The 141,490-nt window shown below is 40.3% G+C and overlaps 10 protein-coding genes across 14 annotated transcripts in view; 5 read left to right on the forward strand and 5 right to left on the reverse strand.

The window, feature by feature from the left end:
• Positions 1-8,538: 8,538 nt before the first annotated feature.
• On the forward strand, positions 8,539-10,435 carry aplnra (apelin receptor a). Its single transcript, XM_074670581.1, has one exon. The coding sequence runs from the start codon at positions 8,692-8,694 to the stop codon at positions 9,775-9,777; it is 1,086 nt and encodes a 361-aa protein (XP_074526682.1). The 5' UTR covers positions 8,539-8,691; the 3' UTR covers positions 9,778-10,435.
• A 12,600-nt stretch (positions 10,436-23,035) lies between these two features.
• Positions 23,036-34,412, forward strand: hpdb (4-hydroxyphenylpyruvate dioxygenase b). Its single transcript, XM_074670769.1, has 15 exons — positions 23,036-23,104; positions 29,643-29,851; positions 30,004-30,030; positions 30,233-30,295; positions 30,569-30,673; positions 30,938-30,980; positions 31,537-31,619; positions 31,723-31,812; positions 31,897-32,000; positions 32,091-32,168; positions 32,649-32,811; positions 32,901-32,972; positions 33,061-33,183; positions 33,925-34,041; positions 34,173-34,412. Exons 2-15 carry the CDS (start codon positions 29,849-29,851, stop codon positions 34,281-34,283), a joined length of 1,182 nt encoding a protein of 393 aa, XP_074526870.1. The 5' UTR covers positions 23,036-23,104; positions 29,643-29,848; the 3' UTR covers positions 34,284-34,412.
• Positions 34,413-34,976: 564 nt separating this feature from the next.
• Positions 34,977-46,238, reverse strand: LOC141790085 (histone-lysine N-methyltransferase SETD1B-A-like). Its single transcript, XM_074669720.1, has 18 exons — positions 46,200-46,238; positions 45,826-45,978; positions 45,606-45,710; positions 44,352-44,622; positions 44,151-44,263; positions 41,768-42,760; positions 40,938-41,615; positions 40,719-40,829; positions 40,558-40,627; positions 40,239-40,438; positions 39,280-39,403; positions 38,804-39,196; positions 37,766-38,692; positions 36,814-36,980; positions 36,387-36,512; positions 35,991-36,110; positions 35,712-35,849; positions 34,977-35,605 (listed from the first exon to the last, which is right to left on the reverse strand). The coding sequence occupies exons 2-18, from the start codon at positions 45,961-45,963 to the stop codon at positions 35,432-35,434; spliced, it is 4,848 nt and encodes a 1,615-aa protein (XP_074525821.1). The 5' UTR covers positions 45,964-45,978; positions 46,200-46,238; the 3' UTR covers positions 34,977-35,431.
• A 3,410-nt stretch (positions 46,239-49,648) lies between these two features.
• On the reverse strand, positions 49,649-56,513 carry LOC141789854 (calcium release-activated calcium channel protein 1-like). Its single transcript, XM_074669339.1, has 2 exons — positions 56,193-56,513; positions 49,649-52,853 (listed from the first exon to the last, which is right to left on the reverse strand). The coding sequence occupies exons 1-2, from the start codon at positions 56,304-56,306 to the stop codon at positions 52,308-52,310; spliced, it is 660 nt and encodes a 219-aa protein (XP_074525440.1). The 5' UTR covers positions 56,307-56,513; the 3' UTR covers positions 49,649-52,307.
• Positions 56,514-59,165: 2,652 nt separating this feature from the next.
• kdm2ba (lysine (K)-specific demethylase 2Ba) lies at positions 59,166-69,224 on the forward strand. 3 transcript variants are annotated; one of them, XM_074670661.1, is made up of 10 exons: positions 59,166-59,329; positions 62,977-63,207; positions 63,335-63,478; positions 64,237-64,323; positions 64,695-64,973; positions 65,069-65,886; positions 66,064-66,227; positions 66,320-66,481; positions 66,572-66,790; positions 67,937-69,224. In XM_074670661.1, exons 1-10 carry the CDS (start codon positions 59,276-59,278, stop codon positions 68,116-68,118), a joined length of 2,340 nt encoding a protein of 779 aa, XP_074526762.1. In that variant the 5' UTR covers positions 59,166-59,275; the 3' UTR covers positions 68,119-69,224. The 3 variants fall into 3 exon arrangements, with proteins under 3 accessions (XP_074526762.1, XP_074526764.1, XP_074526763.1); XM_074670663.1 differs by having other exon boundaries at positions 64,704-64,973; XM_074670662.1 differs by having other exon boundaries at positions 62,980-63,207.
• Positions 69,225-71,410: 2,186 nt separating this feature from the next.
• Positions 71,411-78,379, reverse strand: rnf34a (ring finger protein 34a). 2 transcript variants are annotated; one of them, XM_074671143.1, is made up of 8 exons: positions 78,227-78,379; positions 77,112-77,330; positions 75,876-76,262; positions 75,167-75,226; positions 74,394-74,595; positions 74,196-74,225; positions 73,942-73,989; positions 71,411-73,313 (listed from the first exon to the last, which is right to left on the reverse strand). In XM_074671143.1, exons 1-8 carry the CDS (start codon positions 78,230-78,232, stop codon positions 73,126-73,128), a joined length of 1,140 nt encoding a protein of 379 aa, XP_074527244.1. In that variant the 5' UTR covers positions 78,233-78,379; the 3' UTR covers positions 71,411-73,125. The 2 variants fall into 2 exon arrangements, with proteins under 2 accessions (XP_074527244.1, XP_074527245.1); XM_074671144.1 differs by lacking the exon at positions 73,942-73,989.
• A 760-nt stretch (positions 78,380-79,139) lies between these two features.
• On the forward strand, positions 79,140-86,059 carry cunh5orf34 (chromosome unknown C5orf34 homolog). 2 transcript variants are annotated; one of them, XM_074670758.1, is made up of 11 exons: positions 79,140-79,432; positions 83,277-83,366; positions 83,472-83,834; positions 83,905-84,149; positions 84,241-84,339; positions 84,467-84,584; positions 84,688-84,779; positions 84,860-84,935; positions 85,026-85,120; positions 85,222-85,268; positions 85,364-86,059. In XM_074670758.1, the coding sequence occupies exons 1-11, from the start codon at positions 79,151-79,153 to the stop codon at positions 85,543-85,545; spliced, it is 1,689 nt and encodes a 562-aa protein (XP_074526859.1). In that variant the 5' UTR covers positions 79,140-79,150; the 3' UTR covers positions 85,546-86,059. The 2 variants fall into 2 exon arrangements, with proteins under 2 accessions (XP_074526859.1, XP_074526860.1); XM_074670759.1 differs by having other exon boundaries at positions 83,472-83,702.
• A 6,256-nt stretch (positions 86,060-92,315) lies between these two features.
• Positions 92,316-118,663, forward strand: LOC141790229 (rapamycin-insensitive companion of mTOR-like). The gene is made up of 37 exons (XM_074669957.1): positions 92,316-92,419; positions 92,545-92,592; positions 94,175-94,272; positions 97,464-97,528; positions 97,818-97,949; positions 98,158-98,221; positions 98,761-98,887; positions 99,033-99,202; positions 101,316-101,383; positions 101,813-101,880; positions 101,986-102,068; positions 102,549-102,636; positions 102,789-102,879; positions 102,963-103,029; positions 103,156-103,236; positions 103,365-103,465; positions 103,733-103,898; positions 105,472-105,573; positions 105,658-105,704; positions 105,796-105,931; positions 106,026-106,225; positions 106,346-106,472; positions 106,607-106,771; positions 106,978-107,054; positions 107,844-107,922; positions 108,023-108,132; positions 108,223-108,310; positions 108,398-108,490; positions 108,595-108,701; positions 108,880-109,109; positions 109,201-110,293; positions 112,853-113,112; positions 113,200-113,406; positions 113,499-113,651; positions 116,491-116,614; positions 116,714-116,852; positions 116,944-118,663. Exons 1-37 carry the CDS (start codon positions 92,371-92,373, stop codon positions 117,022-117,024), a joined length of 5,184 nt encoding a protein of 1,727 aa, XP_074526058.1. The 5' UTR covers positions 92,316-92,370; the 3' UTR covers positions 117,025-118,663.
• Positions 118,664-120,040: 1,377 nt separating this feature from the next.
• Positions 120,041-134,105, reverse strand: npc1l1 (NPC1-like 1). The gene is made up of 21 exons (XM_074669721.1): positions 134,064-134,105; positions 131,269-131,433; positions 130,256-131,167; positions 129,850-130,143; positions 129,533-129,756; positions 129,340-129,440; positions 129,078-129,250; positions 128,837-128,965; positions 128,115-128,297; positions 127,918-128,032; positions 127,555-127,820; positions 127,344-127,433; positions 127,063-127,253; positions 124,669-124,796; positions 123,306-123,435; positions 123,173-123,228; positions 122,776-122,926; positions 122,436-122,667; positions 121,768-121,881; positions 121,279-121,441; positions 120,041-121,192 (listed from the first exon to the last, which is right to left on the reverse strand). Exons 1-21 carry the CDS (start codon positions 134,103-134,105, stop codon positions 120,951-120,953), a joined length of 4,101 nt encoding a protein of 1,366 aa, XP_074525822.1. The 3' UTR covers positions 120,041-120,950.
• A 6,219-nt stretch (positions 134,106-140,324) lies between these two features.
• Positions 140,325-141,490, reverse strand: part of nono (non-POU domain containing, octamer-binding) — a 1,747-nt gene continuing 581 nt past the window's right edge. The window contains exon 1 of the mRNA XM_074669316.1: positions 140,325-141,490. This exon is cut by the window's right edge and continues 581 nt beyond it. Within this exon, the coding sequence (XP_074525417.1) occupies positions 140,556-141,490 (935 nt within the window). The 3' untranslated portion in view covers positions 140,325-140,555.

The following is a 141,490-nucleotide window of genomic DNA, read 5'->3' on the forward strand; positions in this document are numbered from 1 at the left end:
ATAAACCTTGTGCAGACTTAAAGAGTGTTTTGGGGGTAAAATTAAACAATTAAAGCTTGCTGATTATCCCAGGTTTGAGTTCATGCTTTCACTCACTGAGCATTTTCTCCCTCCTGGTTTTTCTCAGTGCACGTTAGGTCTACGACAGCTCTTTCATTCCTGTCCTGAAGGAAATGAGAATCAAACCCTAAGACGTCTTGAGACTGTGACTGAAAAGTCTGCAAAGCACCTGGTGCTCACACAGAGCTGCTGTTGACTGGCAGTCCAAAAGAAAACAGAAAAGCAGTTTTCTGAAACACAGGACTGACTGATTAAAAAAAAAGACCCAGACTTTCACCACACCAGAATAATCTTGAGCGTTTTTCTCAAACGTGCTCCTCAGGATATTTAGCACATGTCAGAACATCCTGTGCCTGACGTTTTCCAAAGCTCTTATTTAAACATGTCCCTGTTGGGCAAGGTGGTGGGGAGTCATATGGTGGGTGACAAAGCTGACCAATCAGCAGCAGCCCCAACAACTCTCCCGAGGAGGAACAGGCTGCAAAATGCCAAGTCTTAACACATGCTGAAGTCTAAGGCCCCATTCACATGACAACTTTTCGCCCCAAAAATCACAATGAAAAAAAATCTGTATTCACACAGAAACAATGAGGGCCTGAAAACGCTGTAGTAAGCATGCCAGGCCTGTAGTTGGGGCTATAACTGTCTTATCCAGGGAATGCTTTTGAAGTAGAGTTGAAATAGTCATCAGGTATATTCGCAAATGTTGATTGCCGCAGATTGAGCAGCACAAGCACAACATGGTAGTCTGTGACAATATACATAAAGCGGGGTGTGACATCAATGTTTCCACTAAAAATGCCGGCTTAGTGTTTACACGACAACAGTGGCTACAGCATTTCAGAAAAAAATCCACTCTGGAGGCCGTGTTTAAAAGTTTCGATTTTTGGTCGCTCAAAATGCTATTTTCATGTAAACTAGAGGCCAAAACGCGACAATACCTTCGCATTTCATCTTAAAACAGTTTTCGTGTAAACAGCTTCTTAAACAAATGTAAAGGTTTAGAAAATGCAGATGGACATATAGAAAAATAAAATACTCAGAATAATCAAGCACAAGTTGTAAATACAGAAATAAACAGAGAAAACATGATTTCATGCCTCTAAAAACCTTTCCACTTTTCACTACATATTCAACACTCCACAGTCTGTCTTTTTTAAACTTAACCAACGGCTACAAAGAAGACTCTGTAACTCAGACTGACTTTTAACACATCTCACCAAAAGGGGTTTAATGACTCAGAGTTTATTTTCAAAAATATCTCTTACAGATATCTAGATATCTTAACTTTTCAAGTGGTCTACTTACAGTCTGATAAAGTCTGTGTCATTTTAAAGGAAGGATATTCGGCTCTTCCAATATAGACGACAGAGCTGTCTTCAAACACTTAGTCACTTTAAATATGTACAAAGTAACATTGAAAATAGTTTCCTGCAGTCGTAATAATCCAACAAGGTGCTTTTATTAAATTCACATTATTAAATGAATAAATGAGATGATGTTGAAATGTTTCAAAGTGTGATTCTCTTACAAAACAAATCAAAAGACTAAAATCTGTTAAAATTTTTCAAATAAGGAACTGTGGTAAAAACAAAAATTTGCTGAGTTGTATCTCGATTACCCATCTTTAAATATTTTTTTTCCAGGTCTAGGTTTCTGTTTTAGGACCTGAAGCGAAGAAGCGGTCAATCCTCGGCAGCAGAGTATGCAGAATGTGATACACAGGGACTAATTTCCTCCTAATTGAGCCGCAGGGTTTTTGTTTTGTCAGGAGATTTCAGGCCAAATGGAGTCAGATTCCCGCAGATCTCCTGGGATGTCTGTCTGAGGGGCCGGGCTGGACTCTCACAGAGCCAGGAGATCCCAGCACCCCTCTGACTCCCTAATCCCTGTCATTAACTCCCCTACACAGAGAGAAGCAGCCTCTGCCCTCTCATCAACACTGTCCTTTGTCCGCTCATTTCTTCCTCTCTTTCATTAGACTCATCTCCCGCTTATTTATTCCCCCTCTGGTTATTGTTTCACACTTTTTTTTCAGACCCTTTCCTTCCTGATGTTTCCCTGGGAGTGCAGGTGAAACATAAAAATCTGCACGCCAAGTGTTTCACCTCTACGCGTTATTTTTGAAAACAACACATCAGGGTACTATTTATTGTCACGCCATATTTTTTCTTACAGCTAACAATCTGACCTATTTCTTTTCTTTCTGTTTTTTTTTTTTTTATAAAATCAACAGTGTCAAGGAAATATTTGTCTCCTCAGCGAATCAGACCATCCCTCAGATAAAAATCAGGACACAAGCAGCTATAATAAAACAAAAGTCTGACAGGAGGATCTTGGTTAGAGAGGACAAACCATCCTATTATAGAACATCCTGTGGTGCTCGCTGTTTTGTCCATTCACTGACACACACACACACACACACACACACACACACACACACACACACACACACACTCACAGTGTAGCTAGGAGAGGGAGGATGAGTGTGGGGGTGGTCCAGGGTCCTGAGATGGGAGAGGGGAAACACCTTGTGACCCGGTTGTTCCTGACCGAGCTACTGGAGTAGCAGAGAGGACGAGGATGGACGAAAGAGGAGCCCTGCTGGACAGCTGCCTGTGTGTGGGTCAGCAAGTGCTGTTAGCATGTTAGCCTGGAGTTAGCATTATCATTATCTCCTGATGTCTGATGCAGAGTTATGACATCCTGATTCAGTGTAAAACAAATAAAACTTAGACTAACAGTAACAATCCTCACCATTTAGTGAGTTTCAGTGTGTGTGTGTGTGTGTTATCTCCTGGCAGACGTGCAGAAAGGAAGGTAGATAAGTCATAAATAAACAGTGAGGGATTTGTTTCTCGTGACAACAACAGCAGTGGACCGTGCGGTAGCTTGGCTCTGGCTCGGTCATGTTTGGGTTTCCACACAGACGACAAACACGACCGTCTCCATGCGAAGAGAGCAGTCAGGACAAAATCTTTGCTCAGTTTATTAACTCTGAGAAAACTTAGCACAAAAGCAAATACATGTCAATTTCACTGGATTAGACTGAGTGTTGAAATAAGCCAATATGCATGGACTTCTGGAACTAACACTACCCACAATGCAACTAGACTGGCGTGCTATTGTTGTAATGACTGATGTAACCTACAGGTGAACAGACCAAGAGGTAAACCTGGTCTGCAGAAAGATGTTGAAGTGTCTTGATCAGAAAACTAGGAGGGTTTAAACTTTTGTTAAAGAGGCGGTTAGGAGTTTCTAAGTGATCTTGAAAACGTCTCCCTTCTAGATATATGCCTGATTGTAATCCACATTTCAAAATGAGATTATCAGCACCAATACAGGTTCTAAATGCTACTTCTTAGGGTGTATTCACACCTGAATCGTTTGGGACAGTTGTTCCAAAACAGGGGGCAGCCCCCCCAAAAGTCCGGTGTGTTTGGGCATATGTGAACACAGCAATCACGCTCGGATGCGGGACAAAACAAGTGGGTCGAGATCGCCAAAAATAGGTGGTCTCGGCTCGCATCCATACGCGCCCTGTAGCGGTTCCTGTGCAGTGAGAACACAAACGGCCCAGCAAAATAGACAAAATGCTTACCTGAGGGGCTGTCTGTATAGTTGTGAGGGTAGAATGTGTTGTTGTGCACCCATCAGAGCCCGTTTTTGTCTGCGGTGACGTTAGCCGGCACCTTTTTGTCTCAAGACATGAAACAGGATATTATTTTCCAGACGCAGTCAGGACTCCAGGAAAAACTGCACATGTTGTTTATAAAGCACACACTGGTACATAAGCCAGATTAACGCTGTAATGTAAACTAGCCACACACATTGTTGATGCTCCATGGCAGGTGAGAACATGAATGAATGAACGAAGATAGGGACACTCATCGTCTTCTGAGTATGATTTCTGACCAATAAGAGAAAAAGTCGATCGCACGTGACATTTGTTTAGACCTTTAGACCTTGAGACTTTTGCCTTGTGAACACAAATGAACCAAGTGACGACCCCTACACTTGTATCGGTTTTGACCCTGAATCGGAACAAAGCAAACAAGCCACAGGTGTGAATACACCCTTAGCTTCCCAATTGGGTAGAGTGGGACTGGATTGATTTACGGCTCGTGGAGAGCAGTTCTTTTATAGATGTGCAGGTTTAAATCTTCAACTAAGTGATGCAAATTTTTCCACTCCTCTGTTTTCCAACTTGTGGGAAAATATGCAAAAGTCCTCAACAAATGTTTGAGAAAGTGTCTTAAAATGGATATAAAGACAAAACACTGGTCGTGATTGTTTTACTTTGTGGCTATGTTGATAGATCTAGATATCCTGATTTAGATGGATTCCTGTCACATTTACAGTGACACACAGAGCAAATCATTCTGCACTTTTTGCACTGTTAAACATTTTTAGACAAATATGAATATAAACATAACATTGTCACTTTTACCAGGATGTGATGACAAAAATGTTTTAACAATAGAAAACAAAGTCTTAACAACCAATAAATTACAGAGGCTGAACTTTTTCCACTAAACAGAACTTCTAAAGTAGAATTTTTCTTCCAATCTCTCAGCAAACCAAAACTGCATCCGTTGATTGAACCAGATCTGGGTTACAGGATCATTTAAACAACAGGTGCCTTGCTCATCAAGAGAAAAGTGCTGAGAGCGACAAAAACCAAACAATAGAGCAGCCTTATCAGCTCAGACATTTCTTATGATCGGGTGGAGTCTATTCGCTCAGGGCTCAGGTCAAGCAAAGGCAGATGTAGGGAACAGATAGCTGTTTGAATTATGGCTGACCTCAAGCTCAGGAGTTAAATGAGGCTCACGCTGAAAAAACACAATGAGCTCTGGAAGTTATTTTCAGAACTTTTATTTTGCACTATGAGACTGTTTAATGCTTGTGCTTATTGTCAATATTTTTCAGTTTTTATTGCAGAGGAATTGAAAGCAGAGCTGCCAGTGAGCCTCAGATAACCCTCATGCTGACGAGATGCTGTGCCAATTCACAAACCCCTCAGCAGGAGCAGCGCCCTCGCACATCTGAGGGTGTGGTGCTGACTCCACAGCACAGGAGTGCGACGTCGTCTGACACAGCAGAGTCGGCACTTAGCGGGCCGACGTGAAAGATCCACGGCTATGAATCACAGGTAGATATAACATTTGACCAGGTGGCAAGACGAATCAGGCTCCAGTGTTATTTTGTGATCTCTTGTTCTCATAAAGGGAATTAATCAGAGACAGTGTGCACTTATAGATCTGTCTTTACTGTCAAATAACTTCCTCGTGTGACCCCATCCCCCCTGTGGCCTGGGTCCTGTGGTGTCTCAGCAGGCCTGATTTGTGAGGCCGGTGTCTGCTGTATTGGCCACAAATCAAAGATGGAGGAGGAGGAATCTGTGTGCTGCCATCAATTCTTACACTTCAAACAAAGCTGGGGTCACAGATTACACCTTCAGTCACTTATCTGCTGCGAGGAGCAGACCAAAGCTGACACAAGTCTGTTACAGACGCACCCAAACGACCACGGTGAACTCTGCAAAGATGAAAATCACACATCCTCCCCTCAGCTGTCTCAAAATCCTAATGATGTTTTTCAGTTGAATGAATTTAGCCGATGGTCAAAGTGAGCCAGGGGCAGTAATATCACAGCAGAAGGGTCATTACAGCAGCAGATCAAACACAGCCACAGCTGCTGCAGTGACACATGTGTGGTCCAGGCCTGAGACAGCAACCCCTCTGACAAAACGCACAGAGCTGAGGTAACATGTGGTGAAACAGACTGATGTCAGAAAATTAAAGCATGTTATTAATAAGACTAACCATAGAGATCATTTTGTGGGGAAAAGAGAGAAACGTAACCCCTCGCTCCCTGCTGATAATCATCCACCCACCCCCGTAAAACCTCCTCAGGATCAGCAGCAGGGCTTTATCTTGGCACCTATAAAGTCTCTGATTAACAAGTGAGGAGCCCCTCTGAAGATATCCAAGACGAAGGTCTAATCTGGCCATCTGTTTCTTATCTACGTGCCTTTATTTTTTAAATTTACTAATTTATTTGTATAAGGGATACCAGGTCTGTGAGCAGCAGGCAGCCAATCCTCTCCCTGGGGATTGAGGTAGAAGTGGGACCTACCTGGTGTGTCGTGTGTGTGCGTGTGTGTGCTTTGATTTTAGAAGATCAAGCAGAATAAACTGTGCATATTTCTCTAACTGAAACAAATTCCTCCCTCCTTTTTTTTATAACCTATGAATACATAATCCTGTAAACTGAGCTTTGTGTTCCTGACTGGACAGGCGCAGCAGCAGCAGTTGTGTCTCCTCGAGGGGGAAACTTTGCACTAAAGTAATGTTTAACTCCTCTCAGACTGAAATACCTTGAGAGTCCTTTCTTTCACCTAATACATTTCTCAAGGTATAAACAGTTTAATGATTTACATTGGATCCATAAAGTGAATCCCATTGGAAACTGGAGAGAGAACTATAAAATGAACATACATATATATTGTTTATATTGTTGCAGACTTAGTTTAAAGTTGCATGTCAGGACAAATAAAGTGTGGAAAAAGAAGTATGCATTTTCATATTTACAATGATAACCATGGATTTTTAGTTATTCACAAGACCTAAAAACCAAATTTTCAAAACTCATATACATGTTTTAATAGCTGATTTATGTTTTGAAGTTAAGTATATGTCAGGTGATAGGAAAGAGTAAATAAATGTCATGTGATAGATTAAAACGTTAATGTGAGTCAGAACACAGCATCAAACAGCTAAAACCTGACATTTAAAGATATTTAGCATAATAAAATGTATACGGTTTTTTTTTTGAAAGATATTTTATTATTCTTTTTTTTATTTTTTACAAAACTAAGAAAGATCAACAAAAACTATCAAAAAGAGTACATAAACAAAACCCAAATATATCCCACATTTTTAAATAAAATCTCATACAAAAAATAAATAAATACAGTACAGAGAAAATAAAGAGGAAAGAAAAAAAATCAAACATAATAAAATATCTTGCAAAAAAAATAATTAATAATAATAAAAAAAAAATGTATAAATTGTGCTTTCATTGGTTGAAACTTGTACCAAATTAGCTCCTCCATGATCAATCAGCAGGTAAATGGACATGTATTACCAACATGCATCACCATCAGGTTTAATGAATAGGATCTAGAAATAGACGCCGTTAGCACAGTGATGTGTCGATGCGAGGTTTCCTTTGGTTTTGTAGCAAACCGCTGTGTTTGCTTCGTCTTTTCTGATGGAAATCAATCCGCAGACTTGAGAATTGGATTCACACATGCGCGAGCGGCATGCTGACTTTTAATCTAATCTTCAAACAGTTTGAGACACCGTCGATCTAATTACAGAGTGAGGCAGGTCGATAAAGACAGGTCGGGGTAATATTTCAGAGCTGTTATTAAAGCTGCTTCGTTTAATAAGTGGGCACGAAAAGGGAAACTGAACCATAGTGGGCAGTTTACGGGTTTAACGGCCGATTTTATGTAATTGTTATTTAAACGAGAAGCTGAAATGTGTTCGGACGTGTTCCGCGCATGAGCAGAAATCCACCTTTCTCAAACGTGACGGTTAAATTGACAGATTAAAAAAAAAAATGTAATAATAAAAGATTTTATTTAATTTTTTTTTTTTAAAAGGTGCAATTTTAGAAGCCTGGTGAGTTTTAAAGGAAGGACAATTAATTTTCAAATATAATGGCACCAAATAACTTTGTTTTCAATTTGTAATCGTGGAAGTAGTAGTAGTATGAGCAAACGCAATTTTTGTTTGTTCTGTTTTCCTTTTTTTTCCGTTGAAGTAGTGAAAAAGGTTGGAAAAAGTGCTCCATGTTGTTTCATTGCATTATAACTTTTAGGTATCATTACTGAATTTTTTACCCATAATTCTTAGCTTTAAGTAATGAATAGTAGAAATGGTTTCTATAAGCCTGCAGTTTCATATATGATTTACCAGTGGAAGGTTAAATTGCTGATTTATTATTGATGATCTTTGGATAATCTATTTACACAACATATTTATAAAGAGTTATTGATTTAAAAAAGTTTTAAATACAGAAAAAATGAAGTAAAAGATGGAAGGTAAAGCCTGTTTACTAAAAAAAAGTGTCAGAAGTCATTGATATTACACCCAGATCCCATACTTGTATTTTACTAAAGCTAGATTCACCAGAAATGTCAAAAAGTTGTTTATAAAAGTTTAAAAGCTCTTGAGAACTTTTGAAAACACAAAGGGTTTGACCCCTCACTACTCCTTCCCTCCATGCAGAGGGATAGACTCCCCTGTAGAGATGAGACAGGAGGAGGAGAGGGAGGGGGCTGAGAGATGTTTTACTGTGAGTAGGAGGAGGGAGGGGGGTCGTCCTGGGAGGGAACCAGGGGGTGTGGAGGGTCGAGTTTAAAAAGGCAGACAGCGCCAACAGTCAGTCACTCTCACACACTCGGCCCACTCCTCACATTCCCAGCAGCAGCAGCAGCAGTGGTGAACTCAGCACTACCTGCCATCCTCTGAGTGTTTTTGTGGTCCACGTCAGGAGCTTTGGATCTATACAGGACTCTAATTGAAGGATTTTTTCAAAGATCTTTTCCTCTGCAGCATGGAGACCACCACTGGGGAATATGCAGATAATTATGAATACTACTTTGACAATGAGACTGCCTGTGACTTTTCAGAGTGGGAGCCCTCCTACTCCCTCATCCCCATCCTCTACATGCTCATCTTCATCCTGGGCCTGTCAGGTAATGGCGTGGTCATCTTCACCGTCTGGAGGTCTAAATCCAAACGTCGAGCTGCAGATGTCTACATAGGAAACCTGGCCCTTGCTGACCTGACCTTTGTGGTGACCTTACCTCTCTGGGCGGTGTACACGGCGCTGGGCTACCACTGGCCCTTTGGTGTGGCTCTGTGTAAGATCAGCAGCTACGTTGTTCTGGTCAATATGTACGCCAGTGTCTTCTGCCTCACCTGCCTGAGCTTTGATCGTTACCTGGCCATCGTGCACTCTCTGTCCAGCAGCAGGCTGCGCTCTCGGGGCACTATGCTCGCCTCCTTGGGTGCTATCTGGTTCCTGTCTGGCCTGCTGGCGGTGCCTACTCTGCTCTTCCGAACCACCGTCAACGACCAGAACAGCAACCGCACTACCTGTGCAATGGACTTCAGCCTGGTCACCATGAACCAGAGGCACGAGTACCTGTGGATTGCAGGGCTCAGCCTTTCCTCCTCCGCCTTGGGTTTCCTCCTTCCTTTCTTGGCTATGACCATCTTCTACTGCTTCATCGGCTGCACCGTCACTCGCCACTTCAACAACCTGCGCAAGGAGGACCAGAAGAAGAAGCGTCTGCTGAAAATCATCACCACCTTGGTTGTTGTGTTTGCAATCTGCTGGACTCCCTTCCATGTGCTGAAGAGCATGGATGCCCTCTCCTACCTGAACCTGGCTCCAGACTCCTGCGGCTTCCTGCGCTTCCTGCTGCTGGCTCACCCCTACGCTACTTGCCTGGCCTACGTTAACAGCTGCCTCAACCCGTTCCTGTACGCCTTCTTTGACCTGCGCTTTCGTTCCCAGTGCCTGTGCCTGCTCAACCTGAAGAAAGCCATGCATGGCCAAATGAGCTCCATGTCGTCCACGCTCAGCGCCCAGACTCAGAAGTCAGAGATTCAGTCTCTGGCCACAAAGGTGTAGAGAAGGTGTGGAAAGATGGAGCAGTACTGCAGGTCGGTCTTAGCTCCAACCACTGGAACACTTGTAAAAAAAGACTTTGGGTGTCCGTTTCACAGCTGATTTGAAGAGATGATGAACTTTGAATTGCCACTGCTCACAGTCATGAATCCATAAAGATGAGGACACTTTGTAAAGTTTTCTGGACTTGAAGCTTGAGCCAGCTGGCTGAGCTCTTGAGCTACTTCATTCCTCAAATTCTCAGAGAAAAAAGGGTTTATTTTTGTTTCGTCCTGCTCTGCAAAAGCTCTCATTTCTACCACAAAAGCACACACTGATGTCAAGAACTGTGCCTCAATCTACATGCAAATCTGTTTACACTGGAAGAAACATAAAGCTGTACAGTATTTTCATACCATAGCATTTTTTTCCTTTGTCAGATTTATTGCTGTTTTGTTTTAAAAGCACTTGTTGAATAAAAAATGTGTGAGCAGGGGGGAATCGGCCAGAGCAGATGCAGTGTTCCTCCTAAAGGTTGTTGTTTGTGAAGTTAGGAGTCTGCAGAGGGGAGGAGGAGGGGGAGGCGTAAGGGGAGAAAAGGTGTTGCAGCTTAATTATATAGTTTGTGGAGAGGAGACGGGGGGCAGACAGGCAGATGGCAGTTGACAAATGTTGTTGTAGAGCAGGACTGGGGAGGGTGGGGTCGGGTTGGGTGGAGGGGTTTCACGGTGTATTCATGGCACTAAAGGGGGGGTAGAGAAACTGTAAATAAATGTTCTGATCTGATGCATATATGTTTTATTTTTTGACATCACTGTAACTAACTACTGTATTAAAGATGTGATCTATGAACCAGATCTGTTAGAGTCTTTGAGAGTGGGTGTGAAAGTTTGAAAATGTGTTTTTAAGGCGTCTGAACGGTGGGGTCTTTTGAACTCCAGCCTGTGGTTTCACATCAGTTTCATTACACCAGCCTGTTATCTCAGCGCTAAGCATCTCCTGAGGGTCAAAGCTTTGTCATGAATGCTTTGCATCTGGTTTACACCTCCAAACTAATAGATCTCTAATCTCTATTGATTCACAGCCAGTATCCAGACTGTAACCGGATTATGCAAAGTGACCGTCATCCTGAAAGTGTGTATTCAATACCCAGCTTTGATTTCCATCTGATGTGGTACTTTAACTGTTCTTAAAAGCAGTTATCTGCCTGAAAACAAGACTGCTATTCGGAAATATTTCAGCTGTAGATGTTTGCAGCAGATTGCTATCTGCCTGTAAGTCTGGTTCTACCTTTAAAGAGCAGGTTTTTCTTGCAAATGTCCCAAATTTCTTGCTTATTGCAGAGGTTAATGCAGGGTTTCTTTATAGGGTAGTACAAACAGTGAAGTTTACCTTTAAAATGATCAGTAAAAATGAAAAAGATTGATCTACAACTGCAAAAAAAAGTGCATACGATGTTTTTCTTTAGCTAAATAAGTCAAATTTAAAGTACTTTCATTTTACCTCAAACAATGTTATTTAGCATCACAAAAGGACTGTCAGCATCTATTGAGGACTATCTGTCGGTGGGAGGTAAAACCCACCAAAGCCCACATGTTCCCTGAATAATAGGGTCATTACCAACGAGTGACTCTTCTGAGGGATCCTTTGATTTGACAGTAATGAGCTCTGTTGGACATAATCACTGTTCAGAGATGGCGGCAGTGGCGGCGGCAGGGGGGGGAAGTGGGGGGCTCAAATCCTGGCAGAAGTCGGGCTGCCGAACAAGTCAATATTTGTCCCCACTGACAAGAGATTGCAGTTAGAGCGGTGGTTGGGGCTGCAGGGCGGGGCGCAGAGGAGGAGGGGTGTGCAGATGCTCCAACAAACTGAGCGGAGGAGTTTGCCCGGAAAAAGAGAAACAAGAGAATCTGTGGATGAGGTGAGGAGGGGGAAATCACACATGCTCAAGTTCTCTTTGCATCATATTGTAAAGTAACAACATGTGTGGAACGGTAAGAATGTGGAGCCACATGGTTCATCTTGTCTAACTGTGGGAGGGATCATGTGGTACTTATTGTCCATCCTGGCAGCTGGAGCTGGAAATAGATCACAGGGCGGTTCGCAGTGATGTATGTGAAGGCCTCACCTTGTTCATCACACACAGACAGACGACGCATGCTTTAACCGACGCTTTGTCTCCATAGGGCTGAGCTGGAAGGATTTATAAGACTATTTTATGGTCATTTAGTGCAAAAGTTAATTCATACAAAAGTTAGCACAGGCCATGCAATCTGACTGGACAAGAAGCTTTCCATCAATGCTCGATACACAGCACAACAACACTGAGACTCTGTCTGTTGCTGTAACTCAGCCTGGTTTTCTAAAAACACTTCAGGACAGGAGTTAAAGCAGATTTCTGTCCATCTGTGGATCACACAAGCCACTAAAGTAACCACCACCAATCTCTTCATTTTCTCTTTGGAAACATACAGATGAATGTAGAAACAAGTACCTGCATTAAACAAGGTCGTAGTCTCTGTGACGTCTCCATCTGGTTTCTGAAGCCCAACAGTGGCGGGCGGGCGCCATCTTCAAAATGCTGACTACACCAAACTTATGTTCAGAGATTGTCAAAACACACAATTTAATTTCTTGACACAAAGTGTAGATTATCCTGGTCCGTTTTATTACAACGCATATGAATAGTTAGAAAAAACAATTACCTAAGTGCAGTGTGTATAATAAAGAACTGAGCAACACACAAAATGTTTTCTTATACCAGGCTGTAAACATCTTTAATTTAGCTTTAAAGTCTCACACTGTTTCATGTCTGTTTAAAGATATTTCTTAGTTTTAAGAGCTGGCCTCCAGTGGACATTTGAGGAACTGCAGATTTTTTACTCTGTCACACTGGCTTCATTTTTAAAACCAGAGTGTACTGCTTCTTCAAAAACATTAGAGGTAGGGTCTGCAGGAATTTTTGTCATTTGTTTGTAAACACAACACTCAAACTGGGCTCCTCCTCCTTGGCTCAGTGCCAGCAGCAGCGCACACCCACAGCCTCCGACCGAGACTATGTGAGCACATTCACTAGCCCAGCAACCGCCTGTAGCATCGCGTTTCTACATGGGAGAGACTCAAGAGTCGTGCACCTGACCTGGCATGTTAGCACAAGCTAATCATGGGTGTTTGACTCATACCTGGTTAGCAGAAAGCTAACTCACATTGCTCTTTGTCACCTCTAGAGCTGCTCTCCAAGTGCCCGAAAGTGAGTGAAGGTTGAGACAATCATCACCCTTGTTCAGGAAAGAGCTTTATCTGTTTGCTGTTTTGTTTCACTTTTTTTTTTTTCTCCCCCAGTTCCACGTCCACTATCGTAGCTGCTTAAGTTAGCTTCTTCCACTCGCTGTCATCAACACACTAAATCACTTGGGCACTGTGACTGGCTGATGTAATCACACTTTCTCTGCACCCAGAAACGTCCCGTAACAACCAAAACATCAACATACAGGCAGAGGAGAGGGTTGAGGCGGACACAGACACTGACACACATGTATAGAGGCCTGTAGGAGATTATTGAGCAGGATTATTCCTGTAAAAGTTAATGTTCTGTTTTTTGGGAAAATCCTGCAGACTCTACCTTTATGGTGTAACAGGATAATTCAATGTTTCAGAGCTGTCTCTGTTGGTGGAGCCAAATGATGCTCAAATTAACAAAATGAAATCATCTTTATTACTTATAATGTGTACTTAGTGGTTATGAAACAGCCCTTTAAATTCCTGTTTCAGTTAAAACATATTAAATATCAGTATGCTTTGATTATCTCCTGAACTTTTTGCCTTTCACCTATCAATGAAACACAGTCAATATTCAGTGCATCACTCCCTTTCATGTTAAATCACTGAAATAAAAACCCATTTTTCTATATTTTCTTACTGACATAAAGTATGTGGTCGCTGGTTTTGCTTATTTCTGTAGTTGGGCCTTATGTTGGGCCTCTGTAATTAATACAACCCAGTATGATCTAGTTATGAGGTGAAAACTTTTGATTTGTGGTTACAAACAAGGACTGGACTGAATCTGTAATAAACAGACTTCAAGCTTTATTAAACAATAAAAGGACATTTAAAAAACATGAAGCCTAGCTATGAACGGTTGACTTTTAGGTTAAACAACCGAGAGGAGATGTTTTTGAATGTATGGGGTCCTTTTTTGAACTACCCACAAGATATGTGATAGGAGAACTATTACAGATTGGTCCTAATCCTAATAGGAATTGTGAAATATTTTGATAAAGAGTGGCTGTAAAATGAGATAAAGGTGGGGGGGGATGTGGAGGATTTGGGAGTCATGTACTCTGGACATGTGATGTATATATATATATATATATATATATATATATATATATATATATATATATATATATATATGTAATCATTGTTATCATTTTAAATAACTAGATTTTATTTGATTTCATGTATTTATTGTTTTATTATTATTATTATTATTATTATTATTATTATTATTATTATTATTATTATTATTATTATTATATTTTATCTTATTTTTTTATTTATTTTTTTGTTATAATTATAGTTTATTCTGTTTCATTTAACTATTCTTTTGTAAATTGTTGTTGTTGTTGTAAGGGACTAGTTCTTGGGTCCATTACATGCACTTGCCTGTGTTTTTCCTTTTTTACTGCTACAATGTTTAAAAAGCAATAAAAAGTAAATTACAAAAAAAAAAAGCATGAAGCCTGTAGATATGTGTGTTACCATAAGACAGTGGGTTCAGGGTGGGGTCGATCATGCACGGTGCACCGCTCAGACTTGTTGTTGTTATTGAGATGAACCGGCCTGACAGCCTGTCTCATACTGTTAGCCTGAGAGTCCACTTCAGGCTAACTCACCCAGAATACCAGCTGAGCAAGGCATGGGGGAAGATGGGGGACACCACCAACACAAAAACAACAGTTGTGTGTCCAAACGATCATAAATGTTGTCAGTGCTCGTGTGTGGTCCTGTGTATGTGACCTGTTTGGGTGTACCGGGTGTTTGGGTGTGGGCCTTATGGTCTCCTCTGCAGTATTCTCAGAGGGAGCTGAACCATGTCGACCCACTCGCCTGTGTCATTACATGTCTATTTCTTACAAGGAGAGAACCAGAGCATGAACTTTCATACTAATGTCCTGTTTATGATTATTATGACCACGCAAAGTAACACACGCAACAACCAGTGTCAACAGGGGAATGTCCCAGAATCCTTTCTGTGCGGGCTTTTACAGGGCGTGGTGATCAGGCTTGTTAGAGCCCGAAATGTAACAATGACGTGAATTTTAAAAGAATGTAATAAAACCCAAAATGTAATAACTGGTTGATAGGGTAACAAAAGGGTAGACCCTGAAATTTATCAATGCTGAGCCCAAAATGTAACAGTTTTTGACATTTTTTATACTATATTTCAGATCAGTGTTAGATTTCAGGTTGTTGTTACAAGTTGGGCTCAAGTGTTGTTTTTGCTATTAGGACATAATGATGATTGTGGAGGGATCAGATGAATCTTAATTTAGTATTTAACACAAATGGCTACAGAGACACAAACATTAAATAATAATTTAAAAAAAATCTCTAAAAGTTATTTTCAAACTTGAGTAGAGTGGATTGTTTTGATTTTAAAACATTTTTTTTTTCCTTAATTTGAAGTTGGAAGAATAAAGTTGAATCAATACCAATATGTGCGTGTAGCTGAGCCTGTTGTTTCTTCTGACAGTTGGTTTGTAAAATTTGTCGTTCTACCTCTAAGTTTTACTTTTTTTTTATGTGAGCCTCTGCTTGAGGAAAGGATGTTAAAACTTCTGCTATCATCAGACTTGTTCTCTAATCTCTCTGTGAGCATCATCACTCAGCATCTCCAGTCCACACTGAGAGTGAAACACATGAAAGCAGCACACAGGTGTGTGTGTCTCTCTCTGTGTCTCCTCAGTGTGAGCTGACACACCCAAATGGCTCTCAGCTCTCGTCTGAACCAAAACACAACGGCTTACTGCCCCTCAGATGTCCCTGCTGTTCATCCCACCCAGGCTGCAACAAATGCACCCCCTTCCCTGTGTGTGTGCGTGTGTGTGTGTGTGTGTGTGTGTGTGTGTGTGTGTGTGTGTGTGTGTGTGTGTGTGTGTGTGTGTGTGTGTGTGTGTGTGTGTGGCAACAGGTGGATGAATGCCACAGAGAAAGTAGCATTGACAGCCTGTGAAATGTGTCAGATCTCTGTTTGCGTGTGCATATGGACACACACACACACACACTCACACGCTCAATGATCAGCTTGTAATCAGTCATTAGACAAGCAGCTCAGAAAACATCACAAATGAAGCAGTTAGTGAAAGTCTCTGCATATAGTCCATCCGTTAGTTGCTTTAACACAGTGTGTGTGTGTGTGTGTGTGTGTGTGTGTGTGTGTGTGTGTGTGTGTGTGTGTGTGTGTGTGTGTGTGTGTGTGTGTGTGTGTGTGTGTGTGTGTGCGTGTTGGGGGTGGGGGTGGGAGGTTGATAGATCAAAAGGACCTTTAGGTGTCCCTCTCTCCCCCTGCCTGCTTTTCATACCTGTGAACCTGGAGCTCAGAGGGATAACTGGAGACCAGAGGAACCAGGAAAGAACGGTGAGGGTGATGAGGTGTGTGCTGCATTTGTTCTCTGTGTGAGTGTGTGTGTGATTGTAAGTGTGGGTGGGCAGGAGTGTGTGTGTGTGTGTGGCATGTTTACTGTTTACATTTGCATTTATCATGAGTGTTTTTCTTAAATTGAGATTATTATTTTTGTGTGTGTTGACAGTTGTTAAATGCTGTCACCCTCATTTATCAGTTTGTTTTTTTTTTTTCTCAAATCACACACTTTCATGTATAACAAGGCATTTTAAGAGTATAGTGCTTAATGAATATGCTTTGGCATTTTGGAAACTATGACGTACCAGATATTAAATCATATAATATAATATAATATAATATAATATAATATAATATAATATAATATAATATAATATAATATAATATAATATAATATAATATAATATAATATAATATAATATAATAATATAAAAAGGTTAAATTATTAGCCTTCAGGTTTTCCCTGAAAAAAAACATTGACTTCTCCATCTTGGGTCACATGCTGACACATCTTTTGCCTCAGACTGTTCCAGGATAATAAGATTAAACATTTCCTACGGTCTCAGAAACTGTTCCTGTGATATTGATAAAGTACCAGCAGTCTTGTCATTTGTTCGTCTTATGCTGTTTTATTTTGTAGTAATGTCTCTGCTCTCATTTAAGAAATTTTCACTTCCTGCTCTGATGTGTTTGACATCTTTGTAGTTATCATCCCTCCTGCCCTCAGAGTTCCACAAGTTAGTTTTATTCATATATTAAAGTCCCCCCTCCCAGCCTGGGGTTGGTTGTCTTACATATATGTTGTACAGTAGGCTGGCTCAAAGATGTGTTTTCTATTCATGCTCTTTGCTTCTGTTCCTTCTGTTAAGATGAATTAAGTCATGTATTTGTCAACTTTTCAACACAGTTAAACTTTCAAACTTAGGTATGCCTTCTTACCTTTTTACAAGATTTTTCCCATCAAAGTAACACTGTGATAAACAACCCCAAACTGTGTGACAACCATCCTCATGATGGGATTGGCTGTCACAATGTGCAAGAGTGTCCTTGAGAGTTCATTATCTCTTTCTTATAATTAGTTGGAAAATGAGAGGGAGACAAATTTCAAGCCGACACCTTATGCTTCACTTGTAGTTATTACTATTGAAATATTTTAATTTTTCACTCCAGAGTAGGTAGTGTGATGACTAACCCTGTACTTCCCTTCTCTGTAGTCTATATATGAGTTACAGGACAGTTAATGCAAAACTTTTTGTTTGTTTTTAAATATGCCTGTGAGGCCACTTGTAGAGATGCCAGACACTGTAACAAACCCTCTGATCCTCTTTAGAAAACCCAACATATGCAAACAGGCAGGATTTTGAATAAAAACAGACGTCAAGCTCAAGCTCAGTGTTGACAGCTTTGTGACGAGTAACTGTCCAGAGGATTAAGGCTCAAACTGTACAGTTAATAACATAAAGAGTCTGAGTCTGTAGTCTGAGTGTTAGCCCAGGATCAGTCTAGACAAAAGACCCTCTGATCCACATAAACAAGTCCAGTTGACTTGATGAACAAACTGTGAAATAAGCAGTTTATTTAGTTGAATTGATCTCTTACTTACCTGCACGCTAGTTTTCACACACTATAACAAAAGGCTACATATTGCAAGGTGTTTTTTTTTCCCAAAAATACTTGAAAGTTGACATGTTTGTTACTTTCTGACATTTTACAAAGAAAACTTAACAAATACTGATGAATCACTGAAAAGTGTAGGTCCAATGACAAAAATTTTACACAAAAAGAAAGAGGAATAAAAGTAAAACTCTACTCTTGCTTTTTGGTTTTCCTACCACAGAGCCTGTCTCCTGATCTTTCTTGTTATTAAATAAAACAAGGATTAAATCAATCTGGACGCTGATTGTGATCAATAAAATGTTCAACAGGCCCTTGATTCAGAGCCAAGTCCCCCTGAATCTTATCAACAACGTCTCACAAGTAATGAGGTGAAACATGTCTAATCATGTCACAGAAAAATGGCCATCCAAGCCCCCAATACACACTATCACAGCACCCTGCTCCTCCTTCGTCTCCCTCTGTGTGATGGCTGTAAATCACAGAGGAATCACTCCTGAAATCAGCTTGTTTCTAATCCGTCTATAACCTGGAAGTGGCCTCTTGCTGTAATCGTTCAGAGCTGAGAGAACAACAGCTGAGAAAAGTGCAGCGTTTACATGAGATCAGTGTTTCCATGGTACTGATGTTATCTTTTGGCATGTTACAGAAGGTGATTAGGAAATCAGGTCTTTTCAAACGGACCTCTCCTCCCTGTCATTGTTATTCGCTGTTGTTCAGGGTCACGTCCACTCCACCCGTCACTGCACTAACTACATCTGACTGTAAGGACTTAAGTCAGCTTAGAGGAGACAAAGCATGAGCCTAATTTCAAACATATGCAGCATGTTAGAAAACTGTTTCTCTTTGTAGGTGTTCACATGAATTCTGACTTTAGGTCAAAGCTAGGGGTGCTGAAGAAGAGAAAGGACACTTCTACTGTAAGCATTGGTGGTGTTGAAGTGGTGAGCCCAATGCAACGTTTTTCATGGGGGGTCCAAAATCCCCTCAAGGCAAGCCCCCCCTCATGGTAAAACTGCCTTAGTCTCAGAATTTTTCAGCAGCAAAGACACATCGTCTCTTAAGTTTAACTCATCTTTAGTTTGAGAAGGACATTCCCACACATAAATAAAACATTACTTTACAGTTATGTTCAAGAAGGCTCCCCAAAGCCTCACTGCTGTTAAAATACATCTGCCAGGGTTCTTTTTCAAAATGGTTTCTGCAGAAACTCAAGATACTGATATTAATTTGCATCAATTAATTATTGGTTCTATGAGTTTAAAATGTTCCTTACTGCACTATTAGGGGAGACCAGGGACAGTTGTAACACCTGTCATTGCTTCAATCAGAAAAAAAATGTTTAAGCATTACCTGAATCACTCTGGATGTTTACAGTTTAATCCTTAGTCCACATGTGAAGAATTAAAACTCTGAGGCAGAAACAGCTTAAATTTTGCAGGAAAACATAAAGTTGGGGTAGAAAAGTAATTTTCTTTTGGCTGAAAATAGTTTTGGGATTACACAGCGTGATTTTTAGTTGAACTCACCAAACAAACAATGTGTTGATTAATTTTCTGTTTAGTTTTCTTTCTTTCAGACTGTTTGTGGTAATGTTTTAGATGTCAGCTGTAAGCTAAGCAGGCTCCATGTTAATAAACTCAGGCAAAGTCGTAAAAAAAACTTTTTGGGGGGTAAGTTGTTACATTTAGAAAATGGGTAAAGTGTACGACACGTCATCTGTGGATCCATGAAGCTTGTACCCCAGAAGAGCAATACCATACTGTTACCACCATGGATTGTATATAGAGTGGACAGCGTGGCTCCGCCATTTATCATTGTACAGTTTTGAAGCCAAATTTCCCCCGTCACAGGCGCAGCCATTGCAGCAGTTCGCAGCCAGAGTCTGTGCAGTAGAGACGATGAGGGATTCTGGAAGAATCTGAGTGGAGCTAGGTGACAAAAAACATATGTTGTTTTTCTTTTGAGAGTCTAATCACTTCTTGACCCTACCTCCCTACATATTTTACAATCCACACAAAAAATACACAAGAACAGCAGCTGTCAATCATCGTTAAACAAATTGCTAATATAAACCAAACTTTTCCGAAAAAAAGAGAACCACAAAACAGGCAAATAATATCTTGAAATCACCACAACAATCGGATGTGAGAAACATTTCTACGAGGAATATTTATTTATTTTTTTAAGTTTGACCACAGCCCATCTGGAATGGCTGGAAAGCCATTTTTTTAACCTTTCCTGCAGCTAGCCACCAGGGGGAGCAGTTTATGAGGAGACCTCACTTCAAGCCGAGCAAGTGGACATCCATCTTTTTTTTTTTTTACAGTCTATGGTTGCCATCTGCACTGTCTGTCTGACACTTGCACCAACAAACAAACAAGGCACATACCCCCAAGAAAAGTTTTTGGTAAAATGTGTATTCTTTCAATGCAGGAAATACTTTTTTTTTCAAGTAAAAATTAAGATGTTACTCTTATAACTTCTTGAAAATTAGCAATGAAGCTTCTAAAAAGAAAAATGTTTGAATGATTTAATGGGATTCATCTTTTGAAAAGGGCCAAAATACAACTTCAGCTGCCTGTAGTTAAATGATAATCCTAAAGAGGGTAGAACACATAAAAAAAACCTCTTTTGACAAGTTTTTAAGGAAACTATTAAATATGCTAAGGAGATAAAAGTCTTTGAAACTAATTTAAATATGATACATGTGGTGTTAAAGGGCAATGTTCTTTACTCTGCAGAGCCACAGCAGTTTTGTATAAAAGTTTTTAAAAAGAAAATCCAAAAAAAACAAAAAACAATATCTAGAGTCTTGATCACAGTCATCATTTCATCATGTTACTTTTCACTCCAAGGTATGTTACAGCTGACCCAGACTATGGGGTCTGATATAATATTTCACATCTTGTGTTTAAGATTAAGCCATGCATTTTCTGTTTGTGATGCACAGGCAGTGTCAATGCCAAGTCAGGTGCACTGCCCTTAAGTCTGTCCCGCATAGAAATATGATGCTATAGACCAGGGGTGGGCAAACTTTTTGATTCGTGGGCCACAATGGGTTCTAACATTTGACAAAGGGGCCGGACCAGAGGCAGATGGATGGAGTGCTTTGGTAACTATCAGGGTATCATTCGTTCATTCCATATCCATTTTAGAATCCAAAATCGGAAAACGGATAACGACTTGTTATTCAATTTTTCGTTTTCAAAACAAATAATCAGAAAACATGTAACGGTCTATTTTTCACTGTTTTGATTTTGTTTTGAAATTAAAATTAGAATATGAGAGAATGGAATTATCATGGGATTTTTGATCAGTGTATGGTTTATTCTTTCGTTAATCTGTTTCAAAACAAAATCTAAAAAACGAAAAAACTGACTTGTTTTTTTGTTTTAAAACCAAAATGGAAAAATGGAATTACAGAAAAACAGAAAAAGGCATTTTTTTTGTCCTGGTTTTCAAAATGAAAAAAAACAAAAAATTATAAAAGATTGTGTCAAAATTGTTTGTGTGATATTTTGATATTAAATGTGAACTCTCTATATAGAAAACATCAGAATTGCAGGGAAAATAAAACATTAACAAGGTTTATTCATTTAATTTGTTCAAGTTCGGCGGGCCGGATTAAAACGTTTAATGGGCCGCATGTGGCCCCCGAGCCTTAGTTTGCCCATGCCTGGTCTAGGTCATTTATCAGCAGACACTTGGAGCTGGTTTGTACAGCAGTTTGAACACACTGGATTGAAAGAGCTCAATGTTAGGGACAGAAATGTTGTAAATATTTCAACTGTCTCCGGCCTCCCCTATAACCACTATAATGTATTGTGTGTTTAGGGAATCAAATTGAATCAAGTTTGGCTAAATAAAACAATATTCTAAGAGGGTTTTCATACACCAGAGGCTCAAAAGTGGCTGAAAACATTGGTGCCCATAATCCTCTCCAGTAGTAATTTTGTGTGATGCAGGGATAAATATTTGCAGCACAGACTGTCCACACTGAATATCAATGGCCTTGCTGCTGCTGCTGCTGTTGGAGGTCGATATCGTTAAGCAAGAGATGCTGCTTCCGTGGTCAGCGTGGTTTGGCCAGTCCTGAATGTGCTGGGCTCTCGTCCCCTCCGGATATGGTTGGTTGCTCAGGGCTCATCATCCCAGAGACACAAAGCTCCTCTTCACACCCTTCTCTATCCCTTCCATTGTGAAAGGCCCGCCTCGAGGCACACGGCTCCTGAGCCTGCTTTAGAGGCTAAATGCCTCCCCTGTCACTGACTGGTCCTAGTGCCAGATCAGCTGCTGGAAGCACTCAGGTGCTCAGGTCGACACGAGGAGAAGACAGAGTCTGCATCACCTGAGCCCTTACAAAAACAAACATCATACAACAGTTTTGCTGAAGTAAGGGAACAAATATCAAGACAGTCCAGAAAGAAATCTATATAAATTGGGGGAGTTCTGCTTTTCAGGTTTACTCAGGTATACTCCATGCTAAGTTAACACTGGACACTATCTACAACAAGTGACAAGATGAAAAACATATTCAAAGTAAACTACGCAACACCCAGTCAGTCACTGATCTCTTCATAATAGTAACATACCCAAGTTTTGCACATGGAAAAAAAGCTTAAAAATGAAAAGATTATCATACTTTTATAAAATTATGTACTTTTTTGCATCTTCAACACTCATACAGCAGTGTTACGATTGCTCCTGTGTGCAGAGGTGACACAGATGGTTTTGTTTCGTTAGATGCCAGTCTTATGACCAACCAATGATTTGCTGCCATCCAGTGGTCAAATTGTGGTGCAGCTACTACTAGATACTTTTACTGTAGGCCCAGATGTGACTTTTCATCACATTAGCTCTATGCACAGAAGATGGAACTGAATTTATTTTTACTTTCACCATATTTTTTAGTTAATCATTATTCAAAGTATGTAGGCCTACTGGATTTGTTTGGAGATACTCAGGTCTATGGTTGAGTTTTTTTTTTTTTTTTTTTTTTTTTTTTTAACTTTGTGTTTAAACCATAGACTGGGTTTAAACCTAGTTCGGTAAAAGCCACAACGGACCTACAGCCACAACGGAAGTTAAGAGGTAAGTTATCCCAACATGTGAAATCAAGTCAAAGACGGTTGTCTTGTTTAATTTCAGCTATGATAAACGTAGCTTAGTAGTGGTCTCACGGTGATACCCTCCGTGGTACTTATATTTCTATATTAACCTGTAAGGTGTCAGTTTATATGTTGCTTTATGGACCAGTCATGTCAGAAAGTTAGCATAATTATTAGGAGGATCTGTTGTCCCTCGCCACTTTGTTGCCCGGAGTTTCCGCACACTGTTGTCAATTACTTTTAGAGAGGCATGTGTTTGTTGTGGAATTAAAAGGAGATCGGATCAAACATCAGATCAACGGTTTGGAGATTAGCCTTTAGCTTGGGCTGTATCACTTTAGCTTTCTTTGGCTCATCTGTCCTTTTTCTGTCTGACAGTTAGGCCCCTGTGTCCACCATCACTACACAATTAGTTATAGAAAACGTTTTTAGCAGAGAAAAACATATTTCTATGTTTTAACTCTTCTCTCAACTAAAGTCAGCCAACGTGTTGTCATAGAGACCTAGACGTGCCGTAAATCAATCCGACACGACCAGGACCAGATTGTCGCAATTTAAAATAACCTGTTACCAGCAATATTGGCGCTGATAATCTCATTTTTAGGTGTGGATTACGATCAGGCATCTTGAAGGGAGACTTCAAGATCACTTTCAAACTCTTTACAGGCTCTTTAAAAAAGCAATGATCATTTACTTACTTTCACAACTTCTCTCTGTCTGCTGGGATAACTGACCTCCGCTGTACTTCTGTTACGTTGTAGCATTCGAGTTGTTCCGTTTGCATGCGTGTTCTTATTTCTGTAAATCCTCTGACGCCTGCCGGCCACCGTAGAGACCAGTCGGTTTACATAATTGGGTCACAATGTTGCGTTCTTTTGTACTGTGATATAAATTAAGCACTTGGCGCTCCTTTTTAATAATGGCTGATAACCACAGTTGTACAACAAGCCCTTTATTTGATAATTTGTCACTGCAGGGAAAAAAGATGTTCATAATAGCATTTAATAGATGTTATTTTTCAAAGAAAGACGACAATGGGGCAGTAAAACAGTGTGCAAAGCCATAATATATTTTATTGTTTATTCCCAATATTAAAAAAGGAGTCTCGTGAAAGATTTAAGACTGGAGGTGTCTCTGCTCACACTGTTTTTCTCTACCATCATATTCACAATCTGTAAACTTTCTTGTCTACACAAAGAAAGAAATAAGGTTTGATATAATGTCAGTAAACCAGGAAATCCTTTCACAGACAGTAGAAGCAGGCAGCCAACAACAGGACACAAGCAATAAGAGAATCATGGTCCTGCTTTGTGAGGAGGCCAGTTGTGTAAATAATCATAGCATTTTCTCTTTTACGTGAGTCACTTTGTAGGTTTAGTTTTTGCCTGGAGCGGCTTCTTGCGCTGATGTAGTGGGGGGCATGCTGGCGGTAGCGGCCTGCAGCTCTGACACAGCCTGCGGCCTGCATGGGAGAGCACTGGATCCCTCAGTAAAATTCGAGAGCTTTCACCCTTCGAGGAACTCAGTGTCTCTGATTTGGCTCGTGGACAGACTATGACGGGGGCGCATGTTTTGGGGATGATGGTGGTCATGGTCCGGGTCAGGACTCTTCCTCTTCTGGAGGCCAGAGATGCAGCTGCTGAAGGTTTCTGCTTCTTTTCAGACCCTCTGCTCTCTGGTTGCTCTCTGAGATTTGTCTGATGTGGGTTGTGAGGTTGTTGGTTCTGCAGTTTACTTTCCAAGTCCTTCAAGGCCTGGTCGGTGTAAACCTGCATCTCTTTACGCACCTGAGTAATCTGCCCCTCAAACTCCTCCCGTAAAGCTTTTTCCATGGCTTCCAGCTTCTCTTCAAAAACTGCACACAGCTCCGACTCCTTCAGCTCCATCTGATTTTGGCTCTTATCAGTCAGAGTCTCTTGTGTCTTGTCCGCACTGCTGACATCTACAACTTCAGTTTCATTTATCTGAGCAGTCTCCATCTCTCTGACTCTCTGCACCAGCTCCAGTATGCTGCTCTTCTGGGCCTTCGCACCCACCTGAGATCTGATGCGGTCACGTACCTGTTGTAAAACAGACTGCATCCTTGCCTGCTTCTCCTTGTCGGTGCTTTCTTCTAAACACTCTTCCTCCAGACTGATGGGGGAAGAGGAGGAGATGTGCTCTTCTACTGCAGAGTTGCCATCCTGGTGTTGCTCCTGTTCACCATTCACCAAAATCTGTGGATTAGTCTGAGAGAGAAATTTACTCATTCTGACCTCTTGTTAGGGCCGTCTGCTACCTTCGACTGAGCTACTATGATGATGTGAGGAGTGTTGTTGTTGGTGTCGATCCCCAGAGAGGCCAAACGTCAGGGGAAATCTATGCAGTATGATGTACAAACACATAATGGTTATGTAACAGAAATGCAAATTAATCAGCTGGAACATCAAGTCTGTCAACAACAGATAATTTTCCTTCCAAAAAATAGAAGTCAGGATAACCACACAAGCTGGAAGCAACTTAAGCCTCACTCTACCTTACAGGACCTAAAAGTACCAAAACCTTTATGTGTCACACTGTAACAGCATCTAACAGCCTAAATTATGTGACTCAGTTGATAATTCTTGTACAATTCAGCACGTTTTGTATCTTGGTCTGTGTGAGAGCGTGGATTTGCATCCCATGACAACACTAAACCTCTTGGTGACTATGTGAAAAACAAAGCTCCTCGGGGATGGTCGCACTGATGGCGCAGAGGGGCGGGCCTAAATGTTCCTGAGGGAGCTGTCAAGCTGAGACACACAACTCACATATCTGTTTACTCTGATTGAGAGCTCCGTCAAAAAAAAACAAAACAAAACAGAACAGGGTTTCTTTAGAATACCTGAGTAAGAACAGGAGTACAAGTACAGCAGGGGAGACCAGGGACAGCTGTAACACTTGCATTTGCTCCAAACAGGAACACAGTTTAGTTAGCCTACATGTGAAGAAGTAGTGCCCTGGAGCAGACACAGCTACATTTGTGAGGGAAAACATAATTTTAAGATAAGAGAGTCATTTTTGTGTTACAACTTTTTTTGATCACCCAGACTGCTTTGTGGTTGGACTCATCAAATGTACATCATTATGATTATTTGTCTGTTTAGTTTTCTTTCATTCAGATTGTGGTAATGTTTTTGCTGTTAGCTGTAGGCTAAGCTAGCTCATCATAAAGCGCTCAGGAACAGCTGTAACAAACTTGCTTGGGGTAAGCTCTAACATTTAAAAAAAAATCGGTTGAGTGCCTGACATGTCATTTGTGGGCCCATGACACTTGTACTCAAGGAGTGCCACACCCCTCCAGTGCACACTGTCACCTTTTGTACAGTTTTATTATTAAATTTTCATATTACTGTAGTGTATCCCTGTAAAGTCTGATCCATCAAAAATAGCCAGAAATTATTATTTTATTTTATTTTACTTTATTTTATTTATTTATTTATTTATTTATTTATTTATTTATTTTTTAGTTATCTATTTATTCATAATTTTTTTTTTTTTTTGGGGGGGGGGGGGTTATTAACCCCTTTCACATAATCTGTTTAAAAAAATTGCTGTATTGTTTTGTTTGTAATGTTACTTGTGCCACATTTGATAAATTGGCAACCTTAATGTGCCTAAATGTATTATTTCAATAAAAAAAAACTTCATCTGCCTTTAGTCAAATGATAATCCTTGAGGGGGTAGAACACATTTAAATTTTTGACTGGTTTTAAAGGAAACTATTTATCATGTTGATTAAAAAAGTCTTTTTCACTCATCTATTAGACATGATATATTCTAGGTTATAGGGCCAAAGTCAAGTTACCCTGCAGTACTTCAGCTGTGTTTTTAGTTTTGAAAAAAAGAAAAAAAGAAAAAGCTTTTAACATCTTAAGTCTTGGTCATTATCTTTATTTCATCATGTTACATTTCACCCTTAAGTATGTTACAACTGACCCAGATTATGGGGTCAGTTGTAACATTTCACCCCTGTTTTAGAGATGAAGCCACGCATTTTCTGTTTGTGTTGCACAGGCAGTTTCTAGGCCATTTATCAGCAGACACTTAAAGCCAGTTTGTACAGCAGTTTATATGCACTGAGTTTAAAAGAGCTCAAAGTTAGAGACGCAATCATCAGAAGTGTTACAACTGTCCCCAGTCTCCCCTTCACAGTATTGTTTGCCATGGAAGGAATGATATAGTGAGGAAATATTTGTAAGAAGTTCCTAAAAATCACAAAGACTCCATATGTTGTCAGAACTTTTCCTCAGCATCAGTGCCCCCTGCGGGTTAACTTGTGCATTTCATCACTCAGCTGATTTCGGCCTACGTCGTCCTGGGGGCCTTGTTGATGAGACCAGCCGCAGATGGGAAGAAACCATTTCAGGGTTGTGCGGTTTTTGGACTTCAGCCCCCAGCCAGAAGGGAGTCTTTCAAATACTTAATGCCCAGGGTGAAAGGGGTCATCCAAAATCCTTCCTGTTCACCCCAGGGTCATGGAGGAGTACAGGCCCAGGACAGGTGGCAGGCTGCAGCCAATCAGCTTCTCTGCAGAGCAAATGATACGCTGCAGCTTGTACCAAATGGTGATTGGGGAGGTGAGGATAGACTCATCCGGCCCCGTTTACACGACAACGCTTTATCTGAAAACGCTAAAACGCTGTGAAAGCACAGTGAAAAAAATCTGTATTTACACGGAAACGTTGATGGACTGAAAACGCTGTAGTAGGCACGTCAGGCCTGTAGGTGGTGCTATAACTGTCTTGTCCAGAAGCCGCTTTTGGGAGATCTCCACCGAAGTAGAGTTGAGCCGATCATCTGGTGTATTGGGGCATACTGCACATTTTGTTGACAGACAGTCAGCAGACACGGCAGATTGAGCCGCACAAGCACAACACGGTAGTTCGCGGCGATCGTAACAACGGTACTGTTGTCTTGTTGTATGCGCGCGCGCGCGAGACAGAGTGTGACGTCAGCGTTTCCACTGAAAACGCACGGTAAACAGGGCAACGGTGTTGGGAGCGTTTCAGAAAAATCCCACCCTGGTGGCCGTTTTCAGAAGTTTGCGTTTTAGGTCGGCTGAAACGCCGTTTTAGTGTAAATGTGAGGCTGAAACTCAACAAAACTTTTGCGTTTCACCCTAAAACCGTTGTCGTGTAAACAGCACCTGAGTCTGGCCCGGCTGCTTCACACGGTTCTGTAATCTAGTTCTGTTAATGCCTCTTTTAAGTATGAAAGAACACCCTCACTGTTGAAGGGGTGAAGAGGCCTGAGCCTCTGCTGTGTTGGGGAAGGTGGAGCCTCTTCACTTATGCTTGATGGAGCCATGGAGGATGGTGTCAGGACTGTCCCATTGTATTTCAAAGTGAAAATAAAATTCATTCAGGTTGTTCACCAGGCACAGGTAATTAGCAGAGCGGGGCTCTTGGTTTGGAGATGTGAATCTGCATAAGCGCTTTTCAGACTCCAGACAGAGGCAGTAATTGCCGGGGAACTGATGTTAAAGTTTCAGAGGACAGTCATGGAGCTCCTTTCTTTGTAATGCTAAAAACCTGGGCTTTGCCTCTTTTGAGCTGTCTCTGTCCTCAGTCTGGTCGTCTCTGGCAATGCTCTATTTTATTAACAATCAATTAACATTAGCAAAAGTTTTGACCTATCAGACTCAGATACTTGACATCTGGTTGATTAATCTGAGAGCTAGATAAAATATTATATATATATATATATATATATATATATATATATATATATATATATATATATATATATATATATATATATATATATATATATATATATATATATATCACAAGAATGTATATATATAAATGTAATAAGAATAGTATGTTATATAGTATTAATGTTTCAAAATGTGCCATATTTTTTTTTATTTTTCTTGTTTCATAGCATTCTTTGCATGCAACATTTATAGAAATAGACTGTAGTGGGTCAACTTTGAACTGCTCTGCTGTCCCTCAGTTCTCACACACTTTTTCATGTCTAAGTGAGTGTGCCAACAGTTGCACTGAAATCCACTTATTTCAACCCAAATTTGAAGAAAAAAAAAACAATAGAGTATCAACACATTTTGTAACTAAATGCATTTTTACTAAGCTTTGATAAGCGTGTACTACTTTTGACTTATTTTCATCATGAGTGGTCAAAATTATTGGAATAAGATCTGTGGATGATGGGATGGGGGCGTTTTAAGACACACCATGGCTCACTCAGCTCAAATCCAGCGAGCCAATGAGAGTGCAGCATATGTGAGCCTCCTCTCACCACTAAACACTAACATCTGGACCTCTACAAATGTGCAGCTGTAATACAAAACCCTTGTGCACCAACAGTTTTTCTGTATTCCTATAGAAAAATGGATTTATTAAAGCATATTTTGATGAAAGAAAGCTTTATAACTTTTTAAAGGGCCTTCAACATTTATTGTTAAATGAGTAAAAAAAAAATAGAGAACTGATGGTGAGCTCTTTTCTGACGTGTGGTGTGTTGTCTTGTTTTTTCAGAGTAATCATTGCATAACAGAAGAAAATGAAAATAGCATCAATACTTCCCTGCTTCACCCGCCTCCTCCTCATCATCCTTGTCCTCCACCTCCTTCGTCTCCCCTCCTCATCAGTTGTGGGTGTGGATTCAGTGAAACCTCAGCTTTTAAATTCAGGGCATCATTGTACTTTTCATTGTGACAGTCAGATCAGGTCAACAGAGCAAAATGGTGAGTTACTCTTCACTTTTAGAATGATTTTGACTCTTTTCTGTTGTTAAATTGAGAGATCTTGAGTTTTCATTTTTTTAACCTCAGGGAATGTTTGTGTGAACATTTTGTAGGCATGAGACTGACTTTATGATGTGTATTTTTCTTTTTAGACAACATATACAGATAAAGGTGAAAAGGTAGGTAACCTATTAAATTGTTTATTAAACAGATTATTTTATACGGCTCCACATTGATACTCATCTTTAATCAGGCTGAAATACAATCCTTTTGTCTGCATGTTTTAAAATAAGAAATGTTTCTCCTTGGCTTTGCACAAAAGTCTAAACTTACACCAACAAAGTTTTTAAAGACACTTATGTCATTTTCTTCTGTCTGCAGCACGAGCAGGGCAGGTTCCTCTGCTTCGATCACTTAACGTTCTGGGTCGGAAATGCGAAACAGGTAGGTTAACTTTCCACTTCTTCATCCACATGAATCTTTTCATCCAGACGCTCTCAGATGGAGAGGCAGACCATGCAACCAGAGAAGCCATTGGTTCTCCTGAGGGGTGGAGGGGGCACAGTGTGTAATACCACATATGAATGTGTTTTACATGGCTAAATCTGAGTCATTCCCCACTGGTCACCAGGAGATGGCGCCACTAGAGTACCTGAGTTATAGTTCTCACCAATGTATGACAAAAGAGGTGAGTTAAATGTGAGTTTTCTTTCTTAGGCTGCTTCATATTACTGCAACAAGCTGGGATTTGAGCCTCTGGCTTACCAGGGTCTGGAGACCGGCAGTCGAGATGTGGTGTCCCATGCAGTCAAACAAGGAAAGGTGAAGAGCTTACAATGTTTTAAAACACAACACACAGCAAACTGTGAGGAAATTCACACCTCAATCAGAAGCTGTTATTTCTATAACAAAGGCAAAACAGAAACTCAAGATACATCTGTTAAGACTGAGTGGGTGCTTGATTGTTAATAAATTTAAACAGTTTAATCTAATGACACTATGTGTAACATGTGTTATGTATTTCTATAGCTTAAAAAGTAGCTTTAATGTAACTGTAGTAATGTGACTTGTATTTTTATTTCACAGATCATTTATGTCTTCTGCTCGGCTCTCAACCCTGGAAACAAAGGTACTAAATGCCAATCAGCTGATCAAAGATGAATTTATCAGAAGAAAAAAAAGTTTTATACGACTTCAAAATTCAAAAAAAAAAAAAAAAAAAGAAAAAAGAAACTGAAATAGGATTGATTTAATATGTTTTCAAGTAGGTATATGTTTTGACAGCCAACTTAAAATGTCCCAGAAACAAAGAATGATGCTTTTTCAAGAAGAGGTGAAAGATAGGTGTCAGGGAACAAAATTCTTGCACATTTGAGAAGCTGGCCGCTGTTTTTTTTTTTTTTAGATATACAAATTAACCATACACTCAAAACAGATTAATTTTGTTGTTTTAATGAACAGTCCTCTCACTTTTAATTTTTCTTCATTTATATCTTATTCAAACAGTTATTGTCTCATATCTACTGCTTTTATTGTGCTTCAGAGGAGGGTACATTTAACTTTAGATACTTGTAGTTGAATTACACACATGTGGATTTAAAACTCATGGTCAGACATTAAAAAACTGTATAACACACTGATATTAAACAAGATTTTTTATCTGAAGAATATTTCTCTCCTCTCAGAGATGGGTGATCATTTAGTTAAGCACGGGGATGGAGTGAAGGACATCGCTTTCACAGTGCAGGACTGTGACTTCCTTGTGCAGGTAATGTTTTATTTTGAGTGAACATTTAATGGCCAATCATGAACACTGCTGAAGTCATTGTTATTTAAAAAAAATGTGTGCATCATATCCTGTCCTCTTACAGAAAGCAAAAGCACGCGGTGCCGTGATTGTAAAAGAGCCTTACACACTGGAAGACAAGTTTGGCAAAGTCCGGCTCGCTGTGCTTCAAACAGTAAGATGCATCACTCAGGATTTAACCTGGGGGTTTTGAGAGAAAAATTTTGCACATCATTAAAAATCTAATTTTTTGCTATAGTATGGTGACACGACACACACGTTTGTGGAGAGGACAGGATACAGTGGCTTATTCCTGCCAGGCTTCCAGCCTCCTCTGTTCAAGGACCCTGCGTTAGCCAAACTGTGAGTGTGACATGATGAAACAAAAGAACCAGAAGAGTTACTACAACACACACGCTGATGTATGATCATATGTGTCTGTGTCTCATGAAGGCCGAGTGGAAAGCTGGACTTCATCGATCACGTTGTGGGAAATCAGCCTGACGATGAGATGGTTCCAGTGGTTGAATGGTAAATCAAATGAGCAGACCTGATCCTTTCTCCTCTTTATTGTGATGTGACTTTAAGATGGGGGCCAGGAGGGGTCAAAGGGCGTCATACTCTTACATAACTCTGTTTTACTGGCATGCGTCAGGGATCAGAATGACTTTGCGTTTTTTTAAGTGGGTCTCCAGCAGCTCTCCACATCTGGATCTTGTTTTTGGCCCATCATATAGGCATGTAAGGCGGAGGGGAAGGCAGCTCTCTAAATGAGCAAGCTGATTGGTTATCCTTGAGAGGGGGTGTAACACAGGCGGAAGAGCTTTATGTGAGGAAGCTAAAAGAACTGGCTCATGACTCCAAACATCAATCATTTAAGTTGACGAGGCCACAGTTGAAGGCCCCAGAGAAAAACATTAAAACTGAGAATTTGAACCAATCACTCTCGAGGTTTGAGGTCTCAGGGATGTTGAACTAACACCTCTTGGTACCTTGTTCATGTTTTTAAAGGTATCAAAGAAACCTCCTCTTCCATCGCTTCTGGTCAGTGGATGATAAGCAGCTGCAGACAGAGTTCAGTGCTCTGCGCTCCATCGTTGTAGCAAACTACGAGGAGACGGTGAAGATGCCCATTAACGAGCCTGCGATGGGAAAGAGGAAGTCTCAGATCCAGGCATGTTTCTCTCAATCCAAGGTTTAACATTTAATTTCCACAGTAACACTAAAGTTTAAAGCATCATCTCCTTACATCTTTACCAACAGGAGTACGTGGAGTACTATGGAGGTCCAGGTGTGCAACATATCGCCATGAACACATCAGACATCATCACTGCAGTAAGTGTGCATGGACACTCCTCAGTTTGGTCTCTGGATGTGTGGTACAAGCAGCCGTCATGATGCTTTGATGATCCCTGATTTGCAGATTCGTAACCTGAAGGAGCGTGGGATGGAGTTCATGAGTGTGCCGGATACTTACTACGACCAGCTGAGGAAGAACCTGAAAAACTCAAAGGTCCACGTGACGGAGGATCTGGATGTGCTGCAGGTATGACTATGATGACAGATGAGTTAGCACTGAGGATTGATGTATAAATATATACACATTCAACCACATGGCCTGCATACATGGCATAATCCAAAGCATTATTTGATTAAAGGTTTTAAAGCACTACTTTTTTAATGTAATTATGAGTAAATGAGGGGTTAGTGCTGGAAAATATGGCATTAATAGGTGTTATTGCGTTCTATTACTTCTTTTTATTGTTACAGAAAAACATTACATTTCCATCTCAAAACAAACTGCTCATGTTTCTGATTTATTTTCTTCAAAATTTTATTCTACTTTTATTATTATTATTATTTTTCTTTTATGTTCACATTTTTTGCTCTGTTATGTTTTGTCTATTTTGCATTTTAGGCGTATGTTGGTTGGGGTTGTGTATGGGAGTAGGGTGAGCAAGATGTCTGTATTTGTTGTATGTTTTGCTGTTGTATGTCTATATGTGAATGTGTTGTAATGTAACTTGTGTTTTCTGTTTATGTTTGTTTGTTTCTTGAAAATGAGATGCTGCATCTCAAGGGGCTATCCCTTAATAAATTCAAATTCAAATTCAAATTATATAATTCTTCATAAAGAAAAATTTGCAGCTTACATACATGCTACTTAGCTAAATAAGGAATTTTCTATATTGAATTAAACCCTGATAGAGCCTTCTGGTACAGGCCCTTGTGATTTCATGCCCTGCATGTTAACTCAATGTCTTTGTACTTTCTTTCTCATGTCCAGGAGCTGAAGATCTTGGTGGACTATGACGATAACGGTTATTTACTTCAGATCTTCACCAAACCGGTTCAGGATCGACCCACTGTGTTCTTGGAAGTTATTCAGAGACACAACCACCAGGTGAGGGCGACAATACTTAAAAAAAACAACTCTGCATCCTTCTATCACTCATTACAAGTGTAACTTTGTCATAAACGGTAAATACCTTTACTGCTGCACTCCAGTGGGTTCACTTCATGGTTTCTCTGCAGGGTTTTGGTGCAGGAAACTTCAAGTCTCTTTTTCAAGCCATCGAAGCGGACCAGCATGCAAGAGGAAATCTGACTGTGCTGACACCAAATGGGATTTCAAAGGACATGTGATCACAGTGTGATAATAATATTTTAGTCTTGATCAACAAAAGCTGTACACCGCAAAAAAAGTGAAATCCAATCATGTGTTTATGTCTTATTCTTGGTTAAAATAATTTATAGGACTTAATATGAGACGCATCCACCTGACAGGTCCAGAAAAAATGTCTTATTTCTAAAAAATTTAAGACAGAAATTATGGCTGAATTGTTTTTAAAGTCATTTTTTAACTCTTAAGAAACAATCCAGGTGTCCTTTTGTCTTTTAATACCTTGAAAAGGAAAAATTTTTCTGACTTATCAGGTGAATGTGACTGATAGTAAGTCTAACTAAAGGACTTTTACTGAAAACAAAACCTAAACACTTGCTTGGATTCAGTTTTTGCAGTGTAATATTCTCATAAACAGATTTTGACCTTATAAAAATCACTTAACAGGTTCCATCAGCACTCTAGAAATCAAAATATGCATCATAAATAAATGCAAGCATCAGTTTTTTCAAAGCTGATTTTCTTTAATATTTTGTGACTTGCATGTTTTTTACAATTTAACATTTAAACTGATCTGTAATGAAGATTTTTTCATTATAACCACTTCAGAAGCTCATTTAACATCATTTTTTCAGAGTTTATAACAGTTATCCAGAAGATTAACATCTGTAAAGCCTAAATGTGAATAAAATGTTGAATTAAAAAACCGACATTGGTGGTACAAGCTTGATTCAAGCTAACACATTAAAGCTCTCAGAGAAACGAAAGGCTATAACTTTACACGGTGTGTCATTCAATCAATGACAGACATTTGATTGTAACTGAGCGCCTTTAATGTTCTATTCAGAGGTCCTCTTTTTTCTGTGTGAAGAGGGTTGATATTTGACACAGTGGCTGCCATTTTTGAACTGTAGTCTTCAAATAATCATGCAATGTGATTTTCTTTCACCTGATTATCAGGGTGATGTTTACAGTGTTTGTAAAAGGCACATTATCTCCATCTGTCTTTCTCACTTTGATAAATTCCAACACTTCATTGTCAAACACTTCATCATCGTTGGTCTGCCTATCTAAATTCATATTACACTAGTTTTTTTACACCTCTTCAGTGTCTGATTGTTTGTGCAGTTCCTCAGTCAACTTTGGCTCCTGACTTATTCAGGGTGCCTCATTAGTTCAAGGAGCCGCGGCAGCTGTCGGCTCCACACAAACAAGGAATCTTTGTGTCCTCGATGGGGAACTTGTAGTCGTACGTGATCTCTTCGTTGACGCTGATAGGCTGACGAGAGTAGATCACAATCTTCTTCTGAGAGTCCACAGTGATGATCTTTGCGTAACAGTTAGGCTGCAGCAAAGACAATGCACAAATGTAAGGAGAAGGTGAGGCTTTAGGGCTCTTATTATCAAAAAACAGAATTGATTGAATGCTTTTACCACCAGCTTTAACTCACATTGCAGCTGTGATTGATAAATCTGGCCAGGTTCCCACATTTCGTAGCATCAATGATGGTGTCCTGATCAACCCTGAACAAATAACTACTTCCAATGCCCTCCTCCTCGTACCTTTGCTCCCTCATGTCAGCGATGACCTGAGAGAAGAAACAAAGACTTTTGTTTATCACTGTCAGCTCAACGCTACTGGAGAGTACCCAAGACAACCACAGGATCCCGGAGTGCCAGAGTGCAGTTAGTCTAAAAAGTTCAAAGTCACAAGTTTGTGTTGGTCTCACCTGTCGGATGATTTGGCCCACATACTCTATCACCATTTCATCAGCTGCTATCGGCTCCATCGCAAACAGGCCCCACTCATGGATGTGACTCCGGCTGAAACGAATCCTCTTCTTTCGAAACTGATCAACAGAATATGAAGAGTTTAGGAGACATTGGCTGTTTGCTAACACAGTATCAAACAGCTTACAGTTTCATTTTTTTAAATGTGGTTGTACACCGTAGTTGTCAATTCAAAGAGTGTTACCCAGAGTGATCCTGGTTAACTCAGACCCTTTCTTAAGAGGCATAGATTACACGGTACAGCCAAACCTGGCCCCTGGGGTCCATTCTCAAGCTGGTTTTTCAACAAAAGGACTGAAACAGCTTTGATTCCTTCAGCAGTAAATCTGACTCACCTTCAGCTGGTTGAATTTGACCAGGTCACTGTCACAGCTGAAAGACGACAGCAGGCGGCGCTGTTCAGACCTGAAGTCAGATCCAGCTCTCAGGGAGGTTTGCTGCTGGGTTGGGATACACAATCCCTGCTCAGAATCAGAATCAGAAATACTTTATCAGTTGGAAAAAATATGTAATAGGGTCATAAAGTAAAATAAGCGATAGACACATACAATGAAATAAGTGCTAAAGTATCAGTAAGTACCAAAACAAGTGATAAGTACTAAACCAGATAAAAAGTGTTTGAATTAAGAGGTAAGAGAAGGCAGGTTGAACTGTTTTAAACAGATATGATATTCTGGATACTGCTAAAGAACATCTTAGATTAAGAAAATATTTTATGAATAACTCCAACACTTTATCATCAAACCCACACTTCTTGAATACCTGAGAACTTGTAGGAGGAAGCTCAGTGTTGGACTTTGTGTTGATGAGATATTTTAGTTTATCTTTTCTGCTTATTCTGTAGAAACCTTCGCTGCGAGCAGAGCCCGTCCTGTGATGTGGCAGCCAGGATCTGTGCTCATGACTCGTCTCTGGGAGGACTTTAGTTAGTGAGCTGTGGTTAAGGATGTCACACATAGAGTTTAATGTAGAGAGCATTGTTAACTAGTTAACTAGGTTAACTCACGTGGCTCCACCTTTTACCATGCTACAGTTTTGAAGCCAAAATACCACTGTCATAGGCACCACCGTTGGGGAGCCAGGATCTGTGTAGTAGATATTATGAGGGACTCTGAGAGAATCTGAGTGGAGCCAGGTAAATAAAACATATTTTTTTTCTTATGAGTCTCTAATCTCTTCTTGGCTCTACGTCACGACAAAGTTTACTAATCCTGAAAAAAAATACACAAGAAAAAAATACTTCAGCGTTAAATGTGAAGTAAAGTCTCCTTTTTAACCTCTTATAACTAATAAAAACGAAACTTTTCAGAAATAAGAGGACTTGAACACAATGCAGCCCAATAATATCTTCATATCACCACGGCATAAGGATGTGTATTACAAGGTAATAGAAGGTTTATTAATTTTTTTAAGTTTGGCCACAGCTCATCTGGAATGACTTGGGAGGCAGGGTTTTTGACCTAAGCTGCAGCCAGCCACCAGGGGGAGCAGTTTTTGCAGCTACCTCACTCTGAACCAAGCAACATGACGTCTATTTTTTTACAGTCTGTGGATTCATCATGCATGTGTTCCAAATCTAGACATTTACTGAATTTACATTATTATATTCTAAAAAGTGTGTGTGTGCGTCTTTAGAGCATGTGTGAATAGTAGGTAGTAAAAGAATCCAAAAAATATCTATTTGGACCCGACCCTGAAACTACCAAAAGGATATGAGGGTGAGGGATCCACCGGGTGTCACTGAGCCACCCAAAACCGTCATCCCGCTCCTGCAGCCTTTCGTATGTGCGCTGCAGCAGCCATGCATCTTCCTGATCCAGGCCCTCCCTCCAAACCTGATGAAGTATCCTCCTCTCCTCGCAGTCTGAACGCCACCTGTGAGGACGACTGTTGGAGGAACGAGGACCTGAGATTCTTCCCAGTGATCTGTGGATTCTCCATCTCCTCCACTGTTTCCTTCTTACTAAATATTTCTCTCTCCTGTTCTCCTCATGTAGAAGTCCGGGCATGTTCTCCAGTCCCTGCAGGGGCTTCATCCTCACACCTGAACTGATCCACGTGTCCCCTCTATCAGCAGAGTCAGATGAGGTCTCAGAGGGGCTGCTGGGAGAGGAGTCTCTGAGGGAATCCCAGAACAGAGGCTGCAAGTTTGACATTTGAGTTTTCCTCCTGTGGACTATGGCTCTTCTGAAGAGGACAATGTCTCTCCCTGGAGTCTTTGGGGCTGTGATGTATGGATTAGACAAAGATGGCACAGAAGGTGGGCTGCTAACCCTCACAGAGCTGTTTAGAGTCCATCCCCTGGGTCTATCATCTCTACCAGGAGTTCTGGGCCTTTCCTGATATGATGGGTATGAGAGAAGGGGATCGTGAACGAGCTCAGTGCGTCTCACAGAGAGGGAGAGGACTTCTTCAGCTGAGTCCTCACTCCCCAGCTCAGTCACTATCCCCCTGCCAGGTGTTGGAGGTCGTTCTGGCTCCTCCATGGCTGGAGATGCTGGTTTGCTCCTCACCAGGAGGTCTGGGTCGCTGTCCATTAGGAAGCCTGTAGGAGTGGGAGGCCTCAGGGTTTCTGTGGTGTCCAGCAGCTCCTCAGTCCAGTCATGGCTCTCCATCTCTACATCGAGGTGAAGCTCAGCAGCTGAAAACACAAACAACAAGTGAGAGTTATAAAGTTTATACTATTATTTGAACATTATTTATGTTATTAATATTCTAATCTACTACGTGAACAACATGCTGAGCAGAAAACCTGGGAATCCAACAGGTGACAGGGGCTGCAGATGGTCCCCACGTTCTCTGGTCTGAAGCTCCATCAATGGGTCTAAATCACCAAAGTCCTCCTGACAGGACGTGTGCTGGTTCTCCTCTGTCTCTTCCATGTGAGAGAAAGTTGTCCACTCCTGCAGGTCCAGATCCAGCTGAGCACCAGGTGTCAACGGGGCCGAGGGACTGATGGGAGACTCAAGCTCCATTGACTCATCGTCTGACGATATGACAATACAATCGTCTTCCTCACTGTCATTCTCCATGTGTACATCATCAGGACTGAGTTCAGAGTACGACGAGTCCTCAAATGAGTCCGATGAGTCCAGGTCTGAAGAGGTATCAGTCTCCTCTGACGAGCTGCTCTCTGAACACATTTCTACAATAAAAAAAGACAACACATTTACTCTGCGTGCTGTTTCTTGTCCGTGTTCAGTCCGTTATCCTGACACAAACCATTACCTTCAGACTGATCTTCATCACTTGTTTGGCAAATGACAGCATCCTCATCCTCTCTGTGTCTGTGTGACACGTCTTCCTCGAGTTGTTTTCTGTCATCACCAGCACCGTGATCCTCTCTGCCAGACTAAGAGATGCAACAGTTTTAGTATCAGTATCATTTTTGTTTTGGAAAAGTCATAACTTTAACATAGAGACAGTAAAATGTGTTAATGTACTGATTATACCTGATGATATCTGGATTTTGGAAAAGTTGCATTGAAAAATTAACTATTTTCCTGATGAAAATATCATTCTGTGGTCTTTTAATATTGATTATTATTCACTTTTAATCTTTAGCATAAAAAATGTCAACAAAGGTTGTTCTTACAGTCATTAAAAATGTTTAAATACTATAATGATAATAATATATAATAAATAAACAAAAATAATAAACTTGATTTATAAAGCAGGTTTCGAAAACAATGTTACAAAGTGCTTTACATAATAAAAACAAACAATAAAAAGAAATAAAAGAGAGGTAAAAAAAAAAATGTGAGGAGAGAAAAAAATTCAACAACCTATAAAAGGCTTAAAGCCAACATCCAGAAAAAAACAAAACAAAAAAAAGATTTAAAAAATTAGGACAAAAAAAGATAAAGGATTCAAGATCCTTCCCACAATACTGTTTAATAAAATAAAATAAAATAAAATAAATTAGTCTCCTCACTAATGATCATGTCTGTTATTGTTAGTCACGTGAGAGCATCAGGATCAATTCTTGTTTCAGAACGAGCTGAAACTCTCAGCAAGGGTTTCAATCAGTCACAACCAGCGACAATCTGCTTATCATAAGATTTAGAAAGTAATCTCCTCAACTTCAAACTATCAACTTATATATAAAAAAAATAAATAAATGAAAACAAAATGTTGACACCTCACTGAAATCCTAACCCAGAGCTTCTTCCAGTAATTTCATTTACCGAGATCTGAGGTTCATCATCATCACTTGGTTCAACATCCTCGACACTGTTCGATGTTCTTTCTTCATCTTGAGATGTGTTCTCTTCTTCTTTACCCTCATCCTCATCCTCATCCTCACTATCAAGCTCATGTGGTCTTGCGTGTCTGCGCTTCGGTCTCTCTGATGCAGGTGTACATGTGTCGTCCTTCTGTCTCACACCTCAAACCACACAGACAGACAGGCAGACAGAGAAAGACAGAGAGAGAGTCAAAGACTGGCTCCAGCAGACACTTAGTGGAATTACTATAAGTAGAGGCTCATTGTGTTACAGCACTGACCGGCACATTCACCAGAAGCAACATCTGTCTTTTCAGATAATGCAGGTTCATCTGTTGTTTTCCTTTTCACCTGCAAACATTAAAGTTCATTACATCACTTCCTGCATGGCTCAGGGATCAAATCCTGTTGTGTGTTATATCACAGCAAGCAGAGCAGTTACCTTGAAGGATGGCAGTGGAGGTTTTTTACCCTGACCCCTCATGTGACCAAGGGGAATTACCAGTTTGGTCTTCTCTTCAACGCCTGCTGCTCCACTTTTCAAAGAAGAAATCTGCAAAAATAGAGAAACTTTTGACTTGAGGTATTCACATTACGGAAACAAAAATAAATCCACTTCATTTTGATTTCATTGGCCACCTCAAGAAAATAAAGAACTTACTTTTCTTTTCTCTTCCTGACAGACCCACCAGTCCTCAAATGCCTTATAAGCCACACCTTCAATCATTCTGCGTGTGATGTCTTTCTTAATGATTGATTTCAGTTCATCCACGATGACCTCTAAAACCTTCTCTAGTGTTATCTTGTGAGGATTTTCCCTCATGACAGGGAAGCCAGGAGGTGGCACAAAGGGGTTAAACCTGGGTAGAGGTGGAGCGGGCCAAGGAGGTCGAGGGAAAGGTACAGGTGTGCTGGCAGGTCTGGGAGGAGTCCCCTTTTCCAGACCACCTGTGGACTGAATGAGCAGGGGGAAAGTGGGCACAGGAGGGAGAACAGAAGGAGGTGGGATCAAAGGAAGAGGAGGTCCAAGAAAAGTTGGTGGAGGTGGAATTGAAGGAGGAGGAGGAATAGGAGGAGGAGGGATGGGGATGTGGGTGCGATGGCCAAGAGGGGGGACCCATCCTGGAGGCGGGATTGGGATAGTTCCATTTGGGAGACGCAGGGGGACAGGTGGAGGGAAGGGAGGAACGGGGAAAGGGAAAGAGGGCACAGGTGGATGGGAGGATGCAGGTCTGACGGCAGGTGAAGAGAGGAGAGAAGTGCTGCTACTAAAAGAAGAGGGTGGAGGATGTGAGGGGGTCCCAGGCGGTCTGTTGTCCTTATGTCCTGCATGTTGCTCCTGAATTAGACAAAAGATTAAAACTTTACAACTTGTGTACAACACACCACCGCACTCACACACCTTATAAACTTTCGTAACATAATCATGAAGTAATAAACTTTCATTGTCCTCATAATGATGGAGAAAATCAAAGACAACACAGACATTACCGTTTGTGTGAAATCAAAAGGACCAGGAGACCGGAAGTTTCTTTCAAGAAACAAAACAGCTTCAGCAGTTTCATCATCTTCATTCCTCGCAGGCCAATCCGGACCGACATCCCCAGGGTCGTTGCAGGAGCCGTGGCAACTGGTTTTGAGGTCTCCATGTGGAGTCAGAGTACATTCAAGTGAGCTGTCTGATACAGGGCAGGCACTCGCCGAGCAGGGAGATGCTGGGCTGTCCCCAGAGACCAAATCAGCCTCCAGAGTCTTTCTGTCCAAGAATGAGGGCTCAGAGCTCTGGCGGTTTAAGAGCAAACTCTCAATTCGGGAGTCCAAACTCTCTACTTGGGGTTGAGGACTGCTGGAGGAAAAGTCGTCAGCAGACGAAGTTAAGTCTGTAATGCATGCACGGTTATTATTTACTGTCTGCTGGTTGGCTGTGAGGTCGATGCTCAGGATGCTGAAGGAGTTCACATGTAAAGATTTAGATGAAGCACTGAGCACATCTTTGGACTCCTCACATGGCGAAACAATGTCACAGGAAGGCTCTGTATCATCCTGAGAGGATGTTTTTTCACTTTGCCTCCACAGTCTAAGCTGCTGCCTGTTGGAGTGTTTCTGTGCGGAGACGGTTGTCTGTGTCTGCTGCTGTTGCCAATGCTTCAAAATGAAACTGACATCTGAGACTTCGCCGGATCCCCTGGGATACCGTGCAGGTTTATGATGGCAGAGCTCTCGTCTTTGAGGTTTGTGAACACTGTAAATGGAGGGCTCCCCCTGGAGGATTGGAGTTGCCTGAAGACTGGAGTAGCAGGAGTCCTGAGAGAGAGGAGTGGCGGAGAAGCAAGGAGTTCGGGGGGTTCCCTGAGAATATGGCGTGAGACCAAAGCTACAAGGTGTTTCCTGCCAAATACTTGAGTAGGACGTGTCCAGAGAGAGGGGAGTGGAGATGCTGGTCGGGCTGGAAAGACTCCCTAGTCTCTGTGTGGCTGCACTGCCCTGTAAGAGAAGAAAAATACTGAGAAGAGCTGACAAATCTGAGCATATGATGTGTCCTTAAACAGATTTTACAGTTTTCTGACCGATCCTGACTGAATAAACAAATTTGATGCCACAATATCCCCATCCTGCAGGTTTGGTGTCATGCTCAGTGTCTAAAATCAATCTAAAACTCACTCAGGTTGATATAGACCATAGCAGAACAGCTTCTTTTGTTGAAACTATCCAGGAAATGTTAATGTAAGTTTGTTTTCTTTTGTGCTCACATTTACTCACACAGCACCGCAGACAGGAAAAGCAAAAAGAGCTGTCATTAAAGGCTTTAAACCGGGTTTTTAGCATCACATAATAAATTACTTCTAATGAGATATAGACATCTGAGCATGAATCAGCGTGACAGAAACTAGCTGTAATAACAGAAAACCTGTGAATAAAAAAAAATGTTAGACATGTATTTTAATATTTTAGTGTGACCCAGGCCCCATCTGTAAACATGGAGGTGGTGGCCTAATGACCTACACTGAAGCTAGAGCTGTAAATGTTTGGACTTCAGGTTTTTGGGGACATTCATTTTGCCCATCAATGACAGCAATACACATAAATTTAGAAATGATAACAGCCAAGCAAGAATGTGCCAATAAAATCAAGTTTAAAACTGATTTACTGATTACCATTTACTGATTTACATCACTTTGTATGGCTGATTTGTTGGTCAGGGACACCAAACTTTTTGTGGCTTCAGTGATATTTTTACTTCTTTTTCTCCTGTGTTTGTCTGGAGATCCTACATGTAACCATGGCTGCATTGTTTACATGTGAACTCAGCTGTTAGCAGCCTGTAGCATGTCAATGCTAACTGGTGCAAGGCCTGATGTCTTCCTACAAGGTGAGGAGAAGGAGACGAGGACGACATGCTGGTTCTCAGGTGTGAGCTAAGAAGTGACGACATGGACCTGTCCTTCCATCCATTGTTATTGGAAACATAAGATCTATCTCCAGTAAGATAGACGAGCTAGCCAGAGGGCAAAGTAGCATCATGCTATGCACAGACATGGCTAACGGAGCTAACATCAGACACCAACGCCACATTGGAAGAGCTTCACCTGCTGTGAGCAGACAGGATCCAGGAGACAGAGATGGAGCATGACTGAAGAAGCTCAGTCCTGGACCCTGTGGAGGTGGAGGCTGGCTGAACTGGACAGTGATGGACAAGCTGTCATCATCTATTTCATTATGGACCTTTTTGCACTTTCTATACACTTTCTTACTTTTGTTTTCTTGATTGCTGCTGTGACTTCAATTTCGTACTTGTTACATTGACAATTAAGTTATATTCTATTCTATTTTTAACTTTAATGTTTAAATCCTTTGACCAGCTTTAAAACCTTACCACAAAGCTGTCGATTAAGCTCTGAAGAGCTTCCTCACTGCTGCCCACAGGTAACGTCCATGGAGTATAGAGACCGTGTAAGAGCAGCTGGAGGTAACGGTCCCGGTTTTCTCCTGAGAAAGAATATAGACATGATACAACCATTACTCTAACTTATACTTAATACCCACAAATATAAGGTGTTACTGAATTCAGATGTACCTTTGGGATCAATCTCCACATGGATAATATTTCCCATCACGGATGACTGATGCAGGTGCTGCACAGCTTTGTTAGCAGCCCTCACCGTGTCAAAGACGACCTTTGCGATCCCTAAGTGCTTCTTGTTCTTCGGATTGTAAAATACTTCGACCTCTTCAACGTTTCCATGTTTGTTGCACATATTGGTCAAAAAGGCCTCCTTTACATTATCATTCAACTTGGAAAATGTGACTTCTTTAGGAGGAACAGGGCCAATATACCATTCATCAACCTGAAAAGACAAAAATAACAAATGTGTACATCATTCTCTTGTGGCTGTTATGGTGAGTATGATGAAGAGTCAAATTCAGTGGTGTAACATGAGTCAGCAGAATTACCTGAAACAGTTTTGAGATACTTTGGCTTTGATTTAATATTTTTATTTTAGACATCCTAATGCTGGGAAATATAAATTACTTGCTGTTTTGAGTGTTTCATTTATGTAACAGCTGTAGATACTAGTTTATGAACAACCAGTCATTTGCAAAAATGTGAACGTGTTAAATTTGATGCTTTTCATGGATCAAAATATTTGATGCTACAAAATGAAAGATAAAATAGTTTACTGATAAATTTATTAGACCATCTTTGAAAAAAAAAAATCTTAATCTAGTGGCAAACCATTTCGGGGTAAAAAATAAATAAATGGAGAAATTTTTATTTTCTTCCTGTATGTTTATTTTTTCTTTTTTCTTCTTTTTTATTTTTTTTTTATTTTTATTTTTATTTTTTTTTTTGGAATTACACTTTAATGAACAACCTTAAAGTTTAACTCGTATAGGTTAAACAACATTGTGCAACCATGTGTTTGGGCTCTGGAATATTTCTGACTTTGCATTTTTCTTCTTTCATTATATTTATTTACAAATATATTCTGTATATCAAACAAATTATACTTATGGCTAACTTGTAAAATATTAGAAAAATAGAGACAGATTCATAAATATGATGACTCATCATCTAGCCCTCCTGAAAACACTTGCCACTTTTTTCTTTTTTTTTTTTTTTTTTTTTTTTTTAAATAGGAAATTTTACACATGAGTCAGAAATGAAGCTGTATTCACAGAAACATCAATATTTAACCTACTTTTGGTCTCTGAGTGCATTTTTTTGATTTCATATCCACAACTTTCATTGTGGATGATTATTGTGAAGTAACAGTGCTTTAATATAAGTGAAAATCTGTAAACTTTCTCCGTCTCTGGTAAAGATTACCTTAAATTTGGGAACACGGAGCTCAGTCTTGTTACATTTACTCCACAGGCGGCAGATACGAGGATCTCTGACTGTATCCACAGGAAACAGGCCTAAATCCTCCACCTGTTCAGGTAAACAGCATTAGCGTAATGGAAAGTACGTTCACTGGGGTGATACTGATTTAACAGGTAAATTAACACGGAGTGGAGATAATGAAGTGGTATAAACAGGTGCTTACAGGTATGTTAAAACATTGCCCATCATAACGGTATACTTTGTACAGTCCTTTAGTCAAAGCAGGATCGATGATCAACTTGCAGCTTGTCCAGTGCTGAGGCGGTGTCTCTCTCTCAGAAGTTTGTGTGTTGCTTTCCATTACATTAGTCAAAACCTGGAGAAACAACCACATAAACTCAAACGCTGTCATCGCCACGGCAAACACGGCTAACAAACATCAGTCCGCCTCTGAAGCTTAACACGCCCCACAGGTGATGAAGAGCATCACCTGTTGCCGTCTCACTATCTACCAAACAGGGAAACAAAACACACACACACACACATACAAAGATGTAAACAGTCAAAGACAAACCAGTTTAATATCATTTTGCCTACCTGTACTGAAGTTTTATCCTCTGCTGGAGCGACATTATGTAGAGGATGTTTTTTGTTTGCGGTCTCTTCGCAGCTGCTTCGCCCAGGTTGGAGAATAAATCCATCCGCCTGAGTAAAGAGGCAAAATATAGATCCACATGTGAGGCGGAAGGACACAACCTGTAGGCAGAAGAGAGTTCATCAGGTAACATATTGTGAAATTTTTAAACACCTGGAGGAGACTCCTTTAAAACATGGTGATAGTTTTATGTAGCTCATGAAAAGATAAGTGTAGCCCCTCATTTGTAAAATAAACTTTATTCCAGACCCAGTAGTTTCATTTTACAATAAAAAAAGAGATAAAAACAAGCTTTGATTGGCAAATTCCCAGCAATTAATAATTTAAAAAAAATTGTTCCAATGCTTCCAGATGCAGGAATAATATCTTCTGTCACTAAGCGTGGAATTAAGTTTTTATTATCTGACTCAGATACTTGACACATTAACTTGGACATAAAATGTATGTGTGCAGCATGCAATGATGAAATGTGGGTAACTGCATCATTCTCGAGATGTTCAAGATCTTACACTGGGCTGTAACTCAGGTGATGAGTGAAACAAGGCAAAGAAAAAATGCAGTACTAGGGAAATTTTATGGTTGATTATAACGAATATATAGAAAGCCCAAACATATCCTGACACAAAAGGACAAGAAAACACTGACTAATGGAGTACTTTCTGGTTAACTATTCACATGTTGGATGGGGTAGTGTATTTGTATTTTTAATACAGATTTGAGTGTATTTATTATTTTCACAATGAATCATGTTAGAAGAAAAAATAAACTAGCAATGACAATTTATAATTAAAACATATTCTATTCATAATTTTAAAAAACAAAACATGAACATAGGATTGCAACATGTGCAGTGCAATGGCATAGTAAGACAAATTATACTCATCGAACTAGTGTAGTGATCTTTCATTGTTAGAGGAGGTTGTGTTTCTGATTACAGGAAGGAAGCATTTTTAAACTGTGTTGTAAGGTGTGAGTGTTCAAGAAAGCATTTCTCAATTTGTCCTTGATTTACACAGCATTCAGGAAGTATTCAGACCTCCTTCACTTTTTTTCACTTTTGTAATGTTGCAGCCTGATGCTACAATCATTTTAGCTATTTTTAAAAAATAATCTACCGTCACCACCCAATAATGACAATGTCGAAAACAGATTTCAGAAATAGTATAAATGTATCAAAAAGGTAAAAACTGAAATATCACATTGGCATTAGTATTCAGTCTCAATACTCAGTTAAAGCACATTTGTCAGCAGTCACAGCCTCAAGTCTTTTTGGGTATGAAGCAAGCTGGAGGACAGGGGGATTTCTGCCATTCTTCTCTGCAGGTTGAGTGGGGACCATCTGTGAATGGCCATGTTCAGGGTTCAGTTCTGGGCTCTGGCTGGCCCCCTCCAGGACACTCACAGTCTTGGCTGGGGGACACCACCATGCCTCACTGTAGGGATAGTATTGAGAGGGCACTGAGCTGTGCCTGGTTTCCCCTTAACATAAAGTCTGTATTTCAGACAAACAGTTCAATCTTTCTTTCATTAGAAAAGAGGATTTTTTCTCACAGTCTTTTTTTTTCTTCTTTTTTTTCAAACTCCAAGCTGGCTTTCATGTGTTTTGCATCAAGAAGAGGGTTTCAGCTGGCTACTCTGCCAAAAAAACAACAACAACAACAAAAAAAACAAATCAACGAAGGGCTTCTGCGATGGCTTTCCTTTCAGAACTTTGTCTAGACATCCTGTGTGAGGACACAGGATGTCTGGAGCTCAGTCAGAGCAACCATCAGGTTCTTGGTCATCTCTCCTACCAAGGCCCTTCTCCTCTAATTGCTCAGTTTTTGACCTACAAGTCTTGGTAGAGACCTGTTGTGTCAAAATTCTTCCATGTGAGTATCATACAGGCCACTGTGCTCTTGGGAACATTCATTGCAGCAGAATTTTGTGTAGCCTTCCCCAGATCTGTGCCTTTCAGCAATCCTGTTTCTGAACTCTGCGGGCAGTTCCTCTGGCCTCATGGCTCGGCTTCTGCTCTGATGCATGCATTGTAAGGGTTATTTTGAGAGGCGTGTACCTTGAGTGGAGTTTCCGTGTTGCTGCAAAAGTTACATTTCAACAACTGGAGTTTCAGACTGCAATGTAACACAAAAGAAAAAATGAAGGGTGTCTGAATACTTTCTGAATGCATTGTATATTAATTTGTGGACAAGGGCTGTGGGTCCCCTACTGCAGCCTCAGTGTTTATCTCTGGATTACCTCTTCAGTAAATACACTGCCAGGACCTGAAAACACTCGGAGCATCCCTCCCTATCCATCTTAGATAAGCTAAACATGTCCCAGAAAGGATCAGGAGGAGCACACAGAGGAAACAGCAGTCTGTAAGATGAATTCAAGTCTCTTAATGTTACGTGTTAGTTGTGTAACGCACAATTTCCTGCTTGAATAAAATAAAAATTTAATGCAAAATAAAAGAGAAAGAGAATTAAATGTTTCTATGAGATTTCTGTGTCAGACAAAAAGGTTTCAAACTTAACATATAGAAGACAATAACAGTGGGCACACCTTTGTGACTCTGCAGGTGAGCTCTACTTTTGACTTTCACTTAAGAAAGCTTCTTGTTGAACAGGACGACCAGGTCTATGGAGATGGTGTGGTGTCATCGTCCTCTAAACATCTTTAGTTAATCCAAACAGTGACATGTGTTGGTTGTCTTAATACCTTTGTGCACACTGATAATCCAAGGGATGCTCCTCTGAGTTTGGTAATATCACACATTTTTCTGTGATTATGAATCATGTTCAACACCGTCATGGGAAGCAGAAATGAACATAAAGTGATGGCTAACATTGAGACTGCTTCCCTGGTTACTGAGCCTGTGTAACATGGACGTGAAGATGCTGTCATGACAGATTTGATGACATTTTGCTCATCACTTTAAATATTCAAAGAACTTATAAATAGAGATCTTAAAGGTGGAGTTACTTTGGGGCCGTATGTAATTTGATGCCAACCGTCAGGCTTTAAGGAGGCTCCTACTGTGTTTACTGTATGGTGTAAGAATAGGCTTGTACTGGCAGTGCTCCACCAAAAACAGAAAAATAAAACGCAGCCAGCAGTTATAAACGGCACTAAAAGTGCAAGAAATGCCAAGCTGGGAGTATTTTTTGAGTTTGCTGGAATATACTGTATGTGCATACAAAGAGTAACTGATAGGAGACAATGCTCACACATTTCCTGTGTGGTTTTCCTTTAGACTTCATGTTTTTGACATATGGTTATACTTTGTTTACTGTTTTTACTAAGGGGAGCATAAAAACACCCAAATAATTAAACACTACAGTCAAACAATTTTTTTTTTTTATTCTCAAACCACAAAAAATAGGAAAAACAGCATTGTGCTCTGCCAACAACACATACAAGCAATACTTACAAAATGCTTTGAGTCGACAAAAGGACCAAATGAATAAATAAACCACAGAAAATGAACCACAGACACATTGCTTACTATGGGGATGTGTTAAAAGAAGTTTTTCTGTGAGCAGATAACATTAATAAAGCAAATTATTCAGCTCGTAGGTGACTTTGTATGAGAAAAAGCTTCAGGTAACATCAAAAACAGCACCTTGTGTAACTATGAGAACATTTCTGTAAAAAGTCTGTAACAGTCATGGCTCGTTGTTCTCTGTGACGTGTACCAGAGACACAACCGTCTGTCCAGGATCAGTGTGAGTTCAGTGGGCGCTGGTGTTCAACAGAAGCTGTAACATAACAATGACTCAGCACACTAATAATATTGCAATAAAAGACAGAGCATCACCTTCATAAAAGTACAGTTAGAAATGAATACCTGAATCACAGAAATGATACTATCTTTTGTGTTGTGGAAGATTTCACTTACACTGCTTAGGTTAAGCTACTGTAGGATGTTATGCTGTTACGACACAATGACATGAGGGAAAAACTGGCATTTTACTTCCCTCAATATGTGGTTGGTACCAATGTTAGCCAGGATCAAAAAGCTTAGCGGGTCAATGACAAACACATGCAGAACAACTCAGCAATGTGCCACAGGACGAGGACATCAAATTCCACTCTATAACAACTTCACACTTAAAAAATGTTTAACCGAAACAACATGTCAACATGCAATACAATATATGCAATAAGATATAAAACACATTTCCATGTGTGCATGCTTTGTTACAGCATGCTATCAGTGCTTCTTCAAAGCCAGTAACTGTTTATGCATTGCAGAGTAGTTGAATTGCAGGAGCACAGAGAAAAAGCAAAGTCCTTCTTTTCATTTATTTATTTATTTATTTTTTTTTTTTTTACTTCAGGCTGATTTTAGGAGAGGATGACTCTTCTGATGAAAGAAAACTGAGTCTTGAACCCAGAATCCTACAGCTAAGCTTTGATAACTGATTTACCCATCCTGTTCATAAATGTGCATTAAAAGATGCCCTCTAATTGCATTTAAATATTACTACATCTTTGAAACTTTTTATAAATGTGGTCTCTACTTAAAATATAAAAAAAAGTATAATTGCAATTGTAAAGAGGAAAGGGGGAAATGAAAGTAAACTTTGGAAATAAGCAAAGCCAATTAATGTACATCACATTTACGACATCAAAGATAACAAAAAATCACAAGAAAAATCAGTGCAATAAGTTTGAATCAATTTGTTTCTAAGCTTTAGATTTAAAACATGCATACAGTAAATCCTATGATTTCACGCTCAGATGGATCTTAGCTTGAATGTGAATATCTAGCTTTTTGACAAACGACTGGGTAGGCTCCACTTAAGCATTAATGTAAAGGCAGAGTCTTTCCTAGAAAATAAAATTTCAATTTTTACAGTAATTATCCTGCTCAATTGTCACTTCTGGGCCTCCGTACATGTGTGTGAGTGTTGGTGTCTGCCTCGAACCTCCTCCTCAGCCTGTATGCTGATGTGTTGGTTGGGTTAGGCCGTTTCTGGGCAGAAAGTAGATGTGTTTACATCCACCAATGACAGGACGCCCAGTTGCAAGTGATGATTAGCGAGTGGAAGAAGCTATCTCAAAAAAACAAAAACACAATCAAGGTAAGATTAAACCTTTTTCCTGACTGAGTGTGAAGACTGGCTCGACTTTAACTTGCTTTCGGTCACTTGGAGAGCAGTACTGGCTGAAGAGTGATGCAAATTGGCTTTCTACAAACCAAGTATGTGACAAATACCCATTATTAGCTTATGCTAACATACCAAGTCAGGTGCAGAGCTCTTGCGTCTCTCCCACGTAGAAAAGCGATGCCACAGGTGGTTACTGGGCTAGTGAGTGTGTTCACATAGTTATGGTTGGAGGCTGTAGGTGTGCGCTGCCGCTGGCACTGATCCAATGAGGTGGAGCCCAGTTTGAATTTGCGTTTACAAAAAAGTAATGAAAATTACTGCAGACCCTACCTTTAAAGCCAAACAACAAGAGAAAGGAAATCCCCCTCGGGATAGAATCAAGGTCACAGCTGATGTTACAACTGTGATGAGTTATGAACTGTACCTACATTACCAGAATACAACATGGGTTTGATGGCTTCATGAGCCAACATCCTAAAACTGAGCTCAACCTAGACTTAAACTATAGTTTAGTTAAGAATCTGTTCCTTCATTATTGGGCCTTTTCAGATGTGGACACCCACCTGTAATAAACTCATTTTGATTATTATTATTTTTTTTTAATCTTAGGTGAGTCTTCTTCTGCAAAACAATCTAGCCCAGGTATTCTAATTTTAAAAGCTCCCGAAACACATGTGCACCAGAGTAGAAGAAAACTGAATAGAGCCGTAGCATAAATTTTCCTCCAAGTCAACAGTTTTCCTGTTTTATAATAAAGCTCTTACTTAACGTTTCTGAACATGCAGGATCCAGACCTTGTTTGAAAACAGTAACACTTGACAAATAAAGCTTGCAGATCCAAAAGAAGCATCAAAGCCAAGTCCATAAACATAAAAAAAATAAAGCATATATGAGGGATTTCACAATAAGAGCCCTGCTGAATGTCCGCTGCAGTAATATTATCTCCAGCTCCAATCAGGGGAAATGGACGGCAGCCTTCAGGTCCTCGTTTTCGGCCCGGTGGTCCAGCTGATTCTGCAGCCGGATTACCTGCTCCAGCTCCCGGATCTGCCGGTCCGTTTTGTGGCTGACGAGCGTGCGGTAAAAGTGCACGGCAAACACTATGAAAACGATCCCAAACGGCACCATGATGCAGGTGGAGGCAATGGCGGCGGCCTCGCCGGAACTTATGGTGACATTTTTTTCTTCTATGCGTTTCAGGGGTAAAAACTTCACCCAGCACAGGAGCATCACCTCAGTCAGGAAGAGGAGGGTGCCGATGACTGTGGAGAAGGCCCATGCCAGCTCTATGTGGCGGTGCATGCGCTCGTGGGGAGATTCATTGACAGAGTTGAGGTTGTGGACGTTGCTGACGGCCTCCAGGTTAGGGAGAATGCAGGTGCTGATCATGAGGGCGAAGAGGTGGACGGCAACCAGAACTGTGGTGCAGGCACTGAAGGCTATCAGCAGCCCGGGAGGGTATGTGTAATCCCGCTCCAGCTGCACCTCCACCATGGCAACCTAGGAAATTAGAGAAGGAAAAAGTCAGCATCTGCAACCATCAGACTTCTTCATATATTTTGAAGCAACAGCTTTAGTACTTGCTCTTTAGGAGGCTCTTTGTCTTTGTTTGGGTCAAAATGATTCAATATACCACCACTGTTACTGAATGTGAGGCTAACTGACATTGTAAAGTGTACCTTACTCTTTTTTTTTTAAAACAATAAAGCTGTGAGAAGTTTTCACAGTTTTCTCCACATCAATGTCCTTCTGGTGGCAGCAAATACCAGTTCCCCATCTCTGCTCATCCTCCTGGACCTTACAGCTGCTTTTGACACAGCTGACCACAACATCCTCCTTCACCTTCCTAAAATAAACCATTGGACTGTCTGAAATTGCACATAGCTGGTTCACCTCATATGTCACTAACTGGACCGACCAGGTTGCCCTGGGCAAAACACGGTCACATCCATAACATCGCCTACGGTGTCCCTCAGGGCTCGGTGTTGGGCCCCACCCTCTTCACCATCTTTCTGCTCCCCCCTGGGTAAGCTTATCAGCAGGCATGGGATATCCTGCCATCACTATGCTGATGACACCCAGCTTTACATAAGGGCATGTCCCACTTCCTCTGCTCCTCTGCCTACATCCACACTAACCACCTACCTGGAGGAAATAGAGGCGTAGATGAAGCTCAACTTCCTCTAGCTGAACAGTTCCAAAACAAAAGCCATCCTAGTAGGCTCACCACATCAGCTCCACTCTTCCACTATCATTAGTACCACCCTCTCCAGCAAAGACATCCCCCTCTCCACATCTGTCACCAACTTGGGTATAAGAATCAACCAGCAACTAACCTTTGACATCCACATCATACAACTCTGTGAGACATCACTCTACCACCTCCTCCAGACTGGACGACTGTAATGCACCGCTCATTGGGATCTCCAGCAAGACCATACAGAGACTGCAGTGCTACCAGGACCAGTTAAGGGTCCACCAATACAAACAAATCACCCCCTTTCTGAAAACGCTTCACTGGCCCCCCACTCAGAATTGAGTACAAGGTCTCCTTCCTAACCCATCGATGCACTCACTGTCACGCCCCCTGGTACCACCAGGAACTCCCTTCCCTCCAGACCTCTTCATGCTCCCTGCATTTTGCATACAAAAACACACTCAAAACCTCCAGAACCAGGCTCAACATCATGGGTGACCGAGCCTTCTGCTGCAGCTCCAAGGCGGGCCCCATTGGCTGTAGATGCTTTTGCACTAAAGACCAATTTTTTTTCGAAAAGCTGTCAGCTAACTGTCGGTAAGTTCCCCTTTTTACTTTATTATTAGTAATATTAGTAGAAGTAGTAGTAGTAGTATTAGTAGTAGTAGTAGCAGAAGTGGTAGTAGAAGTACGTAGTATCAACACTGCTAATGAAACAGACCAGACTTAACACTTACGTCTCTTTATTACCTGCAAAAGTAGAGAATCAACAAGAAGAGCGACCTCTTCCATCGCAATTGTTTTGAACAGCTAGTTTTGCAACTTGCCGTCTCCACAAGTTTTCCAGTTGAAGTACCAGGATGTGTGAACTACCAAAACATGTTGGCATTTACATGCAGATTGTTCTTTTTAAGTTACTTGCAAAAACACTGAAGGAAAATGATCTAGAGCTATTGTCTTTAACTGTCACAATGAATGGTTGAAAATATCGCTGGTATGTATGTATTGATCTAATTTGAAAAGCCGTGACTTTCAAAATTTGTAGTACATCCTGCCAGTCATCAAAGAAAAATGGACAGACCTTCTGTATGATTAACTGCAAAGTCATCAGTATTGCATACATTTATTTTGTGTGTGAGTGCGTTCTCACTCAGCATGGTTACACATGTCCTGTTAAATGAAGGCCTTGGTTTAATGACCATGCTTTTACACCTGAATGATTCAATCATGTTTTTCTTATTTAACTTCACTTTATATTGCTATGGTGGTGTTAAACTGTGTTATTAAACATCACTATATACACATCCTGCCCAGCATGAAGTAGTCTTAAATTCTGACAGGAAGTTCAGTGACATTCACTATCTTTATTTGTCTGTGTACTGCACATCTGCATAGAGCGGAGCTATTTTTGTCCTCAGACTGGCTATTTTTGCATCACAGGGCTTAAAGTTTGGTTTCTGTTTGATGCTTGGTAATTAAATGTGTGTTTTTTTATTTTTATTTTTTAATTAAAATTGGTTTTCCTGATGTCAGTTTTAAAATGTTGGGATATTTGGCTCAACACAAAGGCATATGACAATCAAATTTTGATTCAGAGGAGTTTCTCTTTTACTACAGTCTATTAGATTCTAATGAAGTCAGCATTCAGTGTCAACACTTAGGACAAGATCGTTTGGACATTAAAGAGAGAAAGTACAATGCTTTTTAACATTTTAAACACAGATATAAAGTAACACTGCTAAATGCTCATGCTAAATGTGTGTACATTTCCACCAGGAGACTGCTCAAAGCAATATGTTCTTCAAACAGCGTGAGATCTTCACAAGACTTTCTGAGGAGATCTCATAAGGATCTCCAAACCACATTAGAGGGGAGGACCTCAAACACCAAGGTCTGCTCCTGAAGGCTGGCCAACCAAAGGGACGTGGGTTTGTGGAGCGGGGATTCTTAAAGAGACAGCAACCAAGATAAAGTGTTTCAAAGGCTTAAGGATTTTCTGAAACACCACACATTTTAACCATCTTGGTTCTTACACATTGTTTTAACAGGGTAATCATTGAGGTGGCATTTAAAACAGCAATGGTCAAAATAAAAATGCACTGTGGTCAAAAGTTTTCAGACCATGATTTGTAAAAGGAGCACTGCAACTATCTATATTAAAGGTTTGATGAAAGTTAAAATTGGGGAAATTAAGTTCTGTTGCAACAGTGCTGCTGTTGTGTGGTGTATTGGTTGAAAAGAAAAGTAAACTCGGGATTTCAAAAAGGTATGAAGTCAGTCTCTGTTTGAGTCACCTGTTAATCTGTTATAAACACACCGCTGTGAAGTCAGATTGTTCTTGAGCGGAATCACTCACGCAGGATTTTTTTCTCTCTGTGTATTCTTGTTTGTTGGTGTGACCTTTGACGCACCCGGTTCATCGCACCGCCCTTGCGGAAACCAAGCTGTTGTTGGTGTTAAAATACATTCATATGATCGTATGCAGGCTTTAAAGGTGTTAGGATCGCAGCGGCTCCAGTTTTAAGAAAGGTGCGTCACGTATCTGCGGTTCGTGCCCACGGCCTATACTGATCTGTGTTTGCATTCATGCGGTAAAACAATGAGATCACCGTAAGAGGAAACAGAGCTAAACTTTCACTTACCATCGCGAATCCAGACAATAGAGCAGAAGTCCGACTGGTGGCTTTTAGTTTAGCACGACTCAGGTAGAGTTTCCTCCACGACAGCGCCTGCATGGAGTGCTCGTTTAAACTCATCACGAAAGTTGATCCAAGTCACTCCAGTAGATTTTTTTTTTCACGCTAAAGAGTTTTTAAAAGTTATGAATCTTTTGGATCCAAAAGTTCGTATTCGGTGAAACAAACCAGAAAAATGTTCGCAGCAGGTTAACTTCCGCTGGGATCCAATATTTAACAAAACTGGCTGAAGACTATCTGTCAAAACTTTTCTACAACAGCTGACTGTCAGAGTCAGTCAGTCAGGAAACACCACATACCCACAATCCAATGCTCTGTACGGTCGCTGCGGCAGGTCCCCTCCTGGTGGCAGTAGAGGACCACTCCGAATAGAGCTAATGGATGTTTTGAATGACTTTCAATTTATGTGCACCTGTTATTGGCTTCTGAGTCATTCCACTGGAAAAAGAAAAAAAAATATGCAAGGGAATTTTTTCAATCTGAAAATTAGGGCAAGTGTAAGGATTGTCAAACTGATTACAAAAAAAGTGATAGTTAATGATTTTGACTATACTTTTTTTTCTCTCTTTCTTCTTCTTTTTTTCCCCCTTGTCTGCATTATCTTTACAGCTGAGCACTGTGTCCAGTGGCAGCGTTGGAAAGACTAATGCATTTTTTTCCTAGCAGTGAGAGATATGTGAATATGATTCACTGCTATAGTGACCATCACCAGCCCTCCTGTAGGCTACTCCATCATGTAATTTTTGACTATACTTAAATATAACATGACTAGCATGCATATTTATTTCAAAATGTCATATGTAGTTGACCTGGCTGTGACATGGTTCGACAGTCAACCCTTTTACCTGCTATTACCCGATACACATGTATGCATAAAGGCTGTTTGCATTAAAAAATGTTTGTAAATATTTGTTAAGTCCTCAGACACATTTTTTCTTTTTTTAATAAAATGTTTCCCCCTTAGGATTCTTTAGAGCCTGGTGTAAAAAAAATAAAATAAATGAAAAAATAAATAAAATAAATAATAATAATAATAATAATAATTCGATGAATAAATAATAATAACAAAAATTAGGGTTAAAGTTAAAAAAAAAATCAATGAATATCACTCCCTTTCTGTAGAAGCCATAAAAGCATGTGCAAAATTTTGATTTATTATTTTTTGTGATTTTGACAAGACTGACAGAAAATCTGGGGCAAGAGCACCGCTGAAGTTCTGCAATCCTTTGAAAGGTCTTAAGGACCATGTTTGATCTTAACACGAAAATTTGCAACAGGTTAGTGACTGAATCTACCCGAGAATAATGACCCCTAGCATAAAACTGCAAAATTAATTAGATTTTAAAAAGATTAGGATATTGAAAGGAATTCATTTGGACTTGTAGCTGGTATCAAATTTAAATGAGCACATGTGTCACACAAATCTTTATGTATTTTTTCCAGTTTTACTTTTATTTATTCTAAGTATTTTTTCCTAAATCAATAAAATATAAGTAAATACAGGGTATAAATGACGAGAAATGATAGCAAGACACACTAAGGCTGGTTAAAACTAGGCCTCTGTTTTATAACTACAAGTATTTACATTATCATACAAATATCTTGTTGCACATCACATTGGCCTATGTGTGGAGCCTGCAATATTGACTGCCATTTAGTTCTGGCTAGCTTTAATAGCGCTCTTTTTTATGTTGGTACACAACCAAACTCTGCTGGCCCTGTTATACAAAGAAAAGAAAATAACAACAGGAAAAAAAATGTTTTTAAAAAGCACAACACTGTTTACCCAAACAGTGTACCTTGGGCAGATTCTGACTACCACTGGATGATGCTAGTGTAGGATATTTTCAACCCTCTAGTGGCTTCATGATAATGAGTCATTCTTACATCATCATTATTATATCATAGGCACTGAGTAAGCCAGTGACATTTTTATTGTTTTATTACAAGCACATTGGCTATAAAACAAAATCTAGAGGTGAATGTGCTTACTCTTTTGCCCCTCCCATCTAATTTCTAGAGACTGGTGGCTATCTATAAACAATAACAACATGAACGATACTACAGGGTTTGAGGGATGATATTAACTAGTGTTTATATCTGATTCTGCCCACTGATAATGCCTGTAACTGTTTGACAGCAGACACTTATTTAGATATTGCAATTTTCCCCCTGCAGACTGAGGCAATTGACCTAAAAGCAGACATTTTTATGGCTGAACCAATCTATGGAAGCCCTGAGCTGACAAATATTCATTAAGTTAATGTATGCTACTCTGATTACCCATGATAATGTGGAGTGCTAATGTTTATTGCTGTGTTAGGATATATATATTGAGATAAGAATACGGATAAATTGAGATCTTGAAAAAACAGTTATACTACAGAACAGAATAGGCATTATTTGTTTAGTTATGGAATCTGTATGACAGTTGACAATGAGCTCCCTTGTCCAAACTCAGCAACGCGAAGTAATAAAAACTCAAAGGTGTGTGGCGGTAGAATCGGACTTCGATGAGGATAAGGATTTAGTATTAAACCACCAAAGAACCCATGCTGTCACTCGCTGCAGGATAAAAGAAGATAAAAAGACTGCAAAGACGGAAGCGTGTCGGAGTGAACTATCTTGTTTAACCTGCTTCTCTTGATATCCTGTTAGCATCGGTGCTGCTTCACGATACTCGTTAAGTTCCCTTTCAACGGATGTCAATTGCCTTCTGATAGTTTAGTTTTGACACAACCCCTGTATTTAACAGAATAATTGATATTGAAAGTTATTTACTACTTTTTACGTAGCCTCACGTCTGTCAAATCACTCGTTCATTAGCCAAAAGAATACTGCGGGAGACTGTAATAATGTGTCCTTTGATTTTTCCCATGTGTTCTGAACGCATCATGATGAACATTGCTAGCAGCTGCCTGTTTCGGTGTGATGAGGAGGAGGGGGGAGTGAGCGGAGCTGAGCTGGAGGAGCCTTGTTCAGCCATGTTAGTTTTCTCTGCTGTTCACAAACGATGAGAGAGAGGAGCCATGGCCTTGTCACTGAGCGGCGACGATGAGGAATATGATTCAGAGTCTGAGCAGGTCAGAGACCCTTCCTTTTATTACATGACCTCTATGTAATCGTGTGTAGTTTAAATGCCTAAGTGTACAGTCGGATTTGAGGCTTTGTGAGCGGAGTGCTGTTTTTCTTCAGCTGCTTCGGGATACCTTCGGGTTTTTAGCCGCTCTTCTTCTGTTCTGTGGTCGAGCTAAATGAAGAGTAGTTTTTCAGAAAACCTTCTCCTTTGGTTTATAAGGTTAGATAAACTACCACGTTTAAAAAAAAATGCTCAATACACAGAGTTAAACTGAGGACTTGAACTGCTTACAAGTATTGATACCCTGCTGACTGTACAAACACCGTGTACTCTCCACCTTGGACATCTTTCACGTCCCCACACCTGACCTAGTTTGTAAAGACAACATTTTATTACATAACACTTTTAGTAATAGTTCATAAAAGTGGCAGAGACGTTGACGTCCTCTGATTTTAGACAGTTCACGTCGGTAAAAGCTGTGATTTACACATGTACCCGTAACGTGCCACATGTCCTCTGAAAATAGTTTTCCCGTGATTAATTTCCTCTCACTTCCTATACATTTCCTCTCCAGTCTTTGCCTTTAATAAAAATGTAAAAGCAATTGTTATTAGACTGGGACAGAGCTGAGGAGGGGGATGGGGAGAAGGAACAATGAAGGGGCCCTACTTCTGTAGCTTGGCTGTCCAGTTGGTCCCAAACTGACCTCTCAACCCCCCTCAGCAAAATAGTGTTTACTCCCACTGTAGGGGTGATTTTTGTTCTTACTGTTTCTTTAAGACAAGTTATGATTTGTGGCTTCAAAGCTTTCTAACAAGGCTTAAGGAATATTGCACAACTCTCAGTTGGACATATGAGAAGTGCTGACATAAGAGCCCGCTCCTTGTTCTTACACAATATTTACACCAACAACACCCTGGGACAGCTCATAGGAAGAGGTATTTTGACCCCTTCTGTTGTGACACAATATTGTAGCTCATTATTTATGACGTGGAGGAACACTTCACATGTGCAGCTATTGATGAGCCTTGTGACTTTTTTTTTTTCCTCCCACTGAAATCCAGGCTGAAGCTGAGTCAGGGGACTGCTCTCAGAAGAATATAGGCCATGTTTTTGTTCACAGGCCTCAGCAACCAATCCCAAATTCCTGACATATTACTGCACAGAGTTACAGTAAAAGAGGGTCAGCTGATGTCTGCTCCTGTGGTTTGTTCTTAGCCACAGATCTGTTTGTTCCCATCGGAGGGATAAAGGAGGTAGAGGTGTGTCACTTTTCTTTTTTTGGTGACCAAAACTTTTATTTAACCTCAGTTGTACCAGGAGTATTCAACTTTAGATACATGTTCTCTTTCAGGATGGCATCACGGAAACAGACTGTAACAAAAATAAATTACATGGACCAGAAACTACACTATGGATGTAGCTCAGGCCAAAAATAGAGGCAGAAAAACATTGATTGTGCAGTATAATTAAAACTGTTGTGTCCAAGCAGCTGAGAGGAGAGTCAAAAAAATGTGCAATGTTGACAGACCCAGTCACCCCTGCAGCAGCCGCAGACCTTTCCTTGATGTCCCACTCATATTTTCACACCACTCAGATGGATTTATGGAAAGCTGACAGGGAGCCCAGATTAAAGCCGGTCTTGACTGAATCCCCCAGCAGGCAAATCAGGAATAATGAAATGAAATGTTAATAATCTGCAGAGATAGTTCTGTTTTTATTGCACAGATCTGGTCTGGGTTATATCATCATTCAGTCTTTATAGTAGTCAGGATTTAATCTGTTTGTGTAGATGTTGGACCTGCACTCAGCACCCCAGTGTTGTTATCCAGTCATTATATAAACACCAGTTGAATGAATGCTATGAAGCTGTGATTAGTAACAGAACAAACAACAAGAAAAAGTGCTCCCAGCCTCCCACTTCATCATAACCTCCTCATGTGAGCCTATTTTTAAACGGCTCCTGCTCTCCTCTATTCAAACTGTTGCCACCAGCGATGGTGATCGTGTTTCCAAGGTAACCCTCTCCTGAATCGGAATGATGCTCGATGATTTGTCTTATTTTTCCCCATTGCGTCGCGGTCCTGCCATGGCAACAGGGAAGAGGCTAAAAATAAATGTGTGAGAATAAAAAGGGGAAAATTGAAAAATGTAGGACCTGAGGTTTTGAGCTGTGGGTGTGTGTGCCAAGCCTTCACAAATATGCAAATAAGTTAAATAGCCATTAGTTATCTTCTATGGGCTCCTGTGAGTCACATAGAGAGTGTGTGTGGAGAGGAAGGTGAAGCTGTGGAGTTAAACGCTGATTATATAAACGTGTGGGATGAGCAGAGAACTCCTCCAGCTGTCAAATTGGAAAATATTTTAGCAATTTTTTCTTCAAATGCATCCCCAGCTGGTCTGTTTTGGTCATCCATCAAGCGTCTAAATGTGATGTTCAGCAGATATTATCTATTTGAGATAGGGATGCACGATATTGGATTTTTGCCGATATCCTATATCCCGATATATGGAAACCCCTTTTGGCCGATACCAATACCGATAATCACAAGTTTGTTTGTTTTTTTCACTGTAAAGAAAGCTAAGTCTATCCTGTACTGGAATTTATATGTTACTCTTATTGTGACGGTCTTATTTGTTTAAGAAACACACATAAAACAAGACAAAAAAAACATTTGATTTTACCATAAATAAGAAATGTATTATTTTTTCAAACTCAAGACATTCAGTATTGAAATACAGAAAAATAATTTCTTTAGATCACATGAACTTTAAATGTACAATGCATTTTTAAACATAACCAAGTTGCATTTTATTATTTTAGAGCTACTGTAACAACCTGGTGACAGACACAGAGCTCTGCAGTGCAAATAAATGAAGTGCTACATTTTATTTAAGGAGCTTGTTTTTCAGATAGAAAATAATAATAATCCTAACTGAATAGCACCTTATCGGCTGTGCATATCGCCAGAAATTTTCATATCTGCAGATACTGATAAACGTGTTTTTAAGCTTTTATCAGCCGATACCGACATTGTGCCGATAATATCGTGCATCCCTACTTTCAGAGACCACTTGTGATTTTTAGACTGTGTGTAGGTGCCTCAGTGTGCTCAGAAAAACAATATCTGACTGTTTTCCAATTCTACATAGTTTCCTCTCAATGAGGAATAATGAATGAGAGGGAAGTAGTCTCAGTTTTAGGAATCTTTAGAAAAAGTTGCCCAAGAAGTTAATGTAAAGGAAGTCACGAGATCTGTTTTTGATGGATAAGATGATAAGATTATCTCTCTTAAAGGCAGAGTTTCTGTTTATTTAATAAGCCGTGTAGAGGAAGAGTTTTTATTTTATGTATCATTCCAATCCCTGACAGCCCACGCAGAAGAGACAGAATGTAAGAAAACAATTACAACTCGACTTTCTAGATAGTCTTGCCGCAGCAGGAACAGCCTGTTATGACTAAAGCAACCAGATGAATCATCAGATTTTTGTGTTCCTGCAACAAACCAGGCATGGCTTTGATAACTGTCCAGATAAACACGCCAAAAGAAATCACTCCCATCTTTTGTGTTTCTCCAGCTGTTCGGCTGAAAACTCCTCACATTTGTTCAATTTAAATTTTCTGACTCTTCTCTTCTATTTGTCTCTCAGCAGCGGGCGGCCAACCGGCCCAAGCCCCCAAAGGTGGCAGGGACAACATCTGCCGTTAAGCTGCCGTCCAACCGCAGCTCGTCCGGAGCGAGGCGCAGGAGGACACGCTGCAGGAAATGTGAAGCATGTCTGCGGACTGAGTGTGGAGAGTGTCACTTCTGCAAAGACATGAAGAAGTTTGGGGGACCTGGGCGCATGAAGCAGTCCTGCATTATGAGGCAGTGCATTGCGGTACGTCAAAACTTTTGCATAATTATTCTAAACAAATAGAAAATCATTTCCCACAAAAGGAAATGAATAAAATTCTCTGTTTAGATAAATGTGTTTATTCCTGTTTGTTCCTTTCCTTTGAATCCAGCCTGTTCTGCCTCACACGGCGGTGTGTGTGGTATGCAAAGAGGCAGGGAAAGAAGACACACTGGAGGAAGAAAATGACAAGTTCAACTTCATGCTGATGGAGTGCTCCATCTGCAACGAGATCGTCCATCCCAACTGTCTCAAGGTAAAGAGATACAGAGCAGGGAACAGATGAACAACTCCACCTCAGTCGAGTCATTCACACGCTGACTCATCTGTGTTAGTGCCAGGAATCCCAGCTCAGCCTGTCATAATGTGAGTGAGTCAGACTCTTGGACTGTTGTCACTGGAGATAATTGGAGGTGGATCTGGCATTGTTTATTTCACAGCGGGCACACTCATCATTCTGGAGGTTTTATCGCTAATGTCTGACATCATCCTGTTTTTCGAGGATTTGACTCCCACCTCTTACTTGAAAGTGCAAACGATAGTGAGATAAAAACACAAACGGTTGAGTTAATCGGCTCAGAGGACGGGAGATAGGAGAGCTAAAAGTGAGTCGTGAAGGGAAATCAAAACAGAATGCAAAACGGCACACACCCTGTTTGTAATTGTGTCAGAAACACAAGGGACGGCTGCTGGCAGAGGCTTGGTCAAACCAGTTCCTCAGACAAACGACATCTTTGTATTTTGCATACAACTTACAGTATTTGTCAATGTCACACATGAAATACAACCGTGTGGACACAACAGTCGCTGAGAAGTGCGGATTCAACATCCTCCACACATCAGGAACTCTGCTTCCTATTTCTGTTGAATGTCTGAAGCAAGAGTCAGCTCACAGCTGAGGTTTGACTCTGCTGCCCTGCCCGATCGTCACTCTCACTTCTCACGCCTGGTTTGTTCAACCTCAACCTGTGAGCTTCTCATTGACTGAAGATTCTTCTTCTTATTGTTCATCAGGTGAGCGACGCCTCAGGTGTGGTGAACGACGAGCTGCCAAACTGCTGGGAATGTCCTAAATGTAACCACGCTGGGAAAAGTGGAAAAGTGAGTACAAATATGTGTGAGTCAGAGGATTTAGATTATGTAATGGATTGCTGAGTGTGTGCTGGACGCACTTTCACTGGAACAACAACTGTGACCTAAGAATCTTAAGATTGGCTGAGTTTTTGTATCATTCATAGCTGTACTCTTCCTAGTTTCTGTGTTTACACTTCACTTTGTCATTTCCTGTTTATACTTATTAAGGGTATGAATGTTTCTCACATGTGACAGAAACAGGAAACCACTCACACACTTCATGTTTGGTCTCAGTGCTGATGTTTTTATTTCACCTCAGCTACACTTGCTCTGCAGCTTCTCTGACCCTCACCGTAGGCTAAAGGTATAAAGTTGTCTCCCAATTTTTGCCCCCTCTGGTATTGAAGCAAAAAAGGGGCCCCGGGTTCAAGTACGCCTCCAACCTCCCAGGCTCTCTGCTGAGGGAGCAGAAGCCTGTGAAGGAGGAAGGGGACGCTGCTAAGAGGAGGCCGGACAGAGACGAAACGCCCAGGTTCAGACCGGAGGACTCTCTGCACAGACAGCCTCCTCTGCTCTCGCCCTGCGGCCTGCCACGACCACGACCAGAGGACAAACTGAGGAAGAAGAGGAAGCTGTTTGATGATGATGAGGAAGAGGATCTGGCTGTGAGGAAGAGGGTTAGTAGCATTTCATGAGTGGTGTTTTATTAGCAAGCTTTTTGTTTGGTAAAAGTAGCCTCCCTGTTGATAACTCAAATAATGTCTTTCTGCAGGAAAGGTCAGATGATCCTTATTTCTCTAAATTTCTGCACCAAATCAAGAAAGAGAAGGATGACGACGACGCATATGGGGAGGAGAATGAACGAGGAAGAGAGCCTCACTTCAGGCTCGGTGTAGAGAGGCGAGGGCGTTTTGGAGACCCTGGAGAAGAAGGGGACGAGAAGGATTTGAAGAGTGAACTTTTGAATCCGTGTATCAAAACGCCCGTTGGAGATAGCGACCAGTCTCACTGCAGCTCGCCTCAGGCCGGCCCCAGCAGCGAGGGTGGAAGTGAAACCCAGGAAAAAGGTCCACGCCCAAAAGCACGACGTAAGCGTCGCTTACCAAACAGAGAACTGAGCCGAGAGTTGAGCAAAGCACTGAACCAGGAGATCCAGAAGACGGAGGACTGCCTGGCTAATGAGAACCGGCAGCCCCTCAAGGTAGAGCCTGAGTCAGAAAACGAGGAACCCAAGAGGCTGTTCCGCAACGGCAACGAGCTCGGGGATCAGAGGTCCCACCTGAAGACCAAAGAGATGAACGGGACACCTTGGGAGCTACGCCACTTCTACCCGAGCCAGATCACTCCTCTGGGCTTCAACAGGAGCACCCCAACCAACCGGCCACCGCCCCCACACTCCCCACCCAAATGTGTCCAAATGGAGCGGCACGTCATCCGGCCCCCTCCTATAAGCCCGCCCCCTGACAGACTGCCACTTAAAGACGGTAAAACACACGTCATTCAGCGGGAGGTCTGGATGAAGATCTTTGGGAACCTCACACACCAGGAGCTGTGTGTCTGCATGAGGGTGTGCAAGACCTGGAATAGATGGTAAATCCAAAAACAGCACATTTACACTCTTTCAAGTTGTTTCAAGTTGAAAGATATGTATTTTAAAAGAAATAATTTAGATTTTCCTTTTTATATGTAAAGAGGAAACATTTGAGGTGTTGTGGTCTGCTTTGCTCCATGGTGTAACACAATCTTCTCCCTCTCTGCGACGTCTAGGTGTTGTGATAAGAGACTTTGGACGAAGATCGATCTGAGCCGCTGCACATCCATCACACCACTTATGCTAAGCGGGATTATCCGCCGGCAGCCAGTTTCCCTGGATCTCAGTTGGACAAACATTTCCAAGAAACAATTAAGCTGGCTCATTAATAGATTACCAGGTGATGAAGAGTGCTTCCTGAACTGTGAACACCTGTGGTTTCCAGGTCCTTTGTTGTGTATCAGGATTTTAAAACGCTGCTGTGTCCCTCAGGTCTGCGAAAGCTAAAGTTATCTGGATGCTCCTGGGCTGCTGTTTCAGCGCTTTGCACGTCCAGCTGTCCTCTGCTGCGTACCCTGGACGTCCAGTGGGTGGAGGGACTCAAAGACGCACAGATGAGGGACCTCCTCTCGCCCCCCACAGACAACAGACCAGGTCAGGCTCCTCTGCCAAAATCCATCAATCCACTGTGGCAGAAATGATAAATAAACTGATTGTTGATGTTCTCAATCAACCTACCATTAGGTCAACTGGATAACCGCTGCAAGTTACGGAACGTTGAGGACTTGCGGCTGGCCGGGCTCGACATCACTGACACGTCTTTACGCCTCATCAGTCGCCAGATGCCTCGTCTGACCAGTTTGGACCTGAGCTACTGCAACCACATCAACGACCAGTCAGTCAACCTGCTGACAGCAGCTGGGACCACTACCAGAGACTCGCTGACAGACATCAACCTGTCAGGTGAGCATGGGGAACCTCGGTGTAAAAATCCATGCAGCCTGCATGAGATGATGGTTGGAACCTGTGGAAAAAATTAATAAAAGAGAAGAAGGCAAAAACATGACAAAACAAATGAAGATGAGCTGTCAGACTAATGTGCATGACAGTCCTTCGATCAAAAGAAAAATAAGATACTGAACTAGAGCTGAAACGATTCCTCGAATGATTTGAGGTACTCGATTACAAAAAAATACTTGAGTAATTTTCTCCGCCTCGAGGAATCGTTTAATTTTAAGAAAGATCAAAGAGTGGTATTTCAAATAGAGCTGAGGCCATATTAAGAGAGTTTTCAGACCCCTCAAGCTACCTCTTATACATAATAGCAACTAGCAACAAATCTAGCTTCTTTTCTGGAGTTTGGAGACTAATGGGTCGGATGGGTCCGATTACTCGATTAATCGATGGGAATTTCAGTAGAATACTCGAATACTAAAATATTCGATAGCGGCAGCCCTATACTGAAGTGTTGTTCAGAAGATCAGGACCCTTAAATCTAAGCACATGTGACTAAATTCAGTTAAATTTAGCTGTTCTTTTATGTTTACCTCCAAAAAGCTACTCTTAAATTACTGCCAAAGGCAATAATTAACCTCTATTTCTTCTGCTTTTTGTTCCTCTGGAGGGCAGCCAGAAGAGGCACTGGGAGTGGGATGAATAAGATCTTGGAGAGTCATGTGTGTTCATGAACATACCTTCAGTTTGTGCATTCTCACATTGTTTAAGCTGCAGGGGCACCTATGCAGCAGAGGCGGTAAATGTTTGAGTGTTCCAAAATAAGATCAAACTAAATCCAAACAAATGAGTTTGTTTTCCTGCTCGCCCTTCTTGAGTTGAATAAATTTGTTTAGTCAATTTCCATTATTGTAAATAAGTTGTAAATGAGCTGCCAAGTAGAGCTTATTTCGGACATGTGGTGCAATAATGTGAGATGTTGTTTTTGTTATATAATTGTACTTGTTCTAGCCTGCACACACACTTTGAGATCTTATCTTCCAAACACTGTGTATTCACAAAAAGAGGAGGAAACAAAATAGTTTTCCTACATTTCCTTTTTTTTTTTTTTTTTACATTTTGTGACTTATTCTTATTTTTTCCTGTGTCTTTCAGTGTGTAACCGGGTGACGGATCATTCCCTGAACTTTTTTAAACGCTGTGGAAGCATCTGTCTGATCGATCTGCGCTTCTGTAAGCAGGTGACCAAAACGGCCTGTGAGAGGTTCATCGCAGAGATGTCCGTGAGCGTGCCGTTCAACCTGAAAGAGGAAAAACTGCTGCAGAAGTCAAGCTAGTTTCTTACAGGAATGTTACTGGCAGACCCTCTTTGCACTTCATGGAACTTTCTTTTAATTTTATTATTTTAATTCCTGTGAAAAGCCTCTGAATTGATGTCACGGTAAACAAACTGAAATGAGGGACAGATTTCTGGATGAGGATCTCAGACAGTCTCTGTTGGACCTCTACAGTGAACACGTCATGCATGTACCTGTGTTATCTTCTTTTTTGTACCTGACTGTTGGGTTGTTTGTTTTTATTCTTTAAATATTTGAAAGCAGTATTTTTATACAAGCATCATTTCACACGTTTACAGTTTCTCAGGAGCAAAGTATCTGTGAGAGGCTGTACAGCACTGTTCTCTTTCTCAGCTTGCCTTCATCAATGTGCCAAAATTTGACATTCATACCTGACCACCAGACAAAAAAAGACACTTATGGTCATAAATATTTTGCTAATTAATATAAATACTTTCTAGATATTTAGAACGTATTTATTTAACGATTAAACAGCAGGAGAAGTTTCAGATTCCTGTTGTATCCTCATTTTTTCACTTACTGTAGAACTTTTTCGGATCATTGTTGTGTTTCACAGGGTTTTCGCCTCCATTTCAACATTAATTTATTGACTTTCTTTTTATAACAGTTTGTATTTATTCACTTATTCTGCAACATGACGGTTATGTCTTGGAGCTGAGTTAAAAACTGATAGCAAATAATTTATCTCAGTGGATCCACTTGTTGAGGTTTATCTCCTTAAAGCCAGTGACAGGAAGTGAGACATAGATAATGTGTCCACAACTTACCTTACACTGTCTCACTCTTATTAAATACAAGTTTATAAAGCATCAAAGTGACAGACTTATGCAAGTAACAAAGTTGCATATTTTGATGAATAACTCCATTACAGTAGGTGTTGTGTGTGTATTTTGGGGTGCGTTGTGTTGTAATCTGTCACCTCAGGTGAATGTGACAATGTTTATATTTGTAAATGCAAAAACAAAGTGCTAATATGCATTAAAAGAATTTCATTTGTACCGTCACTTTCTCAGGCTTTCATTGCCAATATATTAAAGAATGAAAGAATGAATGCTCTATTTCAAACAGGTCAGAAAAGTGAGTTTGTGTGATCGCTTGAACCTGTGTTATGAATTATTCTTATGGCTCTTTTCTGCAGTAAAGACAGGGGTTGTGTTGCACATTTGTAACCATTTCCCCATACCTCTGCACATTTGGTGTTGAGTTAACGCTATTTTACAGTATGATAAAAGAAACTTAAGGTTGTAATTAAACACAGCGTTGCAAATGACATAAACACAATTCTGTCTTAACTCAAATATGACAAACATTAATGAGGCTTGAGTTTTGATTCTTGATTCAGCCGACTTTCATATTAAACATTATCCTCTCCACATTAAGATAGGATGCCAAGAGGCATGACCGAGTGTCAGTGTTAGACAGTTAGGCTATTTAGCTAAATGGTTCACATAGCTCAGGGGTCTGCAACCTGTGGCTCTGGAGCCTCATGCGGCTCTTTGACTCCTTTGCAGTGGCTCCTTGTAGCTTAAAAAATATGATTAAAATAAAGTGTTTTTGTTTTTCTTATAGAGGGCATTGATAATTAAAGACATCGACACTAAATAAAATCATGGGTTAACATTTTGTTATACGAAATATGCATCATTCTGTCAATAAAGCTTTACATTTTTTGAGATCTTTACAATTTTTTGACATTTTTTTAAACAAAAAGTTTTGAGATTTATCAAAAAAATTTAAACCTTTTTGAATTTCTAAAATTTTGCTAATTATTTTTTTTGCAAAATATTTCTTTTTTGGGAATTCAAAAAATGTGGAAATTTTTCAAATTTCAAAATTTGTGAATTTTTTTGACTTTTTCTCACTTTTGCAATTTTGCAAAAATTTCACAACCAATTCAAATTGCATTAATTTTGCAAATTCAAGAAAATGCATAATGTTACAAATGTACTATTTTTTTAATATCTGCAAATTTATATAAAAAACCAAGACATCACATGTACAATTTTATAAACACAAAAACTTCTAGTTTCAATATTTTTTTATGAGTTTTTTCTATGTTAACAATTTTTTAGTTTTTCATCTTTGTTTTGAAGGTAAAGTAGATTTTGTGGCTCCTGAATGACTGTAATTCAGGTGAGCTGAGGCAAAACGGCTCTCATGAAAGTAAAGGTTTCAGATATGCTGAAAAATCATCAAAATGTATGATTTACATTTTTACTGTGACAAGCAAAAAAAAAAAGATCTTACAGATCTTATTTGATACAGGGGGTGGGTCAATTTACCCACTGGCTCCTCTACCTGAGACCTCTTCTCTACTGATAAACTGACTTCTCACCGGCCTTGATGCAGGCATGCTAACACATTGAGCTTCAGTGGTTACCATGGTTAACACCTGCTAATCTTAAGCAGGTTGGAATATGAGGATGCTGGCACAACATATTAAACCTTTAAAGCACTTAGCTGCTCACACATTGCAATGCAGCTACAGTGCCTTCAGTGCCACTGTTAGCTACGCCTTTGTACTTTTCACTTTCCTAAACAGCGTAATACTGGAGTCCCAGCGAGCAGAAGTACACACACACACACACACACACACACACACACACACACACACACACACACACACACACACACACACACCTAGACGTGCTCACACACTGAGCGTCTCCCCCTGCTGAGCGAGGCTAGCATCGCTCTGTTAGCTCCTTCTGTTGCTATATTCGATTAGAAAATATAAAAAATAAAAGAAAAATGGTTTTGTTGAAAAACACATAAACTACTTTCTTCCCATACTAATCAGGGTACCACTAAAATACATATACCATGCATGTTTTGATTTCCTCCTTACAGGAAATAGTCATAATTGTCACGTTACAGCTAATGAACACAATGCTAACACATAAAATGAAGGTTGTGATTATCCTTTTTTTTTTTTATGAAACAAGGTTTATTTATTTGCCGTTCTCTGTGAAAAATATTAAACATTATAATGTTCTCATTTTTTTTCTTATAGGACATAATTTCCTTTTACCCCAGTTTTTGTGTTTTATTGGTGCCTAGATATGTTGAAGATACACAGATATGTACTGACATTATGAACTTAATAATTAGCTTGAAAAATGACCTGACCTGTTTGTCATAATTCCCATCATAAAAATATATTGTACTTTATGGTCTGATAAATGATAAGCAGTCATTTTAACTTGATATCCACAATACTCAAGGTAATACAGCGACACCACTTATGATGCACGAGTGTACAAAAACAGACTTTAATTAAAATCTTTAATTACCAAAATAAAAAGTTTAACATTCCCAAATACAAAGACCAAACCTTGCACACATTAACACCCTCTTTACAGGAAAAGTGCAAACCAGCTCCTCTCCTGTACATACAAGTTGGGATGCCTTCAAACTGTGTTAGCAGCAATGTTGACTTTGTGTGAGCACAGCAGAGAGCTGGAAACTTTAAAATGAGCAGGATTAATGGAAAAGAAAACCAGGAAATTGAGTTTTAAATGAGGAGATAGGGATTACCGTAACCAGTCATCAAGGTTTTTTCCATGCTCTGATTTTAGAAGGAACAGAAAGTTCAAGCAGGGCGATGCAGGATTAAAACACTCCAAACCACTTGATGGGAAAACATAACCCTGTAATTATAAATTTACCCAATCCCAAGGTCAACTTCATAATCTCATATTACACGTCAAATCAAATGGAAAAAATATATAGATATATACATCTCATATGGATCAATATATGCAAATGTACATTAGCAAGTCATTATTCTCTATATTTTCTATACCACAGGTGTCAGTAAACTTGTAGCTATAGCTTTGAATAGTTAGTTCAATACATTACTCCTACATGAGAGAAAATCAACTAAAATGCATTTAAGACACTTCATTCCACCCCCAACGATATACGACTACTAAACAAAAACATTCAGAGATTCACATCCACAGTTCAGCTGAAGTCGGGGAAGATGGTTGGATGAGTTAGCACCAGTTTTTGTCTTGTCTCCACTTCAGTGCTGAGACATGACAGAGGTGACAGCGGAGGTTAGCTATTGCTGTAATGACAGACTTTGTATGACCATTTTGATTTTTTTAATGCCGTACAGAAAGGGCTTCAACAGTAAGATAAGTTAAATAATAAAACCAATTAACTTCATTATAAATCACAAATATCACGCTCAGTTATTTCTGATTCTTCTTTTTTTAATGACTAAAATGAAATGTCTTTCCTTCAAACTGTCAGCGAAGCTTAAATATTCATCAAATGCTACCTCAGCCGCCTGACTGGTCGTGTTTTGCAGTGGGTTGTGAGAAGTGGTGAATTAACACACAGTGTGAACAAAGTGCTTTCTGTTAAAATATGTTGTAGAATCCACAGACACACACCAGCCTACACAGTCGAGAGGAAAAAATTGGGCAAGAAGCCTGAGCGCATGACCCAATATTTGGCACCTAGTTCACTGTGACCCTCTCTCCTGTGGTGAGCGTCAGTATGCGTCTGTCATCTGTGTTACTAAGATATGTAGTCTCTTGCAGCAGTTGTAAAGAGAGGTGCTCCCGAAGATTTCCCAGCAGAGCAGAGTGCCTGCTACAGTTTATAGGCAGATCTGAGGGTGAACAGTTGTGTCGAACAGGACTGGCTGAGTGCCTCACATTCTTTGCTTTAGAAAATTGTAAGAAAAAGCAAACAGACACTTAGGAATGAACACAGATTTAGAGATATGTTTGTTTGAGGGCTGACCCATTGGAGGGTAAGCTTGTATGTTCTACTCAAATAGTGAAACTGAGAAGTCAAATTCCTAAAAGAAAACAAAAAACATAATTTTTAAAATGTGCAAATAATGTGAGAATTTTAGAAATACAAACGTGGAACATCCACAAACAAGTCTTTAGTGGATCCAAAGGTGATGAGCTGCATGGAGGATTTAAGGTACAGTCTTGGTGGGAGCCGCCGTGATGCAGTGGTGTATTAGGACTTAAAAACGTGCACGGCCCTCACGACGTACTGCCTGCAGATTGGACACTCGTTCATCCTCTTGCCGCACTTTGTGCAGGTGACCATGTGACCACACTCCAGGAGAACGCAATCTATCATGGCGTCCATGCAGATCCTGCAGAGGTTGTCATCGTGGATCGTCAGCGGGCCCTTTTCACAATCTGCCGGAAAAATTAATAAACACAGACACAGGGAGGTGACTGGAGACGCACAGCTTTCAAGAAGCTGTAAAATGCCATGCAGTGAGGAGGGACAAAAGGGGCAGATAATACAGAAAAGCTTCAAAAAGGCCTCATCTCATCCAGTGTGCCTTATCTCAGGTCATGCTTTCAATCTCCTTAAAAATGTCAACGCCTGCAATGGCTGTGTCAAGATGTTTCTGTGACACCACACCGTCCTCATCTCCTGAAGCAGCGTGCAAGTAAGCGAGTGAATTTACACCTGTCACACTGCAGGTCCTTCTTTAACCTGATTTATACTTTACAAACATGAATGGTTAGAAATGGAGATTGATCTCAAGGTGGAACAATGCTTCTAATGCGTGACTAAAAACCTGATGTGTAAAAATTTCTGCTTCTGAGTTTGAAACAAGAAGAGAGTATCATTCCACAGGAGGGGACCACATGACGGAGTTCTACTGAGTTTAGTTGGAAACGGTTGAGGTGTAAATTCAAGAATGGGGTACACAATGAATACAGATGTGGCAGTGTCGACACTGTATGATGGAGAGGCAAGCCACAGATGGAACATGTGACCATGGCAACAGTGAGAGCGGTCTACAAGCCTTACCTCCGATGGCACCGTTGCAGATGGGAGGGGAGGGAGGGAAGGCCACCACTTATACGTGGGGAGGAGTAAAGCAAGCAAGAGACATTTCAGCATGATTCACTGAGGGACAACTAACCTGAGTGACCTGCTCATTAGAAGTGCAACTCATTTCAAATCATTTCTTTTACCTTTACTAAATAAAATTTCAAAAGAAAAGAGATATTAAGTGTATATCGTGGAAAAACAGGATGTGGTAAAGCTGGGTGTCAGCTTACCTGTGGTTACAGTACTGCTCACATTTTCCACTGCAAGAAAAACATTTTGAAGTGACAGTTTAAAAAAGAACCCATGCCGTTTGTTCAGAAGGTGTTTCATATTTTTCTATTTCATGCATTGAATTTAACCTTTGCTCACTTACAATTTACTGACATACAAAAATCGTCATTGGCCAGAGACACAAAATGTAAACTCACTTGATTTCCTGTTTTCTTCCGTCTCTCTGTACAATCTGCTGACTCGCTCCACCAGCTCCCACTTCTCACAGCACCCTGAATAGTTGACAAAGTTTCGAGCCAAGATCTCTTTCAGCTGCCTGACTGACAGGTCCTCAATGTCCCTCAGGCTGGAGAGGTCTGAGAGAGACGCTCTGGCCCGGCGTCGTGTCTGAGGACTGACCTAGAAGGACCAGAAATCAAAACATATTGAAGAAAAAACTATAAGTTAGTCCATTACGTATCTGGATATTTTAGAATACAGTCCAAGTCAGTGTTTAAGCAAAACATCTCAAACATAGAAACTATTTCAAAGAATCCCATGAGGTGTTGCAGAACACACAAGCATTTTTCTATCTAAAATTGAAAATCAAAGGGTGCTTATTGCTGTTGCTGCCTTCTTGCTAAAATTTTAAGGATGTAGCTCACTGCAATATGCAAGGCGATGCCATTTTTGCAGCAGGGCAAAAAAAAACACTGCACCAGAACATTTTGCTCAGCATGCTTTCTGCAGAGTCGATTCTTGGGCCAACAAACAGTCTCATTGTTTGATGGGTTTTTTTTCGAGTCCAACAAAGAAAATGTAAGCATTAGCATCTCATTTCCAGACCCTTTACTGCCCTCTTTGCACTACACTGAATCTATTTGCAGCACAAATACAAGTAGCTTTGTCCCATAGTACCTTTGTTTATACTCCAGTACTCAGAGCTGAAATCTGTTTGTTAATACTTTACATGAATGGTTTGACAAATCACCTCGGGTGTGTGATCACTGGGGTCCAGGTTGAGGAGAGACACAGATGTGGCATCGCCATCCTGCAACACAACAGCAGCATTAGTGTACATAACATGCAGGGGACAGACCTGCTAACTGAGGATTAGGATTAGACACTCCTCATTCAGCCCATTGACGCCTCCAGAACAACAATGTCTCATACCCCCAGTCATGGAAAGGCTTACTGCTCCTAAAGCGGGCCAAGTACAGGTATTTATAGTGGATCCTTGGTGCTTGGAGCTCAGGTCCTATTTCAGGGCCAGTTGTGACACTTTGTACTCTCCTTTTCATCACCTTAAACTGTGATTGGTTTCTTTGTAGTCTGTTTACAAACAGTGGAAAAGCTAGAATGCACTTTTCTCCCTCTTTTCATGACTTGACAAGTGGTTCCACAGGTCTCATCAGAGTCTATCTAAGGCATTAAATTGTTCTACTAAGACCCATAACCAAAAACCCAAGAAAAGTATTACCTTTTCAGATTTTTTTTTCCGAAAAAATATTCAGACTTTCAAATTTGGGGTAACAATTTCACCTAACTATTGAATTTTAAGAAAAACAAAGAGGGCCCTGTGGTGACAAGCTTTCAGCATCAGGGAACAGTTGAGATTTTCTGCAGCTCTACGAATCATAGGCTTTGGCAAAGTAAGGCATTATTTTAATGAAGATACACAGTGAGGCGTGCGTCCTGACCTGGTTGGTATCGGAGCTGTCACTCCTGCTCAACCGCTCCTCCTGAGAGGCGACAAAAGTAGACAGCTCCGAGGCAGACTGTGTGGTAGAGGGGGTCGGTGTATACACGGAGCGTGAGTGGAGGCTGCTTGTGTCGGGGTCCTCCTCTTCCTCAATGCCTCTATGACAGAGCACCAGGTCCACCAGGTCCTCTTTTTCCCTGCAGGTATCGGTCGGGATATTGCGGAGCAGCAAGTACTGACGCAGGTCCCTGACTCGTAAGCGCATCAGCCTCGGTCGCTGGAAGGCTGTTGCCTTTAACAAATGACATGTTGCACAAATGCGCAGATTCTCCTGAAGCACGGAGCATAGAGAGCAGAAGCTCTTTTTGCAGTCGCAGCAAATGTACTGCAGAAACAGAGAGAGGGGGTGAGATGAAAGTAGGCAACTTGTGATCTTATGTGATGCCACATTTGATATGAAGATATAGGGTTAATGTGTCTAATTGGGTGATTGGGCCTCACTTTAAATTATCAACATATCACATGATGTAAAAACAAAAACCCAGAAAAAATGGGGAGACATCATTTAACAAATTACCACATAGGACTCCTAAGCCTGAGGATTTCTTGTGCACTTTTAACACACATCTGCCGTACCTCTCCAGGCACTGATTACGAGGCAGCACAGTTCTCTAGTTGATAAACATCAAACAGTAATAAATGCAAGAGGTGGGCTGTGATGGGCACAGAAAGCAAGTAAAGAGCAGGGCTCAGGCAGAATGAGACTCAGAGCCCTGAGAAAACACGAGCACTAAATGAAGGTGACATTAGAGAACAAAATAGTTGTCCATCTGTCTCTGCAATCAGCTAGAACGAAGTCTAGTCATGAGAAAATAGAGGCCTCAAGGTGTAAACTGAATTAACTTTACCCCCACAAAAACAACTAAGGCTTTCAGTTCATCAGGAAAAGGAGTACAAAAACACCCTGTACAATGAAAGTGCATTATAGTTGCTTTTGTAGGACATCTGTAGGATCTAATTACATTTGAAACATCACTGCTTTATAGAAAATGCACATTATCTACAAGCTGAAAAAGATTATTGTTCTTTAGACCCAGCCTCACAAAGTAATTAACACTTCTGCCGAAAATGTTCATCTTTTATGTCCATCTGCTTCTGCATCCGCACCCCTTCTTCTCATTATGTAAGTGCAGCAATCAACATGAACGGGCACCATCAACATCTTGATACCCACCTTCCTCCTGAAGACAGAGAAGGCCTGACCACACGCCTTGCAAACAAGACCGGGACTCCCTGAGCTGGTGGGCGGGTATGTCGAATATCCTGCACTGGGGGCAAATCTGAAGGGTCCAGCGCCGGCCCCAAACCCTGGCTGCTGGCCTCTTACTGCCCCAGTACCCATCACTTCATTCAGCAAACCGCAGCATGAAGCCCACACAGATGAGGCCCCTGCCTGAATGTCACATAACACCACACTTTCAATATTTACCATCTTCAGAAGACACTGACAATGCACACATATGTATGAATCAACCTAAATACATAAATAAAAACATAGACAAACACATTATTTTTACATTTTAGGTATGTCATGTCTATACTTTAACACAAACATAATATTTTAGGTGTGTTATATATGTATATATGTACACATAAATAGTATGGTATGTTATGTCAGATAATCATTTGATCATTTCAAATGTCAACGCTAATCTGTGTGTCAATAAAGCATCTGGATTCAAAGAAATTTACATTAATTATGCAGAATATGAATGGGTGCATCTCTTATAACATTCTTGGTTCCTGCAGATATACTATAGTATTAAAAAAGAATAATAGATTGTCTATATATGCAACATATTGTAGTTAAATAGAATACAAGAATAACAAGAATAACCCAGTGTTACTGAACACAAATAAGCACAAACCGTGCAAACAGGACTAGCAAGCATCTGAAACTGTCAACACAGTGCTACAAAACAGTCAATCATACTAGCAAAATATTTCACTAGTGATGATAAGCTAACGTTCATGTAGCTTGACTGTATACTATCTAACCAAACAAATCCACAACGTTCAAAATGTCTTACAGGTCGATAATACTGTCATTTCTGTCATCGTTTCACCGCAGCTGCCAAAGTTGCTGGCACTGATCGTTGATAATTAGCTGGCCCGGGCTAACTAACGTCAGCTAACCCGACGGGAAAAAATGAGATAAAACAGCTACATATATGGTACAGTATTTGGATTTAGCAGCGACAAGAAGCTTCATTAGCTCACGCTAGCTGCTACTAGCGACAGTCTCAGCATAGCTATAATTTGTTGAGATGAATTATAAAGAAATTTCACCTTCATTGCAGCTCCGGCGTGTCTACAGTGAAAGACCAGATCGACTGTGTAACCATTGCAACACGGAGCGTCACTTATTTTGCTGAACTGCCTGAATGCGTCTTGATGTGATGAGCAACGTTCGATCCCCGACCACTGACACTGACACTGCTACTGCTGATGCTAAACTAGCTGCTTCTTCTTCTTCGTTCTCATAATGCAGGGGCTTGTAATCGAAACGCGCCGTGTTGCTGCCCTCAACAGGTCGAATGTAGCAACCGGGAACGCGCGCTGCTAGAAAGGTCTGGGACAATGTAGGCCTACAACACAAAAACCAATGCTTAAAACCGATAAAATTCTAAAGGGGATGAACATTTATCTATCTATCTATCTATCTATCTATCTATCTATCTATCTATCTATCTATCTATCTATCTATCTATCTATCTATCTATCTATCTATCAAATTGATAAATAATGAAGAAAATAAAAAATGACAATGATCTATATTTACTTTAATACAGATGTTTATGTTAACTAATAACAAATGTGGGGAAAATAAATGTCTCTCTTATTTGTATAATTTATTTTTTTTTCAAGTGATGAGTAAATGACTTTCATTTTTTACCTGTCCTATGTGATGGAGCCCACACCTCTCAGAGATCTCTTTGATCACTGATTTCTAAATCGACCAGTTTCAACGGCCAGTTTTTTTTCCCTATAATCTGTTGTTTATCTCTTTACCTTTGCCTTATTAATAATTTGGGATACGTAATCATTTAAACGTTAACAAATGACAACAGTTCCATACGTTGTCTACTCGAAACAGTCATATTATTCAGCCACAGACTGTGTAAAACTGTAAAACAGTGTTTACATTATATTAATTTATCCAGCGCACTCCCTCTCCCTGAACGCGCCAACGACTAACGTCTCCTCCTCCTGATGACGTCACGGTGTTTTGAGTTTCAGCGCGTCCACTTCAAGGAAGAAAGTCAGAGGTCCATGTTAGAAGGTTTAACCATGGAAAACAACTACAGTGTCGGTCTAATGATCATGTATGAGGATGAGTCGGTGGATGTTCGTTGCAGTAACGGAGCCCAGGTACAGCTGTCGCCCTGTGGCAGTGAATTCATGCTGACAAAGCCGAGGGACCCCGCTGGACATCCTCTGCGACCCATCGACAGAGTCCGACAGAGGACCAGGTTCACCATAAGCGCTTACAAGGTATGAGGCTTACTGTGCTTACTCAGAAAAGCTTTCCACTTCAGTTAAAACGAACCTCAGCGATCTTGGTGTCATGTTTCACCATAGAATAGTGTTTTGTAACACTTGAGCACCTCCAACTTGCTGAATTTTTGAGTCAGGTTAGAGTTGTCAAACTAATGAAAAGTACCCACATTTGTTTATTTCAAACAGCACCAATTCAAAACTCTGCTAGAATATCACCCCAATGCATGGTGGTCCTTTGTTACAATCTACCCCACTACAGGGGTAGGTTTATCACATGCTGGGATAAGTTGTGACAGACAAAAAAAAGCAAAAACAGAAATCGCACCCCTCAAAAAGAGGTTTATTGAAATAGAACAATCCAGAACAACGTCTCTCTCAGTGACTGACCATCTCCACTTTCTGTTTGATTCGAGAGCTCATCCTTAACAGTATATGCTCAAACACTACAGTGTATCTCTGTAAAAAAAACATTGTGTGTGTGTGTGTGTGTGTGTGCGTAATTATTAAAGTCACAAATGGTTATTTGTAACCATGGAGTGGTGGCTTTTTTTGGTCTTTTTTGAGATGCAACATTTCCTCCTGCACCTCAGAGGAAACCTTGCTGCTGCTCCAGGAACCTACACTGGACCCCCAGCTTCTGCAGTGATTTCTAGGAACATGGCAGATCCCATTTGCCTTTGTGACTGATCCAACTGACGTACTGCTCTTTGTGACTACATCAGATGGTTTTTAAAAATCATCTGCAGGCACACCTCTGTCTGTTTTTCTTTTCCACTGCCTAGGCGTTAAAATTAGACATACATGTCGGTGCAGATTTCCTTAATTTTGGAGGAATCGGTGATCAGGAATCGGTGATCAGGAATCGGTGATCAGCCCATCCTTACATATTAAACTGATTTTATACCTCTGGGAAGGTCTGACAGCCAGCCATTGTTGCTTTTTGCTCTGAGGCCTAAAACTCAGCACACTTTATTGGTTGTTTAAGTTAAAACATAAAGATTTTATTGTTTCAAAGGTATTGTTCAATGATTTTTAATAAAACGAGACTGGAACATTGAAAGTATATGCTGTCAGGTATAGAAAATAAAAAGTAAAAATCAATATCAGCAGGTCGGCTTTTTAAAGTTTGGTGATCAGTGATGGGCCAGAAATCTGTGATTGGTGCACCCCTATTTAACATTATTAAGATCAAAAAATTGTTTTCAGTTGGACGTAAGGGAATGGCTGTGATGCTTTTTAAAGATGTGTTACAACCAACCCCACCCCTGTCAGCCAGTGTTAAGCTAGCTGTATTAACATAGTGGATTGAAATTAGCATGGGAATAATGCAAATCTCATTTTTCTTCAGAAACTACTATTTATTCTGATATAAGTCAAATGGGTTTATCAGGAATAGTATAAGTACTAAACAAAATATAGTCTTAGTTAAAAATCACTTTCTTAACTTAAAATCATGTTTTTCTTAATAAAACCTGCATGCACCTGTTTCCAGCTCTGACAATCACCATGTGTGATCAGGGTTGGAGTGGGTAAATATTGAAGTAGTCATATGACTCCTATATCCCTTATTGGTGGAATCAGTTAACTTCCTGTCATGGTTGATCTGTGGTCCGTACGTAATGAAGTTTTGAAGTTATAAGTTTGGCATTTTTGCTGTTAACGCCTTCCTTTTTAGTTGTACCACTTTGAATTATCACTAAACATAAAACATTTATACAATTTTGTACAAATTTGTATCCTTCTTTATTTTTTGCATTTGTAATCAAAAAGCTGTAATCTGCTCCTGAAGGTCCCCCTGAGGTTTGGTGGATGGTCCCTCTCACACAGACTCCTCTGACTCCTTGGGCTCCTCCTGGTCTTTGGTGGTAGTGGTAGATGTCTCAGGGGTGTGTTCCTCATTCTGGCACGGCTCAGCCTCAGGTTCTTCTTGGCAGCTGGTGGTTTTTGCTGGTTTTTCTCTTGACTCGTTCTCCACCGGGAGCTTCTGGTTTATGGAGATTTGTTGAGTTGTGAGTTCCTCAGCCATTGTAAGAGCACTTTCTCTGGCAGTGCTGAGCTCCTCTGCCAGCTTCTTAAGAAGGGCGTCCTTTTCAGCTGTCAGGTTGTCAATGACTCGCTGGTTTTCCTGGACTCTACCTTTGCTGGACTCCATGACCTCTGCCTGCTGTTGGATTGTGGTCACTGCTGCTTCATACTTCATGGTGAGCTCATTGTATGACATTCTGAGGCTGTCATGATCCTGTTGGAGAAGCTTTTTCTTATCTCTCTCACGATGAAGCTCCTCTTGGCCGTTGTTATATGCCTCTTTCATCTCCTCAGTCTCCTCTTGATTTAGGTTTTGTATCCTGAGCTGAAGTTTCAGCTCCTCCAGCTCCTTTAGGAGATTCTGCTCCTTATCGAAGGCTTCTTGCTGGAAGGTGTTAAACTCCTGTGCCATCTTATAGCGGAGAGTATCTTTTTCAGCCCACAGTTCGGAGATAACTCTCTGGTCCTCCAGCAGCCTGACATTGTGAGACTCTCTCTCCTTCTCCAGCTCACTAAAGTAGAAATCAGCCTGCTGTCTGAGGGCGGAGACCTCAATATCATACCTTGAGCTGATATTTTGGTATGAGGCTTTGCTGTTATCCAGCTCCTCTTGGAGAGCTTGGCACTTTTCTTTCTCTTTCTGCAGCTCCTCCTGTAGCTCCTTCTGGCTGATCATATGAGCCACCTGCAGATCCTCATAATCCTCCTGAAGGTTTCTCCTGTTGGTGTGGCTGCTTTTCGTCTTCACCAGCTGGGAGATCTTTTCATGACTTAGAGTTCCTTCCTCATCATAGAAGTTCAACTTCTCCAGCTCTTTCCGCTGCTGTTTGCTCCTCTCCATGTACACTTCTTTGAGCTTTTTCTCCTTCACATATTTGTTGTCTGCGGCCCTGCAGAGGAGCTGCAGCCGTCTATTTTCTTCCCGGAGTGATTGCAGCTCCTGAATTTCTCTGTGATGCCTCCTATCTTCAGGTCTGCTGTCAAACTGTGGCACAGCTGCAGTGTCACTCTCAACTTCCTCCTGTTTCATCTTTTTGTCTCTTCTTTTCAAATCCTCCTGATCTCTTCAGCTACAGATTTGTTATAAAATGTCTGTTTAGCTGCTGCCTTGTCTCCTTGGCTTCCAGTTGACTATGGTGGTCAAATTGAAAATATACATATTATTTTTTCAAATTAGAAATAAACAATTGTTTCCAATCAAAAATAAACAATCATCAAATGATGTTTTCAATTGTTTTCAATGAGCATTTTAAATAAACTGGTTGATCCTAAACTTTCACATTAGCTCACAATTAAATTCAGAATTTAAAATACTTGTCTTAAAGGGGCTGTGAGGAGTTTGAAAGTGCTCTTGAAAAAGTCTCCCTCCTAGATATATGCCTGATCAGAATCACCTTAAAGATGAGAGGATCAGAGCCAATATTGCTGGTTACAGGTTATTTTAAATTGCTACTTCTTAGTTTCCTGATCTGGTCGAGCAGCACCAGATTGATTTACAGCACTTCTAGGTCTCCATGACAACACCACACCACATCATCAACTCAGTTTAATTTCTTCCATCCAAGGGACATTGAAAACCAAGGTCTGCTGTCACATGGTGCATTCATTTATGCCCAAGCTAAAGGCTAATTAGCCTTTAGTTCAGGCTGTATTACTCAATAACACCGGGGCTAAACAGTTTGTGATAATGTCCATTTCAACCCACAGTCAGCAGTTATTCTGCAGTGGTCTGTTCACACTTCAGAAAATTCAACTCATGTTCAGTGCTAATAAACTGTTGATGCTATGGTGTAAATTTATGTATCATTTTCAGGAGTTGATAGCGGCTGCATTAATATTTAGGAACAAATATGCAAGTCGACCATATCTGCCAGAGGAACTCATTCAACCTGAGCACAAAAAGGTAACACGATCTGTTTCTTGGCCCACATCTTTTTAAAAATAAATAGCAGGAAATCTGCTTCATCTTTGAATCTTTATCTCTATCTTTCTGTGTTTCCTCTTGCAGCCTTTTTTCAGCATTGACTCAGACGTGCAGTGGCCTGAGTGGTCTTCCTGTGATTCTGAGCCTGGAGCCAAAGGAGAAATCATCATCAAGTCAGAGGAGGGTCGGGCTGTGTTGATGCTGTCTCCTTCTGGTGATGAATTCTCCGTCGAGTTCACATGCAACCTCAGTCAGAATAAAAGTGAGCAGTGCAGCTCTGAAAGCAGCCAGGGCACACCGCAACAGCAGCATCAAGTAAGCAATGTGATCTGTCAGAGCAGCGTTGATGAGAGCACAGATATCAATCACAGCAGAGGGAGCAGAAGGGATGAGCATTTTAGATCACGGTCTTGCTCTCCTGGGAGTACAAGCACAGCTCAGCCAAAGGTAATGCATCTTCATGATATTCCTCTACTTTAGCCAAAGCTTTGAATTAATATTTCACTTGTCTCTACAGCCAGAAGAGATGTTCCAGTCAACCACGGTGGTTCAACATCACTCCTGCGCTGAGGTGCCAGCTGTTTGGTGCTACCCTCTCTCTTTGGCACGCCATCTTGCGACGGCCCATCTTTCCAAACCTGAAGATGACAGAGCGGAAGGAGTGATCAATCTCCCCCTGAAGTCTGATGCATCAAATGTGAAGAGAAGCTCTCGGCTTCCTCAGGCGCTGCCTCTCACATGTGCATCACCTCACTGGCACAGGTTAGATTACTAATCAAACACATCAGACATGTCAAACACTATTTAACCACGCTCACTGGCAGGTTAAAGCATTCTTATTTATGTGTTTAAGATGGAAAGTCAAGGATCCCCTTGTAAAAGATGACCATGTAGAACAAGATCTTCCCACAGAGCTGATCAAGGTGATGTGGTGTCAGGGAGTTACATACAGGTATGTGTGCAGCTTTAAGGGTTGAAAAGGACCTTAAAGATCTTTCACTTTAAATAACAAGGCTGTAAATGAGCATTTATTGCTTAACTATAACTGTTTGTTGTAAATGTGAATATTAATTGTGTAGAATCCTCAGCGGGGCTGTTGCAGTTGTAGAGGTTTCCCCCGGGGATGGATCCGTCATGCGGTCTAACGGTGTTCTCAACACTTACTTTATCCATCACAAACCTGTACTGCCAGGGCAGGTAGACACCAAGTTCAAGGGATTTTAAATAAAGTGTGAGCTGAAATTTAACACCAACCATGCATTTTTGCAGAAACCTCCATTAACTTTGTAAAATCTCACAGGTGAGAGAAGTAACGTACCACCTGGACAACCTCCCCCCTGACGTACCAGGACAGCTGTACTCTATATCCTCTGTTGTACATCGTGCAAGCAGGTGAGCTGCCTCATCGTCAAAGTCTGGATGATTTGAAACGCTCCTCTGATCATTTTGACCATCATGTCTTTATGTCCCAGGATCCTGACGTGCTACAACGAGGCAAAGCAATCAATCAAGCTTCCTGTAACACCCAGCTGCCTGCATGATGAACAAGTAGTTCTCATTTATGTTGTAACAATGTTTGATGATTACATGATTAAAACAGAATTCAAGCTCCTGGATTGATCATGAGTTTAATTTCAGGTAAAATACTCTTCTAAACCAGCAGTGACTGAAGGAAATCTGTCTAATCCTGTGTCTGCTGAGCAGCTTGTTGATTTCACACAATCAGAGAGCCAGTGAGTTGAATTCTGGGGATCAATGTATAGTTTATTATTATTATTATCCTAGTTCTTTGTTGCATGTGTTAAATTTCCTTTTGCTTTCTGATTAAACTCAGGTCAGATATCGTAGCTGCAGAGCTGGAGAAGATCAAAAGATTCAACTGTATCCTTCAACACTAAGATCACCACACTGAGAACAAATATGTGTTCATATGAGCTGGTTCTCATAAGTTTGTTCTTTAACTTCTCTGTAAACAGTTCTGCTGGAGAACAGCCACCTCCTTGGAAATGAAAAGAGAAGTTCAGCAGTGGAGTGTACACCTGCTGAGGATGTGACTCATGACTCAATGAGTGAACAGAGCATCGCTGAAGCTCTACAGAGGACGTCTAAGGCCATACAGGACATAGATGCTCTCACATCTGCGGTCACTCTTACTTAAAGAAAAGATGTTTTAAAGAACACACACTGAAGCATGGGCTGGACTTTTGAGAGGAAAACTAACCTCTGTGGGTAGAGACTGATGAAGTTGTGTCTTAAAGCTGAACCTCTGTAATGAGTTTACATCAGAAGCAACATTCAAACAGAAAGTGTTGCTTACTACACGCCTCCTCACCGTGACCTTCCTGTCAGGCTTAAATATATAAACTTTGTTGCCAATCTATGTTTAACACCTTGATATTTTCTACTAATACTTATTGCAGCCTGTGGTTCTGTTGCACAAGATGCGACTGATAAGGGTCACAGTTTTTACTATTTGAGAGGCATAATCTAGTTCCATTATCAAAGCACCTGTGGGCTATAACCTTGAGGATACCTCATGTTCAATATGAGCGTCACTGTCGTCCAGAAAGCCTTGAAGAGGACAGAGATTGTCAAACGTGATGCACTGAGTCTCTTGGTCTACACAAATAACCTAGGCATTGCATTGCCTTTAAAATGTCTTTAAAGTCTCACAAATAAAACACTTTATTTGCAAATATGAGTTTTCTTCAGCAATATTTAAAGAAGAAATGAAGAGAAACGCCTTGAAAAGGATCTTTCATCTTTCTTTTCTTTTTTAAAAAATTCTTCTGATGACTTTTTTTATGATGGCTTTATCTTTTCATTTTTGTCTTTATTCTTTTTCCTTTTAAATGTTTTGTCTCTATTTAATGAATTGCCTCCTGTATAAAATGTGCTTTATCAATGAATTTATCAAAGTCCTATGAATTTACTCAGGGTTCCCGCGGATCCTTGAAAAGTCTTAAAAGGCATTGAATTCATAATTCTTAAAATAAGGCCTGAATTGGCATTAAAAAGTCTTAAATCCGAATTTGAAAAGTCTGAAAATTTTGAAAACATTGGTAAGATTTATGTTAGTTTGAAGTAAAAAAATATTAAGTAACATTTATCTATTTTTCTAAATAATTTCTGGCTTTACTCTCGTGGCAACATCGCATAATCACAATAGCGGAACTAACAAAACGGTGATGTGGTTGCACCAGGAACTTTTAAAGCAGACACATGTCTTGGTTCTACCTAGGGTGCCTGGAGAGAGAAAAAATGAGGAAAAATTGCAAAAAAATCAAAAAGTGGCTTAGGAAAATGATTATAGCAGCAAAATTGAGAAATAAATTTGGAATTAAATTTCAAAAACCATGTTAAAAATCCAAAAATGGTTGTGACAGTGGCCAAAAGAGATGAATGGGGGCAAAAGAGGCATACAGTTGCAAAAATGGGGTTTAAAAAAAAGGTAAAAAGTGATGTTTTGTGTAAGATGAACATTGGGTTAAAATTGCCGCTAACCCAGGTAATTCATGTGGTGTTTTTGTTTGTTAGTTTTTTTTGTTTCAATTGTGGTTCGTTGTTTTTAAATTTGATTTCCAACGTCATTAAAAAAGTCTTAAAAAGTCTTACATTTAACTTGCCTTGAGCTGTAGGAACCCTGTAACTAAAATTGTTTTTGCATTGTCTTTTAAAACCCAACAGGGTTTGTAAAAAAGATTTGTAAAATTTATCAAAAGTCTTTCATAATGTTAAGTTACACTCAATGAAAGTTCATGGGACATCTAATAATGTGTTCATACTGAATCATTGTTTTTTAAACATCTATATTTTTTGGTCCCTTGAACACTTCTGGTGTTTTTAAGCTTTGCAGAGGGAGGGTTTGAGAGTTTCTGGTTTTACTGAGCATTCAGCAATTTCTTTTCCTCACCTGATAAGAGTCACACACTTCCTCTGATGTGGCATTTAGACCACAGTCCCTGTATCACACAGTCTCTGTGGCCTCACAGGAATACATAGGTCTTCTTTCAGGTGAGTTAACTTTTCTTTTTGAAAAGACCTTCTTGTCTTTATGCTTTGGACATGTGTATGTCTCTGTTTTGTTTCTTTCAATATGCTTTTAATATTAAGTAAAATATGTACTTGTTAATTGTGTGCTTGTTAATCTAGTGTAAACGAAATAGTTTCATTCAGAGACATGAATTATTTTTGATTTTCTTCTCTTTAAGCTTAAAAATACAAGTTGGGTCCATGGATCACTCTAACACAAGTCAAGGCACTGTTACATACGTTCCCTTCAAATTAAATCCAGGGTCTGCGGTTCAAGCAAGAATAGCACAACTGGAGGAGAGTCTATCAGCTGCAGTGAACACAACCAGACATTTAGCCACAGCTAAGCCTGACGCTCAGAGGAAACCTGTCTTTTCACAAAATGTTAAGCCTGCTTCATCTCTCAGGACACCGTCATCATCATCATCTTCTAAACCTGATCCAGCTCAAAGGGACATTAGCTCCATTTATCCTAAGTATTTAGCCGTAAGTACAGCACTGGAAGCAAAAATGTTGGATTCCAGCAAAAGCTGGGTCCAAAAACCATCACACATCAGTTCAAAAAAGGCAGAGGCTACTCCAACTCTCAAACCAGAAACCAGGGCTTCCAATGTCCCATCCTTTCCCAGGGTACAGACCACCAAACTAACTGCGGCACAACAAAACTGTGACACGAAGGAGCCAAGTCAGACTGTCAGAAGATGTGAAGTGGAAAGAAACTCCCGCACTGAGCCTCCCAAACTCCCTGAGCAGAATAAATCAGATAACATCAGAGCAAGTGGAATCCAAACTCAACTCCATGCAGAGATGCCTGATCCCTTAGTTAAGAAAAGGAGACTTCCTGATCAGTTTGCTCTGGGATGCTCTGCTGTTGAGTCAAGCAGAGTGGTTACACAGTTCAAAAGGAGGATTGAATCTTTAAACACTGGTAAGGAAAAGTTTTATTTGCTGTCTTCACAAATATGACTTTTTCTGCCTTAGTTACAAAAATGATCAGAAGTTTATCTGAAGGCTCAGAGTTAAGACGAGTTGTGTTAAAGCTGAATTTCTGTGTGACAGAACCTGTTATAAAGATGCCACTGACTGTTGCTGGTCCATCTCCACATCTTTCTTTGTCTCCACCATCCAGCCGTACAGCTGATCTGTAAGTATCCACACTTCCCTTAGGTGGCTGCCGAGGTTTTTCACATCCTTACTGATTTACAAATGACATTAAATTAATTGTTACTTTCATCGCACACAGCTGGAGAAATGACCCAGGTGAAAAGGAGATCTATGATGACATCAGCAACGTGACCCCTCCACCACTCCCTTAAAGAGGTCATGTCTAATTTCTTCGACTTTATAATAAACACATGATCTTTTTAACAGGTCTACAGTCTTGTAATTAAAATATGGAAATAAACCCACCTGGTGTCATTGTTCCTGAATAATACATGGCATTTATTTCACAGATTATCCTTTAAAGAGCAAAAAGGTAACACACTTACGAGTCACAACCATTACTCTGATTCACTTTTACAAAATATGTTAATAATGACACTTTATAACGTAATATTAGCAGAATGTGCATATAATGTCATGGATCGTGCAGGGTTAAAATTCTCAAAGCTCTAAATTGCATGATGTGAAACAATGTCTCGTTAACATCTTCTCATCCTTAATTATTGAACCCTCTCACACCATCAAGAAAGGGAAGACATTTGTGGGTTTAAAAGGAGCCAATGGAGGAGAGGTGATGGACAACTCAGGGGATCATCAACTGCTGACCAATAACATGAGTAGATCCTGTAAGTTGAAAATAGACTTCTTCTGCAGATCACCTAAAAACATCAAGTCTTTATGATACTCCTCACTGTTTTACTTCTTGTTGTTGTATGACTTAGACCTGGTATTAATGCGAATGAGAAAAACAGTTGTAGCAGTTGTCATCAGACAGCTCCACAGGGAGTCTGAGCCCAGTGTAGCAGTGAAATAAAGAGCTGGTTCAAGCCTGAACTGATCGATGAGCTTTATCAAAGATAAAAGGAAAATAAAATGTAAGCCGATTTTTTAAGTAGAGAGTGTCTTGATCCCAAACCCAGATTGCAAGATGAGCTGGAAAATGCGGGCCTGCTAGCTGGGGACGTGGTCAACAGTAGCTCTTTGAGACATGATGGAGCCTTTTACACTAACACAACATAGTGAAGCTGGTGCTTAAACATTTTCATGTCTACTCAGACGTGAAATCTGAGTCTCTCCAGGTGGAGATGGACCAATCCATTCAGTCTGGTGATGAGATGAATGCAATGGATTATGATGACATTGGGGTCCTGGCTGATGCCTGCAGGTGCAGACCACAATAGAACACGACTTTTTTATAATATTTGATTAAAGTCAATATTATTCTATCACACTTACATGTGTTTTTCCCTTTTCAAGTGATCTAAACCTGCATGACGGTGAGCACCATCTATTGCTGAAAAATGTGTAATTTAAAATGCGAAATATTATCACTGCACTGGTGAGTGTTTCTCGTTTTTAACAGCTGGGAAAGATGATGCTGATGAGGATGAAGATAATCCAGAATGGAGGTTGCATTCTTTTTGAATATTTTCTGGACAAATTGATTGTATTTTGCATATAAAGAAGAACTTCTGAAAGTTAAAGAAAAGTCCCTGTTTCTTAAATGAAAACTGTGTTTGGGGGACATCTAGTGGTTAATATTATGACTGCAACAGTCAAAGCCTCTTCTCTGTTGGTTTTTACACTGAAGTACTGGGGTTCTTCCAAATGTACATAAGCTGTTTGTCTAGTACAGCAATAATGAATATTTTGTTTTTTATGCTTTGTTAAAGCTAAGTCGGTGACAGTTTCCTTGTCTGTTTCCATCACATGACAATACATCTTCACAATGCTCTCTACCTTCCATTAGATTTTTTCATCCGCCACATGAATATTTCAGCATTTATCTCTATATCTTTTTCTTACTGTACATACAACAAATTGGTGTCCTTATACTCAAAGAGCTGATGTCTATGCCCACAGAGGGGCTTTACTTTTAGAGTTGTCCTCTGTATTGATATTGCTATTCATATACATACTGACTCTAGATAGTAAAACATGTCTAAGGTTAACTCACAGTCTAATTCTTAGATTAATTTATTGTCCTCATTTCTTGATTTGGTTATATTCCAACTGTGAATAAATACAACATATTTTTACAACACACATATTTTTTTTTTTTTTTACCCAGGTGTGATATTTATATGGAGATGAGAGGAGGCATGTTCTACCAACACAAGAAATAGCATAAGCAAACCTGAGGTAGTATCGAATTATCACATGTATAGAATATTAGCCAGTTTCTGGAGAAGGCATTTTGAGCTTTAGTTTGTTTAAATTGTAAAAGTTGACTTGTGAGTAGAGCGTCATACTAATACCAATTAAAAAACAAAACAAAACAAAAAAACTGTTGCTTAATTGTAAAGAATCCCTGAACGGACAGGCACACATTCAGTGCATACCATTTGGCTAAAATTGGGAAATTATTTATGTTTTCTTTAGATCATTGCTTATTCATCTCATTATCTTACAAGGAAAACAAGAAAAAGTTTACTTTTGCATCCCCCCCCAGATCATCCCTGTCATGACATTCATTCATCTATTAATAAGTATTTATTAAATTAATTGGTCAAATAAAAACTGAATGGAGTGAATTTCAGCGATTTTCAATTCCTTGCCCAAAGAAAAGGATGTTAGGAGGATGTAGACTTCAATTGACATACTAAAAGAAGCTAAAACAACCTTAAATTACTTTCTTTTTCTTGCAGGTTGCGTTTATGAAATCATCTGATCTACACACTGACTGTGACAATGAGATGGATCATTATTTGGAATCACTCAAATGCCAGACCTTATTGTGTTATATTGTTTTTAGACAAATGCACATTTTATCAATAATAATTATCAAATCAGTGTTGTTAGACAACCTGCTTCACAAAGATACATTTATGTGTACATTATTTGATGTGTTTGATTCAAGATGTTGCCAGAAGAGTTTTGTAACCTACTGTTAGTACAACTATAGGGTATAAAGTAACATAAAATAATCTACGTCTTGTCTATTTTCAGTAAGTAAAGAAGACTTTTGAAAGACCTTGGGCTTCAACATTTTTATCTATTAATAAAAGTCATTATGGAACGCAGAATAACACCGTCTTTTACCTCTGGAAATAAATCTCTGTGAATTAAGATTGGGGTGTGGTGGTGGTGATTATTTTACTTTCTATTCAATCTCCTAACTGGGAAGATATGACATGATAGCAACCCAAAGCTGTTGAATGGCCCTCAAGTTTGGAACTATTATCCCCATATTAGGCCTACAATGGCATCCCTTATTTTATAAGTTAATTTGAGTTATTTTGGAAGATCAATGTGATCTCTAGTACTTCTTGAGTTGACAGTATATTTGGTGCTTCTATTGTAGTCAATTTGTTATGTTTTATATAATTGTATATGCGGCTACATTTAAATTGTAAATGTTGTATTTTTTGTATCTTTTTTTCTGAGTCTTGATTTGTATAGATTTAAGTTCAGTCCAGTTGCCTTTATTGTATGTTTTGGCTTTTTATTCTTCTGTTTGTTATGCATGCATTGCATTGTTTTTAACAGTCGCTTAATGCGTCTTCCGTCTTGTTTTGAGAATAGATAAGTAAGTAAATAAATAAATAAATAAATAAATAAATAAATAAATAAATAAATAAATAAATAAATAAATAGATAAATAAATAAATAAATAGAAAAATAAATAAATAAATAAATAAATAGAAAAATAAATAAATAAATAAATAAATAAATAAATAAATAAATAAATAAACGGGTCTAGTGCGACTATGTGGCGACATTCCCCGTTGTCTCTTTTCTCGCGAGAACCCGCGAAGTTTCCGGTGTTGTGTATGTTCCTGGAAACATGGCGGCCAGCTTCCGCGGCCGTCCTATCCGGAGTCTTCGGATGCGAGGTAGGCATGAAAAACTCGATTCATTCATGGCTGTTATATTGGCGTACTGCAAAAATAGATGTCGCGGGGCATGTGATGGTTGTGGTGTGATCCTTCAGCATGTCCGTGGTGTGTGTTTTTGACAGGTCGGAATGACAGCGGCGAAGAAAACGTACCGCTGGATCTGAGCAGAGGTAAGCTCGGGCTTCATCACCCTGAGAGCGATTATTGTCCAAAATGGATGAGCAGCTTTTCTGCAAACACCAGCCCTGTGAAGGGGAAACCTCGTTAGTCAGTGAACTTGTCATGTCACAGCTATTTCCATTTTGACCGTTTCCCCTATCTGTTTGGTCTAATAACATTATCATAATACCAGGCGGCAGCCAGCTAACCTACTAGCTAAGATAGCGTCAGCTAGCTGCCACGGCTAACCAGCCATGACGACGCTCTGTTGTTTTGATTGGTGTGAGTGGGCAAGATAGCCTGTTATTTAGTCAGCCAAGCACAAGTGCTGTAGTCATGCATTGGTCATCGCCGGCTGTAGGAGAAATCGTGTTGAAAGGTTGTTAGCTGAGCGGGATTCAGACAGCACAAGCTGCGCAGGGTGGTAGACTGATGCAGAGCTGCACAGCCTTGTCAGACTTGTACCCACAGCAGCGACACAGCGTACCAGCTTGTTCAAATTGAGCACAGGCACTCTGTGTTAGTCTGTGTGGGAACCCATGAACAAATCGTCCCTTTCCTCAGAATGTTAAATATGGGATATGGTCCACCTTATAGGAATGCAGCACAAAAGGCCGACAATGATGTAGTCACATTGATACGGTTCAGATCCCCGACACAAGGGAGTCCACTTGTCCAGACAGCTGTTCTATCGAGGATTTTCAGAGTTTAGCCTCTCTAGCTCTTTAATTTCGGAACAGGGGTTGTTTACATATCATTATTTTATGTTTGTCTTATCGTGAAGTTGGTGACTGAACCTCGTCTGTCTGTACCCAGGGATCAGGATCTTAAATCTTACAAATCGATTTTGCATTGCCTATTTTTCTTGCATCGACATTATTACAGGAGACACATGTTTAGCCAGCATATATAGTTATGCATCTCGGCTTGTATTCTATATATTTTCACTATACATTTCTTTGCTGAACAGGTTTTCCATATGTCTCTGATATGTAAGAGTTCACCTTTGTAAATCCAAAATATTATGTGTTTTTATGCATTTTACAGAAGAAAAAATACATTTTTCATGCTCATCCAGGTACAAAAAGCTAGGTTTTCACCAAGCAGTATAGTATACAGTGTTGAACACAATTTAAGGTCTCAGTTTTGTTATTCATGTATCAGTATCATTCATACAACAGACTGAAACCGACTGCCATGACTTCTGAACAGACTGATGGTAAATGTAGCTCACTCAGTGGTAAACCTGCATGAAGCTAGTGTATCTGCAGTGTTTGTCTCTCAGTTTGAGTCCACTGTCAGGAGCTAGTTTCCATGCAAACTTTGAGGTTTGCAGATAAGTTCTGAAACCCTCTGCCTTTAGTGTAGAGTATGTATCAGTTGAAGGGAACTGAAAACAAAAAACACTTCCCTGCTCACGTTGTGCTTTTACTGTCTGGGTCTTGTTTTGACTGTACACACTAAATTTAGTTTAGCCAGATGGAACAACTTCCTTCCTGCAACATATTAAATACGGTTCATCGACTGATATTATGGCAATATGTTTTAATGCTTGTCTTGGTTACATTGAATATTCCTTTCTGTCTCCTGCAGAGCCATCAGAAAACTTCCGTGAAATCCTGCAAAATGTGGCCAAACCACACGGAGTCAGTAACATGCGAAAACTGGGCCACCTGAACAACTTCATAAAGGTAATGCTGTCAGGTTCAGAGGCTTTTACCCAAGTGTTTCATTTGCTATTTTTGGCAGTGATGACAACTCTGAGTGTCTGTGCAAGTTGCAAAGCGGTTATCCCCTGAAAATCAGCATGCAGATCCCACTGAAGCTGAGGACATATACATACAGAATCTTGAAAAGGTTGAATCACTGTTCAGAATTGAGCAAAGGTTTGACTCACTGTGCCCTTCGCCTCCTCTCTGCTGTCACGCTGGACATTTCTCTGATCTCACTCACTTGGGTGATGTAGTCAAGTGGCCACGCTTTGTCAGTCACTGTGACACTTGAAGTGAATACAACCAAACCTGTAGGGATGATCTCTGACCTTATGTGCATCAAAGGCAGCACTATGACTTTCAAACCCCAGGTTTCCGTGTGTTGTTGCTGTTGTTTTATGATCTGTTCCCCTCTTTTTCCAGGTTTAATTCTCTCAACCTTTGGCATACAGGGAGTGTAACTTTGATATTAAAGCACAGATTTCTCCAACCATCCTGAACATCCCAGTTTCCCTTATCAGTGAAGTCAACCAGATTGTTTGTTGATCCTAAACAAATGGATCATGAATAAAGTAACAGTTTGACACTCACTTTATTTGTAAATGCTAAAATCAAGTTAAGCTGCATCCTTTTGTTTGGACTTACAAACATCTTTTTAAACACTTATTTAAAAATAAGTGAAGATGGAAGTTATTTTCACATGTTAACTGTACTTGAAGTGTTTTTTTATTGTTTACATGCCCTGTGCTCATTCTGTTATGGACCAGTGATCGCTCAAGGGTGTTTTTCTGCTGTCCACCCAACAGATTCTTGCTTAGTCTCCAGCCTTCCTGTTATTTTTTCACAGGAATAACACCATGTGCAAAGTGAAAACACGACTGAGAAATTGAAAAGCTAAGGCATTAGGGGGGGAACTGGCTCTTGTTTTTGTTTTGAGTGTGTTATTTTTGCTGACCATCACTTTATGTAGAAAAAAAATCAAAACCCTTTACCCAGCTGTCAGAGTCCACACAGGCTCCTGGCTTAAGATGGAGATTTTTTGATTTTACTTGCTTCCTTTGGACCATATGTCAGGGATATGTTTTGATGGTAATAGGGGCCTGTTGTCTGTCAGCAGCTGGCACAGTTACGGGCTAAAGGCTGAGTCTAATCTGAACACCTAACTCTTTTGTTTACAACTGACAGAAGGGTAAAAGCCATGGTGTGTATGTGTCTGTTGTAGCACCACGCTTCTGATACCTTATAAGGTTTCCAGGACTGTGAGGATGACCTAATCCCCCTGCCTGGGAGACAGTCACATGCCCCCCCTCCTTGTCTCCTCTCCCCTCATGCCTGATTGGGCTCTGACATCACAGCTGATTCAAAACAACCCCCTTCTTACCACGCTGTCACCCATCCAATCATGCACCCTCTGTCCTCCTGCTCTGCTGTGTGGTCAGTGATGAAGTTGATTTATGTCCAGCTTAAAGGTGTATTTTCCACAAAATGTACCTTCTTTTCATTTAAAAGGGGAGATTGATATAAATGTGGAGTGTTGATTTTTACAAGTGAGCTTCGAGATGTGTATAAGGAATGCAACAGCTCTAAGACTGCAGCATCATTTATCCAAGAGGACATGCTGTCTGGTAGACTTCAGTTATTATTGTCATCTAAAAACGAAATGTGGAAAATACCTGATTGCATATATAAATAGAAACTAGAGCTGAAACAATTCCTCAAATGATTCGAGGTACTCGATTACAAAAAATAATCGAGTAATTTTCTCCACCTCGAGGAATCGTTTAATTTCTAAAAAGATCAAAGAGTGGTATTTCAAATAGAGCTGAGGCCATATTAAGAGAGTTTTCAGACCCCTTAAGCTACGTGTTGTACAAAATAGCAACTAGCAAAAAATCTAGCTTCTTTTCTGGAGTTTGGGGACTAATGGGTCATTCAACAAAACAGGTGCCATTTGGATCTGCAACATTTGATGAGATGTACAAGGCACAAAAAATGTGTCAAAGTCTGTTTACAGATTTTGGAGATACCAAAGCAAGTGCTCTAATTGACATGCTGTATCAGAAAATTCTATTTCTTAAAGAGAAAAATTTTCATTTGAAAAATAACTGCTCTTTAACTTAACAAAAATGTATTTTATCCGATTACTCAATTAATCGATGGGATTTTCAGTAGAATACTCGAATACTAAAATATTCAATAGCTGCAGCCCCAATAGAAACACAATAGAATAGGAGAGACTTTGACTTGAACATGCAAAATAATGATACTGTGGTAAGAGAGCATCCGCTATTCTGAGTTAATTAAGGAATTAGGAAATGTGTAGTTCACAGCGTCTGTGTTCTTTAATGCCTGGTGGCAGAGTGTATGTTAGAGCTCATAAAACTTTTCCATATCTGTTTATTTATTGCACACAGTAACCATAGTAACCCATTTTCATCTTTTCTCTCTCATCTCATGGCTCACGGAGACGCCCCTTGTTTTGTCCAGACACTGCCAGACTGTGTTGTTAGCTTTGGCCTGCTGAATGACCCAGACTTCTGTCAAAGGCGTTTTATAATGACTTGTTTCTGCACAGTTTCAGTCGTGTATACAGTAGCTGTGTGTGGGCCTCTGTTAATGACAGAGGAGCTGTTGAGGGAGAAACAGCTAAGTGTGGCAATTCATGATAAAAACAGGGTTCAATGTCAGACCTGGTCTGCTGAAGAATTCAACAAAGCCAGTCAACCCTAATGTTGTTTTTCTCCTGCGTGTTTACAACACATCCAAACAACAAATGATGGATGTGACACCCGTCAACAGCAGCTACTGTACTTGTGAATTTGTTGCCTTGAGTTTGTAATTATAACCAGCATCCACCAGCAGTGGAAGCACAACATCATCCAGTCACGACTCACCGGCTCTAAACAAGTCAGCATGTAACAGACAAGTGGAGAAATACAACAAACACACCTGCATGACTGCTGCAGCGCAGAGCAGCAAAGTGATGTGCTGCTCTTCGGTATAAATAGTCCCTCAGTTTGATTTTTGGTGCCATGTTGGAGTCATACCTCCAAACACTAAAACACTCTCTGATTCCAGGGCTGGGTGTTTTAAGCTATGCTAAGACCACATGTATGCATTCCTGATGTATCAATCTATTGATTTATATTCTTGTTCTGTCTTTGCTGTAGCTTCTATGCAGCATAAACCACCGTGAGGAAAACTTTGGGTACACATATGAAGAAATCATTGTTTGGTAAGCGTTATCAGCAGCAATTAATTACTGATTGTTCACAATGTTCTTTTAATGATGTGTGCTCCATTTCCACTTCACTGGCTCGTTATTCATGCAGCCAAGTAGAACTGTTTTCTTAGTGAAGCCCTGTGTGTAATCAGCTGGGCTCCTGAGGAACACAAGTTAAATATTTTTGTAATTGAAAAGCACCAGGAAATAAATAAAATGGTTTGACCGTATTCTCTCAAGTCTTAATAATTGTTTGATTTCAGGTTTCATGTCATAATTGTTGTTTGATTTGTACCCCCAGCTTGCGACTAGCTCTACTAAATGAAGCAAAGGAAGTGCGTGCTGCAGGGTTGCGGTCGCTCCGCTACCTCATCAGAGACACAAATGTGCTGCAGAAGGTCCTCAGACTGCAGGTGGACTATTTGATAGCCAGGTGAGATCCTGCTCCAGCTGAACCAGTCAGCTGGAAAAGTGCTGTCTCAGGCTGACCTTCACTTTGTAGCTCAAAGAGTATTTCTTAATTAGTGTGAACATTTTCCAGTTAAGCTTCTATAAAACTTGGTTTTCTCCTGCAGACTTGTATTTTCCCCCCTGCTAGTTTTAGTAAAAGCACGTCTTTTTATCCCTGTGTGCTTGTTTAGATGCATCGACATCCAGCAGAGCAATGAGGGCGAGAGGACTCAGGCTCTCAGACTTGTCCGAAAGGTAACATACTTTATTTAATGTGTGTCCTAATGAATTTAAAGACTCCTGTTTAAGCTGTGAACTTTGCCCTCTGTCCAGACAGCCCAGCCTCTGTCTCTTCACCAGCAGAACACAGTTTGGTTTGCAGCGACGTTAGTGTGTGGACAGTTTGCATGAGTCTGCGGGCGAGGCTATTTATAGTTCTTTCTGTAGTTTACTGTAAACTCTCCTCGCACATACACACTCACAGTCTAACACACATAGAGTCTGGGTCTGGTTTCAATGGGAGGACTCTAAGCAGAAATACAAGCCCTGAGCTTCTTCCATGACAAATAGCTTGACCTCTTATCACAACATCCATTTCTCTTATCATGTAATAAATTTTATTTGTTAAATTAAAGTAAATATGACTCATAGATTTCAGGGTTTTTTGAATTAGATGTTTCCTTTGTAGAGTCCCCAAACAGCAGCAGCGAAATCTCTGTGGTTGTGTATCTACCTCTGTTTGTCCTGACTTGTTTGATGACTCATGTTTCCCCCTCCTCCTCCTCCCTCTGTAGATCATCACTGTCAATGCCATGCTGTTCCCCACCTCTGTTGCAAACTCTCTAATTGCTGTGGGCACTGATGGGCTCCAGGAGAGAGACCGCATGGTCCGCGCCGCCATCGCCATCGTATGTGAGCTGGGTGAGTACCTGAGAAATGCAATGCAGACATCTGAGAACTTTTATTTGCAAGCACCAAAGTTGGACTAAATAAGTTGCCTAATTTTTAAAAGATATTTATATATAAAATTAAAATCACCGACTGATTTTTTGCTGGCAACTTGTAGCTCTGAAGAACCCGGAGGTGGTGGCCAGACGCGGTGGTCTCAGCACCATCCTGAAGAGCGTCATCGACTGTCAGCTGAGCCGCATCAACGAAGCTCTGATCACCACCGTCCTCCATCTACTCAACCACCCACGTACACGGCAGTACATCCGTGTTGACGTGGAGCTGGAGGTACACAAACCAACACACACTCCAAGATATGAATCCAGGGCGAGATGCTGAGTACAAATGAGTGTGTGCTGAGTTATTCCTGTCAGGATTAGCAGGCGCTGGTAGATCATCTCTTTCCCATGGTGCTTACAGTCATCAGTTACAGGGTTTCTCTAAAGTTTCTTTGTCTCTAAACAGACACCTGGGACAGCAGCGTCTCACCACCTCAGTAATAAAACCCACACAGATGTTATGTGTGAGCTGAGACAGGTTAAATATTATGACAGTAAGATGTTTGATAGGGATTTTAAGAAAATTACCATCTGTGTGGTGCCACAGACAAACACATTTTCCCCTCTCGGCTGATGTAAAACATGAAATCTAGTAGCGGGCTGACTCATTCTTTTCAGAAGCAAAGATAAGAATTCTCTCTTACATTCAAATGCTGTATAGTTCATGGTTTTGTAGTATCCTCACATGACGTCTGAAAAGTGCTAGCACAAGTAAAGAGCCACAGTCTGACAAAGAGAGATCATTTTTGCCTTTTCTAAAGAAGTTGCCTGAAAACTACGGAAGTGTCTTGGTTCCACGCCAGAAGTAAAAAAAAAAAAACAGTGTCATGTTATAATGTGATACTGAATGTTTGGTGATTTCCTTTTTTATTAAACTTTTATTGTTAATTGGATTAAATTCTACTTTATGCGTGGGTTAAGACGGGGGGGATTCAGCTGTTATTGAACACTGTGGATGATATAATGATGAGTACACTAAGACAGATTTTGTAAAGCATGGGGCTCTACAGAAGTATGATCCAGTCCAACCCTCTGGAGGTAGTTTTAATAACCATCGACAAGTAGGAGGGACATAAAAGGCTCCATAGATACAAGCTGCACCAGTCCAACACTACTAAAAACTAGTCTCGTTATAACCGTTGGGGTTTTTAATTTATGTAGAAGTATAGGAGGCTCAATAATATATGAATGGACAACAGATCATTGCAAAAGAAGCTTGCAGGTTAACTCCATCTTCATTGACGGTCTCCTGAGCAACTACTGTCACACTAGGGATGATTACCTTTTACGTTTGAATGTTTTACGGTACCGATACCCGGTACCTGGCAATCGGTACTCAACGGTACCAATTTTCAGTACTTTTTGTGTTTTTGTGGTAAAAAAATATCCATTTGTTCAATAATAAAATATCCAATTTTCTCAATTTAACATATTTATTCTTCAATATATAAACTTGAAATGCTATGTTCATGTCCAGCATGGAAAATCCCCTACTCTTCCACTCCCTCACAGTCACAAGGATGCATTTAGGTACCTACACATGGTACCTTTCGATTTTACGTGAATCGGTACTCAGTACTCTTGACAGAATTTGGTCGGTACCTATAAAAGTACCTAATTCGGTACCCATCCCTATGTCACACAGAGGTTCCAACTTATTTTTCAGTTTGTTTAACCAGGAGAAAACCTCATTGGCATTAAAAATCTTTTTTTAAAGAGTGTCCTGGCCAGAAAAGTAGCAGTTTCTTTTTACTACATTAATGTCATAATTCAGTATCTTAAAATAAGCTAAGAATTCAGTATCAGGGAATGATGTGAAACTGATCACATTGTAACGTGATCATGTTTTTTTTCCTGTGGGGCAACAATATGCTTTCATAGTAAATAAAAACTGTAATAGTTAATGCATTAGTTAAATAACTCCTAGGTTGGATTGTTTTTAGCACAACAAACATTGACCCCACCCCACCCCACCCCACACACACACATTGAAACTTTGCAGTTTTTCTGTGATGAAAAAATATTGAGGAAAAAAAGTTAACCTTTTTTTTGTTCATTCAGAAAAAAATGAGGAAAATATGTGTGTATAACTATGGAGCAAAAAATAGCGATTTCTTTAACTATCATGGTTAAATGGCTTTCTTTAATTTAAGCTTTTTGTTACAGATTCTGGATATTAAGTTTTAAGCTATACTCAAAAAGTCATCATCAACATCTGCACCTCCAGACGTATTCATCCCCAGCTTTGAAAGGGTTAAACTTCGTTTTTCAGGAGCTCTAAAGTCAGTCTTGTTTTAAACTCATCCATCTTCTGTGTCTTTTCCTTTTTTTTGCTCCTCCAGCAAATCCTCGCACCTTTCACAGACTTTCACTACCGCCACAACGCAGACACGGCTGAAGGGCAACTCAAGTGAGTGTGTGTGTGTGTGCGTGAAGAGTGTCACTGCAGAAACAAAAGCCAGTGTTCTGACATTTCCAGGTGTTTACCGTTGGCTCTGCTCCTATATTGGTAACACATTAAGTGTTGAAGAGAGTGGAGGGTTTGTGTGGTGTTTCCGTGATATGAGCCCTGTTATCCGGGCAGCTTGACTCCAGCATGACTTGCCTGAGGATGTGACACGGGCTCAAGTCATGATAATCCTTTAAGTCACTGAAAGATTTGCTTTTATATAAAAGATCTTTTATTGATTCTCCTTTTATGTGCAGCTTTTTGTGGGGCAGTTTGGTCCTTTGTGAAATACTTTTAGGGCTTTGGGCCCTACAAAGATATTAATGATGCTGTGTTTAAGGAACATTTCGTCCTGTTTTGAATGTGTGGATCTTGTTTTCTTGCTCACAGGGAGGACAGGGAGTCCCGTTTCTTGTCAAGTAGAATGGCCATAGTGGCAGCCTTTCGCTCCTGGTCTGGTAAGGATGGTCACGTAGAAAGAAAATGTTGAATTTGGGGGAACCATGTTTGATTTGATGATGTTTTTTTTAAGTTTCTCTTTATTTTCTCCTTTCTTCATTTAGGGATTATCAACCTATGCAAGGCTGGAAATTCTGGGATCCAATCTTTGATTGGCTTACTGTGCATACCAAATATGGAAGTTAGGGTGAGTGTTGATACAGCTGCAAAAAAACATTATGTTAATGTAGGTCAGGAGACATATTCAGATGGATGCTAGTGACTTAGCAGTGAACATCTTACAGACAGACAGTTGTACAAGTTTGGTGTAATGGGATGTAATTTCTATCAGTCTCAAGCCCTTAATTTCACTTTGTACCAGTGAATGACCCTCAGTTCCCTCAAACTAAGTCTTTACAAAAGGTCTATTTGGGGTGGAGTCAGTCTCTAGATCACAAGTGATATTTACACCAGAGCTGCCATGATGTAGATTTATGAAGCCAGATGTTATCACCTCTTTTCCTCTGGATTCAGAGAAACAGCAGATCTTAGTCTGAAGTAGTGTGAGTGCTCTACTCCCCATCAGAAACATGAATAAATAAGATTTGCTGCTGATTGCTGGGTAATGGAGCATGTGGCGTGTCAAATGTGTGTGTATCTGATGACTCTAACACAATTTGCCCTGCAGAAAGGTTTGTTGGAGGTGTTATACGAGATCTTCAGGCTCCCTCTGCCAATTGTAACTCAAGACTTCACTGAAGCTCTTTTAAGTGTTGGTGGGTGAAACTTCTTTTTACCGTCATATCTTTTATATCTTCTTCCAGCATTTTTCTTCCTTGTAATTTATGTGTTTTATACGTGAATACAGTTTGGATATGTTATATATTTTTCACACAACTCAAACTAATCTTTTCTCCTTGTTTTTAAGACCCTGCCAGGTTTCAGGACACCTGGAGACTCTCTGATGGGTTTGTTGCTGCTGAGGCCAAAGTCATCCTTTCACATCGGGCCCGCTCAAGGTGAGAAGTCGTTTTGAAGAAGTTCTTGTTGAACAATATTTGATTAAACTGCCATATGTCATAGTTGCTCTTTTCTTCAATAGGCCTGATCTGATGGACAACTACCTAGCATTTGTTCTCTCAGCCTTCATCAGCAGCGGGCTGTTAGAGGTGAGCTCAGAATCTCAGGTTGTTAAATGAGCTAAATTCACTCATATGAAAAATACATGTAAAAAAATTATAAATTGTCACTGTTAAGCTGCATCTTCATCTCTGCTCTCACACGCATCACTTCAGGGTCTTGTTGAAGTCGTGACCAGTAGCGATGATCAGCTCGCTGTCAGAGCCACCATCCTGCTGGGAGAGCTTCTACACATGGTAATGTTAGAGTAAACAGAAAGAGTCATTGAAGACTGTTTTGGTTGCCGTGCACACTTTTTATGACTAATGCTAAATTCATCTCTCCTTTCCTTTCTCCTCCACGTGTCCATGGCTTCTGTTTTTAGGCAAACACCATCCTTCCTCATTCTCACAGCCACCACCTGCACTGCCTCCCCACCCTCATCAACATGGCAGCCTCCTTCGACATCGCCCAGGAGAAACGACTGTAAGTACTCTCAGACATTCACGTCTGTTGACTGTTATAAAAGTCTTTCTCAGGCCCAACACATTTTCAGACCAGGAATATAAACGATATTATTCTTTTATGTACAAAATGTATTGGTATAAATCATTAGATATACTGCAGCCTGTTCAGAAAAGCTGCAGTGAACATAATCAGGAGCAAAGATTTGAAGAAAATATCATAATACATTTTTTTCAACCATATTTCTGATAGTTCACGACATCACTTGTGTTTTTTCTTTTTATTCAGTCGAGCGAGTGCAGCTGTGAACAATCTGAAGCGTTTCCATGAGAAGAAGAAGAAAGGTTCGAGACCTCACAGTCTTTACCTGGACCACATCATCCGCAAGTCTGTGTCTTCACACAGCCGCAGAGAGTCACACTCACGATCCCACAGAGACATCTACGTTATCAAGGTAAATATGAAACAGGTTTCAGCCTCTACTTTTCAGCTACAGCTTCCCCGTGTCTCCACAATGAACTAAAGTCATGCAGAGGCATAAGTTTCCAGAAATTATCCTGTATTCCCTAGGGATGTACTGATCACGATACTGGTATGCTGACCGATCCGGCGCTCTTGGCTACTTGACTTTTAATGTTACCTCTGATGCACTTTCTTTGTGTTTTGCTGCATTACCAGTTTACAGGGTAAAATATTTTACAGTTGAATAATAAATTCTGTAAGTTATGAAGCATTGTTTTCCCCAAACTGAAGGTAAACATTTCAATACTATATAGTTTTGATAAATACTAATAGTAAATCCACATGTACTCATTTTTTTTGCCTTGTACCCAAAACATCTCCAGTCTTATCCCACAGTTTGGCATGCAGGTTATTATTTTAGCACTGGTAACAGATCAGTACCTGTACGGGGTAGGGCTGAACGATAATAATAAATTATATAATTGTGATTTTTTTGGACCAATATTTCAATAGAAATTGAGCGTGCAATTTAAAAAAAAAAAATTATTCTTTTTTTTTTTTTGGGGGGGGGGGGGGGATCTTTTACATTATTCACTTAACACAAGCAATAAACCGTTCTATAGTATGACTTACACAACAAAGGAGACTGTAACATACAAACATTTTTTCCTGTATACCAGGCCTACATGTCATGTTTACAAATAACATATACCTTGATTTAACTATTACAATCACAGTAGAATATTGACTGATTGATTTAACTTCAGGCCTTATAGACCTGTAATAAAATTATCATTAATCGCCTTAAATAAAATCAGAGAAAGGAACAAAGAACTGCAGAACAGCAGGCCTATTATGAAGAATAAATTAAAAAATAAATATGAATCCTCTCGTCTTTGAACATACAATACAGTGCAGAAATGTAAATGAGACCAAATCTCTGGCTCAGCCACTGAAATATGTCAACATGTGGAATGCACTTTTTTATAAAATGAAAAAGAAATACTGTGTGAACATAAATTTAAATATTAATTGTATAAAAATCTTACTGATCTCTCATCAGTAACAAAACACAAAGTAAAGTAAATGCACTTTAAAATTATTATTATTATTATTTTTTTTTTTAGTTGCAGCCTTTGCGATTTGTAATTTGCATTCTATTACATGGCAATGTTGGTTTAAATTCGGTTAATTGTTCAGCCCTAGTTCGGGGGGATACCCAAAGCCCAGGTATCAGTATCGGGACCAGAAAGGTGGATCGGTGCATCCCCAGTATTCCCCCTACAGCCTGCAGTGATAACATATTTGTCGTCTTGAGCAGCAGTGGCAGTCTCTCTTTCTTTGTAGAGCTTAGCTTAGTTTAACAAAACATCTACTGCAGCCTAAGATCAGATCTGGTCTTAAATGTTTGACTGACACCATCAAAAGGATTGAGCTCTGAAGAAATCCAGCTATAGTTGTGGTCACTTATTCTGCAGTCAAGGCATATTCATAATTAATGATGGGGTTGATTGGTTGTTGTTGTTTTTTTGTATCAATGGATAACTGGTGTTTTCTATGTTTAGGACACAGAGGAAGCACTGATGATGAACCTGAGAGACAGTCACATCCTCAACCACAAACAGAACCTGGAGTGGAACTGGTTGCTTATTGCCACCATCCTCAAGGTGAGAGTCTCTACAAACTGTTTCATGGACTCACTTCTGTTTTTTCATTTCTCTGATTCATATTCAATGTTTTTTCTCCACCAGTGGCCAAACGTAAACCTCAGGAACAACAAAGATGAACAAATGCACAAGTAGGGCTCCTTTAGATTGCTGGTTTCTGCAGTCACACAAACTTTTCTGATGCTTTGCTTTGAATATGTCTTTGTTTCCTGTTCGCTGCAGGTTTGTGCGGAGGCTGCTGTACTTTTATAAACCCAGTAGTAAGTTATATGCTGGGCTGGCGTTGGATCATCCAAAGTCCAGACAACTCACTGTGGTCGGCTGTCAGTTTGTGGAGTTCCTCATGGACTCGGATGAGGTTTGATTCGCCTCCATTCACAGACTCACGTTGCTATTTTCACCTTTTTTAATTCTCAGACTCACCTCTCTTTCTTCTCCCTAACCGTCACCAGGATGGTCAGGGTTACCTGGAGGACCTGGTGAGAGACATGGTGTCGTGGCTGTCCTCGTCCTCAGGGCTGAAGCCTGAACGCTGTCTGCAGAGTAACGGCCTGCTCACCACACTCAGCCAACACTACTTCCTCTTTCTGGGGACGCTCTCCGCACACCCACAGGGCGTCAAACTGCTGGAGAAATGTGGCCTGTTTCAGTGGTGAGCACACAGAGGAAAGCAGCACGTCAGAGCTGATGCAGGCCAGAAGAATACAACGCTGAGATTTTGATGAGTTGAACACTTTTGTTTAAGATGAACTCTTGTGTTGTGTCTCTGCAGCCTGCTGAATCTGTGCTCTGTGAAGAACCAGGATGCTGTGCTGAAACTCGCTGTATCCACACTGGACTACAGCAGAGATGGTCTGGCCAGAGTGATCCTCTCCAAGATCCTCACTGCTGCTACTGATGTAAGACTCCGACTACAACAAAAACAAAGCATAATGTGGAGAAAAGAATCACTGCTGCACTGTTCCAACAGAAAGACAATCTGCTGATAACATCCTCGTCTCTCTCCTTTACTCCTCCTGATCTCTCTGAGCAGGCGTGCAGGTTGTACGCCACCAAACACCTCCGTGTACTGCTGCGTGCGAGTGTGGAGTTCTTCAGCAGCTGGGGGATGGAGCTGCTGGTCACACAACTTCACGACCACAGCAAGGCTGTGTCCATGGAGGCCCTGGACATACTGGACGAGGCCTGTGAGGACAAGGTGACCCATACACAAACCCAAACCATACACACACATGCACAGCTGAGTCTCAGCATTAGGAAGCATTAGATTTTTCTAATGCTGAAAGAGACCATGCTGAAATATTAATGCATTTGAAGAGATTAAGTTTATTGCTTGTGTCTAATAGCCTCTTTGTGTGTGCAGCCTTCTCTGTGGTCTGACTCTGTTTGTTGTGTCGTTCACAGGCAAACCTCCACGCTCTGATCCAACTCAAACCTGCTCTGTCCCACCTTGGAGACAAGGGCCTCCTGCTGCTTCTACGGTGGGTATTTAGGCTGTCATCAAGCATGGCGGACAGTATATCGCATGTTTAGATATTTAATGACATCAAGCACCAAGTGAGGGTCTGCTCTGGCTCAGACAGAAGGTTTAGGGTTTAGTCCCTGGTCCTGCTGTCCACATGCCAAAATGTCAAAGACACTGAAAGTTAGGGTCTGCAGGAATTTTCCTTACTTGTTAGTTAACACAACATTCAAAAGTAGGGCTGAACAATTAATTAAATTTAAAATGACATCACAATGTAACAGAATGCAATTTTCAAATTGCAAAGATTGAAATTTTATAAAAAGTTTAAAAGTGATACTCCTGGATGGGAGAAGTTGGGTCCTATCACAAGGTTTAGGGCAGAAATTACCCCTACAGCAGTGTTTTTGTGCAGCAGAAGCCCAGAGCACTCGCACCAAACACCCCCTCCCTGCTCCTCTGCTGGTTTCCTCTGCACTCAGACGGGGCCAATTTTTACTTGACCAAAAACACAAATAAACGGACTCCCACTGAAAAAATCTGATATCGGTCTGCATTCACGCTTTATTTAGAGAATTTTCAGTGCGTTACTTTCACACAAAAACACAGCTAAATAAGGCTCTAGTTTTCATGGTGTCGTAAAACAGCGCTACCTCCGCTGCAGAGCCACAGCTGGCTACGAGACGCTCGCCGCTTAGCGTATCAGTCCGTGCGCCAACGTGACAGGTATAAACAAACGCAGGTAGTCTGCCAGGACGAAGAGACACTATTAGAACTTCTTTTGATCATCTGTTGTTTGTATCGATAGGTTCCTGTCCATTCCTAAAGGTTTCTCCTACCTCAACGAGCGAGGTTACGTCAGCAAACAGCTGGATAAGTGGCAGAAGGTATGATCAGGATCAATGAATCAAACTGTTTGAATAATGTGTCTTCAGTTTCTACCGAAGTGAGATAAGACCCCAGAGTAAGAGAAGTCTGTGTTTGTAGGAATACAACTTGAAGTATGTGGACCTGATAGAGGAGCAGCTCAACGAAGCACTTACAACATACCGTAAACCTGTTGATGGAGACAACTACGTCCGCCGTAGCAACCAAAGGTAAGAGGAGGAGTTTGTGGTCAGTCACCTGCTGAGCTGCAGGACTCACAGTGGAGCGTGTTTCTGACTCCCCTGTCCGTCTGTCTGCAGGTTACAAAGACCAAATGTTTATCTTCCTGTGCACTTGTACGGCCAGCTGGTCCACGATAAGACAGGCTGTCACCTGTTGGAGGCTCAGGTACCTACCTACTGTTATTTTAGCACATTCTGTGTGTGTTGTGGTTTTGTATGAGCTTTTCTCCTAATGTCGGTGTTTCCTCTTCAGAGCGTGGTTCCTGACCTCAGCTACACAGTTCGCTCCCCGATGCTGGACACCTGGGAGGGCATTAAACAGCTGAAGGCTGCTCTCTGGGCTCTGGTCAGTGTCACTCCATGTAACTTGATGACACCTCAGTGACTCGGCTGCTGTAACGGTGATAGTCACACAGACGGCTCTGATGTTGATTGCTGTTTTTCTCTCAGGGTAACATCGGCTCTTCAAACTGGGGCCTGAATCTCCTGCAGGAGGAGAATGTCATTCCTGACATCCTGACGTTGGCTCAGCACTGTGAGGTGCTCTCAGTACGAGGGTGAGTTTGGAAAGTCATTTTATCCTCAGGTCCGAGAAAACTCATTATTCTCAAGAGCTGCTCCTTCAATATGGGTCAAAGTTAACTTGATCATCTGATTTATGTCATCCCCACTTTTCTTGAGACCTTATTTTCAGTGTGTCGAGTTTGCTGACTTACTCTCTTCTTTCACCCACAGGACCTGCGTTTATGTGCTTGGTGTCATCTCTAAGACCAGGCAGGGCTGTGAGGTGCTGAAGCAGTACGGTTGGGATTCAGTCAGACACAGTCGCAGGACGCTGTGGCCTGTCACTCCAGAGGAGGTCGATGCCCAGCTGACCTCTGAGCTTTCTTCAGTACCAAGCACACTCAGTCTGAACTCTGAATCCACCAGCTCGCGTCACAACAGCGAGAGCGAGTCTCAGCCGAGTATGTGGACGAACCAAGCTTCTTTTCTGTTGTTATAAAAACCTTCTGCTCTTATTTTGTACTTAAGCTTGTCTCTGTGTCTCACTCTCAGACATGTACATCCTGGACGATGACAAGTGTGACATTCTGGACGCGTCTGATGAGTCCTCTTTCTATCTACACTCCAAACCCGTCAAGGACCGCAGCCCCTTCACGATCCTAGCTTCCACTCGCTTTGTTCGTACGCGTTTCCTCAACTCTCTGTCCCTGCCAAGCAAGAAGCTGCGCTCCACCAGTGACCCCAAGACCCCGACAGGCTCTCGCACCCCAACCGAACTTAAAACTGGCGGCATGAGGCGGAACAGGACAGTGACGGAGCCGTCTGTGTACAGCCCGAACCAGGACGTCTTCACCCCTGTGTTTAACGGCAGAGGAATGCCGAAGAGTCCCACGGTCAGCTTGGAGACGTCGTTTGTGGGGACCAGGGGGGGATCGGAAGAGCAGCTGGTAGATGGCAGACTGGCTCGGGGAGGAGGGTCAGGCCTCGGACTCAGCGGTCTGGGTGTGCACGGGGTCATTGAACACCCAAGCCGGGAGAGGGAGCAAAGCAGCCGAGAGCGCCTCGCTGGGGACGGTGGCTCGTCTTCCAGTGGAGGCAACGTGGGAGGAGGTGGTGGAGGTACTCAGTTTAAAAGCCGCAGTCAGAGCTTTAACACGGACACCACAACCAGCGGCATCAGCTCCATGAGCTCCAGCCCCTCCAGGGAGACTGTGGGGAACCCTGAGCATCCTGAGCCTGAACCGGACTCCTCTGACTGCGTGAGCCTCAACACAGTGGTGTCTGCTAAGACTGTCAAAACCCTCTCCTCCCTCACCCCCCAGTCTCAGACCAACCACATGTCCACCTCCAAGTCCTCCACCGTTTCTCTGGTACCACCGGGCTCCTCGCACACTCTCCCCCGTCGAGCTCAGTCCCTCAAGTCTCCTTCGGTCACCACCATCAAGAGCCTGGCGGACTGCAGCTTCATGTACACCAGTCCCCGGGACGCTCTGGGCTACGCTACGCTAAAGAGGCTGCAGCAGCAGAGGATACACCCGTCTCTGTCTCACAGCGAAGCGCTGGCATCGCCTGCCAAAGATGTGCTGTTCACCGACACCATCACCATGAAGACCGGCAGCCTGGACTCCAGGCTAACACCTCGCAGGTAAATCAGCCACCACTACAGGGAGAGAGTTAGGCACTGTTGTCATCTGTTTTTCTTACATCAGTGTGAAGGTTTTTAACATTTACGTTCACTGCTCAAGGAGAAAATCTTCAAACATGCCTCAGTTTAGGCAACTATAGCTTCAGCACACTGCGGTCCTCTCACTTCTTTGGCAGTAACCGGTGTCAGTCTGGGTAATTTTTTTTTTTTTTCGACCTCTGCTGTGTCTGTCAGGTTATCAGATAGGAGGCGCACCTGTCCAGAAGCCAGCGTCTTAAATCCATATCGCAGGCTGTCCAGAACGTTCGTACCGCGGTGGGTGGACCCACCCAGTGTCCTCCCTCATAGAGACGTAGCTCCTAGCACCAAATCAGACCAATAACACGTCCCTGATACTCCGACCTTAGTAGTAACTACTCATCCTGACATCTTCAGATGTTTTGTTGTTGCTTTGAATCCTGTAGCTACGGTGTGTGATGATACCCTGTGTAGACTGGTCACTTGGTTTGTTTCCTCTTTTTAGATTTTTAGTTTTTAGATCAACTAATTTAAAAATTCTCAATGATTCATTCAGGTTGTTTTTTTTTTGACAGTCTTACATTATATAAATAAACCCTTTTCTTTCAGAGTGAAACTGATAGAAAAAAAAAGATCCATAGAGGGAAAGAACACATTAATGAGGGATAACTGCGATGGAGGATTAGGGCCACGGGAAAAAGAAAAAGTTAATTTATTAGATTCATCTCCTAACAAATCATGAATTATAAAATATTTTGGCGCATTAGCATAATCATAACATATGACAATGTTATGCTGATGCTGTGTGCTGTCTTTTCAAGGTCCTTATAACCCTGAGAAGATAGCTATGAAACTGGGGCTTTGTGAAGAACTCTGGTGGAGTTAGGAAGGTATTCACAGGTTAGGATTTCCCCGATAAAATACAGTCTGTCAATAACTCATCAGTGGACCATCGTAGTCTGCAAGCTACAAATGTATTTTCTAGGGCTGAACAATTAATTGAATTTAAACCGACATCGCAATGTAATACAATGCAATTTTCAAATTGCAAAGGCTGAAAAAAAAAAAATGTTAAGTGCATTTAAAAGTGAAATCCACATGTTTACATATTTCAGTGGCTGAACCCCAATTTTTTTTTTTTAATATTTCTGCACTTTAGTTTGTGTTGTGTTACTAATGAGAGATCAGTAAGATTTTTATACATTTGAGATATGTTCACACATTGTTTCAATTCATGCATTAATTTATCTCATTTCATCAAAACATGTAGGCCTGGCCTACAGGAAAGAATTTTTTGTATGTTGACAGCATCTTTTGTCGTGTTGGTCATACTATGGATCGGTTTATTGCTTGTGTTTAGTGAATAATGTGGAAGATCTCCCCCCCCCAAAAAAAGTTTGCATGCTAAATCCCAATCGCAATATTAATCCAAAATAATCGCAATTAGATTATTTTCCAAAATCGTTCAGCCCTAGTATTTTCCTAAAATCAGCTGTCATCAGTGCCGGGGACCTTACATTGGCTTCTATGCAGAGCTAGGTCTTGTTGGAATGTCTACAAATTGCTTCACCAATAAACTATGATACAAAATTATTACATAACTTCACCCAGGAAAGGTGTAGCATCATTAAAACCATTTAACACATGTGGTCCTTTGTTTTTCTCACTACATTTCTTAGATCTTCTGATAAGATATAGCTTTAGACTAACGTAATGAGTTTATTCTCATGAATTTAATGAGATTAATCTTGTAAATTCTTTTTCTTGTTTGTCTTTAATGTGGCCAAAATCCTCTGTCATAGATAGTGAAAGAAGACATAGAAAACCTCATTTCTTGATCCGTGAAGGGAAAGAAAACAATGAAGAGGGATTACAGTTCTTCAGAACATGATTGTGACAGATTTAGAAACAGATTGTTTAAACAGTTTTGTTTCACTGATCATTTTTCCAGATCTCTGATAAAAGTATCTGATTGGGTCAGCCAGTTTAAGTGTTGTTAGTTTGATCAAAGATATTCAATATCATCAACTGAAAATTAATAAAGAAATGAGTATTTAAAATCTTGAATCACCAGAAAAATATTCTCTAACTATTTCTGAATGAATAACATAATCTCTGGTGAACTTGACTTTGATTAAAATCTGAGGTTTAGTTTGTCGTCCAGTTTCTGACGTAGTTTGTTTTAAATCAAACCAATCAACTCTGATCTGTTTCTCCTCTTTTTAACAAACTCCATTTAAAGGTATTTTCCTCTGTGATGACACACACTACAGATCCCTGGGTGTTGTAGTGTTTTGTAAAGTTGTGCCAGTAGCTCCTTGATATAAGTTTAGTTAAGTTACAGGTTGACCTGTAGCTGCTGCACTGATAGTTTTCCACAGTGTTTCAGTGTGAGCCTGTCTGTTTCTTCTCACCGTGTTTTTGCTAAGTTTCTGTCTCTGTGCCTTTATCCAACACTTTTCACTTACTCCTCACATTCCTTATCCGTCCCAGTCTCTCCCCCCGGATCCTCTCACGCACCTCTCCTCTTGCCCTCCCTAGGTTCCTGAAGGCTCTGAGCTTCGCCTCTCTAGATAAAGAGGAACTCCTCAGCCCCATCAACCAAAGCACTCTGCACCGCTGCTCCTCGGTGCGCTCAATGGTCTCCAGCGCCACCTATGGGTGTAATGATGACTACATTGGCCTGGCATTGCCAATGGACATCAATGACATGTTCCACATTAGGGACTCTGCGTACTTCCAGCAGAGGATCAGTCCTCCGTCAGAGGAGCGGAAACGCTTCCTCTTTGGTGATGGAGACGGTAAAAGCAGTTTCGTTTCTTCAGATTCAAATGAAATCACTGATTTAGAGAAAGTCTTTCATTTGATCTTATGACTGCTGCCTTTAGGGGACCGCCCTGCTGTTCCAGTCCTGAAGCAACAATTCAGCATCTCTGAGCTCATAGCTTCCCGAGGAGATGTCCCCAACCACATAGTGGGCTCAGAGGAGACCGGCCTGCAAGATCACTCTGAGGAAAACTGTCTCTACTGTGTCGGAGCCATCGTCCTTGGATATCCTACTCAACCACAGGTTAACAGCACACACCCTCGCACAGGTGAGCCCACACACACACACATTCAGACAGTCACATGGTCAAAGTTTACCCACAGAGCAGAATGTAACCATCAGTTTGTTTTATTCCAACAGACTATGTTGACTTCCCGTCATGGGGCGGGCAGAGCGGCCACCGTCTGGAGGTAATGCCTCAGTCCAAGTTCTCCGGTGTTTCAGGCTGCAGTGATGCTGCTGTGTCTCAAGGCTCCATCTGCAGCACGCCCACACCTGGTGACATTGTTATAGGTATGTGGTTTTCAGGGTTAGAGAGACCCACATGAATCACAGGTATCAGTGAGCATCTTAAAGAGGTAAGGGAGTTATGAGCTGCTGGGAAAGAACATTAAGGACATCTGGAGGCTGAAATGTGAAGTGATAATGACGACCTGACTGTGTTGAGCCTTGACAGCTGTTTGTGTTTATTTACAGGCCCTGACGCACCGTAGATAAACACAAACATTAGCTGCTGTCTAACAGCTAAGCTAATTCTGTTTGATCTGGTTTGGATCAGCGCTTTGCTTCCCTGTCTTTGAAGGCGTATTCAGACCTGGACTGTTTGGTCCACTTTAAACAGACCAGGGTTCGTTTCCCACGCTGGTGCGGACTTTTAATGCAGGTGTGAATAGACACAAACAAACCCTGGTGCAGACCAAACAACCGGACTGAGACCCACTTTTTGAGGTGGTCTGGGTCCGCTTCCAAACGAACTCTGGTGCGGTTCGCGGTTCTCCGGTGCAGGTCTGAATACAAACCAAGGTCCATCCGAACTAACTACAGGATACATGCGCCTTTTGGGCCAATAAAGCCACCGTAACCTAATCGTCTTTGGTTCATACCTGACCCTCCGTCTTCTGTTTAGCCATGCTGTTGTTGCTGGCATGTTGTGGGTCAGGACACGCAGAGCATAGCGTCTCTTTGCTGCGCGCATTCGTCTTCGCTGTTACAAAAATTGAAACGGTGTTGTTAAGCCTGCTTTGAAGGAGCTGCTCTTGAAACTGAAAATGATTTTGCAGCTCTAATAAGAGCATAAACACACGTTTACCTCCATTTCCAGGTCTGTACTTTGTGTGCCGCCCTTTGTCAGTGCTGACCAATGAGAGCACTGATCGTCACACACATGGATATGTTTACAGAATATAGTCCACTTGCAAAAAGAACAATCCGAATACGAACCGCACCGAACAAAAAAAAAAAAAGTACGCTTTTGGTCCGGACCAAACAAGTGGACAGAAGGACTTTTCTGGTCTGAATACAGCCTAAGATATCTGGGACAGATAAGGGTCGTTACCAAAAAAATGTTTTAAACTTGATAAAACAACATGTTAGATGTTTGTTTGAATGTGAACTTTGGATTTCTGTTGGTGTCATAGTATTTTATATGATATTTCTACCATTTTGAACCAATTAAAGAATCAGTCCCATTAAACAGCCAAATGGTGTGACCACAAAAGCATGACATTCATTGATTATTATAATAATTCACCCTTCTAACAGTTATGCAAGCTTATGGATGAAATGAGTTATTTGTTATGAAATATAATCTCAAAGTATATTTAGAAAACTTACTTAATAAACTTGATTATATGGTTTTTGTTGTACTGAGCAAGTCTGAGTGCTGTAGACATCAATGCTTTCTCTGCCTATCAGACAGTGTTTAGCAGCAGCAGCATAATATATTACTCTCACATGCAGGTCTGAGAGAGCATTGCAGTGCTCACAATGATCCATGTCTGTCACAGAGGAAAAAAAAATCTCCTTTTTATCACACAGATTGTGCTGCCAGACATTATAATATCCACAGTAGTTGATCACAGTCTCTTTTTATTTCCTGTAGTTTCATAAAACCAAAATTCACATCTCTATTAAACTTTTTTTAAAACTATACTGGACATACGCTGTTTGTTTGCAGAGAGTTTTACTGGTTTGGACTCATAAATCATTGGACTGGTTGCTCTTAGGAAGCACAGATGTAGCCTCAGCTGAACTGCAAAGCTTCATTTGCAGTCGTTTCAAGAAGCTTGTTGCTAATGCTAATCATATTAGCTTGACCCAGGACATCTGGGCATCGAGTACTGGGCAGCCTCATTGCCCAGCGGACTGATGACCCATAATCCTCAAAAGTATTTTTGTTACTGAGTTTTTATAAGGGATAGACCGATTATCGGCCGGGCCGATTATCGGGGCCGATATTTGGCATTTTGTGGCATATCAGCATCAGCCTTTTTTTTAATCCAATGGATGATAAGAAACAAATTTAAAACTGTGTTGTTGCAGCTCTGATGCAGCCGCTCCGCTGTCTGCAGTCACTACTTAGTCCCCAGCACTGTCCCACCCACAGTACCATCTGATTGGTTACAAGCAGAGTCACGGCTCGGGAAACAGCCAATCAGCAGTGCAGTTATTACAGTTATTACAGTTATTGCAGTCGCATTGAAATTTTAAGAAACTTTATTTACTGTAGAAAACTTAAGCTATTTTTTTTTAAATGTTTTCATTGAACTTTATAAAACATGCTGCTAAGCCTGGGAGCTGTTAATGAACATATGTTTGAAGGTATTTGAATGAAGTTACGTGTTGGAGTTTGTATTGTTCAAAATTTTGAAACCGATATTTTCACTTTGACTGTAAGTTAATATCGTCTTTAAATATCGGTTATTGGCCTCCTTGATTACAAATCATCAGTATCGGTATCGGCCCTGAAAAATCCATTTTGTTCTTTCTCTAATGTTTATACATTGGAAAGAAATAAATGAATCGTTTATGGTAGAAACAAGTGTAGTTTCACTTGTTTAGAGTCTGTCACTCTAAGAAGAACAGGTTTGTTTAAACAAAGAAGAGACTTTGTGTTGTTCACATCAAAAAAACAAGTGCATATGAATTTGAAAAATTTAGGCACGAGTTAGGTGCAAAAAGTCCTGTTTAATGTTCCAATAGTTTTCCCTTTTGCATCCAGCGGGTAAATCAACACTTGACTTAAACTCAGGTTGTGGATGACACTGGAAGAAAAACAGCAATAGTTATTTGCTGCAAATTCTTATCAGTTCCACGTGTTGTGGTGAATTAATGGTGTTTACTTGTTGTTCAGGGGGAAAGGCGATATCAGAGGACGGCCCTGCCTCCAGAGTCCTGCTGAGGAAGGAGGTTCTCCGACTCATCATCAACCTCAGCTCCTCTGTGGGGACCAAAGGCCATGAAACAGGACTACTGACGTAAATCTCTCACTCCTCTTTCTAATACACATACGCATGTACCTGAAGATGTCTGTTCCCTTTCAGATTAACTCAAGTGTTTTTCTTTTTTCACTGCAGGATAAAGGAGAAGTTCCCCTATGCGTTTGATGACATCTGCCTGTACTCTGAGGTTTCTCACCTCTTGTCTCACTGTGCGTTTCGTCTGACCTCCAGACGTTTCATACAGGAACTCTTCCAGGACGTGCAATTCATGCCAGTAAGAATCAGCCACAGCTTTCTTGATCTAAGACCCACTTTGCTTTCGTTTTTAATTATTGTAATGTGACATTTCTCTTTGCTTTTTGTAGATGTATGAGGAAGCCGAGGCAATTCTGACAAAGATACCAAAACCTGTTGACGAGGATGCTGACCCTCCTGCAGAATCCTGATCAAACCCTTTCCCCCTTGATTATTCCTCCACACAGTCCCGGTCCTGCCGCTCTACACACACGGACACATTAAGACTGAGAAAAATAAGATGTGACTGTAAGGATGGGGAGGCGTCTGGCGTTTTTCTGTTGCTCAAAACAGATTATAAGCCACAGAAGGAGGAGGAGAAAGGAGATCATCGCTCGAGTTTCTACAAAGGACTATGAAACCTGTAAACAAAACTAAACCTGGCACGCCTAATGCTGATTCAGACTTTCTTTTTAACAGTTTACAGTGAAACATGGGGGAGCCGTTTAACCAAATACTGTTTCCAGATGGGTTCAATCGTGAGCAACATTCAATAATACATCAGTGTAACGCTTAAAGACAAGCTGGATCATCAAGACTAAGACTCTCAGTGTCTGAAGAAGAAAAAGAAACAATTCTCTCCACATTTTCTCTCGTTCCAGAGGTGGTGTTTTTCTGTCATGAAATGAATAAGGCATGTTGTTGTGTCTACCCAGTGATTCCTCGGACCCTGCGTTCTTTTTCTCGTTCTGAAACTTAAAAAAAAAAACACTACAAAGAGGGTCCCGCTGTTTTTCATGTTTCTGGAACCTTCCTGGTTCATATCGCGCCCCGACCTGTGACCTGTTTTATCAAGATTTGTGCTTCTGCTTCTCTTGCCTCGCCACTTCCTACAACCTGTAGCCTCTCGTCAGCACAGACAGCCAATTCCTTTTCTATTTCTTGTATTTCAGACAATCAAAACATTACTAGTATTGTATTTTCTAAAGCTCTATTTATGCCACCCGTACACAGTACAAGAGGAGAATAGCATGGGATGTAATGCTAGTTAATGCCATCCTTTACTTGCCTAGGACTTTTCTGTCTTTCTTCAGCCATTGAGTTTTTAGTAAAGCTTCTCAGGAGGTGGGATGGTGAGGAGAGATGTTGAAGTCACCTGTAGAAACATTCATTACAGGTTGGGCTCTCCACTCCTGTGTAAGCTGCCCGACTCTTTGCCTTCTTACCTCTGTGCTTCACTCCCCTGCATGTGCAACAAGCATGGCAAACTTGTAATGTCACCTTAAAGTGTTTCTTGCTTATGAAACGTTTTTTTTTTTTAAGAAAAAAAGGTTGCCATAACATGCTGCCATTACATTATAGGAATATATTAACCCCTAAATCTGTTTCCACAATGCAATATCACTGTCTGTTATTGGCTGAGATGGAGGGGGAGGAGGGAGGGATAGGAGGGAGGGAGACAGGGAGTGCGGTGACTAAAGGATTTGTAAAAGGTTTCCAGGGAAATGGGGGATATCTGTTTCCATTGACTTGTTTTTTGCTATAATGCTGCTACACAAATGGACTCATAGAGAGATGATTCATAGATCAGCTGAGTGATATCAGATCTGATCTATTTATTATATGTCTGTACCATAGAGTGAGCTCAACCAGAGAAGAAAAAAAAAGTTATTTATATTTTTTCCTGGAGACTGTATTATAATTTAAAAAGATTTTTTTTTTCTTTTTTTGCCTGAATCGTGGTTTCCCTTGTAAAATGTGTACAGTATGTTTTTGGGGGCATTGATGACCTAAAGAAACATACAATCCTATCAAAGGGATGCATTGTTAATAAAACAAAAAATTTGAAATACCCAAAAAGTTTGACACTCTTTTTTTATCTTCATATTTGGAACATGTATCTGACACGTCACCCCGCTGTTAATCTCTCTATACTGGCTACCAGTGGCAGCTCCAATCAAATTCAAAGCTCTTCTTCTGGCTTACACAACACTGACAAGAACGGCTCCTGCCTATCTGGGGTCCCTCATCCAGGTCTTCACTCCTTGCCCACTACACTCTGCCTGTGAAAGACGCCTGGTGCTCCCAGCCCAGCACGGCTCTAGATCACTAGCCAGACTCTTCTCTTTTGTGCCCAAATGGTAGAATGAATTACTTAACTCTATACGATCCGCAGAGTCCCTTTCTATTTTTAAGAGTTGTCTGAAGACTCATCTGTTCAGCGATCACTTAGGCACTTAATCCGACCCTTCTCCTCTTTGCCCTCAGGGGTAGATTGAATCAGAAGGTGTCAGACCCAGCTCTCAGTCAACATTCAGCTCTGAATGTTGTTGAAAGTTAAGATATTAGTCGTGGTTAGTTGTGTCTACATTATTTCAAGTTTAAAAAAATCTCTCTTCTTCTAGCACCAGATGGCAGCACCTGCATTTACTTAAACTTAAGGCGCTCTGTCACACTAAGATTTCCCCTCCTGTCTAAATTCTTCCTTGTGTTGTACGTTGCTTTAAACAAAAGCGTCTTCTATTAATTGTAATAGATATGATTTCGATAATGATTTAGCAGTGAGGACAGAGTCGTCAATGGTTGCCATGGTACATCATGGTTATATTATAAATTAGAGATGTGCGAGTACTGGTATCGGGTACCGGGCTGTTACCAGCCTTATGTCAAAGTAATGGTACTCACAAAGGTTGCCAATACCAGCAGCTGATACTCAAGGCAAAAATTTTTCGTCGATTAAGTTCTCCTCCAGTAGTTGGCGCTACATTGCAGCAGTTGTGAATCAGGTCCTTGTCAGACAACATGAATGAACCAGGGAGACTTAACATTTAAACTGCTTAATTTTGCACTTCAGTTTATAAAAAAAAAATACCAAAACTCTGACCGTTGTTAGTTTTATTTCGCATTTTTGTTAATTTAAGTTGAAAACAAACTGTAAACTCAGAAGGAGATTTTTGTGTTTTCTTTTGGACTTAATGGCAGAGTGACTGTGCTTTCTTGATTCAGAATAATATGTCACTGTTCATTAAAATGTTTTGTATCAAAAGTACTAGTGGTATCAGTACTCATCATCGGTGAGCACTCAAAAGGAAGTACTGGTATCGGTCTGAAAAAGAGTGGTATCAAACATCCCCATTATAATTCCAACAGTTTTAGAAGTTTATACTGATTTCAGATTCAAAAAGATAAATTTAAATCTGGTTTGTGTAAAACAGGACGTGATACTGTGTAATAGTTGATATATTCATCCCAAAATGAGTATTGTAAAATCAAAAACACACACTCTCCCTGTTCCCTGAAACATTTCAAAAGGATAAATCATACATTTATTTATGTGACATAAAATATTTAAACATTCTAAAAAGATCTGTGCTTTAAAATCTTCTACAGACATTTTCTTTGAGGCATTTTTTGATCCGGGTCAAAACTGACCCAAACCATAATGTGAAGGTGTAAAATATGAAAGGGTTAATAAATAAAAATCATCAAAGTGACTGCAGACCAAAAGTTCAAATCAACAAATCAAGCGGCACAAAAAATACACATTCACACAAACACATTTTCTTTCAGTCATAGATATTTTTCATTTTCTGTAAATTCTTTTGTTATATAAATAATTTTCAGTATAATGCTGAATATTTTATCATTTTTTACATTTGTTTGATTGCACCTTTCATAATAACGCCACCATACTGCTATTGGAGAAACTAAAACATGTAATGCTGGAGTGCTTTTCTCTTCAAATCACTCTTAACAGTGCTAATGTGACACAGCCACACATACAAAATAATCACATTCAATAAAAAACATACCAAATGACACTTTTCAAGAACATCTGTCGACTTCCTGTTGAGTCAAAAACTCGACGATTGAACGGTGAAGGTGCCCAGCTGCAGCTCTCATGAAGACGGTCGTGTAGCCCGTGGCCATTGCTCAGAACGATGTACACTGTGTGTTAGCGTCTTCGGTCCCACTGGTTCATCTCTGATTGAGGTACAAAGTTAGGTTAATGATTCCCATACAGACATGGTTGGCTCCGTCTTGGCTAACCATGTCCTTTTCTGTGTCCGCTCTTGTTCAGTTTGTTGCAGAGGTATTCACTCTTTTAGCTTAATAAACAGTTCTCTTTCATCTGTGCTCAGAAACGATCAATCTCCACATGATCTTTCTCCACATGATGGTTTTCTACAATCTGTGAGGTTTTGTCTGTATCTATAGGATCCTTTGTGAAGACTGTGTCCTTCTCTTGTTTTGTTTCGTTGTCTTCGAAGCTCATGTTTTCAAAAACAGGTTTCACTGAGTTTTTCATCTCCAGCTCCCACTCGGCCCTTGCTTTCTCCTCTTGCTGCTGCAGCAACACAGCTTTGTTCACACCGGGACCTGAGAAGAAGACATCAAAAGAAAATGAAGTGTTTGGTCCTAAAAGCTCCAAAAACCTCACCTTTGCATAAGAAACGGGAACGTACCAAAGTAGCTGAGCAGCACAGGGAGGAATATGAGTCCATGAACCAACCCCAGAAGAGTGATGACCAGATTAAGACGGAAGAAGAAGATCTGGATGAGCTGTGCTTTGGCAAACGCCAGAACCAGAATACCTGGTAGGTTGGTCATTGCAACACCAGCAAACACCTACAGAGAGGGAATAGACAACATTCTACTGAAACAGAAATGATGACATATAGATATTTAAACAAAAACAAAAAATAAAAGAGCTACAGATCACATTTGAATCTCACAGGTGAAAACACTGCCCGCTTGAAATGAGTTTCTTGTTTATTTGGATCCCCATTAGTCACTACCTAATACCTACCTACCTAGTCGCTACCTAAGTAGCGACTACTCTTCCTGGGGTCCACTCATAAAAACATGAATTTAAAATCCACACAAATTAAACCATAAAAACAACAGTCCAAGATGGAACAGAGAAAGACAAAAATAAAGATAAAGTTACTCACAGCGCTGCCCATGTTGGCTGTAGCTTCTTTAGCTCTCTCTACGTGCGAGGGTTTAGTGCTGAGTGCAAATGATCTGGTCATGTGAGACACAAACTCCACAGAGATGCCCACTGCCTGCAACACAGAAAATAATGGTCAGCAGAATAAATAAAACAAAGAGAAAAACTCCTAAAAGTAGTTTTAAATAATTCAACAGCATCTCTTTCAAGGTGTGGTGTAAAATGAACATTTTTCTTCATTGAGTAGTATTATTCCTGAAGAGTTAGCCTAGATTTAATATCTGCAGATTTATGGAATGACTGGCTACATGAATTTTCAGGCAAAACATGGGGAAAAAATTGTTAATGAGCAAGTGATTGTGGGAAATATAATCAGACTAAGTGCAAAAAGAACTGAAATCTTATTGTTTTTGTCTTATTTTTTGTAAAAATTGTCTTGTTATACTTGATATGAACCACATTCACATTCATCCACCTGACCAGTCCAGAAAAATATCTTGTTTAAAGTGATTTAAAGACAAAAATGTGATCTGAATTACTTGTAACAAGTATAAAAAAAATCTGCAATTAAAATAAGAAAAATGTGCTCGCCAAGTTTCTTGAAACCAGAACAATGTCCCTGAACTTTTCTCGTATTCACACAGTCACATTTTAAGACAGAGTTCTCACCGTGACCAGATTGATGAGGGCCACAGCGTTGTAGTCGATGCTCCACAGAGTCATAATACCCACAGTGTCCACGATGATCATGATGATGGTGATGAGGTTGAGCAGACCTGAGCGCAGATCCAAACCCAGCAGCAGACAGCAAACCACAAAAGTTGGCAGCAGACATAATGAGATGTTGAAGAGTCCTTCGGGTACGATGGTCAGGTACTGCTCATAAAACACACTCGTCACCCTGGAGGAGGAAGGAGTGAAATCTTATCAATCACAGACCTGAAGCTGCAAGAATAGCTCTGTTAGAGAGCTGAACCAGAGATAGAGTTTGAGAGTTAAGAATACGTACGTGTATGGAAAGACTTCAAAGTCAGGTGAGGTTCCTGGGATCTCCCTCATGCCCATAGTGATGTTGTAGGCAAGCTCTCTGGACTTTTGCAGTGCAGCAGTGAACTCTTGAGAGTTGGTCAGAGGAGTGTGGTAAGCCATAAAACGAGTGGCTGTGAATAAGACAGAGATTAGTATTTCTAGTGAAGGACAACAAGAGGTTTGACAGTTTTGAACATGTTTTGACGCAGCGTATCTATTTGTTTAAAAAGGCTCTGGGTCCCTTTTCCCATTTTGAGTAACTCAGAATAACTCTATTTTCTGTTATCAATCTTTTTCACCTCAAAACACATTCTCATCTTTTATCATAAAGAACAAGTTTTAACCTAAAATGCGTGTTTCCATCTTAAATGACTTACCTATAATTTCTCCCTTCTCATCTTGAACCACAGCTGTATCGTACGCTCCAAGACCTCTGTAAAAAATAAAGTAAGAGTTGATAGCACTGCCTTCATGTGATGCTCTGAATGCATGCACACCTACAACACACACCCTTTGGGACACTGCAGGTCCGGCCTGTTCCCCAAGAAGTCCGGGAGGAAGCGGTTGAACTGTTCCACCGAGGGCCTGAGGACACCGTCTGAAGGAACACCCATACACTTCTTCCCACACAGGATAGCAGCTGTTAGGGATTCACAGCAGGTTAACATCAATCAAACTGGTTTCATGTCTTTTCACATTTATGCTGATGACACTAACACTCTGTAGCGGGCCAAATTTAGATACGTTGATAGAAACAGTTGGAAAAGAACTAAGTATGTTAAAGAAATGGTTCGATTCAAATAAATTAACTTAAAATCTACATAAAACAAAATTTCAAATTTTTGGACATCTTACGCCTGATGTGGACAAAAAATTAGTAATAAATGACACTGAGATGGAACAAGTAAAAGAAGTAAAATTTCTTGGAATAATTATACAAAATAAACTTAGTTGGAAACCTCACATAAACCATATTAAAGCAAAGTTATGCAAATCACTAGGAACAATTTCTAAATTCAAAGAGTTCCTGAATGAAAAAAACGTATATGTTTTGTATTGTTCCCTCGTTCTCCCTTATATGACCTATGGCGTAGAGGTGTGGGGGAATATGTATAAAAATAATCTTGATCCGATTTGTGTGATCCAAAAAAGAGCAATTAGAATTGTAAATAAAGTGACCTACAGGGAACACACAAACAAACTTTTTATCAAACTGAAAGCTTTAAAATTTAGGGACTTGGTTGTCTTTAAAACAGCCCAGTTTATGTATAACATAAAGAACAATAAGTTACCTGTTCACATCCAGGGATTGTTTCAAAAGAGAAATATGGTTTTTAATTTCCAAGGAGGTGAAATATTTAAAAACAGATGGTAAGAACAAACATAAAACAGCACTGTATTTCTGTTGCTGGGGTTAATATTGGGAACAAGTTGGACCCAGAGCAAAAAGCCTGTTTATCATTATTTCAATTCAAAAAGAAAACCAAGCAAAACATTTTAAATTTCTATGTTGAGAATGATCAATGACTGTTTTTTAAAAAAAATGTTGAAAAGTCTTTGAATCCAGTATATTTTGTTTTGTGTCTTGTATTAAAGCATTGTGATGCATATTGGTTTAAAAAAGAATTGGTAGTTTCTGTTAAAGCTGTGATGTTTGGACTGGTAGCCATCTATATGTTTTAAAAACAGTGTAACTTGTGTTGGGGGCGGGTGAAATAAGCTCCAGCTTCAGCCTGCTCCGTTTCAGACTACCATGTTGTTTTGTTGCTATTTCTCGCTCAGTTAACAAGTTTGTCTGAATAAACTTAAATGAATGAATGAATGATAGGATAAATATGTGTAGATGTGGGGTGTCCTCAAAGAGGAGGCTCACATTCACTGGCAGGACAGAACTTCCCGGCGTTTGGACCCAGAGTGTAAAGACGACAACATTTAGATCCAGGGTTCAGCCAGTCGATGAAATCATCCACCCAGGAGTTAGCAGGGATAGCCATGTAGGATCTGCACACGACACAACAGGTGCGTCAAAACAAGGCAGGAACAATGGCGCGTTGATTTTAGTCACACAGGCTAATGCAGAGATGTATGTAGAGAGACTGAGAGGTTAGCAATCAACATATTGTCACTTTTCCTTAGTCCTAAAGATTTCACTGCTGTGACATGAATGATTGTGCCTTACTTAAATAAAAGCAAACAATCACAACTATAATTTCACGGGAGGAAGTGACCTTTTGAGAAAATAATTGAGCTAAACTAGGTCATAAGATGACTATTACAACACACAACAAGCTAAAGTTAGCATCTAGCTAGCATGGCTTAGCGTGAAGACAGAAAACAAGAGGAGACAAACTGTGAGGAAATGTGTTAATGTCTTAATCCAACTCTCATTAAAATGATACTATATATTTCATTGATAAAGACAGCTCTAATTTTGAGTTTTTTGAAGTAATATTATAAGAGCTAAAGAAGCTACATTTAAGCTAACATTAGCAACCCTTACAAAAAAAGAATTTTATTGAAGTTTGCTATTAGCAGGCAACTTTTTAAGACAGTATACTATTAGTTTACTTCTGACTTACCAAAGATGTACAAAGTTATGTGCAAGTATACTCGAAGTATACTGAAAATTATATTTTACAATTTTAAGTATACTTGGCTCATTTAAGTAAACAGAAAGGTTTCAGTGTACTTGGCTTACACTTAAACTAAAACTTTTGATAAAGTTATACACAGGAAAAGTGCTGCAGTCGTGTCTAACGTCCCAGTTAATTTGGATTGCAGTTTTGCTAGTCTATTCAAATATTCCTTACCAAACATATTGGCTTCTTTTAACTTCATATTCCACATATAGATTTGCACTAACAAAGCCAACCAGAGGCAAAACTTGCTTGAGCTCTGTCTGTAGTTGGTTTAGACCACAATATGATCGTACTGTAAGTGTGGGATCAGTTACAGGATTACATAGAGAGGTGATGTGCTCTTCAGAGAAATCAATGTTTTCACTCTGGCCATGTCAGGTGCACAAGTGTGACCTTCAAAAAAACGTAAGTCACAATTGTCTGACCAACTTGGTTGCACTCTGATGCTGTGTTAGGGGAGATAGCACTTACATCTCCACTCTTCGTCGTGTGTGTCTTTATATATTTATCACTGAATCTAAACATACTTCAAAGTTAAAATACGTTCATTAAATGAAAAGGTCGTAGAAGTACATTAGTAGTTAGTTTAGAGTATACCTGTGAGTCTCGTTGTGGTGTACTCGCAGTGCTAATTAAAACTTGATTACAAACTAGTAGTGAACTCAAAATGGACTTCTTTTAACCTAAAACACACTTTAAGTATACTTTTTATAAACTAAAATGGACCAATTTAGTACCAAGAAGTATAGAAAAAGTACACTTAAGTAAACTACTAGTATATTTATATTCGTATACTTGCTGAAAAAAGTGTACTTGAAAAATATACTTGACCTTTACTTAAGTATACTTCATGAAATAAACTTGAGGTTCACTTCTTTTAGTAAGGGAAACTCACAGATATGGAGTACTTTATTACTCTTACTTATTGTAACTTTTTTCTAAATTAAGAATTTGGGAAGTTTTGCCTCTTTACTGATAGATCTTTTTAAATTATTTTAGAGGCTGAGGAGAGACAGAAGTGTGGGGAGTGACTGATGGGAGACATGCAGCAAAGGGTTTAAGCAAAGAGTTAAAATATTGTTGCTTTTGTACGAACGTGTGAGTGAGAAAATGTTTCCTGTTTATCAGTGAGCTACTGATATCACCTTGAAGATGCTGATAAGCTACGTCCATAATCCTCCTTATTTCAGGTTGACTGAAGTGTGCTGTTTATTGCAGTAATCGTTATGTCACAGTAAACTTTAGATAATAAAATTATCTCATTTAATTACAAGTCATTTGTTTGGTGAAAACATTTAAAAGCTACGAATCAGCCTGAAGGGGGTTATACAGTTTGACTTGTCACTGCCTCAAAAAGGTAACTTTAGGGGATTTTATGTTTGTTTATGCTCTCTGCCTGGCACCGTCAGTAAGAGGCACCTTTTATCTGCTTAGTGGAGATCATGTATCTGAGTTTATTATTAACAAACGACTGCTGGCTGATGGCTTGTATGTTAGAGGTCGTAACTGTGATATCAGCAGGTTCAAGGATCTTTTGGAGAAAAATAATAATTTGAAGGACGAAAGCAGAAAATCACTTGAGCGGAGCTGCTTGTGTAAATCTTAACTGAGCAGATGCCCAAACTCACAGATGGGGGTAGTTGGTGGCGTACTGGATCTTCTGGGTTAGTGAGAACTGATCACAGCCTACGCTGGAGCAGGTAGCATTCATGCCGGCCACAGATGTGAAGTCGAAGCCGCGCTTTGTCACAAAATAAACAGGAACTCCCACTTCAAAGTACTTGTAGAGATATTTGAAATAGTCCAGCATGTAGGAGCCCTGTGCAGAGAAGAGGTTATTCTTTGACGTTTTCATTGAAAGAGGAGTGTGAGAATGTTTGCTCATATGAGGATATCTGAGTTTACTGACCTGAGGCATGGCCAGCTCCTGATCCAGACCCACAGTCACATTGAACATGAGGAACAAGGATCCACACAGCATAAAGATGAAAACCACCATCTTGTTAAAAAAAAAAAAAAAAAAAAAACAGGAAAGAGCAAGTTTAATACAAATCCAGCAGCTGATGCCTCTTAAATTCCAGTTCACATGTTGAGGATGACTACAGGGTTGGTAAATTTACCACTATGAATCTGGTGTATGGATGCAGGAGCACAGGGGCGTAGTATTTCCTCATGAAGGGCAGCAGGAAGCCCTCATTCGGCTTGTCTGGACGCTTGGTTGACCCTTTAACGCAGCACAACAGTTCAAAGCGGTTGTTGTCTTGTCTGCGGGCATCCAGGGACAGCAGTGCTACAAACGCGGTCATCTGGAGGATGAAGTCCATGAGCACAGCCAGAGCGGCATACAGAGCAAACGACTTCACTGCTGGCATGGTGGACAGGGCCCCTGAGATAGCAGAGCAGAGATAAACACATGGTATAGAAGATCGATGGTTCTTTTACGTACACTGGATCTGTGTAGGACAGACGGATCACAAGCCTACCTAAGAAGAAGCAAACAGACTCAGAGAGGCTGCACAAGAGCATGCTGGGAGCTACATTTCCGAGGACTCGGCCAATCTGCTCCTCTCTCTTCTCCCCGGGCTTACGGACATCTCTCTGTGAGGAAGTATCATCATTAAGGCTCCTTCCAAAATCAGCTGACTGTTCAATAATGTATCCTCATGACTGATGAACCCACCTGGTACTCCAGAACAAAGATGAAGATGTTATCAGCTCCGACAGCAAGCACTAAGAACGGCACAACCTGAAGGATGACCAGTGAGGAGGGGATACCAATCCAGGAGTAGAAACCCATCGAGGCCAGGACTGAACAGCCAACCACCAGGATCCCACCCAGACCCACCAGAAACTTAGAATCCACCTGCAAGACACGGAGATAAGAATCTAGATTCAACTCAGTGAACCTTCTCTTCAAAGCCATATCTTTCACCATATCATGTGTCTTGTATTGTATAACTCCATGGCCAATAAACGTATGTGCCTTTAGATAACACATATACAGCTGACACAGGCGTGCTTCGACAGTTTTTCCTTATCTTGTACATAAGAGGTACTTTTTTAACAACTTCATTTCCCAAGTAAACGCCCAGTGTCACCAAGGCACATGTGAATACCTCCATTTTTACAGAAGAAGTCTGAAATTATAGTAACAAGCTACATCAAGCACTGGCGCATCAAACTTGAGGCTTAATGCTAACAGCATGCTATCACTGTGGCATGTTAAGCATGTTAACTGTGATCTCTATTTTAATTTAGCATGGTGGGACTGCCAAAGTGACAAGAGCCTATTCCTTTGGGGAACGTGAATACCTGTGCAGAAGATATTGACAATCCACTCATTCAATGATTGCCAACATGTTGCACTTGACTGTGGTTTAAAGAAGTTAAGAGATGTCCTACCAGTATTCTTTTCCATGAAGAGTACTCCCCAAGTGCCACAGCGATGTACACGAAGATCACAGCATAGCTGATCATGAAGATTGGGATATCCTCTGCTGTTGTCCGATTAATCTCATCCTCCAGAGATCTCTGTAAATCAAGTTTGAGACCAACAGAAAAAAAAACAGGACGAGGGACTTTAGAGGTATGAACAGCCACAGTGTAGCAGAAGAGAGGAGTGAGCAGCGTGACTTTAACGTACCTCTGCCATGTATGCGAAGGTAAAGTTGCAGGCGGGGTCTTTCTGGTAGTCCTGAACAATTTTAAGGAACTCAGACTCCCATTGCATGGCCACTCTGAATTTAGGGTTGGTGCGGGCATAGTTGTTGAGGGAAAAGGTTAGAATGAAAGCCTCAGCGTTGGTGAAGTCATCATCTATAAAAAAAGTGGTACAGTCAGTAAGCACAGCTTTGACTTTTACCGTATGAGTATTTTATGCTTGGGTTTTACTCAAAGTCACTTACTGTCATATCCTCCCACAGCCAGGAAAGAAAAGACTGGAGCTCCGTAATCGGCCATGCAGCTCATACCTAAATCAGTGATGTCCTTGAAGGAGAGTGGGGAGCTGGAGAAGAAAACAAGGAAGAGTTTGCTGGGTTAACACGTCTGTGCAGTTGATCATGAATCTGTTTTACGTTTCATTTGATGAACCCTTACTTGAGACAGTAGATCAAGTGGTCCCTCCAGTCTACTTCTTTGGTCACCCCCAGTTCTGTCATGTTAATCTTGGCATTAATGTTGTCCAGGCTGTTCTGGAAGTACTGTACCACGCTGTTGGTTGCACAGTCCGTGAGAGCAGGATTGGATGGGTTTAGGGGTGCGTAACACACATCTTTCAGACTTGCTGTGCGGTTGAGATCCTCTGACCAAAACTCAATTTTCTGAAAATTATGTAGAGAAAGAGTCAGTGGGTTAATGTCAAATTTTTCATTGAAGCAAAACATTTAAGATCCAAATTTGGTTTTGGACTCTACCTGAATACGTGTCTGGAGCTCGAGCAGTTCTATAATGAGGTCTTTGGAAACCAGTCCACTAAAGTTCTGTGGTCCAAACAACAAGGAGTCGTAAATGTGGCCTTTTTTGTCTGGTGCTGTCAGGATCAGCTGGTTTGTCCTGAAGAAGGGTTCAAAATTTTTGTCGTGAAATTCCTTCTCCTGACGGGCACGACTGTTGGGAGCAGACCACAGCTCTACTGGGTCAGTGGTGAGCTCAAGGGACTTGAGACCAGCGGCGAAAACTGCCACAACTATGGCTGACAACAGGAGCACCTTCAGTGAAAAACAATAAAACAGATGAGACATACTAGACTGTGTTAATCAGAGTTAAATTCACTTCTTAGTTCCTGTTTTTATGCCGTTAAAACACTTTGGTTGAACTGACCACGATAGGATAAGTGGCCATGAGGGTTCCCCAGCGCATGAACTGTCGGCTCAGGAAAGCTTGGGCAGCCAGGCTGGTCCTGTCAGCACACGTCACCTCTGATGGATCAATGATCTGTTGAGTGACAACATTGCTGTTCTGGTCTTTGCTGTTGCCCTTTTTCACTCCTGTGTCTTTATACTTTTTCCTCTGACCTCTTTTCCAGTAAGCGACATTAAGGTAAAGGAAGAAGGCAAACAACAGGAGACAAAGTACTATGACGGAGATCACTAGGAAGCCGTCTGCTCCCAGCAGTGTGAAGGGGCCTGGAGGCAAAGGGGGATCTGGCATCTTTGGACACGTCTCCTGGCAGTCCTGGCAGGAGCAGATCTCACCTCCCGATGGGGTGGTCTCATTGCACCTCAGTGCACGTCCATTGTAAGGAATCACTCCCTCTGGCAGTCCCGCCGTGTCTCCCTCTTTGACCAGGTTAAAGTCAATGTCCAGTGGTGCTAGACCGTTACTGGAGTCCCCCTGGAAGTCGTACCAGCGCTGGGGGGTGCACAGCTTGGAGCCATACCTACCACACATGGTGGCGATAGCGAAGCCACCTGTTGCGGGGATCCTGACATTCTGACAAGACTTGAAGGCGTCTTCTGCAAAGGTGTTGCTGAGATATGCCTTATAACCTACCACGACCTCCTTAACCTTGCCAAGGTGTGTGACATTCATGACTTTTGTGACTTTGACGGTCTGGCTCTGGTTGGGGCTGCAGGTGTTGATGCAGTGCAGGTGAGCAAAGTTCTCGGCACAGGAGGGACAGCGGTTCAGGACAGCCTTAGAGAGCGTCAGACTTGTTTCCAGGGAGGACAGTTGTTTGATAGAGCAGCAGGCGAATGTTTTGCCCTCCCCTTGGTCCAAAATAGGACACACCTGCAGCAGGAACAGGCGCAATCATATAAACACAAATTCAAACACATGCTAATCAACATGCTTGATTCACTTTCCTGTTCCTTTAAACAAAAGGGACTGACCTCTTTGAGTTTCTTGTAGTGGTCTCCTGTGATGGCACGAGCACGGCTGTAGTTGAGACAAGGGACGATGGGAGGAATGAGGCTTCCTTCTATCGTCGGGTTACGACCACAGTTTTCATAGAAAGCACAGAAGCCGGGCTCATGATAGGCTGCCTGTGACAGCATCTGGATAAAGGACAGTCAACAGTGCATAGCTTAAGAACAGAAACACTCCAGGAAAACACACAGCATACTGTGAAATGACTAAAACCTCCTGACAAGAACTCTGCTGGTGCTCTCTGTTGACAAAGTGGTATCTCTAATAACCCGTTCACCTCTACATGAGTAATTTCTGTTTCACAAAATAATTCTCATCCTGCTTTCAACATTCGAGTACATCACCAACTATTCATCATGAAGATTTGCTGAGGGGTTTCTGTCATTGAGCTCTCTCTACAACCTACAGAGAAATGATCTGTATTTGTGTTTACGCTCTTGTTTGCTTTACCAGCCCATAAGTTACTGTTCATTCCCTGTTCATCAACAGGTTACAAACTCCTCACAGGAGTTTTAAATACATTTCAAATCTTGAACAAGTCATATTGCTTCAAATAATGATGAATAATTTGTGAGTGCCTCGTGTTCATCTAAATTGTTAAAACACATACTGTTGCATACTTAACATTTCTCATAGATTGACAGTTAAAAGACACTTTAAAGGTGTGCAGTATTCAACTTCATTTTCTTTGTTTACATTAACACATCCTGTCAGACGGTTAAACATCACCATATTTTTTTAGAAAAGTAATGACAGCATGGCGATGATCCCAGAGTGCACTGTGATCTGTTCTGTCAGCTACTTTGAGCCACCGTTCCGGTTGCAAGATAGATAAAATGGATCATGTCCAAAGTTTACAGCAGCACATGTAAAAGCATGACAGTAGAATAGAATAAAATAGAATAGAATAGAATAGAATAGAATAGAATATTCATCAATCCTCTTGGGGGATTTTTTTTTTTGTCACCGCAGCTCACAAAAAAAGTGCAGTAATGCAATAACAATAAAAATAGAATAATGATAATAGAATATAAAATTTGAAATTTGAAGAAATATAAAGAATATAAGTATAGAAAAGTAGAAAAAAAATACTATTTACATATTTATATAGGAGTGAGATATATATACAAGATTGGTTCTGGGGAATGAAAATGGAAAGCACTTGACGATGAATATTTACAGTGAGTACTGGAATGCGGTGCAAAAAGGCATGTATTTATTAAATGCATATTAATAAATATATATTATACAAAATTATATAAATGCATATAAATAATATTCATCGTATTATTTATGTTCAACAAAATTTTACAAAGCTACGCAAAATTAGAGACTTGTGTTAGTTTTATTTTTAGTTATGAATTTGTTAATTCCAAAACCTGTAAAAAGATTTTAAACTGTTTGTAATGTAAGCGTAATTGCCTCCACCAAGGAGGTTATGTTTTTGGTAGAGTTTGTTTGTTTGTTTGTTTGTTTGTTTGTTTGTTAGTAAACAGCATAACTTAAAAGGAACTTACGGATCTTGATGAAATCTTTTAGGAAATGTTCAAAATGGGATAAAGAAGAAGTGATTACATTTTGGTGGGGATCTGGATCACCGTCTGGATCCAGGACTTTTTTTTAAAGGATTCTTTATCATTGTGAGATTGGGCTGTTCTCACCATATGTATATAACTTCAAGATAAATAGAGTTGCTTTACAAAACAATACAAGACAAGGCCTTTATAATTTCAGACAGATGTAAAAGTATGATCCAGTTCCTGACAATATTCTGGATACTAAGATGTGGAATATGAAATATGACCTGGGTCATCATAATTTTCAACACTGTCAGGAAACAAATTATCGTACAAACCTGCAACTAATCAAATTGTAGCAGACAGTTTGCTGAAAGGGAGTATTACATCAAAGTAGGACTAAGTGTTGCGTGACAATCACAATATGCTTGGTGGAGGTCTGCGCTCTCGGAGTGCTTTTCTAGTAGTTATGTTTTAAAGATTTTTTAAATTATTTATATATATATATATATATATATATATATATATATATATATATATATATATATATATATATATATATATATATATATATAAATTTTGGTTTCTTGGGGGTATTTTCTATCTGCTATCTAAAAGTTTGTAAACTAAAAACTGAGTTACAAAAATAAAAGTTCCATTCATCATTGTGTTTTTTCTCCAAGTTTACTCTCAGTTTAATTAAATAAAAAAAATTAATCTGAAATTTATTTTCTCAAAATTGCCCTCAAAAATGGCATCAAGTGTCAAATTATTTCAACAGGTTTCAAAATATCATTTCCCAAATGTTGTGTATTTTAAGATTACAGACCATTCACATTGGGACGTCAAGTATTATGACAGTTTTGCCGTTTAACAGCTTCCAAACATAGCATTTACGACCACTGATGATATTTTATCAGCAGACTTTTATCTGACTGACTCACTGAGTCTTTGCTGCTTTGGCACTTACCTAACTTTGTCAAAGTAGGGGATTACATGCTGTAACATCTTACATTTAAATCTCAATAAGTAAAATATTTATCATTGTGACTGTATGTATTTGGTATCTCAGATACTTGTACAATTGTACTTTGATTATGCAGTCCTGACTATGACACAGTGAAGAGCAATAAGGGTTTTTAACAGAGAGATGAAAGAAATGTCTTCCTGTGCTGTTCATTTAAGAAAGTAGTAACATGTAAACACCAGTTCCCTTTAAAAGAAACACAGCCATAACTCACCACACAGGTCAGAAAAATGATCAGAGCTTCACCGGGAATCATGATTCCTGGTAGTTCAGCAGCAGAGGAGTCAGGGTCTACGAGCTCAGAAAAATGGAGTGTTGATAAATCACTGCTGCCCTGTTTGAAGAATCATCAGCTGAGGTTAGACAGTGAGAAGGGCTTTGTGCTCGTCCAGCTGTCCTCTCTTTCTGTCTGTCACACAGTGAGGCTGAAGGGAGGGAGAAACATCCTGCCCCATGTCACCACTCCTGTGATGTCACACCTGTCTTATCTGGTCTGATACTTCTCCTGGCCAATCGCAGTATGCATGATCAATTCCTCTGTCTGATTATTAACGACGAACAGATTTTGATAGGGTTGCTGGGGAGATCCAAAGCAGGGAGAAACTGCAGGGGAGACCAAAACAACAACCGCACCCTGCTCCTGGCCTGAGTCAGACACTGGTGACTTTTGGTTTTGAAACACTGAAGACATAAAAACATAAAGACAGACAGCACGTAAAGATGTTTTATTGGTCTTAGAGGTAGCGTATGCGTCCGACACACAGGGTAAAGATCTCTACAGTAGATCTGACCACGACCTTTACACCATCTATCTGAGCTAAATGGTGCAAAGAGGCTCTTTCTTAGAACTTCCATTTATTCCGATCCTTTAACTGTTTTTGCATGAAGTCCCTAAATCCAAACACCTGTGGCTGTATCTGTCCATCATGTAAAGACACTCTGACCACTAACTCCCTGAATCACATCCTTCAGATCTTATCTGTGATTAAGATTTTTTTTATTAAGAAGTCAAGGACACAGCGGAGATAAAACCGTCAGCAGAGGCCAGGGCGTTATGCCACAGGAGATCAGAGGTATCAGGGCGAAGGTGTGTGAGCGTTTCAATTCAAGATAAACACCGATGGAATAAAAAAAGAAGACAAGAAATGGAGCCGATATGCTGGTTTTCTTTGTTCTGTCAAATGCAGATAATTCACCAAAGCACGCCCAAAAACACAGACGCTTTTAGGTGTGTTCAGATCAAAAGATAAAACCTTGTTGATTATTAATAATTCATTCATTCATCATCAATAGTGAGTGGGGTAAAATTGTATTTAATTTTTTAAATCAGTGTTAATCCTTATTTATATGATGACCTGGATCATTATCTTTCAATGACCTTGAGAGGCACATGATGTACTGGCAATAATTCTTTATGAGTGCCTATCTCCCCAGGTAAATGCGACTCAGACTATTTAATTCTGTATTTACTCACATTGGCAAAAGATGCTCTCAACTTTTTAATACTAACAGAAAAGACATCACGCAGCTAGTGTTTAACCCCAGATCAACAGAAAAGAGAAACACCTAAAAAAAGATGCTGTAACTCTGTAGTTCAAACATAAAAAACACTCAAATCAGCTCTGCATCTGTTCCTGGAGTGAGCATGACATAGATTGAATTTCGTACACGACACCCACCCGTGAAAGACTGTGATGCACTTCAGTAGTGAAACGTACTTTGGGATGCCAGCTTGGCTTAAAAATGTTTGTGTGAGTGTGTGCCACACGTACCGACTCACTCTTTGTCACAGCAAATGCTGGTTCAACCCCTGGTCCCCGACACTTAGCCCCATTTCTATTCCTTCTCATTACATCCACATTTCCTGTTTCCATTCAGCTGTCCTATCTAATTAGTCATAATCATAATAATATAATAAATCAATAAAAGGTAATTCAACTTCATTCATTTCTAATGGGCAGCATGTAATCTATTAGAGTCTGACCCGTCGCCTAACTAATCATTGATTCTGAGCAGTAAAGGTGACACCAGGGATAACCTGAAGACATAACATATCACAGTATCAAGTTGACCTCAATATTGTGAGTTACTTCCTTTAAGCCTAGCATACTCTTTATGTTTCACCTCTTCTTGTTTCCAGTGTGACTATAGCAACAGTCTCCAAAAGCTGAAGGAAACAGACATGAAGCAACAACAAACTGCTGTACAGTATGGACCTTATCCCGATGGTGCTGTTATTTTCTGCAGGTTTCAAAAACGTCAAAAACATCCTAAAAAAAAAAAAAGATTAATAGGTATATTGTGATTTTTTTGTTTATATGAGAAAACTACTGCTATAGAAACAGTAACAACTTTCAAACCCGAGGGACCTTTTTTTAACATTAATAACTCATCATTACGAAAATAAAATCATCTTCAAACAAAGACTTGGTGTCAACAGCAGCATCCGGCTTCTGTTCTCCACATATCTGGAACAAACTGCTAAAGGTCTGCTGAAACTCTCAGGTCACTTAAACCCAGGCTAAAGGCTCACCTTTTTACAGCTGCTTTTTATTGAAAAATTTTAACAAATCAGTTTAATATTTTTTTTTTACTCCACAACTCTGCACTGTGACATTTATGCTTGTATCTTAAAAACTATTTTAGTCTTCTCTTTTGGCAATAAACTGCAAAAAATTGAAATCTTATCAAGTGTTTTTTGTCTAATTTTCAGTTTTGAAATTTCCTTTTTGACTTAATTTGTGTTGCATTCATCTGACCAGTAAAAAAAAAAAAGTATTTTCTCAATCTTAAGGAAATAAGAGGTCTGAATTGCTTGTAACAAGTAAAAAAAAAAAAAAAAAAAAAAAAAAAAAAAATCTGCGATGGGGTAACAGGAAAGTCACTTGTATAATGACATCATCGTAATGTCAAGAAACTTGATGAGCACATTTTCCTTTTCCACTGGCAGATAATTTTTGCTTGTTACAAGCAATTCAGACCTCATTTTTGTCTTTAAGTAACTTGAAAAAAAAACATTTCTCTGGATTGGTCGGGTGAATGGGGCTTATATCAAGTACAGTTAGACAAATTTTACTAAAAATAAGACAAAAACACTTGATAAAATTATTATTATTATTTTTGTAGTATAGGAATAATAAAGTCTTAATCCACTGTTTTGCATCTTTGGTAGAAAATGTGTAAGTATTCATTCATAGTCTTAAAACCCAAAGATTTCAATAAGAAACCTCTTATTATTTTACATGTTGCATGTCTGTATGAATTAATGGAATTAATAATGAGACATAAAAGGAGCAAACAGGATGTGAGTTGCGTTGATACTGCTCAGTGTTTTCTAATCTCACAAAGCACTCATGTCAGCATGAATAAAACTGGAAAAACATGAAAAAAGATTAAACTCATCTAGTATGACATCATTAATCCCAGTTTTGATATTGTGACAAGCTAAAATAAGGTTTATAGTAAAGTTTACAAAGTCATGAGCCAGGTTTAAAACACTGACGATGTAATGCATTTAATTGTTGAGGTCTAATGTATGTTTTAATTATGATAACCAGGTTTCTGTGACTGTGATTTATCGCTGTCTTCGTAGAGCGTAATATGTTTGAATTACATTTCCTACAGTAAACATCATAAAACCTCTCAGACAATATGAAATGAATCACACTCAGAGCTTTGTGGAAAATGTGGAGTCATCTTTCCTGTTTGCTTCAGGTTTTTTTAAAAAAAGTCTGTATCTGGATGATTTTTTTTCTGGAAGACCTTGCTGATCTAACCTCCAGATAACACACACTTTCGCCTCTTTATGGTGCAGCTCTTTATCAAGCTCTATTTATGGGGCTCTCATTGTGCTGGCTGGACGCTGGAGCAGGCTGGTTATCTGCTGTTTTTGGACTCTGATTACAGGTGAAGGGTAGTTTCCCCGGAAAGGTCACGGCTATCAGCTGCGAGCTGTCTGCGAGGATATAAATGTTGGCGTGATGGAGATATGAGGATCTTCCAATATCTGCAATTACATCAGCTTGTCTCTTTTATCAAGAAGGGTGACAAGTCATTTCATGGCTGGATGTTTAGACATTAAGGTTGTTAAGTAACAAACTTAATCAGGAGCTGCTATACATAATCATCACATCAATGTTTTTTTGACCTCACTGAATTTAATCGTCACTTTTTTTTTTTTTTTTTTTTTACTGGTGTTTGGTTTCCTCTAAGCTGTTCAACAACCAACATGGTGTTAAATCACACTCACAAAACTACTTCTCTGAATGTTTTAGTCCACTTCCATCATCACAGATGTTCACAAATCAGGCTTTATTTGCATGATGTTTCAGTTTGAGTTTCATATTGATAAGTCACTGCATGAGCTGTTTTTTTTTACCTGAAACTCAAACACCAAAAAGTGGTGTGTGTGTGTCTGTGTGTGTGTGTGTGTGTGTGTGTGTGTGTGTGTGTGTGTGTGTGTGTGTGTGTGTGTGTGTGTGTGTGTGTGTGTGTGTGTGTGTGTGTGTGTGTGTGTGTTAAAAAACTTCTGCTTCTGAAAAAGAGCAGTGTCAAACTTAGGAGATTGCTCAACCTTGGCATTCATTCATTTTCCTGTTTGCTCATGCCTCACTCATCCTCTTTATTCAGTGGAACACAAAAAAAGATGTAAACCTGAATCAGATCAGCTCACTTTTACTTCCTCCTTACAAGAATCTCATATTGATCCCTGTTTCCTTATTCTGATTAGTCACCCCATACGTTTATAAGAGTGTCTGTGTGGATATTCAGGTGTGTTGACTCACTGTTTAGACAGTGCTCCAGTCTTTATTCAACCCTTCTCTGTCTGAATCTTTCTTGCTCGGCTGATTGATGAGTCAAAAGCTCTGATTTGTAACTGATCTACATTAAAGGAGAGCCTTCATTTAGATTCTAATTAGTAACTTTGTGTGTGTTTTTTATCCCATGAGCCTGCTGCAGATATGCAGGGTGAGCCATAAGTTTCCATAGACAGGAAAAATTAACATTTTATGTTGGCCAACAGTTTTTATCTATATAATATGCTCTTTGTGATTACCATTGTTTTAAAAACCATATTCATTAAGGCCATTGTGTATCAGGTGAAGATATGAGGCATGAATCCTCTCAAGAACACAACACCAACGCCATTTCTAACTTAACACTATCTGTGCTAATGCCTATGTGTTACAATGGAAAAACAAACTTATGTTATGAGGCAGAGCACAAGAATTTGAAGAGGTATGGACACCCCTAATGAACTTTCTTGAACAATAATGACAATGAACTTTGGAGTGTCACAGCTACATTTATTTATTTATCTATTTTACTTATTTTTTATCTATTTTTTTATTGTTATTATTTTTATTTATTTATTTATTTTTTCCAAATATGTATACTATTACTGTTATTATTTTGGACTCAATATTTCCTTTAGACACTTTTTGCTATTATTTATTTATGTACTATTGTCTATATTATTGTTTTTTCTTTCGTCTTTGTTTGTATGTTCATGTTGTTAAAAAAGAAACAGTTTGTTCCTTTTTCTAGTGTATTATTATTGTTTGTCTGTTGAAAACTAATAAAAACATTGTTAAAAAAAACCCAAAAGAAACAAAAAAAAAACTGCTAATGGAAGTTCATCAAAAGAGGAAAACAGCCATAATCCACTCGTGCCTGTTGGCATTTAGTCTTCTTTTCAGCACTTTACTTCACACAACTTTGCACCAGATTGTTGATCTCCATTACTCCATTTTTTTTTTTAGTATTTATTTAAAACATTGATATTTTAGTATCTCATTTTTATAGCATTTTATTATCTGAGCGATTGTTTTTACTTTTTATCTTCTTGGATTTTTGTTTGTTTTCAAAATAATGGTAATCATATTTAGCACATTATATAAATATAAACAGTTGTCTAAGATGAAATGTGTATTTTCCCTGTGTATGGAAACTTATGGCCCACCCTGTACATGTTTACACTGCATCGTCTCATGGCAAAGGAAGCTTTTGTTGTCTGCTTTATTCACAGATGGAAAGCAGCAGCACAGCAGACACAGGTTGAAGCAGTCAATTATTAAAGTTTTCCTAGGAAATAACGTGAGCAGGTGAAAAATAGACTGCACGTTTGGTATGAGATCTGTAACACAGGTTATTAATTTATAGTGCAATTGTGTTGATTTAATTAATACCCTTATTTTTCATTAAGTGATCTGAAGCCTGTCAAACTCAAATATATATTGAACTTGAATTTTGTTTTCAGGCAGCGTGGAAACACCAACGCCTAAGCAAATACAACTAGTGACTTTTAAATGATCACATGGATAAATTTGTTTTAAACGAGTCACACGTGAATAAAAAATGACTTTGTAAAGTGATGTTACCTGTTGTTCAAAGCTAACCCAAGGATGTAAAAAAAACTGAAATGTGAACAATACTCTTAGGGAATCATGACTTTATTATATCAGAAATTTAACATTTCCAGACAAAAACGGTCCTATTCCTATGAAAACTACGTTAAGGTGAACGGTAAAGTAAAACACATGGCTCATTTGGAAAGTTAGAATATCTTTGTACTAAAATGTAACTTAAACGTACAAATAAAGGTAAAAAAAAAAAATAACACATGCAACCGCGTTTAGAGTTCATGAAGTAAAACTCACATAGTTTTCAAAATACAGTGAGTGGGTTAGGAGGGATAAGATGTGATTCAAAATCTGCGCTGTTTGTTAGGGCCATAGTCTCCAGGACCAGGGAGACCTCTAGGGAACCCTCCCTGGCCTCCTCCCTGCATGTTGTTGTTTCCTGGTCCAGCCATCAGGGGGGTGTTCTCTGCAGCCATGCCTGCAGCACCAGCTTGACCAGAATTCCCACCCAGAGAGTTCCTGTTCATGCCCATCCCATGGTTGCCCATGTGCATCCTCATTTCTTGCTCCCTGTTTTCTGGGAAGTTGCCCCTGAAGCCCTCCTGCTGCCTCTTCATCATCTCCTCATTACGCATCCTCATCTCCTCCTCTCTCCTCCTACGCTCCTCTTCCTGTCGGAGCTCAGCTTGTTTCCTCTTCTGCACCTCCTGACTGTGAAGCTCCTCCATCCTCCGCAGCTCCTCCTGCCGCCTCAGCAGGTCCTGCCTCATCAGCATCACCTGATGCTCGTGCCTGGCTGCCTCCATCTCAGCCTCCAGCTTCTCCTGGGCCTCCTTCATGTTGCGGTCCACCATCTCATACTGCTGCTTCTCCATCTCCATCAGGGCCTTCCAGCGCATGGCATACTCGTACTCAAAGGAGCCAGGCTGAGCGAACCGTGGCGGCTGCTCTCGCTCTTTGTGGTACTGCTGGTTCTTGTTGATGAGCTTCTCAGACAGACCCTCCTCATCATCTAGCTGTTCCATAGGCTCCACAGTGATGGGTCGGGGGAAGGCTGTGAGGAGGTAGGCACTATCACTGCACTTATCCAGTGCCTTTCTTGCAGCTGGCTTTGAGGTGTACTCTACGATCCCCTTCCCTGTGGGCCTCCCACGGTCATCCACTATAACAACAGCTCTCTCTATCTGACCAAACACAGCAAAGGCCTCCTCCAGCAGCTCGTTTGACACGAACTCTGGCAGGTTTTTTACAGTTAAAGCAGCACCGTGGGTTGCAAACC

Source organism: Halichoeres trimaculatus, unplaced genomic scaffold, assembly GCF_033239565.1.
Source record: "Halichoeres trimaculatus isolate MK-OKI-2021-1 unplaced genomic scaffold, fHalTri1.1 fHalTri1_scaffold_5, whole genome shotgun sequence".
In the NCBI taxonomy this organism is placed as follows: Eukaryota; Metazoa; Chordata; class Actinopteri; order Labriformes; family Labridae; genus Halichoeres; species Halichoeres trimaculatus.

What these genes read in the sequence shown, in the direction of transcription:
- aplnra (XM_074670581.1), top strand. Translation starts at nt 8,692, where the DNA reads ATGGAGACCACCACTGGGGAATATGCAGATAATTATGAATACTACTTT.
- hpdb (XM_074670769.1), top strand. An exon ending in ACTGTGACTTCCTTGTGCAG is followed by an intron (nt 31,620 to 31,722) that starts GTAATGTTTTAT and finishes GTCCTCTTACAG; the next exon opens with AAAGCAAAAGCACGCGGTGC. An exon ending in CATCAGACATCATCACTGCA is followed by an intron (nt 32,973 to 33,060) that starts GTAAGTGTGCAT and finishes CCTGATTTGCAG; the next exon opens with ATTCGTAACCTGAAGGAGCG.
- LOC141790085 (XM_074669720.1), bottom strand. Translation starts at nt 45,963, where the DNA reads ATGGAAAGCAACACACAAACTTCTGAGAGAGAGACACCGCCTCAGCAC. An exon ending in TGGGCCAAATCATCCGACAG is followed by an intron (nt 35,850 to 35,990) that starts GTGAGACCAACA and finishes TTCTTCTCTCAG; the next exon opens with GTCATCGCTGACATGAGGGA. An exon ending in TTATCAATCACAGCTGCAAT is followed by an intron (nt 35,606 to 35,711) that starts GTGAGTTAAAGC and finishes TCTTTGCTGCAG; the next exon opens with CCTAACTGTTACGCAAAGAT.
- LOC141789854 (XM_074669339.1), bottom strand. Translation starts at nt 56,306, where the DNA reads ATGAGTTTAAACGAGCACTCCATGCAGGCGCTGTCGTGGAGGAAACTC. An exon ending in TATTGTCTGGATTCGCGATG is followed by an intron (nt 52,854 to 56,192) that starts GTAAGTGAAAGT and finishes CTAATTTCCTAG; the next exon opens with GTTGCCATGGTGGAGGTGCA.
- kdm2ba (XM_074670661.1), top strand. Translation starts at nt 59,276, where the DNA reads ATGGCCTTGTCACTGAGCGGCGACGATGAGGAATATGATTCAGAGTCT. An exon ending in ATGATTCAGAGTCTGAGCAG is followed by an intron (nt 59,330 to 62,976) that starts GTCAGAGACCCT and finishes TTTGTCTCTCAG; the next exon opens with CAGCGGGCGGCCAACCGGCC. An exon ending in CCCCACAGACAACAGACCAG is followed by an intron (nt 66,482 to 66,571) that starts GTCAGGCTCCTC and finishes ACCTACCATTAG; the next exon opens with GTCAACTGGATAACCGCTGC.
- rnf34a (XM_074671143.1), bottom strand. An exon ending in ACAGCTCCGATACCAACCAG is followed by an intron (nt 75,227 to 75,875) that starts GTCAGGACGCAC and finishes GTTGTGTTGCAG; the next exon opens with GATGGCGATGCCACATCTGT. An exon ending in GAGCAGTACTGTAACCACAG is followed by an intron (nt 73,990 to 74,195) that starts GTAAGCTGACAC and finishes CCCACGTATAAG; the next exon opens with TGGTGGCCTTCCCTCCCTCC.
- cunh5orf34 (XM_074670758.1), top strand. Translation starts at nt 79,151, where the DNA reads ATGACGTCACGGTGTTTTGAGTTTCAGCGCGTCCACTTCAAGGAAGAA. An exon ending in TTCAACCTGAGCACAAAAAG is followed by an intron (nt 83,367 to 83,471) that starts GTAACACGATCT and finishes TTCCTCTTGCAG; the next exon opens with CCTTTTTTCAGCATTGACTC. An exon ending in GAAGATCAAAAGATTCAACT is followed by an intron (nt 85,269 to 85,363) that starts GTATCCTTCAAC and finishes CTCTGTAAACAG; the next exon opens with TTCTGCTGGAGAACAGCCAC.
- LOC141790229 (XM_074669957.1), top strand. Translation starts at nt 92,371, where the DNA reads ATGGCGGCCAGCTTCCGCGGCCGTCCTATCCGGAGTCTTCGGATGCGA. An exon ending in GTGGACTATTTGATAGCCAG is followed by an intron (nt 97,950 to 98,157) that starts GTGAGATCCTGC and finishes GTGCTTGTTTAG; the next exon opens with ATGCATCGACATCCAGCAGA. An exon ending in TCCTCATGGACTCGGATGAG is followed by an intron (nt 105,932 to 106,025) that starts GTTTGATTCGCC and finishes AACCGTCACCAG; the next exon opens with GATGGTCAGGGTTACCTGGA.
- npc1l1 (XM_074669721.1), bottom strand. Translation starts at nt 134,105, where the DNA reads ATGATTCCCGGTGAAGCTCTGATCATTTTTCTGACCTGTGTG. An exon ending in GACCTGCAGTGTCCCAAAGG is followed by an intron (nt 123,229 to 123,305) that starts GTGTGTGTTGTA and finishes TATTTTTTACAG; the next exon opens with AGGTCTTGGAGCGTACGATA. An exon ending in TTTGAAGTCTTTCCATACAC is followed by an intron (nt 122,668 to 122,775) that starts GTACGTATTCTT and finishes TTCCTCCTCCAG; the next exon opens with GGTGACGAGTGTGTTTTATG.